At 39.3% G+C, this 144,179-nt stretch overlaps 3 protein-coding genes and 3 long non-coding RNA genes across 8 annotated transcripts; 4 read left to right on the plus strand and 2 right to left on the minus strand.

Annotated features, from left to right (window-relative positions):
- Positions 1–12,606: 12,606 nt before the first annotated feature.
- On the minus strand, positions 12,607–29,652 carry postna (periostin, osteoblast specific factor a). Of its 2 annotated transcripts, XM_082549117.1 has the most exons (23): positions 29,333–29,652; positions 27,853–27,951; positions 23,177–23,241; positions 22,914–23,071; positions 22,646–22,810; positions 22,384–22,530; positions 22,117–22,258; positions 21,261–21,473; positions 21,037–21,171; positions 20,702–20,850; positions 20,164–20,300; positions 19,423–19,553; positions 19,121–19,251; positions 18,672–18,774; positions 18,516–18,583; positions 18,377–18,422; positions 18,252–18,287; positions 15,452–15,871; positions 15,313–15,342; positions 13,782–13,826; positions 13,488–13,574; positions 13,366–13,401; positions 12,607–13,283 (listed from the first exon to the last, which is right to left on the minus strand). In XM_082549117.1, exons 1-23 carry the CDS (start codon positions 29,449–29,451, stop codon positions 13,228–13,230), a joined length of 2,718 nt encoding a protein of 905 aa, XP_082405243.1. In that variant the 5' UTR covers positions 29,452–29,652; the 3' UTR covers positions 12,607–13,227. The 2 variants fall into 2 exon arrangements, with proteins under 2 accessions (XP_082405243.1, XP_082405244.1); XM_082549118.1 differs by lacking the exon at positions 13,782–13,826.
- A 4,463-nt stretch (positions 29,653–34,115) lies between these two features.
- trpc4a (transient receptor potential cation channel, subfamily C, member 4a) lies at positions 34,116–65,867 on the minus strand. Of its 2 annotated transcripts, XM_082549115.1 has the most exons (16): positions 65,565–65,605; positions 65,215–65,264; positions 62,117–62,346; positions 60,992–61,210; positions 53,324–53,464; positions 51,702–51,878; positions 50,292–50,492; positions 41,791–42,136; positions 40,361–40,500; positions 40,070–40,270; positions 39,834–39,955; positions 39,306–39,501; positions 39,018–39,209; positions 36,797–36,838; positions 36,291–36,380; positions 34,116–35,697 (listed from the first exon to the last, which is right to left on the minus strand). In XM_082549115.1, the coding sequence occupies exons 3-16, from the start codon at positions 62,273–62,275 to the stop codon at positions 35,017–35,019; spliced, it is 2,907 nt and encodes a 968-aa protein (XP_082405241.1). In that variant the 5' UTR covers positions 62,276–62,346; positions 65,215–65,264; positions 65,565–65,605; the 3' UTR covers positions 34,116–35,016. The 2 variants fall into 2 exon arrangements, with proteins under 2 accessions (XP_082405241.1, XP_082405242.1); XM_082549116.1 differs by lacking the exon at positions 62,117–62,346 and having other exon boundaries at positions 65,565–65,867.
- LOC309715769 lies at positions 48,769–88,925 on the plus strand. Its single transcript, XR_014279284.1, has 4 exons — positions 48,769–48,880; positions 88,376–88,595; positions 88,668–88,724; positions 88,837–88,925. It is a non-coding gene; the product is annotated as an uncharacterized lncRNA (long non-coding RNA).
- A 15,736-nt stretch (positions 88,926–104,661) lies between these two features.
- On the plus strand, positions 104,662–105,276 carry LOC309715773. The gene is made up of 3 exons (XR_014279288.1): positions 104,662–104,754; positions 104,848–105,025; positions 105,112–105,276. It is a non-coding gene; the product is annotated as an uncharacterized lncRNA (long non-coding RNA).
- A 4,336-nt stretch (positions 105,277–109,612) lies between these two features.
- LOC309715771 lies at positions 109,613–110,433 on the plus strand. Its single transcript, XR_014279286.1, has 3 exons — positions 109,613–109,911; positions 110,005–110,182; positions 110,269–110,433. It is a non-coding gene; the product is annotated as an uncharacterized lncRNA (long non-coding RNA).
- A 13,498-nt stretch (positions 110,434–123,931) lies between these two features.
- ufm1 (ubiquitin-fold modifier 1) lies at positions 123,932–140,698 on the plus strand. Its single transcript, XM_082549149.1, has 6 exons — positions 123,932–124,031; positions 124,132–124,188; positions 131,299–131,356; positions 133,009–133,048; positions 137,360–137,392; positions 140,301–140,698. Coding segments are annotated over exons 1-6 (294 nt in total). The 5' UTR covers positions 123,932–124,029; the 3' UTR covers positions 140,405–140,698.
- The last annotated feature ends 3,481 nt before the right edge of the window (positions 140,699–144,179 follow it).

Here is a 144,179-nt window from a genome sequence, read left to right on the forward strand (position 1 = left end):
TTTATATAACACAAATCTCATTTACTCTACATGGAGGAAGATGGCATTAAAACATATGTAATTGATCTCATGTCTGCAGGCAGGTTGTTCCAAAGTACAGGATCACAATAACTGAAAGCACTTTCAGCACACTTGGATGTTATTCTGGGAACAATTAAAAGATCTGAACACGATGCCCTGAGAGTCCTGCAAATATGAAATAATTAAAGCTACTTGATATGAATGCAAGTAATGTAACACCTCTGTGTAACTTGTTGTCTAAGTATCAAAGACAGTTTATTGTTTCCTTTAGGACTCCTGTATTACATCAAATTGTGAGAACTGGCAAGTTGATTACAAACCAAGAACACATGTAACTCATTCTGCCAGGATGCCGTAAAAGCCAATTTGTCATGGTCCTGGGTCGGTGACCCAGTGTTTTTGGTTGTGTACTTTTACTTTTGATAGTTTTTGTATTATGATTGTTGTGTTCCCTCTGTTTGGTGTTTCCCTGCTTGTGTATCCCCTTAGTGTAGTAGGTCTCTGTGTTTAGTCCGCGTCTCTGAGTCTGTTTCCTGTTTTACGTTGAAGGTCTGTCTTATGTCAGTGTGTTCTGTTTACGTTGCCCCTGCCTCGTCAGCTGTGATGTCTTCCAGGTGTGTTCCCCTCCTGTTTCCCATCCCTTGATTCCTGGTGTGTGTATTTCAGGGGCTGTATCCCAATTTAGGGTCTGCAGCCTTAAAGTACGCAGCCTCAACGGTCTTCAAGGGCCGCGTACTCAAAGACCGCTGAGGCCGGAAGTGTGAGGCTTGTGAAATGGGACAGTCTAGCCTCCGTCGCGCTGCCCAGGTTGCCTAGCAACCATGATAGCTGGAAACGTGTGGTTGACAGAAATGAAGGAGAACATATTTTGTTCGTTTGTTTGTTTCTACATGAGCTTTGTGTGATTTAATAAGTATCTGAGGCTGAGACCACAGGACTGTAAAACATGATTATTGGGCTTCATTTCTGTACTGAACAGTCATTTAAGATTAGCTAGTAAATAACAAATAGTTAATGTTGTTCATGAGACTAGAGTCAGTGTAAATATGATATGGCCAATATTATAGTTATTATATTAATCATTATTAGTTATTACAGCAATGAGTTTGAACTCAAATCACTTCTATTGTCACATTACATGTGCAGGTACACTGGTACAGCACATGTGAGTGAACTCTGTGTCAAATACTGAGCTTCAGTAAAGATTCAAGTTGCAGCTATTTATGTCCTATCACCTTAAATCTTCACTCAAAGACACTCAAGTATCTTTGACAGTGTGTATTATATATGTATTATATATAAGAGACAAATGTTATTCCTTCAGTATGTTGGCATTATTACATTTGGCTCAATGCTTACATGTGTTAAAAAAAAAAAAAAAAAAAATGTGCGAGCTGTGATAACTGTCTGATAGAATGAAGAGTAGACTGATATATGAAATATTCCTTTATTGGGTGAGAAAATCAGACCATGTCATAACTGCTTTAAGTCATACAGAATAGATATCAGAGCCTTAAACAGGCTGACTTCTGCTAAATGGGTCAAACTGGGCAGAAAGTCTACAAACACATAACATCCTTATAGAATATGATGTAACACTATAGATCAACTTAGCTCAGAATATATAAAACATATAAACAATTACAGCAATATGATGCAACAAACACAGCAGTGCTACTAATCCAAAATACTCAAAGCTTCATAGAAGTGGAACAAACATTTATTTTTAGCTCCATTCTGCTGCTGATACATACTTTAGGTTTCTGAATATTACACTTGTTGCTGCCTTTCATAGTGTGTAACTTGAAGGCCCTGAGTACTTTCTCCCACACTGAAAACACTGGAATGATAAAATGATTTGAATATTACCTAATAAGACTGATTCAGGACAGACAATTAGTTATTTTAAACTTTTCTAGCAGTCCTTTACAAACAGGGAACAGTCTGTCTATTCTCTCCATCTGTCAGCTGCTGCTGGCTCTTACTCCTCCTCTTCCTCACACACTGCTGAGTTTGTCCTTGTGGATCATCAGGGGTGCAAAGCCTCACAGATGATGTGCAGCAGTGGGTCCCTCAGTCTGTCCTCACTCTGGACAGACACACTTGCAGTTGTCACACATGGAAATCAAATGTGTGATAAGCTGCAGGATTCAAACACAAGTGTAACTTATAAATACATGTTCATACTTTTATTACACAATCAGAGAGAAAGAAAAAGAGAGAGAGAGTGCAGGACAGACAGACAGGTGACAGTCTCAGGTGCACACACTGCTACAAAACAGGACCAAAGAAGGAGGATTTAGTGTGTGTGTTATTACGAGTGCTAAACAAGAAGAATTCCCAGATGGTACAGTGGACACATGGGTGACTCCTGTGATTAAAGCATCTTTCTTTCAGCTTCACGAGTGAACCGTCAGCTCGTTCAAACACACGTTAAAGTCCGTTTGGCTCAACACCACCGAACAGAGGCAGCAATATAACATAGCTAACATTAACAGTGCAGTGGATCCTGCTTGTGCCGTGATATTCAGGACTGCAAACCGAGCAGCATCACTGACTTTCAGCTTGTTGTGTTTGTGGATATATGACTGACTTTAATTATCCACAAAATCATCACATTCTCTGTAAGAGTAAGGTCGACTATATATATATTTTGAAGTAGAGGCTTTAAACCCAAGTTAACGCTGCAAGTACAAACATCACTAATGTCACACAACTTTGCCGACATGTGGCCAACAGTAACGTTTTAATGTTCTTCGTTATTAAACATTCGCACATAAATAAGTGACATCATATTCAGTACTTACTTTTGACAGTTCACTCTTCGGCCGGTCCCTTCTGCCGTATTTTGCGGCAAAATGATCCACACCCACCACCGCGCTATGAATTGTGGGATATATGGGACCACGAAGCGTGCACCGGACCACGCTTGATATTTGGGGAACTCGACGGCGCAGTTGGAGTATGCAGTTGAAGTACACTTCGAATTGGGACAGCCATCGTCGCGTGGCGGTGACGTAATCGCACTTAAAATGCGTCCTTAATGCGTGCAGACCCTGAATTGGGACACAGCCATAGTGTGTGTTACCTCGTCCTCGTTGCTGGTTTGTCTGCGTCTCTCCGTCCGTCTTTCTGTGTATTTCCCCGTACCTCCCTGCATCTTGGTTTCTGTTTAGTTCTGTTAGTTTTCCAGTTTAGGTTTTCTTAGTTTCATGTTTCACCCGCGTCATCCCTGTTGTATCCACCGCTGTTTAATAAACTCACTTGCACCAGAGCTGCCGCTTCCTGGGTCCTAACTAATTCACACGCTTGCCCCGGCAACCCGTGACAATTTTTATGAAAGACCTGGAGAGCTGGTATGCACTGTTTGTTATTCTTTTTATTTATCAATTCAACTTACATTATCCTCTTATTTAAAATCAATACCAGTGCAGAAAACCCCCTAAAAAGATGATGATGGAAAAAATCCATAATTTTAGAAAATAGTGTGTATTAAAACTAGTGCTGTCAGCGTTAATCTCTCGTCTCGTTATCTCGTTTAACGAGATTAACGCTGACAGCGCTAATTAAAACCATTACTGTTACCTAAACAGTTCAAAAACAGATGCCTTGAAATAATCAGCAATTATGACCACAGCTTTCTGAGAGTTGTAACATATTAGCCAAATAGAGAAGGTTGTATCACAACTGATTATTTCAGTGAGTTACATCAACGAGTAATTGACGTAACTCAAAGTCAGCTGAGGTATGAGAGAAAAGAAAGAAATAATCGCAGATCTACCCAATGAAACTGTCATATAAAGGGATAGAGGGGATTTCCACTTTTTCTGATCAAATGAAAAACAAAACACAAATTAAGGCCTGTGTCAAGTTACATTTGCTCACTAGCCAAATAGAAATACAGAAAAACGGAGCCCCCTAACCTACTGTGTAATCAAGAAGTAAAGACAAGGAATTTATGCAATTGTTTCTTCAGTATTTTAATGACATGGGGATACAGGCAGGGTGGTATATTATGTCTCACAGTAAGAAGGTCCTGGGTTCAAACCTGCTGCCTACCTGGCACCCTTCTGTGTGCAGTTTCCATGCTAGACCTACCCCAGTTTCGGGTCTCTCAGGGTGCACTGGCTTCCTCTCAAAGTATAAAGACATGCATGTTAGTGGGTGATTCTTTAGGTGTGAATGTGACTCAGGTTTGTATCCCACCTCTTGTCCTATTACAGGTGGGGGCAGGCTTCGGCCAACCCTGAATTGGATAAGTGGAAGAAAATGGATGGATGGTGATACAGGCTAAACCAATAAATACAACTAAATAAAACAGTTGCAGATTACACAGTGTGCAACAATGGCAAATAAAGTTAATACCATTCTAATAAAATGAAAATGTGAAAAAAATGCTAATCTAGTTTCAATTTCTCCAGCAACATATACAGGTAGAAATTGTGAGGCCTCCCTTTTAAGAAACCTCTGGATCTGAAAAACCTCCAGCTCGCACTGGAACAGTTCCTGAAAAACCAGGCCAACATGAAATGCCAAAAAAATTGTGGCCCCCCTTATTTGGATTTTATTTCTTTTTATAACTCATCCATCTGGATACTGGAGTTAGGAATATGGCAGCTTTGATTGAAAGGTGTCCCAACAGAGGGCCTGTAGCTGATTAATGCCTCCTAGCCCTCACGACTGTAGACTGGAGTCACTGGAGTGAATCACTCCATCGCGTTTTTGCCGTTTGCTGTTGTAGTGAATGAAAGTCTGTTGCTTAGCATTATGTCTATGCATTGCACCCGTATTGTTCTTCTGCAAATACAGTGTCTACAATTTTCAAGATACGATGTTCTAATTTTATGCAACAGTAGATACCAATAACAACTTGAGTTGATTTAATTTAGGTGAACATCGCGTCGGTTCGCATTTTTCCTTGATCCTCATTGTTAGCTGCCAAGGTTAAAGTTGACCTTGAAAAAAACTTCTAGAAACCATATAGAGTAATATATCTCATGAAAGGGGACAGAGAAAGCTGTACACACAAATGTAATTTTTTTTCAATACGAAGCCCGACAGTGTTACAATTACAGCACAAAGCTTTGCAAAATTGCATGCTGCATGAATATATCTTAAAATCTGATGTTGTAACGGCTTATAAAAGCCAATGATTTCAGGGAATTCTCCTCCACTTGTATGTGTAAAGATAAAAAATTATTATGTAATGCTTCAAGGTCATAGGTTATAGGTTTGGCATCCGGAAATTGTTATAAAAGCAGGCTGACGTCAGCATGTTGTCATAACAACATTCTAAAACATCACAGTTTCAGTATAGCCCTTGCCCTTAGGGGGGAGTTGCACTCTCTGAGTACTCTTGTTTATGCTAAGGAAACTATTTTTGAAGTGATGACATAAATCAGCCTTCAACCTCTAATCCAAATTTGCCCACTTATGGGAAATGCTAATAATGAATGATTTCAAAACATCCAAAATCCATGGGTAATGTCTATTACCTCAATATTTACATTTTATACAGTCCATGGTGGTTTTCCACATAATTTTGGTAAAAGGAACACGTCAGTTATTCCAGACATAATGAATAACACTTTTACAAATGCGTGTGTTTTATGTTTTATGTGTGCATGTGGGAACGGCTCACATGCGTACATAAAACAGGTGCTGTGCATGTCTCTGTATTGCCACTGCTATCAGCAACTGAGATAGCCAGCACCCAACCTTCCTTCCTTCCTTCCTCTGTGTCCTCATAATACTTACACAATCTGTTGCACTTTTCCTGCCCAACTCCCTTGTGATTCCTTGGAAAATTGTTCTTGTGAGCATGGCTGGTAATGGATGAGCTCACTGTGCATGTTCTGTGTTAGAGGCTAGTCAAGGCTTAGATGTAAGCTCAAATAAACTTTCATTCTACACAGTAAAGGTAGATTTAAATGAGAAAATTGCCAAATTATAAGGAAGTTTTCAATATATCTATATCAATATCCATCTAAATATATATATTTAACTATCTCTTTCTCTCAAAATAAAAAACAACAACAAACACGTCCATGAGAGTTTCAAGTTTCCGTTCCCTGTCTTGTCACTCAGCTCACACACAGAGAGAGCCTCTTTGGCTTGTGCTCTCAAAGGGCATCTCCAAGGCCTGACATCATCCTCTCCACAGTCACACCAATCACATTAATTTCACCCTCTATGGAGGAACTACTGGCCAGGAGCACAAATGGCTCCAGTGATTCTGCACAGGAAATTCTGCTTTACTTAAGTTTGAAGCTTGCACATGTTACTGTCTGTTGAGTCTTGGCAGTCATAGCCATCCTTCAGTGATGTGGAATTCTCCCAGACAGACCACAGCATCCATTCTCCAAAATCTGCTGGATCATGTGGTTTAATGCTACAGCACCTGCAGTGTTTATGACTGGAAATGTTTCTCTACTCAGTGTTGTTTTCTTTAAATGATTATAGTTTAAATTCATTTTTTGTTTGAATTACAGTTGGGGCTGGGTATTTTATTTTTGGCCTGATATTCTTGGGTACACGAAAAACATGTATCTTTTAGATGCTTTGGAAGACTCAGTTTTTACTCTTCTATATTTATTTGCACCATGATAAATTTTCACAATCAAAGATATTCCTGATGATCTGTTTGCACAGTGTACAGTACAGATGTACTGTATGCATTTTATACTTATTTGCTATTCACATATAATATGGCAACCTTATACATATCCAATGTTATGACATTTCATATCTCCTCTACTACCAATCTATGATGTTTATGCCATAAAAGTGAAGACATTTCCTTTTGATGTTTTCTTAATTTAAATTTTTCAAGTTCTGGTTTGACTCCTCATTTGTTAAAGATACCACCTGTAAACACTTTACTTTAATGTAGCATAGTAGTCTTTGTATGTAATATGTAACAGCAGAAAGAAATCACATAGTATGATTAGTAGCAGTGACATATTTGGAGTCATTTGTAAATGCTAGATGTCACAGTACATTAATCTTAAAGTGAATCCTGGATGCCACTTTGCTGTTTGTCTCTGCAGACTATCCTTGAGTTCCATAAATTTTAGATCTGCAGCTATGGTCAGCTGGTTTTAATTTAGAGTTGGAGCATCAACAGCAGAGCTGTCTGGCATTGATGGGGAAGAGTGTACGGATCCTTTGGGTCAGAGCCCAGGAGATATAGCGCAGTTTCAGTACATAAAAATTTGGCCAGAATTTGTCTACATGATGGAAAAAAATTGTACAGGGATCAATGCAGGGAGCAGTGCATGTGGCACAAAAGTAATAACGATGATATATCTTTGCTAATCAAGCAATTAAAAAAAAACACATTTTGGGGCTGATTTATTATGGATGATGAATTAACATAAGAACCAGATTTAAGAGAAACATTGCCTCATTAAATTATTAAATTAAATAATCAGTTTTATTACTTTGCAATTATTCAGGGCTGATTTTGTTTTTTGTTAATTTATTATGCTCTTTTGTGTATGCAAAGTTTGATCTTCCTCTATCTAACTTTCAATATTAAATGTGTTACACTGAATCATAACAAAGGAATTATAACAAATGCAATGTGTGTGTGTGTGTGTGTGTGTGTGTGTGTGTGTATATATATATATATATATATATATATATATATATATATATATATATATATATATAAAATTAAAAAAAAGACCCAGCATGCCACTGCGGGCGGTTTATCCTTCAAGCTCGGGTCCTCTAGATCTGCTGGAGCCACTCTCCTAGCTTGGGAGTCACCGCACCTAGCGCTCCGATTACCACGGGTGTTGGGTCTGTGTTTCCACAAACCCCGCTAATTCTAGAGACTTATTCATCATGAAGAAAACAAGACAGTCGATCGATCCATTACTTGCACAAGGGAGGCCTCGTCTGTGTCCAGCACGACAAAGAACCCCAAAATGGTGGCCTCCTCTCGCTGCCTTTTATTGACAAACTTCAAACAATAGTTTACAAAGCACCTCCCCTTGCAACCCCCCTTTGGTTACAAAGACAAGGCACTGTATGTAAATGTATACTGTGTGTGTGTGTGTGTGTGTGTGTGTGTGTGAGACCTCCTGCTGACCAAAGGGTCATAAACCCAGGAAGCTTACATCAAAAGAAACAGATCTTTCAGATAGGATGTATCTACAATAAAACCTCCCCCAGCACAGAGTGGCTGGAGAGGTGGTCAGGATCAAAGGAATGGCTTTGATCCTACTGCTTAAACTAAGACTGTACAAATTTAAGAAACACAATGGCAACATTCAACAATTAGACTTAACAACGGGGACCACTGTTACCTTCACCCTCCACATCCTCTCGAGCTCTTCTCTGAGCCCTTGGTATTTCTCCAGCTTCTCGTGTTCCTTCTTCCTGATATTGCTGTCATTCGGAACCGCTACATCGATCACTACGGCCGTCTTCTTCTGTTTGTCTACCACCACTATATCCGGTTGGTTAGCCACCACCATTTTGTCTGTCTGTATCTGGAAGTCCCACAGGATCTTAGCTCGGTCATTCTCCACCACCCTTGGGGGCATCTCCCATTTTGACCTCGGGACTTCCAGGTTATACTCGGCACAGATGTTCCTGTACACTATGCCGGCCACTTGGTTATGGCGTTCCATGTATGCCTTGCCTGCTAGCATCTTGCACCCTGCTGTTATGTGCTGGATTGTCTCTGGGGCATCTTTACACAGCCTGCACCTGGGGTCTTGCCTGGTGTGATAGACCCCAGCCTCTATGGATCTTGTGCTCAGAGCTTGTTCTTGTGCTGCCATGATTAGTGCCTCTGTGCTGTCTTTCAGTCCAGCTTTGTCCAGCCACTGGTAGGATTTCTGGATATCAGCCACCTCCTCTATCTGCCGGTGGTACATACCGTGCAGGGGCCTGTCCTTCCATGATGGTTCCTCGTCTCCCTCCTCTTTCTTGGGTTTCTGCTGCCTGAGGTATTCACTGAGCACTCGGTCAGTTGGGGCCATCTTCCCAATGTATTCTTGGATGTTCGTTGTCTCATCCTGGACTGTGGTGCTGACACTCACCAGTCCCCGGCCCCCTTCCTTCCGCTTAGCGTACAGCCCCAGGGTGCTGGACTTGGGGTGAAATCCTCCATGCATGGTAAGGAGCTTTCTTGTCTTTATGTCAGTGGCTTCTATCTCCTCCTTTGGCCAGCCTATTACCCCAGCAGGGTACCCGATCACGGGCAGGGCGTAGGTGTTGATGGCCCGGATCTTGTTCTTACCATTCAGCTGACTCCTCAGGACTTGCCTGACCCTCTGCAGGTACTTGGTGGTTGCAGCCTTTCTAGCGGCCTCTTCATGGTTCCCATTTGCCTGCGGGATCCCCAGGTACTTGTAACTGTCCTCTATGTCTGCAATGTTGCCTTCTGGTAGTTCAGTCCCCTCAGTTCTGACTACCTTCCCTCTCTTTGTTACCATTTGACTACACTTCTCCAGTCCGAACGACATTCCAATGTCATTGCTGTATAGCCTGGTAGTGTGGATCAGTGAATCGATGTCTCGTTCACTCTTGGCATACAGCTTGATGTCATCCATGTACAGGAGGTGGCTGACAACTGCTCCATTCCGTAGTTGGTATCCGTAGCCAGTCTTGTTAATGATCTCACTGAGGGGGTTCAGGCCTATGCAGAACAGCAGTGGGGACAGAGCATCTCCTTGGTAGATCCCGCACTTGATGGTGACTTGTGCTATGGGGAGCTATGGGGGAAACACCAAGACGTTCTCAAGCCAGCCAAGAGATATAATCTCTCCATGATGTCCTAGGTCTGCCCTGGGGCCTCCGCCCAATGGGACATGCCCGAAACACCTCACACAGGAAACGCTCAGAAGGCATGCTGGAACCACCTCAAGTAGTTCGATGTGGAGGAGCAGTGGCTGTACTCTGAGCCCCTCCCTTAGAAGTCCCCTCCCGAACTTCTCAACCTATCTAAGGGAGAGGCCAGCCACCGTTTTGAGGTAGCCCATTTCCACTGCTTGTGTCCGGGATCTCGTTCTTTCAGTCACTACCCACAGCTCATGACCATAGGTGAGGGTAAGGATGCAGATTGTGTGGTAAATCAATGATAAACTTTGCTTTTACACTCAGCTCTCTCTTCACCTCAATGGACCAGTACAGCTCCCGCATCATCAATCCATCTGTTGATCTCCCGCTTCTTTCTCCCATCACTTGTGGACAAGACCTCAAGATACTTAAACTTCACCACTCCACCACCTCTCCAGGTGCTGAATCTCATTCCCACCACTTCACAGTCAGCTGCGAACCGTTCCAGTGCGAGCTGGAGGCCATCACCCGATGAAGCTACAGAACCACATCATCTGCAAAAAGCAGAGATGAGATTCTAAGACCACCCAACTGAAAGCCTTCCGCCACTTGGCTACGCCTAGAAATTCTGTCCATTAAAATTACAAACAGAATCGGTGACAAAGGGCAGCCCTCACTGAGTCCATCATCCACCGAACCCACGGAACGAATCCATTAAATTGCCGGCTATGTGGACCAAGCTCTTTCAACGGTTGTATAATGAGCGAATGGCCCGTAGCAATGGGCCAGACACCCCGTACTCCCAAAGCACCTCCCACAGTACACTCTGAGGGACACGATCAAATGCCTTCTCCAAGTCCACAAAACACATGTAGACTGGTCGGGCAAACTCCCATGCACCTTCAAGTATCATTGAGAGGATAAAGAGCTGGTCCAGTGTTCCACGGCCTGGACGAAAACCGCATTGTTCCTACTGTATCCGAGGTTCAATTAACAGAGAGACTCTCCTTTCCAGCATCCTGGCATAGACTTTCCCAGGGAGGCTTAGGAGTGTGATGTCCCTATAGTTGGAACACACCCTCCGGTCACCCTTCTTAAAGATGGGAACCACCACCCTGCTCTGCCAAGCCAGGGGTACTGCCCCTGATCTCCATCCAACATTGTAGAGGCTTGTGAACCTACGACATCCAGAGGCTTCAGAAACTCACCCCAGGGGCTCTGCCACCAAGGAGTTGTTTAACTGCCTCAGTGACCTCGCCCCCAGAGATAGGCGAGTCGTCCCCTCGTCCCCAGACTCTGCTTCCTCCACGAAAGACGTGGGAGTTGGATTAAGGAGTTTCTCAAAGTATTCTTCCACTGCCTAACAATGTTCCCAGTCGAAGTCACAGCGCTCTACTCCACACAGTGCAGGTAGAACATTGTTTTCCCCTCCTGAGTCCTCTGACAGTTTTCCAGAATCTCTTTGAGGCAGTCTGAAAGTCTTTTTCCATGGCCTATCCGAACCTCTTCCACACTCGAGTTTTTGCTTCAGCCACTGCCCGATCTGTGTTCTGCTTGGCCTTGGGTTACCACCATGACAGGCACGAGCCACCTTGTGGACGCAGTGGCTTCAGCAATAGAGGTGACTCAATGTCCCAAGTCTCCCCCGGAATGCTGTTGAAACTCTTCCCGAGGTGTGTGTTGAAGATCTTGCGGACCGGGGCCACTGCCAGGCTTTCCAAGCACACCCTCACTATAAGTTTAGGTGGGCCAGGTCTGTTATGTAATAACAATAACAATAATAATAATAATAATAATAATAATGTGTCTCTGTTATTATCATAAGTAATTATCCTCATAATAACAATATTCAGTATTTTTCCATGTCTGTGAATGAAAGAAGAGAACAAAAAACATGCTGAAAACACAGAGTAAGCTGCAATTTGTTTTATCAGGGCCTTGTGATGTTAAGCAACCATTCCTTGTGCAAACTTTAACTTTTCAGAGGCAAATTGCCACCAGTCATTTAAATGATATTACTAAAGAGCTACACCATGGACAGAAGCTTCTTGCGTAATGGTGATTCTCAGAAGCAAAAGTAAACCAGGAAAACATGAGGTCAATCAGTGCATGTGCTACAGTTAAGACACTCCTTGGTTGAAATCCAAAAGTGAAATTGGTCCAAAATTTTGCTTTCAAAATATTTTGAATAATTTAGTCAGATAAAGATCGTAAGATATGACAGCAAAGTCATCACAGCTCAACAGGTAGCTGCCAGGGCTATTGTCAGATTTGCAGATGAAGCATGCTTGATACTACAATTCTTGAAGCTGTTACCTGTACATTAGTAGACACAATCAGGACTAAGTACACAATAATAACTGTGTAAAACTTTTTTTTTGTTTCTTTTTAACCTGCATGTTATACTCATATTAACATATTAAAAATATACTGTAAGTGATAATACTTTGGATAATGTAATAATATACATGAGATATAATTGTGAACATTTCTTATTTAAACCATTTAAAAAATAGTAAAAACGTTATTCAGTTTTACATTTGATTTCAGGTCTATGGACTCTTATGAAAATGAAACTTAGGTTTATAGACATCTGTCTGAGGAAGTGATAGCTCATCTGATTTAGTGTCAATACTCTTGAAAACCTTTTGATTGCTTTATGCTTTTTTGGGGGGTTTTTCACCAGCACTTTACTTTCAGTATATTCATATACACGATGTAGCTCTACAGACAGAATAGCCATGTTAGATAATGGAAAAGTAGATGAAAGGAATTTCTTTAGTCATAATCTGCATTGTATTCACACATTTATTGGTCACTTGTTTGTAAGGTACAAACATAGGATTGTAAAGTCTGATTGTGTATAGACATACACGAGTCAAGTTCCCGATCAAAAGTATGAAACATCTGTCGATCTATCGCCATCATGATAGAAAAAACCCCATCGTGGCATTTTAAAATGATCATGCCATAATTTACAGAGGTACAGTAGAAGATCTACCGGTAGCAAAACACTATTTAAAACAGAGCACCATATGACAAAAAACAACAAACCAAAAGAATACAAAACTCTTTTGTACTAATCTGTTTGCAAAGTGATATCGAAAAAACAAACAAACAACAATTCTCGTACAATATACCTCACCTTTCACCCTATTTTGCCCCCACATTAAAAATCACTATTCCTTACACACCAAAATTAGGGAAATAAAGAGTTTAATCGTATGGCTATTACACGAACTGTGCCTCAGATGGAATAACAAACAAACTTAATGGTTCTTTGGATTAAGAAATGGCTAAATTAATTTAATCTCAATCTGCGGTTTTTCAATCCACCACTGCTCGACCAGGAGCGCTGGAGATGCATACAATCCTTGTGGTGAGCCCTAAGCATTTATCTTTCTGCAAGATTCACTCCCTTGGCTTATGGTGACGCCTGACCAGCCTTGCCCGCCTCTTCATTCCAGCTGAAAAAGACGAAGCAGAGCGAACAAAATGTATTAAGAAGATAAAGGCTGTGAATGCATCAGCAAGTAATTATACTGTTACCTGGAGCTTTCCTGGCAGCAGCAAATCTACCTCCTTCTGCGAATTTAAGAGATAATATGGTTAGTTTGTATATTAGAGATATACAGACAAGTATGTCACAAAATTAAAGTCAAAGCACTTACCTTTAATGATTCTGCTAATTCTCTCAGACTCCTCATCGATCAGACTTGGGTCTCCGTGGATTGTAGTGATCCTGGAAAAGTCTGGGCCTGAACGTTTGAAACAAAACCATTACATCTAAAATCCGAAATCATGTTCTGAGTCAAATCAGTTTTTAAAAAAGCTTCATGATTACTTTCCTACCTTGAGGTATCCACTTGCACTGAATATAGATTTATAATCATGATCATTTTAAGGAAATTAAACATTTGAAATAAACCTATTTGGTATAAAGTGTTTATGGGAGGACACATTACCCTCAATGATCTGAGGCTCGTTCGCCGTGGTGTGTCTGGCTCCACCTTCAGACCGGCAGCGGAGAAGGGTGTTGAAAGTCATTTAACGACTTAGCAACTGTACAAGTACTGACTGACAAATGGACAGACTGACAGGCACATACACCCCATAAAATACTGTACCTCCTCCGCCACCACCAACACAGAGTCAAGCACACATGGGTAAGCTTATGAACATACACAAATTGCACACAGACGCACAGTACCATTAGCCCAAGAAATAAGCTGCAAGACACCAGAAAAGCAGCTGAAAGATCACCTGCTATTGTACCCAAAAGACAATGGCCCAATGGTCTGATAATATAATAATATAATTTGCACACTGCACAATTCTCACACATACATGCCACAACATAGAGGATGTGCAACCTCCCCTAAGAAACAACAACATCTATACTAGGATGGAATTGGATGTCTATCCAGCAGATGGATTGCAAAAATGAACCTATGTTCCTTGCATGCTTGCCAAAGATTGTCGTCATATTCTGTGCAATCCCATGAACCAGGCTGTTAAACAGGGCTTTCCGAGCACAAACAAACACAAAAACAATAAAGAGCAGTTTGATGTATCCAGTCCGAAATGAGGACTAATTCATTTTTGTGTAAATCTTGCTCCAGTCAACACTTGTCCGTCTTTTGGGTACCTCAGTCATGAGCCTTACTGCTGAGTTAATTGCTAACTCCTCTCTCCTTTAGTGTTTTGCTTGTATGTTTTATCTCTAATTCCAAACTCAAATTATGATCCAGCCATCTAAACCGTCATCAAACAACACCTCCCTGTCTGTTTAGTTTGTTGATTATGTTGATTAGTCTGTTGAAGGATCACATTTCCTTCCACCACTACAAGACACTTTGAAAGTGTCTTGTAGAACCTTGCAGCCCAGTTCCTGTGATCTCTGTCAGGATTTGAGTCTGCCATTGTTCACCCCGTCGAACACAGCAGTCGTGGATGCTTTCACAAATCTGAGAAACTGAGATGACAGGTTCAAGCAGCAATGGCGGCTTTGACTGCCACTTAGCCAGCCAGAGAAGGACTGGATGTAAACGATCCACATCCCTGGTTTCATTCTACCGGCAGTCAAAATCCAAACTTCAGGCCTTACAATAAAAAAAAAATGTTGAAGACCATGGCTGAACAACTGTGCTCAAAAGAGCCAAGTCAATGCATGTGCTTTACAATCCCTTCTCTCTTCTTCTGGTCATCATTATTCTTAAGAAATGCAGTATACACCATAGAGGAAGAGAGAGTAGTTACTGAAGATGAGGCATTCACAAAAGGATCAACTCAAGACAAAGAATGGTGCAAACAGTATCTGACTTAGTAGCTGATCACCACACAAAAATGTGATTAAAGGTGAAATTAAATCTGCATTAAAAGAGAGTGACACACAGTGGCTAATATCATCATGCAGATCTGTTAGAAGGTGCATGAACGCTCTAAGATTAATGCTACTACAGTCTTCAAATCAGTAAACATGCAAAGGAAACTCACCTGTGCTGCCATCTCCACCAACACTAGCACCTGTGATTCAAGGCAACATCATCAAATCTGTTCCAAAAACTTTGTTAGCTTCAAATTTGATCATCTATGATGGAAAATGAATGATATAAGCATTTTTTATGAAAATTACCATCAATAACTCTTGTAACTTTAGTAATAGAAGGCTGTCCCTCAATGACCCTGGTGACTTTGGTCTGTGTAGGGTTTCCTTCAATGACCCTGGTGACTTTGGTCTGTGTAGGGTTTCCTTCAATGACCCTGGTGACTTTGGTCTGTGTAGGGTTTCCTTCAATGACCCTGGTGACTTTGGTCTGTGTAGGGTTCCCTTTGATGACCCTGGTGACTTTGGAAGCTGCAGAGTCCCGTTCTATGACTCTGGTGACTTCGGTAAGTGTAGGGTCCCCTTTGATGATCTTGGTAGTAATTGAAAAGTTCGTTTTGATGTCTTTGAGAAGTGAAGGGTCCCCTTCGATAACTCTTTTTACGGTAGTGATAGATGGTTCCACTGAAATAACCCGGGTAACATTGCGGATCACTGTTGACTCAGGAACTGTAGAGAGGGAAAGGTAATTTCAGCATCGGTCAAGAATGTAGGGAATAAGGGTGTAACTTCCTCAAATTCTTTATTATGTGTAGTTTTCCAAGCAGATAAGAACATGCATTCAAACCAAGAAGATGGCATGAGCATGGTAAGTGATTGCAGCACTGAAAAAAGGAGGCCTTAATCAGTCCTGCACTTACACACTTTGAGAAATAATCAGGACTGTATGAGAATTTTTCACTTTTTTCTTTAGTTGGTTTAGAGTCTTTCAGCTTTAAAAACTACTGGCTTAAATTATAATAAATGAGATGTGACATCTGACAAAATATCCCCATCTAACCCCAGAACCTTCCCCAAGAAACGTTTGCCAAAAATATCACTTTGTGTGTGTGTGTGTGTGTGTGTGTGTGTGTGTGTGTGTGTGTGTGTGTGTGTGTGTGTGTGACAGTATATGTACAAGAGCCAGCTGAAAGGTGAAAGATTTCCATTTTTATCAGAAGGCTGCTCTTTGGCCTGAGGTTGCTTGATAAGTGCCCTTTTTAGTAATCAGAGCCAAGATCATGTCCAGTAGAGGGCTTTGATACAGGCGACACGGGCGGTTGCCCGGAGCGGCATCGTTGTGGGGGGCGGCAAAAAAATAAATAAAAAAATTGCTCGTACTCATGCTGCCCCGACATCATGCCAGCGCATACTGGGGATGGCATAGGCACCGATCGGTTTTCTATTGCCCATTTGCTGGGAGTAAGGGCGCCCTCCGTTTGCTAGGTGCGCCTGCTGCTTGCGGCACAAGGAGGACAGGGCGGGGTGGTGGGGGGATTCTCTGGCTGGCTGGAGCAGCATCTAATAACCAGCTCGCAAAATAAAACGAAATAAAAACAAACCAACAAACATGAAAACACCAGACATTATGATACAGACTTATTATTTGCGCCGATGGTTTTTCGAAATTCTGTATGCGAGACGTGAGTGCGAGAGCCCTCAGTGCGCCTGATAGTACAGTATATAGAGAGACGAGACGACGAGGCTCCAGTTACAGCAGTGCAAGTAAACAAACAATAAATATAAGAAGAGTAAGAAAAAAACTATACACTAGGGATAAAGGGATCAATAACAATTTAAAATTTATATTTTATAGTTTGATGATTTAAAGTCTCACACACAACACGTCGAAAGGGGAGGGAGACCTGCTGCTTCCAAATAGACCACATTTCATTCATAATGTTTTCAGTCCAAGCACATATGTATTCATGATTTGAATCCTGGGTTGTGCAAAATGGCAGAAATACACCCTAGACAAAGTGAACTAAGGTGTAGGTTTATTAGGTTATGTTGTGGTGATCCTCGGGTTGAGGGATGGGTGTTCATACTGCAGTGCAAAATTAAAACCAAGATGGACAAGAAAAGTTCAAAGCCATCAGGTGCTCAGTTTAGAAAAAAGAGAAAAGAAGAGGAGGAGAAACGAGCAAAAGATGCAGGTAAGCAGATGTGTCATTGGATAATGGCAGGTCATCCTGAAACAATCAGAATCAAAATACTTTATTAACCCCTAAGGAAATTATGTGGGTTACAGTTGCTCCAAGAAGAAATGGTAAAAATAGTAACAGTAACAGACTAAACTCCAAACAATACATTATATTACAGATTTTAATATTAATTAGTCATTGTCAATTGTTGATTTGTCCTGTTCTCATTGTATAATGAATTATGATGGCTGTATGGTAGCCGTTTGCATACTATGCATACTCTCTCTCTCTTCGTGTGTGTGTGTGTGTGTGTGATTTTATAAATACTTCAAGAATGATAAAGTATTTAGCTTACGTAGCTTAGTATGAGGAATAGTTAGGATTCTCTACCCAGATGAGTAATCGCACATCAATTGTATAATCACTGTAAAGTTGTATTTTTAGATTTAGTTATTGTAGCCCTTAAATCTTATGAACATGGTTTCTTAAAAGATAAAAATGAAAATCCCCTTGAGATCTGAAAAACCCTTTGTTTTCTGAACCCACCCAGCAAAACAATGGCCTCTACATAAGTATTACCACAAAAGATCCAAGCAAAGACTGATTTTTCCTTCTTATATTCATTTGTTTGATTAAAAAACATACAAATATAACAACAAATAATATGTCTTAAGACCTACAATCCCTGTCTAATATACAAGTAAGAGTGTCCAGACTTTTAACTGGTACGTACTTACTTCTCTGAGAAACCTCCTATGAGACATGAATTATTAATGTCATTGCAAGACAGATTTCACTTTATGCATATTTGTATTGTTGAGCAAAGAATATGCATTTGTTTTAAAGGAATGTCTGTTATTTATGATCACTGCAGATTGTAAATCAAATAAGTGCAGACTCAAGTCCTTTGTGTAGTTAGGTCTTACCTTCAACAAAATGAGTAGTTGTTGTGATAGTCCTTTCTGAGAAAGTAATAAAATTAGTTTTAGGTTCCTGCTCAGGCAAAAATATCTAAACATAATACAGTGATAGTGATATTATGGGAACTTACTGATGAAGGTGAGCGGGATCTCAGTGTAAGAAAATCCAGAGACAAACTAAAAAACAAAAAGCATAACAGAATGAAAGCTTCAAAAGTCAACCAGTAAAACCTCTACACAAATACACAGACAGGGTTTCCCCTTCACTACCTTTATCTGAATGTACTTAATCAGCTTCCTCAGGAGGATCAGTAGGTCCTGACGGCCCACAGGAAGGTCTGTAAGTAATACACGTCACATTTAATATATATCAAACAAGCAGAATGCAACCAGGCATACAGGTGAACACACAGCACACGTTCTTACCCCCTGGATAAAGAACATTCTTCACAATATGGATCACACCGTTTGTTGCCATCAAGTCACTGTGTGGCACATCCACAGAGTTGACATGGATAGAGCTGTCTACCTGGTAAAACCAAACACAATTAAACGTTACCTTCACACAAATTTAAGAATATTTAAGTCATTTAAGAAGAATGCAGTGTGAGAGCTGGGAATTCCATTTATTAACGTTACTAATATCCTACAATTGTCCAACATGCAAAACTGAGGCAAATCACACTTTGAGCTGAGTTTGAAAAGTTTTTCTGCCCGTGGGCTGAATTTTAAACATTAATCTAAGAGTGATTTCATGAGTTTCATTAGCTGATACATCTGAAACTAACGCTCTATGACATTCCCAGAAGGATTTAGAAACTCGTTGCTGGCTTTTTTATAAAAAAAAAAAAAAAAAACTCTAAAAGATGACATACAGATTTAACTTGCAGGTTCTTGCCCTGGAAGGTTTTGAGCAGATTGGTAACTCCTCCCTCTAATCCTCCATTGATGAAGGTCCCATTACTGAAGTGGTACAGCAGGATGTTTCTCAGAACAGTTAGATCACCTGTCGGTGTCAATATGAAGGAATTATAATTCATACTTTGCACAATGTTAAACAATGGTTTTTTCTCATTTCTGCATCAAATAGTTCCCTATTAGATGAAGATACATTGACAGCATTGCTGGGTTTTTCAAAAGATAAGTGCATATGTGCTCACTGCAGTGGGGTACTCACTTTTGAGCAGAGCCATGTCTTCCTTGCTGAGGTCGACAAAGGCATCGTCCGTTGGTGCAAAGACGGTGTAAGAGCCTTCCTGCTTTAACAGATCATACAGACCTGCTGTTTCCATTAACGACAGGAATTTCCTACAGTCATTCAAATAACAGAAAGAAAAGAAGAAAATCAGGGATGCAGGAATAAAATAGGCACAACGTTTAAGAGCAATGTACAGTTTAAGTGTTTACAATAATTGGTTAGTGGAAATCAGGTGATTTTAATGGTCCACTGGAAGTATATTTTCACCACAGCCTTAGTGTTGTGGTTCAGACAGAAAGAAATTTATATTCTATATTTGTGTATTTCCACAAGCAAAATGGTTCTAACTGCAATAACACAATGAATATCAGAACAGATAAAAAAAGGTTTCCCTTTTAAGCCGGGAGGATTATAGTGTTAGCAGGGAAGTTCAGGCAGAGGGTTTGAATGAGATTTGCATTCTCGTGTGGTCCCACTGAGTCACAGATTTGTTTTCCTCAGTTCTTCATCACCAACCTTTACTGGTGCCTTTAATTACACAGTGAGAAATGTTCTGCTGAAAGTGAATCATCAACAGCATCAGAAAAAGATGTTTTATTACGCACACAAGCAATGTGCGATCACTGTTTCCATCCCCACTACTGGAGATAAAAATCTCACTTGACTCAAAGAGAAATCATTTTCAGCAACAAGTATTTTAGAATGATACTTTGCTCTTACTTGAAACGTCCGTCAGCAATCAGGAGCTCATAGATAGTTTTCTCAGGTGGTTTGATAAGAGACCTCACAGAATGGAGCATCCCATTGCTCCCCTCCTTACTGCCACGGACCATACATGTGTTTTCTATGCACACAGCCTGTCAAAAAAGGAGCATTCATAAAGTTAAGCCACAGGTTTAAAATTCACTGTACAAATCTGGTAACTATTTGCTTGTGTGGAGGAGGGCTGTAAGCCTTTCTTTTTTTTTGATTGTCATCAATCACAATAAGACAATGTTTCTGTGGAAAAATTAAACCCAGCTGACTCTAATATGCTATCTAGTGGAGCAGAAACACACTTCATCTGCCAAAAGCTGGAGTAATTAGATGTTTACAGATTTTTAAAGACAGCAACAATATACCACACACTTGGTAAGGCTCACATAAATCAGACTAAGTTACTACTTTCTGTGGTTTCTCTCTTTTTCTTTCAGATTTCACTTGGTTAATGTAACAATACACACACACACACACACACACACACACACAGAATTCTCACAGTGCGGTAAATGAAGACTCGTAGCAGTTTTCCAGCGATTGTTTCCAGCGTCTGTTCGTTGTAAAGCTCACTCAGTTTCATTTTTGTCTTCAAGATGTGGTTTTCCAAAATGAGTCTCAGCGTGTTTGTGTCCATTGACATCACTTCACCTGACAGAGAGAAATGTCAGAGATTTAAATAAGATGGATAGTTTTAGATCCTGATCAAATAAGGCAAAATGCCTTGCAATTTAAAAGTGTGGCATACATTATAATATTTTTGGTTTGTAAAAGACAAAATATTATAACCACAAAAAAGTGCTACTTTTCTATAGATAAGAACATGTTTCAACTCACTAGTGAAGGCATTGTTGAAAGGAGCTAGGAGGGTGTACTCTGTCTTTGGACCCAGGGATTCAGCTAAGCCCAGTTCAGACAACTTGCTGCTGAAAGTGCTCTGGGAGGTTTCCAGTAACGATTTCACTTCCTTGGCTGACATGAACAATACAAAAAAGATATGCCTGTGACCCATTAAAAGGAAGACGCCAAACGATTTAAACAACTTCAAAATGTGTTTGTACCTGAGTATGGGATCAGCATCTGGTCTATCAGGTGGATGACGCCATTGGTCGCTACAATGTCCTTCTTCAGGACCATCTTGATGCCGTTCACAGTCAGACTGTCACCGTCACAGCCAATCTCTATGCTGCTGCCTTCTGCAGTCTCATACATGAATCCTACCATGATTGCTTCTGCACACTGGACACTCTTTAACAGGTGGTAGTTCACCAGGGCTGACAAGGTTGGTCAAAGTGTGAAAGAGGCTAAATTAATTACATTTAATTGAGTAATTAAATAAACATAAACACAAGTTGAACATAGGTTTGCAACTCAAATTACACACCTAAAGTATCTAATTATTATGTGAAGCCTGTGCTGTGATGTGTTATTCAGGAATTACAGGTATGCAGATGAATCAAACATCAATGTTCTCTGTGCTCATTATTCACATTTAGGCATGTATTTATGCCACAGCTGAGCCCGACTATCAAGCTACGCCAACAAATTTAGCCTGCAAAAGCAATGCATTAGAAACAGAAGCAAAATTTGTATTGTATTTTATTCCAAGAAGAAACCTGTCACTGACTTCATGCCTGTATTCATGACTCAGCAAATAAGCAGATAAGCTGTTTTTTGTGTGGTTTTTGGATTTGTCAATTCAAAAACAAGTTCAAAGTTCAAAGTCCACTTCATATCAATTTGTCTGCGGGCCTACTATGAGCTGTGTGAAGCTGCCGCACACGCTCATAGTAGCTCATAGTAGCTCATAGTAGTAGTGGCCCTTTTTTTTAGCATATTTACCAGGCCACAGGAACAATGTGAAAATGTTATGGTTGTACTTTATGCTCTCATTAAGGCATCACATTTTTACTGTACCTTTAACAACAGCTGGGTCTTCCATGATATTCTCCAAGTAGTCTGGGTTCATTTTGTCAAAGGCGTCATTAGTTGGAGCAAACAAAGTGTATTGGCCAGGCTCACCCAGCTTGTCCATCACATTGGAAGCTAATGCGATAGCCTGGGGAACAAGACACGATGTAAACATTTTTCTAAGAATCAGATGCTATAATGAGTTGGATAAAAGTTACTGTTTGTTAATGGTGAACTGTACAACTGTAAACTTTTTTGAGAATAGTTTCATACACTAAAAGAAGAAAGGTCTTCATTGAGCTCCAAGTGATCCTTGATGGTGTTCCCCACGGCCTTGATTACCCGATCGATGACATGCACCACACCATTTGTGGCCAGCTGGTTAGCATTGAGAATCCTGACACAGTTCACTGTAACAACCTTAGGAAGTAAATATTTTATGAAGATCAAACAATCAATGGCTTAATTGACTCTTATAGATATAATTGTAATAATCATGCAGCATTGCGCTTGTCTACACCGTTCATAAACTGACCCCATTTGGGTAGTGGTTGAAGTGCAGTCCCTCTTCATTGTACATGGAACTGACAGTCATGCCATTCTTCATGTCTTTGGTGAGGACACGGTGGTTTACCATGTGGTAATGCAGAGCGTTGTAGAGTTCAATGTTCACATTGTTCTCTAGTGCAGATCGTTGAGCCTTTAAAAATCACAGTGTTAGTTTCATCAAAGTATAACTGTGTTTGAGCAGACATTATTGTAAATGCATTTCTCTTTAAGGTTTTAAACACAGGTTTACTCACAGGGTCCAGCTCATCCCAGGCATCATTGCTAGGTGCAAACAAGGTGAAGGCGCCTTTTCCCTCAATTTCTTTTCTCAGTTTAGAGACTTCAGCATATCGCTGTGTGGTTGTAGCCTTGACAAAGCCCAGTGTACCATACACATGGTCAATGGGAGCCACTGGTGGTAAGGTTGAGAGTTGTGAGAAACCAGAGGAAATATTCATATTGAATATATTGTAATTTTTAGTTGATTTTGAATGAATCTGTTGAGCCATCCACCTACCTGCAGTGCATCCTTTCGTACCCTCGAGTTTCATATAACCTGGACAGCATTCATATACAACCACCCTGCCAAACCATTAAAAGAGCAGTGAGTTATTCAATAAGTAGATAATCATTAAAAACATAGATTAATTTAATCCAGATATAAAATGTCAAAAATAAAAAATGTAATTGTTCAGGGTTGTGCATCTTTATCATATAAATTTCAAACAGAGCAAGAGTCTACATGACTCTAACACAAGGTGATGAACCGAAACAAAACTATACCATCTCAACAAACTAAAATAAATGAGTCATTGAAAAAAAACCTGTGCAGCTGTGAGATAATGAGGAGCCCTGGGAATGAGGGCATTGAAAACAACAAATGAGGAAGTAACTCTTGACACTGGCTGACCTGAAAACCACATAGTAAACTTATGAAAAAGTTTGACATGAATTAAACATAAAAAAAACTGTCAAAAAACCAACAAGTTAAGCAGACTGGAAAGGAGAAAAAAACATTTACATGGTTTGTGTTTCCACAAGAAAAGTGACAAAGAGCTCAAAAAGTCCCAAGAGGAGGTTAATCGAGAAAAATTTGGTGACTGGGAAGATCTCTAGTAACTTTTTTTCTGTCTTAAAAAGAAGAAAGAAAAAAATTACAGGACCATGTGTAAGCACTATTATCAAAAAACAGACTGTTATCTGATACATTTTTATGGACAACTCTAAGTTACTTAGTTTCCTCTCTTTTTTGTGGTACACTGCTGTCAGACGTCTCACTTGTCAAGTCGAATCCTGTAGTCTGTAAATTTTCCAGAAAACATTTTCACAGATTTTCATTCTTTAATTTCACTTCTAAAAAAAACAGACGGGTGTCTTCATTTAGATTTTAGGTGGAAATAAAGGCTTATCAAAACTTGTAAAAGCGTAACTCAAAGAAATGTGTCATGGACCTGGATCTGGTGACCCAGGGTTCATGAGTGTTTGTGGACTGTTTTTTTTTTATGGGTTTGTCTTGGGCTGTTTATGTGTGGTGCTTGTGTCCCTCTTTTCCTTCTTTGTGTGTGTTTGTGTGTATAGGCGTTTATATGTGTGTGTGTGTATCCGGATCACCGTCAGGCCTGGTGAGTGTGTCCCCGCCAGGCTGGCCACACCCGAGGAGGATGATGGCACACACCTGCTGCTGATCAGCCTCGTCTGGGGGAGCTACTTAGAAGAGTGGCTGAGCTTCCCGTGGATGCTGGATCGTTGCAAGACTTCCCGTCAGTTTCCCAGTAAGTCAGTCGAAAGGGTGAGTCTATCATAATTGTGGGCTTTCTAACGGCTGCCTCTGTGATTTCTACAAGAGGATTGCAAAGACAAGAGGGCAGCGAGCACGTTGTATGGAGGCACAAAGGGAGCAGAGACACAGAGCACGGACACTGGGGAACGCGCACGGGATTGACTGTCATGTTATTATTTACTGCACTGTAAATACACTCACTGTCTGCATCCAAGAGTCCCTTGTTTGGGTCCTACTTTCCCCGTTCCATGACAAAATGCAAGATAAGCACCAGATAAGCTGTGCTCATAACAGGAGCTCAGCTGGCACTCTTTTGCATTGGCATGAATGAAAGAATGAGGTGTGAGAAGGCTAATATAATGAGACACAGGACAGTACTGTAGCTCTAATGTGAGAAGTTTTACTGAGAGTAAACAAACCATAGATGGTTTGACAGCATTTGATTAGGATTAGTCCCCAGTTAACGAACATTTTCTAAGACAAACTAGGAAGTGAATAACCTGTACTGGGGTTTAATTTGAAACACTTCCTGAGTTTTCAGCTCCGGAAATTAGTTTCGACTTTTTCTTTGAGCTCATTACACTTTCATTACACTTTGCAGAACTTGAGGTTTTCCTGCCTTTTTCTCATGGAAAAATTGTATTTCCACATGTGCACATTAGTTTTTCATGATTTACAGTAAACCAGTCTATCAATAGTTTGCTTTCTATTCAGGAATCGCCAGTATTGATAAATTACGCCAAAGCAATACTTTTTTAAAAAATAGCTTACTGCAAGTACACCAACCTCAACCATAGCTTCTAACTGCATAAAATGTAACATAAAAATGTAATTCTTACAAACAAACAAGCAAGGAACACAACCACAGTCAGTATGCAAGTAGATTCAAGTCCCCTCAACTGAAAACCTTATTCACACACAATCACACATGTGCATGTACACACACACTTTCTACAAAGATTCAAGCTTGGCAAAGTTAATCCATTTAATTAGTATTTGTGTGTTTATAGATAAACGTCTCTGTGTGTGTTTGATTCTGCTGAATGTGTTGAATTAGTCATTTTGTGCAAAGAGGCATGTTGCTTATAGAGCAATCCCTCTTTGCCTTGACACTAATTTCGGTAATATAAAATACATAAATACCCCTCCACGACTGGCCGTCAGGAAGGTATGAAGTCATTGCTCCCCAGCTACGCTCTGACAGGATAATAGATTCAACAGAGACCTGAAACAGAATTAGCCAGTGCACTGTAGCCAAGCCCCTGGTTGCATCACAGCATGAAACAACTCAATGTGGCTTCCAGATGAGCAGATGTGCAAATATGGGGCTTTGGTGCACGCATACACGCACGCACGCACGCACACACACACACACGCACACACACACACACACACACACACACACACACACACACACACACACACACACTGTACTCATACAAAGGCTTTAGGTGGGGTTTTCTGGCACCAGATAAAGACATTGGAGTGTTTTTTTAAATCCTCTGTAATCACTAATGAACAGTCTCTGTTCCATCCTCATCCGTCTGGTCTTAATATTGTGTAGAAGAGCTTTTTTTCTATAGATGGGTGTGGACTTCCTCTAAATACATCTTTAAGAATCTGACTTTTACAGTGGTTTGTTATAAAGTCCACTTAATTTTAATCACACATCCTGTGCTTCCTGCAAATAGTTTTCTTTAACAGAAAAACCGTTTCTTTCATCCAACAGCTCAATTCAAATGAAATCCTCAAAAGATCCTATGGTACCATTATATCAAGAGAAACATGAGCAATTCCCAAACTATGTTAGGTTAATAGTTAATACTTTTAGGTTGGTATAGTGATCTGAAACTACACATGCTTTTAACCCGCGGTGTAAGATCAAAGTTTAGTTTTGGAAATATGTTCAGGATGCTCAACAGCAACAAAACCATTTGAAAAAGATTAAACGTGAAAGTGTGTGACTGACCCACTAGCGCTGGAAAAGAACAAAACAACTAACCAAAGCAAAACAGGGTATCTCTCTGGGTGATCCAATCTATCACCAGTGGTGCACTGCAAAGTGAGACAGATAAGAGGAGAATATACTGAACACTTCCAGCTGTTTAGCAAAGTGCTTTCTGTGGGAAAAATGTACTTATCTTTGATGTAGATTTTGCTGTTTGTAACACTACAAACCTTTTGCATGAACTAACAAATTAAGTTATAAACCAGAAAAAAGTTAAATGCATTGAAATTTATTTTTTCGGCTAACAAAATCCTATTTTAGAAATTGTTTAATTTAAACATTTTAAATATGCCATATTCACATTACATAAAGATCTGACAAAAATAATTTGTAAATAGCCTAATGGGACTTGGTAGTGATGTAATGATGAGGCCAAGCAATTGTGTTTCTTATCTTAGAAACCCCTACTAGCTTCTCGTAATCTACTGTCACATGTTTTGACCAGTAATTCCTGGTTGTTTTCATGTCTACTGCTGTACTGTTTTGGGAGAAAATGACTCACCCCTGAGCTCACACCCCATTTTCAGCCTTATCGATACCGCAACAGGTGCTCCAGTTGACTGCATGACTGAAAACAGACGGGTGTATGTCTACATGTGTGTTCTTGTGTGTGCATGTGGGCTAACGACAGAGACTAAGTGTGTATGTTATTTTCTGCTGCTTCTGCACTTAAGTATACCAGAACAGCTCCAACTAAGCCTTACACTCCTTTAGGTGCGTTTCATGTAATATTTTATGAAATTATTTTGCAGTAAATAACCTAAATAAATAAATCCACCACAAGCACACTAAAGACGGGGTGATCGTGGCTCAAGAGTTGGGAGTTCGCCTTGTAATCAGAAGGTTGCCGGTTCGTGCCCCGGCTTGGGCAGTCTCGGTCGTTGTGTCCTTGGGCAAGACACTTCACCCGTTGCCTACTGGTGGTGGTCAGAGGGCCCGGTGGCGCCAGTGTCCGGCAGCCTCGCCACTGTCAGTGCTCCCCAGGGTGGCTGTGGCTACAATGTAGCTTGCCGTGTGTGTGAATGGGTGGATGACTGGATATGTAAAGCGCTTTGGGGTCCTTAGGGACTAGTAAAGCGCTATATAAATACAGGCCATTTACCATTTAAAGTTTGGTTTCTTATTATTTTCATAAATGCACAAAGACATTACTGGTTTGAACCATGCAACTTCATTTTAAAGCGAAGGTTAAGAGGAGAAAGCGAGATGTTATAGGTTCAGATAAACTGAGGTACAAGTCTGAGGGTGCAGAAAGGGTTTGGTCAAACATATTGGGCTTCTGCTGATAGATGGGTGATGAAGCTGGGTGTGGTTTGCACTTTTGATCAGACCAGTCTAATTCAGTGCAAATAATGATAAAAAGATGCGCTAATTAGATCCATTCGGTCTTTCAGTAAACACTTACGTATTCTTGCCACAGATGCTGCGTTTGTACCAATTCCTGCATGTGCTGAAGTACTTCTTCTTGGTCCCTGTGACTTGCTGCAAAGCACACACATTGGGTCTGTAAGAGAGGAGAGGGAGGAGAGGGTGAGGTGGGAGTAACAAAAGAACGTAAGGAACAGGATCAGGAAGGTCAGGATATGGAACTGTACAAGCGTAGCAGGGGGAAGGAAGGCGACAAGGATAGACAAGTTGACGAAAAAGACCGTGAGAAGATGTGGGGAGGTGTGTATGTATGAAATGGAAAAGAATGCATGGCCGAAAAAAGCGATTTACACATGTCAATATGCAATATTTATGTTAATAAGACATTATATGGACAAAAGTACTGGGTCACCGGCAAATGACGAGTACAGGAGCTGCTCACTCATGGAAACTGATAAGCATGAAGCTCCTTGAGCACACTTTCTGTGCTGATGTTAATGTCAGAGGAGGTTTAGAGCTGTGCAGTCATCAGAGTTTTGGTAGCTTTTAAACACTAAGAGCTGCAGGACAGGAATCACATCAACTCTGCTACTTCATGGCTGAGTTGATGTGGTTCCTAATTGCTTCCACCTTACAAATATACCACTTACAGTTCATTGTGGTATTTCTAGGATGGAAGAAACTTCATGAGCTGACTTGTTGCAATGCTGTCGTCTTAACACAGTACCATACTTGGATTCAGTGAGCTCTTAACAACAACCTTTCCCATTCACAAATGTTTGTAAGGACAGGCTGTGTGAGTAGCTGCTAGATTTTATACCCCAAACACGTGAATTTAAAGATAAAGGGGTGTGGTCCAGTACTTTTGTCCATACGGTGTATTACGCAAAACCAAAATTTGATGCATGTGCATTTTTTGTCTGCTTTGTGGGTTTTTTTTCAAGTTAGCAGACATTTATTTCAGCAAGTAATAATGGTGCTTTATTAATCAAGCAGACAAAGCACTAATGTACAGTATCTGCTACAGTAATGTGTGCCGCAAGTGTACTGTACTTACAGTAAGGTCAAAACCACCCAAGAAGCGGAACGAATTATTTGGATCATTTTGGCATCAGTCTTAATCCAAAATATGATTTTAAAGAAGATTCATCTTATTCAATTTACATGTGAATTTTAAATTACATTAATTACATAATTAATAAATACACAATTAATAATATTTGGAATATTTCAATAAGAAATACACTAAAACTTTTTTAGAAAGGGTTATTTCTTACAGTATTTGGATTTCTCTGGACTTCAGTTGTTGATTTTTGCATGTTAAATATGTTGATGATCAAGCGGAATTTCCTATTTTTCATCAATATGACTGATCTGTTCATGAAACTGTAGTGCTCAGTAAGATTTAAAACCATATTAAAAATTGACGTAGTCTAACCTGTTTTATTGCCAGATCATACAATTTATGTTCTTGCACCTGCAAACAAGGTGATAGGAAAAATATTAAGTCTACCTACCCTTGATCCCTGGCCCGTATGCGGCTATGGGTGACTATCTTGTCATAAGCTGAAAAAGCTGTGGTCTCCAGACTGCAAAAGGCCACCAACACTAAGGTCACCACCAGAAGCCGATGCATCCTGTGAAGTTATCAGTCCTCAGTGCTGCAAGGGCTCAAACACACACTGCTCTTGTCTTTCAAGTGCACACATACACACACACGCGCACACACAAGCAGGAGTCCACAGAAACACACGGGATATGTGGGAACACAAATGAGAGAGGGAGCTTTTATATGAACAAGCTTCTCTAACACACCCACTCCCTTTTTAGTTCTTCACTGTCTATTCCATACCATTATATCCTTCTCCCACCCGCATACACCCTTCTATTCAGTCGAAATCCTTCCTCCACCACTAACTCTCCTCCCTCATGTTCGTATGAATTTTGCATGAATTTGCAGACCACCGTCACATCCCAGAGCACCAAGGGCACCCTGTACTTCAAACTTTACGTTGCTGTACAAGCTGCAGTGCCCGCCTGTCTCCAAACTGTGAATTGTGTTTAAAGTATGAAAACCAGTGATGATTTGTTCATTGTATGTAAAATATTAGAGGATTCATTTTTTTCTGAGGCTAACACCCACAGAATTTGCACTGCAATCAAAAAAGATGCCAATAAAGATGCATAAAGAAAAGCAGATTTTAAGATACAGATCCAAACACTAGTTTGACAATAACACCTAAACACGGGCTCTAAGCATACCTCTGATCTCTCTTCATGAGACTTCTGGCAACAAAATGTAAATAAAATTGATATAAAATGCTATAAAATAGAGGTGTAAATCATGCATGAAGACCTACTGTGGTGAATCTGCACAGTCTGGTATTTTACTTGACACCCTTGAAGGAAACCTGACTGTATTTTTATCACACCTCCCCTGGGACCCCACTGTTCTCCCCTTTAACTTTTATCACATTGATTCATCGTTTCCATCAACGTCCCGTGAACTCCCTTTTGCGCTCCTCTTCTCCCATCATCCTCCTTGCTGTCATGTTCATCGTTATCAGCTCAACTTTTTCCCTTCAGCTGTCTCTGTCTCCCACATTGAAGCCAGATCTGATACAGCTTCAAAGAATAAATTAATCATGAATACAGGCTTTCCGGACATCCTCGTGTACAGTCTTGACTTTTCGACAGGTGTGCTTCACACTTTACACATGCAGGTCGAGACAACTCAGACAAGGCTGATTTATTGGACCAAGAGCCATTTCTTTCATTGCTGTTGTTTGAAAACGGATACGCCAAGAGTGCGTGTTTTATTCTTTTACAGTAAATATAGTAAAGTAAGAGAGGGGGTTAAGGTTAGGGGTTAGGGGGTTAGGGATTGGGATGAGAACTATGTTTTAAAAACAAAGGTTAAGACAGCTTTGCTCTGAAACTGCAAATATGTACTCGCTCTTATGAACTCACACAACCTCTGTCTTTCCATGAATGACAGATGAACAGTCTCCAAGAGTCTCCTGACTTTGGAAACATCTTTCTGTCTTTGAGTCCGCTGTTTTTGAAATTTTGCTGTAATTGTAATTGTATTTTAATATTAACAGGTTATCCTCTAAAATCGATAAATGAAGCTCATGTGTATCTATAGCAGTTCTTTATACAGTAAGTATAGTGCTTGGATTTGTCACTCTACCTTCTTCAGGAATCACAGCAGGAAATTTGTGCTATGTATGACGTCTCCCCCTACTGGGAATTATTTGTCAGTACAGTCATATGTAAGGACAGGGACTTACATAAAACCTTTCACAACGTCATACATTTTTATTAGTAAGTTTTGACTAGGTAGTAAATGTTAGACTTTGAGTGTTGAAGAGCGGGCCACAATTTCCAAGGAGCCAGCACAGCCTTTACTCTAATAAATCTAACAGAACCCTGAGTGTGCGAACATTTATAACCACTGGCAAGCTTTGCAGTTTGGTCCTTAGGTTGCTAGATCCTTGAACATATGTTTTTTTTTTTTTTTTGTGGGTTAGGTAAATTGCTCCTATTATATATATAGTTTTTTCTTATAATTAAATAAAATGGTCAAAATGTTTCTATTTATTAATTCTTTATCAATTATTTCCTTGAGAAAACAAATCACACTCAATTTTAAATGTAAAAGACTTTTCAGGTTATTTAGGTCATATTTAAAAGTCACATCAGTGCTCTTAACCACGAGTATGCTACTGTATAAGACTTCAGCAGTTAAAACACGTAATTGTGAGTCATTTAAATATGCAATGATAGGAGATATCTATTCATGTGTTTCTGTGTCTGTGACAGCTTGGTTCAATCAAGTTGGAAGATCTATCATAAGCCCAGGAGCATTTCAGTACAGCCTTTTGATCCCACATGGAGCAAAATTTCATCAGCTGCTGAATATTTCATTTCCTTTTCACTTGCTCGGTCACTTGTTCACTGAAATTAGAAATTAGAGGCCAAGCAGCACAAATAGGAAAGCAACAGAAAGTTCAGAGAGAACAAAAAATATCCAGTCTGTGGGGAAACATATGCGGCAGCTGATGAAATTTTAAATAATTTCATAGTTTTACAGAAATTGTAAAAGTTTTGAACTGTGTTTTTATGATGCAGACAGTGCATACTATAGTTACTGTTACATTGTGTAGAGCACAGGTTTTCTATTAATTACAGTGCTTAAACCCCATTTCTCCACTTTTTGTACAAGTGTATAATCACTGTAATACATGTTCACACTCATGATGTTCTTAGGAGCAGAAGAGATGTTAAAGTGGAGCAAAAATGTTGCCAAATTAGCCCTTGCAGTGTGTGGTTTTGGGAAACTGATTGTGAACTAATGGAAATGACATTTCACGACAACTGTTGCTGAGGCAAAAAGAGAAAAACATGAAAGGAGTTCTGTACAGTACTTTAGCTCACCTTATGTGACATCTGTTCCAGGAAGTCACGTGTTTTAACCACCAGTACATGACAATACAGCAGTAGTGTTTGGTCTGTTCACGCTGTTGACAGGGTGATAAACTTCATAAACTTAATCACATTAAGAATAACTACTATTACTACTACTACAGGCTTAGCTGGCAATGTACTGCCGAGGTGCTACCAGCTTTGAAAATTATTTCAGCGGAAATAAGCACAAAAACATCTTAGGTAGTGTTTCACTTGGAAACTTTAAGTAAGACTATAACTTAACAGTTTAGCACTTTAGTTTAACAATACCTAAAGTTGTCTTGTTTTTGTGTGTGCCAGGGAACCACTTCAAATTTGATATTGATATCACAACCAAATAAAAAGAGGCCCAGTAGCACTGATATCAATACTTTCAACTTCTTTGTTCTTCTGAGATGAATCATCACAAATTTGGAATTTCTGAAGACATTTTAATGGCCATTAAATCACTGTGATTTTTGTTTTCCAAAATAATGAGTTTACACAGCAAATCACCCTCTTTAGAGCTTTTCATGTATTTTGAAACTAGGTTGTTGTTTTTTTTTGAAGACCTGTAATGTAAATGTGTGTCTCTAATGCGCCCCTACGGGGTGACCGTGGCTCAGGGAGTTGGGAAGCGCATCTGTAACCGGAAGGTCGCCGGTTTGATCCCCGGGCTCTCTGTCCTGGTTGTTGTGTCCTTGGGCAAGACACTTTACCCTACTGGCAGAGGGGCCGATGGTGTAATATGGCAGCCTCGCTTCTGTCAGTCTGCCCCAGTGCAGCTGTGGCTACAACTGTAGCTTGCCTCCACCAGTGTGTGAATGTGAGAGTGAATGAATAGTGGCATTGTAAAGCGCTATGGATGTCTTGAAAAGCGCTATATAAATCCAATCCATTATTATTCTCTTAAGGTGCTTCTTCTGTAGTTCAAATGTGCTATAGCCTATAACACAGACGTGACAGCCAACACAAAAAGTAGTATACGTTTGAAGTATATTTTTTCATTTACAAAAAAACACACAATCAATTTAACAGAGTGGATTAGATACTGAACTTAGAGGATAGAAACAACATATCAATCCTATCATGCTAGTACTGATCCGATACAAATACCAGCATTGGTATTGATACTAATGATATTTGGATCAATGTGCTCACCCTTACAGAGAAAAGGCATGGTATTGCTAATACCAGTGATATCACAATAGTTTTATATGAATTTATACTAGTATTATCACTGATGGTATGACAAAGCACTACTTGAAACCCACCTCTACTCTGCAAACAGTATATGGTGAGCTGAAGGCCCACATCCATTTAAGGAACTGATTTTCAGATAGTGTTCATCTGAATGTAGATAGTAAGGAGATACATGATATGCCCATTTTTTGGCTACTAGCTCTTTGAAAGTCACAAAAATACTACTTCGTGGCTGCCAAACTATATTATCTTTGCCATTTGTCAAAAATACAGAAAATCCACAAAAAATGACAAAAATTATGTGTTTAAAAAAAATTAATTAAAAAAAAAAAAAAGCCAGGCTGCTAGTAACAAAGTAACAAAGCCTAAAGACACGCCTCAAGAGTAAAATAGACCATTTGGTGATGCTTGTCTGACTCCTTTAAATAGAAAGGTATTGTGTGACCCAATTAAAAAAAATATCAGTTTGCATAACAACTATTAACCATTTCATTATTTTTATACATATGCATTTGTTTCAGCATAACCTCATAATCTACTATGAAGATATACAGTTAACTTTTGACAGTATCAGTTACTGTGTTTATGTCTGTCTGGGATTTGCAATGAACAAAAGAGGAGACAGGAAATTAAGAGTGTATTTCTATATTTATTCTTGATTTATGTTTCAGTTTCTATAATGCCATTCATTCGAACTAACATGACATCTTAAACTAACAGTTAAAAACAGCAGATCTGTTCAAAATAATGAGTTTATTCTTGAGTGACAAAACTTGAATAATACGTTGCTTTAAATAATTTATCGGCTGTGTTCATAATGTCTATCTCAGATAGTTTGGCCACGCCCTACTTTACAGAAAATACTTGGGATGAACTGTCAGCGCTGAATTTACAGTCGGCCTAATCAGTGTGATGAGAATCATGATCCACAGTTCTTGCATAGAAAACTTTGACAGAATTGCTGTTGCAATGATCAGAGTTTGAGCGATCTTTGAAAAAACTGCATGCCATTTTAAAGTGTGTAAAGTGCAGAAACAGACAGAGTAAGGCAGAAAGTCACGTCTAAAACAGAACACATCTATTGCTCTAATAAGATACTGATGGGGAGAGTTAAATGTTCATGGGTAGAGGGAAAAAAAAAGAGGTAGAGAGAGACGGTTATATGGTAACCAACAGGACAATTTGAACTGAAATGCACATATCAGCTAGGAGAAAAAGCTTTTTTCTTTCAGGAAATCATTATTGTCCAATCACCTCTGGGGTCTTAAAACGAAATATAGTAATCCTTAAATGTGATTCCTCGTAATGCTTACACGGAGCTTCGAACAATGTTGCTGCATTTCCACTGCTAATATAACAGCGTTTAAAACAGTTAAACCAAAGGCCTCCCTGAGTCTCCAAAGATCAAAGCTGATCATAAGTTTAGTAATAACTGGAAAAGTTCGACTCATGTTTACAATTCTCACTCGAGGCTCACGTTGATTGTCAGTCTCTCTGTCTTCAATCCAGCATTACTGGGCCTGTAGTTCTGATCACATCGCATCACATCTTAGGCATCGTCTTTGTATGAGCCAGACATACATTCATCAGCTACTGAGTCAGTACAGGTTAAATCCTTGTCTCTTTCCTCGGTTTCTCTTTCTTCACACTGGTCCAAGCATTTTTTGCTGTTCGACTCCTCCTTAATTTCCTCGACTTCTTCCTTCTTTTTTGTTTCCAGGAGTTTCCTCTCACTCTTTTCTCCAGCGATATGTTCCTCTAAGTCTGAGTCCCCACACTCCCCTGCTTCTTCTGACAAAGAGTACATCTCCCTCGAGCTTTCTGCTGCGCTTGATGAGGCTTCTTTGTTGCCCCTTTGGTGTTTCTGAAACAAACCAAAGTCAGATACATCTTTGGAGTTGCTTCTCCTCTGGCTTGACATTTCACCAGAGCTCTCATCAGAGACCAGGGACATGAATCCATTAGGTAGACCATTGGAGGCTTCAGGTGGCCTGGGTGCAGCTGTTGAACTGCCCAGCTTGAGGATGGATGTAGCGATTTTGAATCGATTAAATTTGCTTTTCATCTGGGTGCTCTGTGGGCAAGCAGAGACCTTGAGTGAGGAATTAGGGTACGCAAGGCTGGATTCCACTGAGCTGCCACTGGCCTTTGCCACATTTAAAGCTGACTTTCCTGTCTTCATCATTCCCATCACCTCATAACGGAAACTGGAGATATCTTGTTTCAGCTCCTAAAAAACAAAGAGCAGCTTGACTGTGAAATTTATAACTACTAGCTGTTGGTATCAGCAAAAACTGAGCTGTATTGATTTAGCTAAAAAAGCTATCTAGCTAGCTTTGTAACTAGTTAGCTAACTAGTTAGCTAGCTAGCTTTGACTCAAAAACAGTTATGAGACAAAGCAACACTATGTCTCTAAATGCCTGTAGTCTAGACTAATAATTGATGCATTATTTATCTTTGTATGATCATGGTTATGTCTGTTAAACTAAGAAAAACAGTCACAATGCCCTTCAAATACCTTTGAACTATGATGAAAATCTGGATTAGTGAGCACTTAAACCATCTCCTCATACATCCACATATATATTGTCTTATCATCATTATCTTGTCAGAAGATGACTGTTATTAGTTTGTCTGATGACTTCCAGGCATGTCCTTAAAGGATTTGCATTAACAGTCAACGCATTACAATAATGGAAAAAAAGATTAAATATAACCAAAATGCAAAAGAAAAATATACAAACATGATGATAAATAACATAACATGAATGTATAATGAATGAATGAATAACATGAATGTCATATTCATTCAAGAAGACTACCTTGAAGTTGTCTTCAGTCAAGCCTTCCTCTGTCTTGGCATCTCGAATCATGGCAGCCACATAACGTTTCACCAGGTTCCTCAGTACCTCCTACAATAATTAAAAAAAAATCTTGAACACAAAAGATCTGAAACTTTATTCAATACAAACTTCAAATGAATGAGACAGGAAACAGACAAATGTGCTCCTCTACAATGAAAAGTGATTTAAATCCTACTGAGTTCAGTTGTTTGGCTGATTTTGTGAAACATCATAAAAGCTTTTTATGGAACGTCCGCTTCAGGGTGTCAGCCCTGCGTTGAACCTGCCCTGTGTGTATCCACCTCTCACCCTTTGACCCCCACCTCCCCTCCCCCCTTTTGTAAAAGTAATTAAGAAAATGAACAGATGAAAACTGAGTGCTGGAAACCTAAAAAGGCCAATTTGTGTCTGCCGCACACACTTACACAGACAGTGGTGAGAGACTGTAATTATTTTCAGCTTGCTTTCAAAGAGACTGCACTTACCTGGTACTGATGGTTTATCCTCAGGTTCTCTGCAGCTCGCCTCTACACAGACATCAGATGCCAGAGGTTGGTTAGAGAAAGAGTGGGAGATGAGTTAAAAAAAAACAAACCTAAAACATATTTTGTTTTTCTTCACAGTATCACACTTTTCTGTAAACTCTGCTATCTGTGAGGCTCGATATGTGTGTCTCCTGAGTGCTGCGCCATCAAACACGAAAAAGTTTCCCTCTAAAATTAGGCTGCAATAAAGTGAAAATTCTACTTTCTACAGAAACTAACACTTATTTCACTGGGTTATTTTGTTTAGTGTCATACAAGACAAAGCAGAGCAGCAAATCTTGACTCTCTCTTATAAGTAAAGTTGCCTGATTATTTTTTAAATAAAATTCAGCTCAAGTCATGGAAATTCAGCTCTCAATCACCGCTATTATGCCTGGTCATATCAGGAAGCACTCTGGAAGCCATTCCTATACAACTCCAGACTTCAACATTATGAGTTCAAACAACTTTGTTTGTATAAGTACAAGTTACTCTCCACAGTAAAGCATATTTTACATCCATGGACCGAGAGGGTCCAAGAAAGATGTCCCTGCTCCAAAATGTCATCCAGGGAAGGACGGATGTTGTTTTGCTGTGCTGTATTTTAATGTGAAGTGTACTTATTATTTTTTATATTGCATGTATTGGTTATATTTTGTGCAGTGTTTTATTTAGTTTGCATGTTTTAGTTATCGTCAAATTGTCCTGGAGAGACTCCGCCTTTTCCCCGTTTTGACTAATTGGACACACCTGAAGAGGAAAGGAAAGGTAATTTACAGAGTGCTCAATGACACATAAAAGGGTTGGAGCCGGTGTTCAACAGCGGATGCAACACGAAGAATGCGAGACAGACAGAGGAAAGACACAGACGATCAGAGGGGAGAGCGAGAGACGATCAGAGAGTAGAGATGATCAGATGAAGCAGATGACCAGCGACTGGAGAGTGAGAGATGACCAGCGACTGGGGAGGAAAAGAGATTACCAGCGACTGGAGAGCGAGAGATGACCAGCGACTGGGGAGGAAAAGAGATTACCAGTGACTAGGGACGCGTAGCGGCAGTCAAGTGGCAATAACGACAAGAGCCAGCTCGTGCACTGCGGGAGAACAGAAGCAGTGAGACCGCGGTGCCGATTGCAGTTTAAGGAAGCGGTGGGCGGAGTTGAGAGCTCTGCCCTCCCAGGTAAGTCTTTGACTTATCCTTTTTTATAAAGTAAACTGCCAAAGGAATAGTGACTGCCGCTCCCTCCCTTTCTTCAGTGCACCAGGACGTGGAATGCGAGGAGGAAGGCGAGGACTCCGCTGGGTTTCCCTCTTTTATTACTACGCTGGATTTCTTAGTTTTTCTGTGACTTTTAGGCCGTGGTGGATTCCACTGGACTTTTAATGTTGTGTGTTATTGATTTTTATTGTGTCTTCCCTTGGCCAAGGTTGTTTTAATTCATTTTACCTTTTTAACTATTTAAATATAATAAATTATATTTTTAATTCTACAGTTTTTGTATCGTGTGCTTTTCCCTCGGCGGCTCCACTGCTCTGCCCGCTTTGAGGAAGGTTTCCTTCCTTTTAAAAAACACAAACCATCTTGGAAACATAATCAGCTTTTCCGCTCCGGCGTTACAAAAACTAAGACTTTCACCTTTGCCAGAAAGTTTTATGGTCAGGTGCAACAAACATTGAGCTTGTCACAAGAGGTACAAGTATGTCTGGAGGAGTGAAGGTAAGGCTTTCAAACCTAAGAACACTGTACCAGGCAAAAAGCGTGGTGACAGCATCATGCTCTGGGGCTGTTTTGCTACTCGTGGTACTGGTAATTGTACAAAGTGGGTGGAACAATGAAGGTGGAGAACCTCCAAATTTTACAATTACACGTAAAATCAGCAACTAGAATGTTGAAACTTGTACAATTGGGTTTTCCAACCAGACAATGATCCAAACACACATCAACTGGTTTTGGAGTTGATAAAACCTTGAATGGCCTTTGTAAAGTCATAAACCTCCAACCACAACTTATTTACAAAATATGAATTAGTATAACTGAATTTCTCAGTTATAAGTTAAAAAGATAACAGCAATAAAATCTTTCAGCTTATTATTCCTTATGTTCATTTTTTAAACCAACCAACCCCCCTTTTCTCTCTCTGTATATGAAAACCATACAAACACATTTGACACCAGCCTTACCCCAAGGGTACCAATGGTGTCAGGGCGCTTGGAGCTTGTCCTCCACACCTGCTTCTTGATCCAGCACATGAGGTACCAGAATGATTTGGGGCTGGGGATGATGTTGAAAGGAGCTGGCAGAGTACCCCCTTCTTCAAAATAACTCATCCACAGTTTTGTCCTTGCAAATTTCCACTCAATGTCTGCATGGTCCTGAAATCAGATTGAGGTATATTTGATAAGAATGAATGTTTTGGTTGAACTGTTACACTTACATGACTGTTTGCAGTGTTTTTGATTAGTGCTCACAGCAATGTGCTGGTAGGAGTTGTTCATCATAGCTATGAGCATGTTGAGGAGGACCACCAATGAAATGATGTTGTAGGCCCCGAACATGTTGGCACCGACAAATTCAGTGAACTGGTGGTCAGCATCCACATTGGTCACATACAGGCTGATCAAACCAAAGATAGACCAGAAAAGAGACTGCAGGGTCTCAAATAATCTGCAAGACAACGTATGCGATGTAAGCCAAATTTGCTAAACAGTACAGATACATGCAGTAAATAAAATGTGTCCTTGCTAGTTGAAAATGTATTCAGTTGCAGGATGGTTTAAAAAAGACTGAAGGAACCCTTCACTTAGTGTTAATGAGATTCTGCTAATACACCAGCTTTTCTTAGCAACTGAAAATTTGACTGAGTTCCCACATTTTGTAACAAGTAACAGCGATATACACGAACGCACAGCTCTCTGATTCTTTGACACTCTCTCTCACACACAAGATCACACATTCACACTACTCGAGCAAGCAAGACAGGATTCATGCAAACTCACGTGGAGAAAGCGTTATTCTGATGCACACATCGGATGCCCTTACACTTTCCTTTCTCATCTGAAGCCTTAGTGTCATAGTAAAAGTACAGCTGGTTCAGGCCATTAGCGAAGGCGAGCAGAACCTGAAAAGAAATGCAGCGTGTGGGCGAAATTATGTAACTTCATTCACTACTTCTGTCACATATAATTTACTGTTCCACTTCTTGTCTTTGTTCTGCTCGTGCACAAACATTTACCAGGCAGTAGATGAAGAGGAACTTCAGGATGTCGAGCAACATTCGCCCCAGAGAAATCTGCAGTGGCCCCAGGTGAGAGTTGGCCGTGAACAGTGAAATGAGGCGCAGGGAACTGAAAATGTTTGCAATGGCAAACACTGCTTCAGCAACTAGTGTCGGGTGCCACATTTCCCACTGGTTTCTGGGTTTACTTCCGCTGTACTGGATGAGCAAAAAAAGAAAAAGAAAAGATAACTTGAGCATAAAAAAAGGTCACAGCCTGTTTAGTCTATTGTCAACACTAGTGGTTACCTTAGTATAGGCTACAATCTTCAGGGAGATAGTGGCCAAGTACAGAGAGTTCATGACAAAGTCCATCAGGTTCCACCAGTCATGAACATAGTCTTGAAAACCACCATCCCACATTTGCTTGATCTCTGCCCAGATGAATCCTAGAAATTAGATTATAGAAAAACAGAGCATGTGTCCAGTATTAGCATTTTATATGATTGCATATTATTTAAAAAAATTGAGGACTGTAAAGATAAAAATACTCCTTATGTTCTCTTCAATCTGCAGCTACTGTAGCACCCCTGACTCAGGCTGGCTATTTTATTGACATGCCCTTTGAGGAGATGTGAGCTACTGTACATTAGCAAACAAACATGTCTACCAAATTTCATTATCACAGTTTACAATGTTCCCATGTTGACATTTACAGGCTGGCTCGAACACATGATGAAAGAGAGCTAAGGCTGCGGTAAATGCCATTCAATTTTGTATTTGATTATAAACCAAAGTACTGAACAGCTTAAAAAATCAAAAAAGCATTTTCACAATTCTACTTGACGGACACCCTCAGTCTCATGATATTTCAATGGATGCAACTGTCATTATTTTATCTGGATAAATAGAGGATGGAAGTCCCACTGAGATTAAAAATCTCCCTTTCAATGGACACATGGTATTTAACTCAAAACTAAAGAAAAGTAAGTTAACCTCATGGCAGTGCAGGAAAAGAAAAAAAAACAATCAGGAAGAATAATACATTATGCCTGAACTACAAACAGTTGATCAAAAAGCTACTTTCAGCTACTTCCTTATTCAGAAGCGGTCGCCACAGTGGGCATCTCTGCATGTTTGACTTGGCAGATTTTTTTGTGCTGGACACCCTTTCCAATACAACCCCCATTGGATTTGTTGGCTGTTGTTGAAGAGATTATTTTGGACCAAAGGTGATGGAAGGACTAAAGTCAATGCCTAAAGTCATGTTGGTAGCATGGCTAAAAAGTAAATAGTAAAAACTGTGGAGGGCAGAAAAGCATGTCAACAAGAAGCACTTAGTCACTGAGCTCAAAATCTGCTGCGATGCCCGAGGCAGGATGAAAAAATAACATTTTTATAGGCTTAATGTTCATTCAGCACTTTGATCCAGTTCTACTTTGTGGAGTATTTGGAGTCGATCAGCAACGAAAGAAAAATCACTTGTTCCCATTAACAATTGTAAAGTTTGGAAGTTTGGAAAGTTTGGATTTGACTTTTCCATAGAAACATCAGCTGAGGTGTATGGTTGTCATAGCAAGAGTAATTTAAACCCAATATTTAAAGATTTAGTGACATTAACTGACCACAAATAAGCTCTCTACTTTTTTACCTTCAGCAATTCACCAGTACATTCACCATCAGTACACTATCAAACAGTATAATCATCCTAATGCAGAGTACAAAACCACTGTACTCACCCAGTACCCAGGGCAGGATCATCCACTCCACAGCGGTGGGTGGAGGGCCCTGCCTGTCCTGCCTGTTCTGCTCCGTGATAACAATGTGCTGGGAGGCGAGGAGCAGCAGGAACAGAAAGGTCAGGTAGGACGCCGTGTGGCAGATGAACTTGATAAAGGGCTTGCGGATGAAGAGGCCATAGCGACTCTTGGGAGCGATGAGGTAGCAGAGAGCAAACACAGGGAAGAGGAGACCTATGAAGACACAGGTGACAAACTTTCCCGCCCAGTGACGCCGCCTCCAGCCAGGGAACTCATCATACCAGCGTGATGCCAAAAGCTGCTGACAGTTGGGCTGAGCTACAAACTTAAAGGGGGGATATAAGAAGGGATGGGGAGAGGTTTAAATGTTTCATCTATGCTGTTTGATTTTTTTGTTTTTAAATGGCTCAAAATAACTTTTATTACATTAGCTGTGTATAGCAGGCATATAGGCCTGCTTGGAAAAATCATCCTCAGCCTAAGACTATTTAAAGGTTTTACACCGACCATCATGCCCTTGTGTCAGTATCCTGGAATTAATACCTGCAGCAAGCTTCAGTTAACGGAATACAAAAGACTGAGTAGGATGTGTTGGTGGTGTAGAAAATTGAAGGGTTATCATGTACACGCATGAGTATTTTAGACTGAAAAACATATTGGCTGTCTTACAGAAACAAAGGTGGCTTTAAGCAGGCAGGTGGGCCATCTCAAATATTTCTACATGTTTAAAAAAGAATGACTGCATAGGATTTTTCTGAGATTTTCTTAAAGCCCTGGTCTGAATATGATTGGAACTTAATTTAAAGACAAATACCTAATGTGACTGTGAATGCATGTGAGTGAGCAGAAATAAAATGTTCAGTAACGCTAAAATAGCGATGCATCAGAAAAGCAGATTAGCTTCAGTGCTTCTCGCCTGAGTGTAGGTATATGGAGGCATACCCGGTTAAAGCAAAACAAATTCTGCTACAAATGAGGGTTACATCATGAGCATGCATGCATATGCAAGCAAATTATGCAGGAGCACACAATGCTGTGAAAAATCCTGATGAGCTTCCATATCAGTATATCAAGTGTTGACCAGCACCGGCGGGTGCCAATTCACCAACTCTGCAGCCTCGTTTCCATGGGAACCACAGATCCTTATCTGTGTTGGGGTCTGAAGCAGAATGGCTCATATTTCCATACTTCAACTACAGTTTTACCTGAAAATGTGAGAGGAAATGCAGAGCAGAAGGATAGAAAGGGCTGAATTTTATGGATGAGAGGAGAAGAAGAAGTGGTATACTCGTTTTTTCTTCTTCTTTTTTTTTAACCAAATTTGAGAGCGGGATAAAGAGAAAGGGAAGACTGAATGAATGTGTGTGAGAGACAACGACACTGTATTTGAAGAATAAAGAGAAGAAAAAGTCCCAACTTTTTCTTTTCAGATGATTTCTTTGAGCACGGGCCTTACTGCAGTGAACCCATGGGTGCAGACTGAAGTAAAATAGAAATAGTAATAATGATAAAAAATAGAAAGTCTTAAATTCTACCACAGCTATAAATATAATTTACCACTATTTAAAAACCGCTTTTGTCACTTATTCATCAAACCTGCGTCATTTCAGGTCTTTAAAGTTCTGAGTGTTCCATTTATAAACAGAGGAATTTATTTTTAACTTGCATCTTTAATTAAACATCAGAACCTTAATCCTGATTAAGAACTGTAAACACTATTTCCTTGGGCTTCTTGACGTGTTGCGATAATCAGCACGATACATTAAACACTGGCAGTGATGGCGAGGCAGGAAATTATGCTAATTAACATGATATATAGGAAATCAATGTGAGTATTTACTCAACACGTGGGCTGAAATTAGAAAGTAATAAATGCCTGAGATTGAATTAAATTGTCTGGTATAAACTAAAAGACTGCGTTCTAAGTAAGATGTTGCTGGCTATTTTATTTAAGAGCCAGGTTAAAAGAACAGGTTTTATTCTCTACAGAAAATCTCTCTGGCTGTACCTTTGATTGCTCTTAAATAAAAAAAAGTTCACCTTTCTATTGAAATATTGTACAGCCATTTCTCATCTGTCGCAGTCACTTACCAAAACCAGCCACAGTAAAGTGACATATTTGCTTTAAGCGGCTTTTTTGCACAGCTCAAACCATCCAAGTCCAGTTTGAAAAATGTCTCCTAGCAAACTGCCTATCACCAAGCCTAAAATGCCAGGAAAGTGCCTGTAACTGTGTGAGAGCTGTTGGTGCTTTCTAGCTCGGCAAAGACATGTTCCCCTGCAGCTCTACCGACATAAAAGAACTGCTGAAAGTTTTTTTTGTCGCTATCACAGACACACAGTGACAAGCAAACAGCATTCAGATGGGTGTAGGTTGAAATACAGGTTATATGAAATCCATTGTTTTGGTCCACTACTCTCTCAGAGTTGCAAGGGTAATTACATATCTAAAAATGTAAACATCTAATATCTGTCATTATAGTTAAAATGTGTGTATTATGGAAGATTTGAGTTTATAGAAGATTTTGGTGCACACTACAGTTACCTATCCATCATCTATGCAATACTGTGCAAAAGTCTTGAGCATTTCTTTATAATTTGCTGCTAAGTGGCTTTGAGTTCATCAGAAATCTTTGGCTCTTTTTTCAGTGCAGTCTTTGTACCTGACCACCTTCAAAGGAATATTTTGTTTGTTAAGCAACTTAACACTGAGCCATGAATCATTCAGCAATAAAAAAAAATAGCTCATGATATTAAATAGTATATTGTGTAAACATAAGAGACAATTTAGCAAAGAAACAAATTTAAGTTGTATCTTTCACACTTTGTTACTAACAGTCTGTCAAAAACACATCACAACACAAAGATAAAACAGTTTGTAAAGTATAGTATTTTTCACCAACAAGATGCCAAAGAGATATTGTGTGCAGCGTGTCCTTAAAAAACTTCAGGAACCTGGGACAATTAAAGACAAAAGAAGAAGTGGGAGGTCTAAAAATCTATTTACAGTAGACACACAGTATCTGAAACTCATGTCCTTAAGAAACAAGAAAAAAAAATTCAAGTAAAGACCTGACAGAAAACCCAAGAGATCCATCTGGCCCCTCTGTTGATCCTACTACTGCAAACTTGTTAAACCTACATATGTGAGATACAATTATTGCTTCCCTTTATTTCTGAGTTTTACAAAGGCTGAACTTTTGGTCACAGCAAACTGACTTGTTAAATCAGATTCTTGCTCCTGGATCAGCTGAGCACAAATGTTTTTTTCCCTACACAACACTTACTACTCTTGGTGCAATTTAATTTCTACTTAATGGGGACATTAAGATGGCTTGAAAATCTGAATTGCAGTTTTTATGAGATATCACAAGGGGGCAACGTCAAACTACTGCATGTAAAATTGATGGGTTCCCCTCGGTGCCTCAGACAATTTTAAATATTAAAGAGACAGTCTGTTTATGTTTGTACTGTGATTTTTCAGTCTACTCACCTCACCTACATTTATACCAAGAATATCTGTATAAAATTTAAGTAATCAACATTTGAACGCTCCAGGGAGAGAAGATAATCTGCTCTTTAATGTTTATGGGTTACTGATCACATCTATCTGATTTGACCTCCTGCTGCATCAAAGCGCTGCCTGCCCTATGAGTTCAGCTCTTTAGACAGAAAACCTATGGAGCTTTCTCTTCAAACTGTTATAAATGGCCTTTTTAAACCCTGGGAGCACATCAGCGCACAGAGCCAAAAACACACACAGATGCGAGGATAAATGCACAAATGTAAACAAGCCTATTTGCACTTTACACAAATGAGAAACGTCCTTCATTTTGTTCAGCCGAGGGTCAAAAACAGACTTTTAATGACTCACATTCATAAACAGAAAGCACTATTTAAAAAAAAAAAAGTCTTCCATGCAGACTGAGTGTCGTGATTATTGTGAGAGTTTTAAAAGGTTTTCAGATCAGAAACCAGTGTTTCAAAGCACTGAGCAGAGATCGCACCACAGACAATGAACACTCTAACTGCTCTCTGCATGAACAAACAAGCTTTTCCAGCCCCAGTAAGTGTCCATTTAACCCTCAACACTTCACTGGGGGCAAAACTTTACGGATCATCTCTCGCAAACAAAAGGCATTTCCTATTAAGAACTCTGCTTATCTGTGTGCGTGTGTGCGCGCATAAATGTGCACTATACAGATGTGATTTTCTGATGTGAAGCAGCAGATGAAAATGTTTTTCAATGGCTGATTCATGCCATGTTTCCGTTTTCCAAACGAATGAGAAGTTTATTGAAGAAAAATCTCCCCAAATGAGGTTACAGTTTATTGAATATTGTCTTGCGCCTTAAATTCATGTAAAATCCTGTTTCATGTCTTTGCAAGATGACTCTGCCTCTTCTACACAACAAAAAGCACTACCTTCATAACTGCTGCATATACTCCTCAATCAAACAAGAAATCAGGCATAAAACAGAGTCCAAAATGAGTTAAAAATAACACAAAACACCTTACTGCTCAGTTTTTCCACATGATAGTTTTTCTATCATAGCAAAATGAAAAGAAATCTGTCAGCTCTGCTCTTTGGGCTAAAGTTGTAAGAAATAAATGTCTAAAATTACGGAAGAAAAGCTGATAGCTCATTCCCCAGACTGTCCTGTAATTATAAAACACAAATTTGTCTTTTTTCTGTGAATCCATTGTAAATAAAGAAATTTCTCTAGTAGATAGGAACATTTAATCATTTATCTGTTACTAAATTACTTTGACGTAGCATAAATGACTGTGGGGGTGGTCTTTATTAGCTGGAAAACCTGTAAAATATATGAAAAGGTAGTTAAAAGTCCAAAATTAATGCGATGCTTCACATTTTCCAAGGCCGCCCAGTCGGCCAAATTGGAGTCTTTGGTGGATCAATTGTGGCCCCCAGGGCTTATGTTTGACACCCCTGTTCCAAGAGAACAAAAAAGTAAGAGTGAAAGTATTAAATTTACTGAAATAGAAACTTTCCAGGCAGTTTTACAACAATAAGACTGCAAAGAGACAGCAACAAACTTCTTAATCAAATTACCACATGCTATAATAATTTCTCACAGACTGAGCATTTCCAATGACTTCATCTTGAAAGGATTCTTAACAACTCCAGGTGGCGAGGACATTTATCATTTGAAAAGGGCGACTGGGTGGATTGTTACTCTCATCCTTGACACTCTGCTCTCCATCAAAATGCTGGAGCGACTGAAAGCTGCTATAGATAGCCGATCCAAGAGAAGGGCACGTTGGGACTCGATAATTAAAACACTGCTGGGATGAGGAGATGCTAGGAGGCACAGTTGCGGCAAAAGCAGCGCGAGGCTTGTTTGTTTACAGTGTGTGCAGAGAAAGATTTACTGGCAACAGCAGAGGGGTTCGGTAAGATGACAGGGAACTGTCCATCATCATGTCCACCTGTGCACTCGCACGGCCCCAAACTGTCCTTCTGTGACTCAACATGCTCATCCGCCAGCCTGTTTGTTGATGCGCAACAACTGCATGGATGAAGGAGGAAAGAGCAGTGTCATAAAATGAGACTCCCCCAAAAGTGCATCATCTCTGACAGCCACGCAGGGCTCCCAGCTAAAGACAGCTGAATGAATTATTAGTCGCTCCTGGGAGGGATGCGTCTGCTTCTTCATCATTTCCTACCTCACCTTCATATGCAGCGTAACAATTCTGTTGTAGAAAATCGATTTAACCCCTTCTTCTTGCTTTTAGCCATCCCATAATTTAGCAAGTCACCGAAAAATCTCCTACATTCACCATCCCGACACTGGAAAGCGTGATCGGCTTTTGCATTAGCCTTTGGGTGTTACGATAGCTTTTAACACTAACAGGAACATTCATAACGACATGGACCTAACCGAAGGGGAGCGCCGCATTAATTAGAGACGAATGCTGAAGATTGAGCAGATGCAAAAATCCACAGATACACTTTACAAGAATTAAATCAACTTATTTGCATGTTTATTGTTTATGGCTCTACCCACCGGGGAAGGTTTTACATCCCAGTGGAAATAAAAGGATGAAATCAGCAGACCAGAAAACTGAATATTGTTTTGGAGTTACCACGTTTGGACCATTTCCACCACAATTATTTGCATCCATTTGAATTGCAATGCAGCGCCTACAAAGCTGCTAAATAAAAGATCCCAATTTACTCCCTAGGAAATTCAAATCTGGACTGTGAATGTAATCAGTGTTTATATGGCATGTTTACAGCTCCTTCAAAAGCAGTTGCTCTGTATTAGACTTTCCAGATCGTACAGGGAAGGTGGATACATGTAATTAACAGTTCATTGTCTTTTCCTTTACTTAAAACCAGTGTTGGTCAAGTTACTTGAAAAAAGTAATCAGTAACTAATTACTGATTACTTCCCCAAAATAGTAATCCCGTTACTTTACTGATTACTTATTTCCAAAAGTAATTAATTACTTAGTTACTTTTTAAAAACCCGATTTACAACCTGAAGAGGTGATAAAGTGATAGATCTTTCAGCCCAATTCTACTTTTTCTACATAATCCATCATACAAAATGTAATCAAATGGAAAAGTCTCTTTTTTTTAACTTGTTTTATCAGTTTTAATCTTTTAACTTTATGCATCAAGTAAAAATTTAATTATATGCAACATTCTCTGACTTGAATAAATTAGTTTAACATTGAAACCTATTTGCTACACATTCCAGCACATAAAATAAAATATTGTTTGTGTTTACACTCACTCTTTCAAATAGATGCAAGTAAAACACAGCAGAAAATAAATAAAGTCAAAGACTCAGCGGTCCTGTTGCTCTATTTTTACCTGTAAAGCAGGACTAGGGTAGGCGGAGGTTTACCCTGGTGCAGGTGTGCCGCGGTCAGTTGAAGAATCCGCGAGTTTCTCTGTGAGTTTCCCATTAGGTCGTTGCACACTCGGTGCTTCCTTGGAAGTTTAAGGGTTTTTTTTCGCTGTAAAAAGAAGTTTTCTTCCCAGGCACGATGGACGTTAATGTTTTTGTCACTTTTTATGGAATCAAACTCAAAGTAAGGTCAGTACTTCCACGCTTTAAACGCTGCACGCTCATACTCTCTCCCACAATCGATATATGATCCACTGTTGATCTGCACACAGCTGTTGTCACTAACGGCGCACTCGCTTACGTCACTGTCATGAGACATTCTCGCAAAAAATCACGGTTTTAGTAACGCAGTAACGCAGCGTTCCTACGGGAAAGTAACGGTAATCTAAATTACCGTTTTTGCAATAGTAATCCCTTACTTTACTTGTTACTTGAAAAAAGTAATCAGATTACAGTAACGCGTTACTGCCCATCTCTGCTTAAAACCGACCCTAACTCAAACCTAAACAATGAACATGAATGTTGAGCTAAATTTCTGACATGCTTTTTTAAGGGTATTAGCAAACATATTCAGTCTACAGCTACAATACAAACATGGATTTATTTATTAGATAGTTGCCTTGCAACTGTAATACTCTGGTTATTTAATCCGGGCATCTTCATTCCCATTTGTTATCTGTGTGAGCTGCCAAAGGGAAAACAGTTAAAAACCTTATAAGACCTTTGCACCTCATGTCATTAAACCCGAAGCTAATCTAACATAATTACAGCACTTCTCATCAGCTCACAGTGACACAGACGAGACCACGTTGGCTTGGTTCAGCAAAACTCTCACATTTGGCAGGTTGACATTTTATTACAAAAATCTAAAAAACAAAAACAGCTATACAATAGATCACGAAGAAAACACTGTTAAGCAATGTGACAGAAAGAAAAATAATACTAGTGGAAAACCTGCATGATTTCCTATTTTACACAGTTTGGAAGGCTACAGCTGTAATATTATAGTCTTATCTGACTCTCATTGGCCTTAAGGTAAAGGAGGGCACACTTGACTGAGATGCAGTGTTTGTGTGGGTGTGTGTGTGTCTGCAAAAGATCATTTTGTTGATATCTAACAGGATGACATTCTCTGCTTCCTTCCCCGTCCTGCAACCCCGGCAATGAAAAAACAAACAAGCAACCCATCTCATTGCCCATCTGGAATTTTACACATTACCATATGTCTGTGTATTAATGGTATAAATTAAACGTATGAAGGCCTGCCATATATCAAAATATGACACTCATGTCATACACCCACTTCGGTATTAGTATTTATTCAGAGGCTGAATATTACTATACTTTTCCCTGCTCCCTTATTTCCAACGGGTTGCCACAGCAGACGGCTTTTTACAAAAGATGCTCTTCCTGATGCAACCATCCGAATTATCTGGGCTGGGACCGGCACAGCAAGTTCGCCAGCTTGTGTCTCCTCCTGGTCTCAAACTGAGGCTCTTTCATGTTTAAGGTGAATGTGTTACCCACTACAGCATGGAGCCACATTACACATGCAATACAATGCAACCATTGCTGGATAATAATTTTACTTTGCACATACCTCTTTTTGGTGGTATTTGATAGCTAGCTTGAGTCTTGCCAGATCATTAGCGCCCTCCTCTTCCAATAAGCTGATATCATCTTTATAGTTGAGGATCATCTCCAGCTCTCTGGAGCTCCTTGTTTGGTCCAGGAGGTCTTTTGCAAACTGCTTACACTGCTGGGACAGCTCTTCATACTCAGATTTAAACTCATTCTCCACCTGGAAGCAAAAGGTGGAGTAGATTTAAAACAAACACTGTAGTGCTGAAGAGCAGGAGTACGTAAAATGTGAGTAAATATGTCAGGAAAAGCCTTGGGGATGTGAAACTCATTTTACATCATGGGACACATACAGATGATTTTGATCGTAAGTGGGCCAAACCAGCGAACCTCCCCTTTCTGTCAATGTAAACTCGTCTAACTTTGTGTTTAATCCCATTACTAAAAGAAAAAGAAGGGCAAGTTTAGCAGTACGTCTCAGTTTATCTACATAAAACTAATAGAGCTGTAGTAAATGAAAGAAATCTGTCCGCACAAATAAATACGTTTTTTAAATTACAGAAAAAGTTTCTTGTAGTTAACTGCCTGGACATACACACATTCACTGAAAATGTCCTTTTTTGCTCCTGTGGACCCTTTGTAAAAAAAAAAAAAAAAATTCTATATTAAATAGAGAAAAAAACAGGAACTTTCATGTGTTTAATGGTTATTGTTTATCTATTACTTAATAGTAATAGATAACTTTCTGCATCAGGAAATCTCTTACGTCTTGCTTATACACCTTTTATGGATCACCTCTATTAGCCATGCTCTCTTGGAGGAAAACAGTTGACCTATCTAACTAAAATGTCTGTAAATCGTAGAGCACATACATAGATAACAGCATTTTATTATATTTTAGCTGGAGATATCAATAATATATATATATATATATATATATATATATATATATATATATATATATATATATATATATATATATATATATATATATATATATATAAATATATTATATATATATTATGTATATATATATATATATATTATATATATATATACATATATTATATGTATATATATATATATAATGTTTGTCCTCTACCCCCCCCCCCACACACACACACACAACTTTTGCACTTGTCGAGGAGCGTGTCAGGTTACATTTCACTGTGTGTTATACTTGTATAACTATGCATGTGACAAATAAAGAACCTTGAACCTTGAACCTATTAAATATTAGATTCAACATAAGGGATTTATTTGAATTCTTATCTAATAAATTGAAAGGTCATTTTTTTGTTACACAGTCATATTATATAAAGTTTAAAAGGTTAATTAATATACATACTGTTGGTATTTCAGCTCCTCAGAATCAAATCTTACCAACTGATGCTCAAGCTCCACTATTAGCTGCCTCTCTTTCCCTCACCTTGCTGAGCTCCTGCAGCTCCCAGCTGAGCCTGAATGCGGTTAGGAAGGGGTCTTCGCTGGAGAGCGCAATTAGTGAGGGACTCGACAGTGCTTTGTAGATGTTGAGTCGTGAGCGCGAGTGCCGCAGGCTGTCCACATCCGAACTAGACACACACTCCACACAGTTGCAGCGCACCTGCAACATCAAACAAATTGTTGACGCATGGACACATTTTAATGAGGCTTCTCTGTGTTTAGCAATGGCTCATCTTCCAGTCTTGCAAATCAGCCGCTGTTCTGTCAAGGTATGATACTCAGACCTTCAAGGGACAACCTAACCTGTAGATGTATGTGCACATTTTTACATTTTATAGAAATACACCACCACATTGGATTTTAAATTAAACAAAGTGCATACTTTCAGCTTGGGTTTACCAATAGGATCACAGTAATAGTTCAGAAATTACAGCCATCTTTTTACACAGTGCCCCATTTTCAGATGCTTTGTCTTTAGTACTGAAAGGCATGCTCTGTTGGATAAATACCATGCAAATGACTTTGAAGAATCTCCCATTTATTTCTCTTGAGAAATGCTTGTTTTGCGTTTGTAGCACCCTTCGGGTCATTGCCCATTTGCACTGTAAAGCATCATCCCATCAGTTTTGCAGCATTTGGCTGAATCTGAGCAGAGAGCAAAGCCCTGTACACTTCATCACAATTCATCCTGTTACGTCTATCAGCAGTCATACAATCAATAAACACTAGTAAACTGGCTCCACTGGCAGCCATACATGGTCATGTCATAAAAATGACTGCACCATGTTTGACAGATGATGTTCCTGCTTCGGTTCAGGACCTGCTTCTCTCCTTCTTTATTCTCCTGTCTTCCCATCATTCTGGCACAAGTGAATCATAACTTTATCTCCTTTCAGAACTGTGCAGGCTTTCTTAAATTCTTTAGGAGAGGCTGTCTAACCTGGACTTGTTGTGTTTTTTAGACAGTGGTTTGCACCTTGTCTTAAAAACTCTATTTATCTCTGTCTTGATTGTTGACAGTGATTCTTGTGCCTCCTTAAGAGTATTTCTGACTTGGTTTGATGTTTTGAATTTGTTTTTCTTAACCATAATTCTCACTAATGCTGTCTTTTGGTGTTGTTAAGCTGGTCAGTGAACTCTTTCTTTTTAAGAATGTAACAGAGTGTTTATTTGGCCACACCAGCTAAAGTTTTATGATGCCTCTAATAGGTTTATTTTGTGTTTTCGGGTTAATGATAGCCTCTTTCACTCACATCAAGATCTCTGTGGACCTCATAGTGAGAATTCAAATTAAAACCTAATAAATTTAAGTTAATCTTGTTATCGAATCCATATATTTTATCTACTTACGTTTTCATGGAATAACCAGGAAACAGGCATCACCTGGTTATAAAACTGTTTATTACCCCAATGACTTCTGAGCCTCTGCAAATGGCTTTAATTACTTTTATGAAACCCTGCACTTCAAGCACATATTATGTTTGTTTTAGAATCCACTGTGGTGGTATACAGAAGAAAAAATCCATAATTTGTGTCTTTGAACCCACACTTTTATATGTGTAACTATGGTATCTTGCATAGAGATATTAGATATGGTTCACTCACCTCATGTGGCTGTGGCATAGACACACCTTTCTGCACCAGAAGCTTGATAATTTCATAGTTGTTGGTGTGTGCAGCAAGAATGATAGGAGTGATGTCAGGGGTGAAGTCAGAGAACTGCTTGTCCAGTAGGATCGGTGGAACCTTTGCAGGGAGATGAGAGAATGACAGCACATGTGAACAAAGCTGTCAAAGAAATACAATAGACGCTGACCTGCACAGTACCTGGGGCTTTTAGCTCCTGGAGGTAAAGATAGTTGAAATCCAAACAAGAAATTGTCCTCTTGGAAAAAGAAAAAATGCCTTACATATCAAGGCTAAGGGGCACCAGTAACAGCAAAGCGAGATGCATCAGCGTTTAACACATTTCAGAGGGAATTATGCTCAGAGAGAAACTCATTCTACCTATCCCTTGTCATGGTCCTGGGCCATGTGGGCCCAGTATTCTTAGTTTTCATGTATTTTTGTATTTTGTTCTTTATTTAGGCCATGCTTCCTGGGTTGATCTGTTACGTTGTTCCTTATGTGTTTTCCCTTCGTGACTCTTACCCCCTGTGTGCCCCTCTGTGTATTTATGAGCCCTCGTCTCTCTTTGTGCTTTATTCTATGTTTTCCCCAGCCCGTTATGTCTGCGTTCTCCCCGTGCTCTCTCTCCTCCTGTTTGAACCTCTGTGTACTTCCTGCTTTACTTTGCCCATCTCCCATCAGTGTTACGTTCACTCCTGCCGTGTCTTGTTATGATTATCAGTGTCACCTGTGTTCCCCGTGTGCATCCACTTCCCCTGATCTTCCCTCATGTGTATTTAGTCTCTGTGTTTCGTACAGTCTGTGTCGCGTCGTCTGTGTTCTCACCCCCATGTTTTCACGATCAGTCTTTTGTGATCATCTTCGTCTCAGAGTTCTCTTAGTTTGTCACAGTATTAGTTTTCCCAGTTTAGTTATAGTTTAGCCACGCTATCCCTGCTGTGTTTGTATTCCTGGTCTTCAGTCATATTAAAGGCTCGCTTTCTGTTAAACTCACTCCCGTCTACTCACTTGTGTACGCTCCTGGGTCCATTACACACACCACCGCACGACCTGCCTCTGCAGACCGTGACATCCCTCTTATCACCCACTCCAGCTAAGTCCTTTTTCAATTCCCATATCATTCAAGAGGGGGAATACAGGTGCGGGCAGCAGAGGAGTAAGCTGTGCCTTTTTAATTCTTTTAATTGAAGGCCTGTTATCTGATTCTGTGGTGAGGGAGAATGGGAGAAGAGAGAGAAGACAGCTCAAGAATGATTGGAGGGTAAACATGGAATAGGTAAGGACCTGCTTAGCAACTCAAGGCAGAATAATGGCAGATGGGACTATGACTTTCTGGTTTTACTGAAAGAGCTTTGCCAAGAATGCTAAAGAGACAAGCTTGAGAAGGCTTGGTCTAAACTTTAACAACACCGGGAAAATAGCAATGTAGTTGATATTTTACACCTTTTGAGTCTACAGACTGAGTTTTGTTTAAGCTGTCTTGCTGGTTCAATAAAACAAAAACAAAAAAACTGCATATATACAGAATTGCATAGGTAATTTAAATGCAGTTCATCCATGCCAACTCACAAGTGAGAAATTTGCCACACTGCCGAGCTAAGCTAATTAGCTTAAGATAAGGAGTTTATGCGTAGAAATGGTCTGTGGTGTATGGTAAATGTTAAATGTGACACTTACTATATATTGTGCCTTTCTGCCTCACTGATTCAGTCACACACATTCATACAGTGCTTGCCTTAGTCCATGCCTAAGCTCTTCTAGACAACATTCAGACACACACGGATACTCTGACGGATACATCAGGGGAAACTTGTCATTCATTACCTTGTCCAAGGATCACCTACCTGAGCCACAGCCACCCAGTGGCAAAAATGGTAGACCAGCATTATAAAATTTCATATAATTATGAGATTATAAAACCCACTTAAGTGGTAGTGACATTTAAAGTTATATCAACTTCTATTTATTTTTTTAAAACAGCATGTTACATTATAAACATTTTATATAAGATTAAGGTTTAGGGTTTTTCCTTGCTCAAAATGGGCCCATGGAGGGTATCACACTATTTGTAAGGTACTAAAAAATGATTCTATGATAGAAGAGTCCTGCATTATACAGAATTAATATAATATAAACCAGCAGTTATAGTGTCTTGGCTTTGCAGGGCAGTCGCAGCTACCTGAATTTAATTTATGTAAATTAAAATTACCTCAGAGTTATTACCTGCTCACTGTTTCTGCCAATCTAAACCCTTACAATCATAGTTAATTATATACTCAGTGTTTTTCCATTAAAACAGCAAAGGGCACTGTATGATAGTCTAACAAAACTCCTCATTTAAATCATGCCCTATAGATATATCTGCATTTTTCCCATTAGTTCTGATGTATTTTGATCTGTATGTGCTAACACTGACATACACTCAGGCGCCACTTTATTGGAAGCACCTTGCTTGTACTTGCTTGTATCTTTGTGGCACAGACCCAACAAGGTGCTGGAAACATTTCTCAGAGATCTTGGTCCATATTGGCAGCTGCTGCAGATTTGTCAGCTGCACCTGCACAAAGTCCCGTTCTGCCATATCCCAAAGGTGCTCTGTTGGATTGTAATCTGGTGACAGCGGAGAACAGCGAGTACTTCGAGCACAGGGAGCTCACTGTCACATCCAGGAAACCACTTTGAGGTGATTTGTGTTTTACGACCAAGTGTGTTAACACTGATGTCGTAACGCAATGGATATGGTCAGCAACAAAACTCAGGTAAGCTGTTGTGTTTAAACAATGCTCAGGTGGCCCAAAGTGTGCCGAAAAAATATACCCCTCCCACACATTTATACCACCACCACTAACTAAGCCAGGTTGGAGCCATGCTTTGATGTCTTTTGCACCAAATTCTGCCTCTATCTGGGTTTAACATTCTATCAAATGTTAAAAAAGACATTTTCACCCATAGAAAAACCACTCACTGGATATTTTCTTTTTTCAGGCCGTTCTCTTTAAACCCTAGAGATGGCAGTGTGGGAAAATCCCAGTAGATTATCACTTGAAATACCAGCCAGTGTGGCACAAACAACAATGCCATATTCAAAGTCACTTAGATCATTTTTTTTCCCATTCTGATGCTCTATTTGGACTTCAGCAGCCTGCAGTGACCATGTCTATATGCCTAAATGCACGGGGCTGCTGCCATGTAGTTGGCTGATTACATATTCATGTTTAAAAACAGCTGAACACCTATATTTTAAAAAGATTTCTTTCTATCAAAAATACGTACACAAAAAAGAAAGTAAAAAAAGACCTAGACTCTTTGGTATTTGCAAAGCTAAATAAAGCTATTAAATCCTAAAAGACCAACTATAGGCATGACAGTATAAGTCACAGTTAAGACATGATGTGAGATGTTTTAAAAATATTTCACTTGCAAGCAGCCAAGCAGAAACAGAAATAGTAAGCCTTTGTCACCACTGCTCACTGAGGAACAAAGCATGAAGAATTGTTCTCCAGGGGTTTTGGTTCATTTTCTCCAAAATGTTTCATCATTCATATAGCATCCAAAAATCATTATATCACACAGGGACACTAATTACTTGGGTAGCTTACTCTCAGAGCAGTCACAGTGCAGCAGCAAGTCTAAAGCGTGGCACAGAGCCATGTCTAAGAGTCGCCACATTTCGCAGAGGTGGGTGATCTAATAAGCTACAGTATATATATTCTGTTCTCCATGTGGGAAGAGGTGGGACATCAAATAATCTACATCAAACAGCCTTGGCCTGTGCCCAAGCAAACTGATATATGTGAAACTATGGTAATTGCGGAGAAAGGAAAATAAAAAGCCCACTCTTCTGAGTAACACATATTTGTTACTCATAGGGAATCCACCATAAGCATATTGATTAAAAATACAACAATGGCATCTGCAGCAGCAGCAGAGTGTGCGGTTACTTTTGTTTTTACCGTGCTCTATTTTGAGCCTCCCTGCTGGTTTTCTACTGCCACCCGACATCATCACAAATGTTTAGATAGAACTGGTGTAAAAATGGGACACCGGGCGGTTTTTGAATTACACTGCGGAAAATAAGCTCAAGTCTCAGATTCAAGCGAGCATGAATGCATTTACTCCGCATCGTGCTCTGTGTTATGTAGGAAGGAGAAGGATTTCCTTCCATAAGCGCCCTTATATCGAAAGGCTGACGGAAAAAGACAAAGATGAAAAAAAAATAAAATAAAATAAAAACAAAACTCAAAACCACCCGAAGGTCATGCAACTGAGAAGCTGTGTGAAATCCATTGTTTGCCATTGACAGATGCATATCTGCTCTCAGAGGATAATACATGGAGCTATTTAAAAAGCTGATAACCATGCGGTCCTCAGCAGAAAACAAATAAGCCAAAACACTTGTGAGATTATTACAAACATGTCATTCAGACGGCTTAAAATAGAGAGACAAATATACACAATTCCAGCCAAGCGCAAAATGAATCTTGGTATTAATAAATCTCAGAGAAGACACTGGCAACAAATACGATGTGCTTTTTCCAAAGAGTTTTTTAATATAATCAATGAGCTTCTATTGGAGTGATATGGTGGCACTAGAGTGATCTGTTTTCACAGCCTACTCAGTGGATGGGAAAAAGCACTATCTTACAAAGGCAGTAAGATAAAGTGTTCCACCTGATTAATGTCACAGCTGAGCAGTTCAGACTGGAAATTTCATCCATTTGACAAACAATCCCAATCTCTCTCTTTGAGCTCACGCTGCCTTTCCCTGCTTATTATTTTCCCCTTTCCTTCCATTTTTCAACAATTGTTCAACTTAATTTTAACTTGAGCTTACTTCATTTATTAAAATTCTTATTGCAACAGGTTTAGAACAGGAGGAACATCTCTCCATCATTACTGCTCACAGGGAGAGGAAAAGAAGGACGTATGTGTGCATGTGAAAGCACACAGAGCAGTAAGTCAACAGAAACTAAAGCTCTACAAATTTTGTTCCTGTTCATTACTATAAGTGGAGTATTAATGAATAGCGGTCCACAAACTAATGTGAAACCTTCCTAGAGTAAATAAGAGCAAACCTAAATTAAACAGTGTATTTTCTCTGAGTGAACTCAGTGCTCATTAAACCTCTCTCTCTGTAAGACTTGTTCCTTTTCCAAAACACAGAAGGCTTATGAAGCAGCTTTTTGGAGTGTCAGCTTTTGTTGTTGCCAGCAATACTGGGTCAGTTAATCTGGATGGTCTAAAAAGCTCCAGGCAACTGCATTCAGTTTATAAGCTATACAGTGAGTAGCAGTACTTTACTGGGACTGGCAATCACACTTTATCATTCAGTCACGAAAATCCCTGAGCTGCTGAATGTTGTTTTTAGATTTAAAACTAAAGTATCCAGAAATCCTTTACTGCCATTGGGTAGAAATTCAATAACAACCTTATATGTATCTATACGTAGTGTAATTCAAGCGGTTGGAGAGGAAGCTACTTCTGCACATACTCTTTGCTCCACCACTATTATTTAGAAACTCTTGAGTGTGGTGGGAGACTCTAGCCAATCACAGGGTTTTCAGAGAGAGCGCTTTCCGTACTATGTATGCAAATCCATACAGACTTTCTTCCCAATAGTACAGGAAAGGTTAACAACCCTGTATTTAAAATAACTGCACACAATATGGAACAAGGAAGATGGACTTAAATTATCATTCATAATGATCATCCATCTACCGTATTTTTTGGACTATAAAGCACACTTAAAATCCTTTAATTTTCTCAAAAATTGACAGTGCGCCTTACGTATGAATTCTGGTTGCGCTTACTGAGCTCGAACTAATTTTATGTGGTACACGGCGCTCAAAAATCTGCCAAAAATGTTTTGGTATGATTTTGGTAAGCTACGAAGCCACACCGATCTGGGGTCTGGGTCCAAACTCTGCTTCCAGTCCCAAAGTCAAACGAACACTGCGGCATCATTGAGAGTTAAAAACTGTCTAAATTCTTTCATCTTTAATAAAATGATCAATGTTGCTGCTTTACCCGGTGTAACAATTAAGGTTAAAATCCAGAACTTAAATTTAACGGAGTTAGATGTAAGCAGGAAGTTAGCTCGCTAGTTTCCACCTAAATATGATATAGCATGTTCTGACTGAGAGATTTCTGGAAAAAAAATAAAACGTACAGCTCTGCTATCACTTCCAATGAAGACAGAAAACTAAACAGCAGTGACTTTTGTAGGGTTACTAAAGTTGGACTAGCTGGTATATAATGATGTGCTATGTGATCGCTAGCAACACAGCTATGTTAGCGTAACATAAACACAGTGAAGCTGGAGGATGATCGCTAACTTTTTACCACTCGATAAGTTAGTGTGAGGGTTCCTGATGGTTAGGGACAAATGCAATCGCATGGCAGGATGCTGTAAACCGACCAAACTTCAGTTAGGAGAACAACTGAGATAATCCATCCAAAATATGAGGTTAGTCATTATTATACTGCAACAACATGGGAATAGAGCAGGTGCGAGAGAATTCAACATTAATGAATCAATGGTATGGAAGTGGAGGAAGCTAGAAGAATGAGTTGAGTAAAGTTTGACTTATCTGACTGTTTTGCTTCACTTAATGGACCTTATAATCCAGTGCGCCTTATGTTCCGAAAAATACAGTACCATACTGAAAACAGGACTGCTAACTTAGTCAGTTTGCATGTGGTGTCAATTAGAATACAACGCCGTTTAGGACCATTATTTGTCTTATTGCTCTACCATGCTGTGCTTAGGAATGATTTCTTGCCAGTGGCAAGACTCTGATTTACCTTTGAACATCTCTATTTGACACTGAAAGAAAACGTTTCAAAATTCTGTGTTTGCAGGACGTTTCCCTCTTTTATCTAACCATATTCATAGTGACTGGATAGGTTTTGTTGATGAAGGTTAAATGTTTGAATTGAATGTTGCAAATATTTAAGCCTTCTGCAAACGGCATCCAAACAATCAGGCACAGCTGTGTCTAATTCAATTTAATGTTGATGCAGCTCACAGTATCAAAAGTGCTCTTTTAGTGGGAGGGCCTGAGGGTGGAGAGAGTAGAGGGCAAAGGGAGGATGAGAGCTGCACCTGTATATTCCGGCTCTTTTTGCCATTTGCAGCTTTAAGGTGGGAATACTTTGGAAGTAATGCTCTAAACATAAAGAGTAAAGGATTTTTTAAAAAATGTTAATCATTCATTAATGCAGGCATTCAGCTTACGATAAATGATAAAGGCGGTGCATTTATTAAATGGTACACTGTACTAGCCAGGAGAATGTTATTATGTTGGCTACAAATGAAACTGGCACAGGTCCTGGCACACAAATGGATTAAACACTGCACTTAAAAACAGCAAAAAAAAAAAAACAACCCAAAAAACAAAACTCAAAATTAAAAAATGCAATTAACTACTAAAAGGACAGAAACATAAAACAATTCGTTGGAAAAGCAAAAAAAACAAAAAAAAGCTAATAACTTGGAGAGAAAATAAATGTCAACTATTGTTTCCCTGCTAGCATGTCTCCAACCTGGACAGCCGAGAACAGTCTCGGCAGAGAGGCGCTTGTGGCTCTTGTAAATTTATGTTAATATGCAACTCTTTCCACTTTCCTCAGTCCCTTCCTCACCTGCATGCCACCACTCGGCTTCTTGTGATTTAGCAGTAGCTCCACAGCTCCCACCACTTCCTTGCGAATTGCATGCAGCAGGGCGTCACCGACATACACGTTGAAGCTCAGCAAGAGTTCGATGATTTCCAGGTTCTCGTTCTCAATGGCGATCAGCAGAGCTGTGCGGCCGAGAGGGTCGATGCAATTGATGTTGATCTTGAAGTAGATCTCAGCCTCCTGCCAAAATAAAGTGATTGAAAGCCAGAGTTTGTTTCAAGACATACTCTGGGACTCTGGGGTTCAGATTATGGAGGAAGACACACAGGGAATGAACATTTTTGAAAGGAACTGTAAACTCTTCGCACCTTTTGTAACTGAACAAGCTACTAAAAGTTTGTAGTTTTTCCTCTGAATCTGGAGGAGTGGAGTGGGAGTGAGTTTACCAGATCTCTGTAGCTCACTCTTTTGTATCTGCATTTGAAGCTAGCAGCACAAGACTAAGCTCGCCACTACTGATGGCATAACACAACTCAATATCAGTTGAACTGTTGGCAGTCACGTTGAATTGTGGGGAATGTAGGAATAAGAGTACCCCATGTTTCTGCTGCATTGATTTTACACTTTATACTTTTCTTTTTTAACTTACTGTTTTGTAAGTAGCTTTCTGTCATTAGCTGCCTACACACGCAATATTTTAAGAAATATCACAACAAAAAGGAAGTTGTAAGAATGCAGATGTCCCTTCTTAATCTCTATATGGACAAGCCAAGCGGGCAAACTATCACAAATTGTTATTGTGGATCGTGATGTCATTTGTCACTATATTGCTAGATGACATGTCCTGATATATTACAATTTTCAGCCTCTCCGTTGCTACGGGACTACAAAGCAGCTGCTCCCTGCCAACACTTTGTCTCTGCTACTGGTTTCTATAAAGAGCCTGCGTATTATTTGAAATGCATAGCAATTATTGTGACTTTGCATCCTGCCCATGAATCTTCCAATCTCTTCCACGTCAATCAAATTACATTAACGCTTTAATATTGAGCCATTCCCTCATCCATAATTTTGAGCTTGATGCATCTGCATTAATTCGTCCCTTTATCAGTCAGTTTCTCCATTCCTCCACCCAAACACACACACCTCAAGCGCTTGCTTGACACTCGCATAGTCCCCTTTCTCGACGGCTCCAAGGTAGGCTTTCTCTAAAGGTGACAGCTCCGACTCGGCCCGCACAATTCTCAACGGGATTCGGTCCCGGTATGAGGAGCTGTCAGTCCGCCGGTAGTAGAGCTGTGACATCTCTCTAAGCTTCAGCTGACCAGCACCCTGTTAACACTGCTACAGCTGCTGCTGGGCTGGCGGGGTTCACACTAGAGAGGATAGAGACAAAGCTGTAGAATAAGCTTGTTGTTGGTTTTTGCATAACAAGTAGGAAAAGAAGGAAAAGAGAGGACAGCGGATACACATGCAGAGCAGAAAGGGCTGTAATACTGAGATGAAGCTACAGTAGTAGTTGACCCCTCTCCATTTATTACATGCGCTACATGATCTAATTAAGAACTGCCTGTTTATAAGCGTTTTCCTACAAACTGTGCAAGAATTACGGTTGAATAAAAGGTCATTTTAAATGTAATATAAATAATGAAGAAATATAATATAAGATGACAAGTAGACAAGTGGAATAAGACAGTCAGGAGTCAGCTGTCATCGGGTGAGAGGTGGAGAACAGTCTAGACAGATGTCGAGCTCAACACATGATAAACCATTTAAATATTATGGTTTTATTTGGAAATAAAGAAAAAATTGCCTTTTATTGTTCTTGTAGCATTTAGTAAGTTTCAAATGCTCAGAATCTAACGCCAGGCAATGTTTACATGCTGGCAAAAATCAAGGATAAAAATGTTTAAGTTGTGAGGTAGGAAAGAAATCAAAAACACCTCCACTGCATTGTTTTCCTCTGGTGTCCTGTTAGAGAGCTCTAATATAAAGCAGAAAGATCAAGCGTAGACATGACAGCGGCTGCTCCTGCTGAACATGTTTCACAAACAGCCATCACGATACACAGCACACACTGCAGGAAATACTTGCAGCTGCACTGGATGGTACGATTCATTAAATCTCAAGTTTCTAACTGCTTTATGTAATGTGCTTAATCATTACTAGTTGACTGACACGTTGCATCTTCTCAAATAATATGCACTTTGTTTTATTTCCTCTGGTCCCTGGTTTCTTCACAATCTAAAACATCTCTAAATATATTGTAACATTGAAATACTGAATGTAGATAAAAAGATGAGATAATATTGTTTAAATCATGTGAAAAGCAGCTTTAGTACAATGCTTCTGTCACAAACCCATTTTAAAATTCAAAACTGGAGCAACCATAATAATGACTGAAAACTAGCATCTGTGCGGATGTGTCGACTGTCACCTCTGAACATATGTCCAAGATATTCTGACAGCCCTCTGAGAATTTAAAACTGAAATGAGCAAAGCAGACAAGAACACAGAAAGTGCTGGAGATGAGGGCGAAATATAAACCAGGTGAGTCAAAAACAACATTAAGTGGAAAACGTTGCACAGTCGTAAACATAACAAAAAACAAGAGGTTCAAGTAGTTAGTGCCTAAAGGCTCCCCTCTCTCTCTTCCCACCATCTCAGGACAACTCATTACTGCATCTATCTGAAAAATAATGATTGGACCCGCAGCAGCTAATTAGTTTATGAGAACAAGCCGAAATGCAGCGATTTCTTTAATAAATATGAGTAAAAATATTCATGCTGTGCCCATAGTCCCACATCCTAAAATAGCACATTTAAAGGCACAGTTCAAAACTTTTGATGCTATCATTATTGGCTCTTTTACTGATATGAGAACATGGTAGGTTTGGATATAGTTTGTTTCCCCTGTGTTTCCTGTCTTTCTGAGTTAATCTGCTTCAAGTGGTCAAGTCCTTCTCTCATAATCATCAGTGTGATATCAATCTTCTAGCATTAGCCACAGTTAAAAGGAGGATAAGGGTACTTTGTAAAACACTGTAACAAAGATTTAATTTAAATAAACAAGCTGTGTGATTGGTTATGCTTTCAGTTTTAGGTGTGAGAACTTTTTTTTCAGTCTGCTGTTAAGAATTCAGATGTTGAACATGATTGATCATCTATAGGAGCAGAGAATGTTTAAGATTGAGGGTAAAAGTATTAAAAGTGGATAATATTAAAGGAAAACAATATTTTCCTTTGATCCTGCCTGGACCTGCATTTTGATGGCAGCACTTCATACCTCATCTGAGATCCTTAGTTTGATTTTACAGAGACCAGTTTACCTGTATAAGTAATTGCATGCAACTGTCAACATAAGGAGTCTGTTTAGCAGAAAACTAAACTCTGCTTTCAGTACAACAAGTGGTTTACGATAAAAACAAGTAGCAAAGGACAAGCCAAACAAAACAATGTATATCTGTGTTTAAAAAAACAAAATTATAATTTAATTTTGCTCAAAAACAACACAGTAAGTTACGTCATCGGGGTTCTCTGTGACCTAACTATATTGGTTTGCATTTGTTTGCCAAAATATTATAATGTTTTAGACAAGAGTGTGTTTTAGTGTTTATCTGACACACAGATTAGATCAGGCTACATATTGCAATGTGAGGGTTATGTTATATTTTCTGGTGCTTGCTTGAACCTGCGACAGAAATTGCTTCAAAAGACAGCCGCTATTAAGGGAAGCTGCCAACCAAGCAGAAACACTACAAAAGGTACGGCCTGCTCATAGCTCTGTGTGCAAATACTGAAACGCACACGCAGGCGCCCACGCTCAGTAGCGCACGAGCCAATACACACAACCACGCACGCACACGCGCGCGCACATACAGAGGTAGCCTTTCTGTGCACTGGCTCTCTTCCCCTAATGAGTTTGCCGAATTCAATTCATTACTTGGAAATGGGAAATCTCAGCTGTTTGATTACACGGTGCAGCAGCGCACCAACGCCACGGCAGGGAATCTTTTATTCTGAAAGTTGTAGTTCTCAAGCAGCATCGAATGGATTTCCAACAGACCATGCAGCATATTTAAAGCCCATCCTGCGCTTACAGTACGAGTGAAAACAATCATTAAACTGCCACGGTTTTAATTTTTTATCAGAAACCTTCCGAGGGTAACATGCCTTACTCTTGTCTGCTGAAGAGCCTTATATAGTCAAAGATCAGTAGTAGTACACAGAAGCAAATGACAAACCTTTGGGATGATGGACATTGGAACTTCGCTCAGGGAGCTCAGTGGTCTTCCTGTGGAAAACAGCATGAAAATAATTCGCCTCAACTTCTTGGAATTTGTATCCCCATAAATGTAGAAACAGCAGTGTTAAAATCCCGCTTGTTAGTGTTAGAGATGTCAGCGCGTCTTTTTCCTGTTGTTGTTTTTTTTTTTTAGTGTAGTACGCATTCTTCCTTCTCGTTTTTTGGATACTTCTTAGCACTCCTCCTGAGAATCCACATTTGGTCAGGTTTAATCACGATTTCCATTCCGTCTTTTAAGGAGGAGGTGCGGGAAAAAACGCAGACCGGCTCACACCGCATTAAACTCACCGCGCAACAAATTCTGGAGACGAAAATAGGCAACAACAACCAAGTTCCCTCGGTGGATTACACCTGGTTTTTCAACGCCTCCAGTTTTCCCCAGGGTGTACATCCACCAGTGTTCTTATCCACCTGTTGGAGGTGATTGAGCGAAAAGCAGCGCCTCCAGAAATAAACGCAGAGCAGCCAGATGCCTGGCAGGCGGTCTGCGGAATAATGCTGCTGCAGACGGGTTGTGCGCACTTGGAGACGCATCGAACACAGTGGCACTGCAAGAGGAAAGGGAGAAAAAAAAACATCTTAGCAAGCAAGTCAGCCAGGCGTTTAGTCTCACTTCCACTGAATGAAAGTTACACTTGACAAACTACATGATTCCACCTTCACATTCAGCTGCTTATCCAATGAGTTGTGGGAATTTTATTAGCATCAAAAGCCAGGAAAATTCACTAAAAATCACATAAATATCAATCCGGATTACTTATATTCGGAATTCAACTCAAATTGATGTAGAGAAAAGAGACATATGTAGAATATTCACCGGACTCACTTACTATTTGAATGTTTAAGAATTGGAATTACTAGAATAACTCTTTGAGATTTATCACCTAATCAGGCTTAAACCAGGTTCACTGTGTTTTACTGATTTGTTTATGTCAGTTATACTATGGATGCCTATAGGAAGAGAATTGACTCAGGCAGCTCACATCCCTTCTGTCTTAATTATCAGTGACCTGGACAAACTTCAGGTCCTTGGATTTGGCACTAAACAGTTCACCAGGCCTTCTTCAAACACAGTTCCTCTCTCCCTCCCTGATTTACACATTTGGCTGTGTTGTAAATTCTTCTTAAAAGTGTGTAACGTTGTTGAAAGTTTAAACAGTCATGTTCAAAGAGTCTCCCGGCCAGTCTTTGTGTTTTGCTGTGTGAGAGTTTATGTTGGCAGAAAATGTATTTAAACTGCAGGTCCGGTCACAATGAAATGTCACCGGGGACACTCATTTGGCTACAGAGAGCGTTTGATTATTCACTGTTTGCTTCTGCCAGGACGGATACACTGGATCCACACTTTGTTTGTGCGGACTGGATACAAGAAAGATATATGGGCTTTGACCGCTTATCCATCTTCCTTTGTACTCTGCTCTTGCTCATTCACAGCTAGTCAACGTAATCATTCAGAAATACTGGACGGTATATTCACTGTAACAACACACAGTGGATTACCAGTAATAGCTCGATAGGGTCTTTGTTTCATGCATGCTTACAAATACATGTCAACTTAGTCTTCAAAGAAAAAAAAGAAAGAATCTCCCCTTCTCTATTTGCACTTTCGGCATCCTCTTGAGAAATTTCTTAATTAAAATTAATTTAATGCGTCATGTCTCTGCTGCTAATTTCTTTGATGTACTCTGTGGAGTCAGATTAAATGACTATACCCTTGAGGCTGCAGGGTTCCCTGCTCTCACCCTGAATCCCACATGTAGGCTACTTTAAAGCAACTCTCTGTCTCCCTCGACTCAGCCTTTTTTTAAAATCTGGTTCATTCATAATTATTACGATCTATCACCAGAACAAGGAACGCTTGCTTTTAAAGCACGATCACCTGCAGTTTTACAGCCCAATGAATTTGAATTAGTCACCTGAAAGTGATTTAGGAACATACATCCAAAGCAGCTGAGTGCTGATCCAGAAAAGAAGGTAGTTAATTGAATTACACATTCAAAATCAACGTGGAATATTTTATTTTTACTGCTCAATCAAAGACATGGAATTTAAAGTCAGTCATTGCAATCTGCTATAGTAGTAATACTCTTAGACATAACATTTGTGTATTTGAATAAGCATTTTTTTAAGAAGGTGTGAGGCAGATTTGGTTGTGTGTAGAGCACGTTAAAATACCTCTCCTACACAGCATTTGTGTGGCCGACTGGTCAGAAAACATGAAATGTTTTTGATTCTAAAAATAGCCCTGAGGTTAATTCTGCTCCCATAAAAGGCCTTTTAAAGGGGATTGATTGGAACAGACTTTTAAACAACATGTAATGCGATGTGGAGAGGGGTAGAAAACCAGCAGAAGATTCCTCCTGCCTCTTAAATCGTTTTAAGCTGCCTAGTGACACTATAGACATTTCGCTGTAATGAAGGCAACGCTTCTTACACTGGTTGATTGAATTTTGCCTCAAGGCGAAACACAGTATGGCTTCAGTAGCAGAGGGATTCAAAAGCAGGGGGCTTCTTTTCTGTTTTTGTTCAAGAGATGCTTGCTAATGGTGAATTACCCTTATCAGAAATGCGGTGTTGCTTTACTTGTTAATACAAACGCTCGAGCATACTGAAGAGTGGGCACAGAGCTGTTGGTTTGAACTGCTCTGCTGCTGCAGCACATTTTGTGCTTTTGGTGTGTGTGTTTTTCTGTCCTCTTAGATTTTTGCAGTAACTTATCACAATGAAAACTTTTGTAGTTGGCCATTTATGAATAAGCAGGACTGTAGTACAGTCGAGACGGTTCGATTTTTCTGGTCACGGTGAGAGATTAGGCAGGAGAATGTGTGGCAGGTAGTTTCTGTAGCTACAAAGCAAACAGGCACCGTCTTTGTCTGTGAAATGTAACATGGCTCCTATTCCAGTATGAGCATCCAGTTGGCAGTGCCAGCTCCCTTTGCAGCATCCCCTCTGTCCGTCTGTCTCCTCCCCCTCTTTCTTGTTCATATCACTCCCTCACACTCTCACACAGCCGCAGGTTAGACCCATGTTTCCTCTTCACCTCCTCTGCCAGCCTTTAGCTGAGTCGAGCCTTACTGCATAAAGTAACTTAAAGGTTTTCATAACCCCTCTTTTCCTCTGCTTGCATCCGTGGGAGTTGAGCTATATTTTGTATCAGTTGTTCAGGGAGTTCCCTGAGGTAAGAGTGGCCATCCAAGCTGTTTGATTCATCATTACGCTCATGCTCTCTGAGAGGTTACTGGGTAATTAAAATTGATCTGTCTCAGTTGTCCCTGGAGATGCGTTGAGGCCGAGCCCCCCCACCCCGGATCCCCAACACGCACAGTTCATATTTGTTACAGTCAGCAAAAATTATAGAAAAGAAGAAGATTGTCTCAGCAACGCACAGTGAAGGATTGTAATTTGCTTTTTTATTTCCTCATATTGGCTAGGCACTGTCGTAGGTGGAAAACTACAATGGATTTTATTTCCTATCCCTTCACTTTTGCATAAGATAAACGAGTCGCCTTAAAAATTCTCTTATATAAAACTAATCTGCTCTGCAGAATACCTTTTGTCCAAGTAATTCCTGCTTGGATTGTGCTTTTCTAAAATCACGTTATCATGTAAGAATTGATCTTATTTTTTTCAGGGGCACTTTATAAAGAAAGCCTGGTGAATGACTGTCCTCACAGCTCAGGATGTGTGCTAAAAACACTGCAAAGAAGGAAGCTTGCCTTACTTAATTTTATAGTTTAAAATTGTCTTACAAATTTTTAATGGCTAAATATCACATGATAGACTAAGCTTATTTGTAAACTAGAAAGTACTTTTGGCTGCTCTCTTATTTCCTGAAGGGTTGCCTCAGCGGACGCATCTGCATACTCGATTTGGCACTGATTTTACACTGGATGTCCTTCCTGATGTGACCCTCCAATTTATCCCGGCTTGTGATCCCCCTCTGGCTGGGTTTGTGCCTCCCCGTAGTTTTGAACCAACTTTAACTAAATGCATAATATGCCTTTGCTTTTTGGTTAGATTGTTGAGAGCTTAAACCTGTAAGTGGAGGTTGGTGTGCATTTGTTGAGAATAAGATTAAAATAGAATTTGTCATTAGTTTCATGTGCAAACACACCATTAAATATGAAGCAATCATGCACATATCCCCAGAGTAATGGTATTGTCTTCTTATATACAAATACAGTGCAATTAGTAGAGATGGCACGATACCACTTTTTTATGTCCGATACCGATACCGATATCATAAATTTGGATATCTGCCGATACCGATATGAATCCGATATAGTGTTTTTTAATCAACAAAACTGTTTTTTAAAATATCTTGCTGCATTTTGCAAGTCTGCAAGTTCATACTCAAGTTTAAAACAACAACTACACTAAAGCTATTCTGTTATACCTGTATACAAAAAAAATATTTCATAGTTCAGCAATACTGATCAATCTAATAAACTTAGACCTACACCATCCTCCCTATTCTGGTATTTTAAAGAGTACTTAGCGTAAATATTAAGCAACCTAACTAATAGGGTTCCAACTCCCAGCAACAACAAAAATAAATAAATAAAAAATAGGGAACCACCCCTCACGCTCCACCTCATGATGCTTAATCAACGTAATCAACCTTAATTTGATGCAGTGTGAAAAAAAATGCACAGAAATCAATTATTTTTCAAGAAATATTAAATAGATTCAACATCTTTCTTCAACAAAATTGCAGACTGCACAGATGGTACCTTCCCAAAGGAAAATGTACTAAAGCTTACTAGGGTATATATATTAGACTTAATAGTCACTATATACAGTAATTGACTTCTATTCATTTTACATCAAATTAAAACTTTGGGTGTCAGATAATTATTTATTAAAAGCTAGACATTTTAAATGAGAAAAAGAAAGAAAAGTATGTCTTTGTGCCCCCTTTTCCCAGTTAATGCCCTATCGGCCCCCCTGGCTAAACTTTGCTAGATCCGCCCCTGCACAGTTACCAGCCGTCAGCTACGTAGAAAAAGATCCTGGTGTAGAAAGTAATATTAAATAAATTCTAACAACAGCTTATCAAGCTTAAACGTGCTGCTGTTGTTCAGCCGCTGGTTTGCTCTTTCTGGCGCAAAGTGGACCAAAAACAAACAAGAGAGACTCACAACAGAAAAGCCGATCAGCTGATCATTAGCAGTTTCACGATTGAAGTAGCAGCCGGAGAGCGAGAGGCAGTCGCTCGTTAAGCTTAACGTGGGAATGCTTTACAAACATTCAGAGATGGACTTACACACTTGCTTTACTTCTCTCGGGGATAACTTTGTCGGAGATGAAATGCCAGGTTGCTAGCGAAGCTCCAAATGCTATCCAGACCACCTACAGGTCCCGCATGCCACAGCTGCTCTATCACGTGATGCATACTGCTCCGACGTTCTGAGGCGAGTTACGGCGTGTTGCAAGTTTTGTGAGGTGCTTTCGTGATATTTAATGGATCGGATTACATTTTTTATTTTTCTCCGATATCCGATCCAGTAATTTAGGTCAGTATCGGACCGATACCGATACGTAATATCGGATCGGTCCATCTCTAGCAATTAGTACAAATTTCAGGGACTTTTGAGAGCTGTTTCCTGTGTAATATCAACACGCTGCGGTTACTTAGAGGTTCCACTATACCAGTGATGCCAAGGATAAGTAAACAGTTCTTCCTAAGAAATCATGGCTTGCTGCAGCAGAAATGCCTCTCACTGCTCAGATATCACTCTCCAGACCCCAGAGAGAATAAACAGATTGTTTCGGAATACACACATGTCATCTCTAAGTACATCCTGCGCTACTGTACACTGTTCACTAACCTCGAATCTTGAAAGAGCAGGTTTGACTCAGCTGCAGTGATCTGTCGAGGACATAGCAGTTACCCGCAGTTATTTTAGGCTTATGTAACTATATCTGTAATACTACTCCCCCCCACCCATTTAATTTTGCACAAAATGTTTCCAGAGGCCTGTGTGATATCTTTTTGATTTGTTTGATATTTTTATAGTGCTTTCTATAAAAGCACAACTGAAAAGTGCTGTTTAAAGATTCTTTAGAGGACTGAACCATGACAGTTAAGGGGCATTTAGAGGGTCTCATAACAGAAACCATTCAAAGTCACATTTTACCTCTGAGTCCTTTAAAGGCAATGAAAGAGTCCCTCACTGGCTGCTCTTTCGGTTTTGCCGTAACCATGCTATTATCACTCAAACAGAAGTGGTTGCCCTGGAAATCTCAATAGTTTTCGAACATAATACATTTAAACCGTATTACCACATTCCCTATTATCTGTCACCTTCAGCTCTACTTTTGAGTGGCACGGCTGCTGCTAAATTGAATGTCTGCTTTTAAAGGCAATAGAAAAGTGGTTGTAATTTAACATTGCTGAAACTTGCTTTTGAACAAATTAATCCATCACTTTCCCAGCTGACAGGGGGAAAGGAAAAGAAAAACTTAGGCTGAATAATAAAACAGCAGGCTTTGTTCTGAAGAAATGTACTGGCATACCTTAACACATTCAAATGCAGGAAAGTGGATCCCTTCGCTTCTAACACATTTTTTTAAAGATTCATATATAGCCTGGATGTTTATGAGTTTCCTGTGGGTTCTGACAAGCAGCATACCTTCTTAACTAACACCATTTCGTGAAGTAATTTGCAATCGCTTCTATAAATAGGAAGCAATCTTTGTCCAATGAGTTGTCCACTCAGGTTGAAAGCAGTTTTTGACCCCTGAGGCAGCTCATTGTTGTTGCTGGAGGAGTTATTTTGGTGGACCTTACTGTCTATATAAGTTGGAGCTTAGGAGACTATAAAAGAGACCTTTTTTCCTCAAAATTCAATACTGACTTTCTCTTAAAGGTAGAGCGAAAGGGAGAGACCTTCAAATTGTGTTTGCATTTGGGACGCTTTTCTTGAAAATGTTGAAAAAATGACTCAGAGGAAGCAGCTGATTGAAAGTCTGTAAAAATCATAAACTTCCAACTTTTTAAGAATAATTTTGCATCATTTTGTTTAGAAACTGAACATCCAAGAAATTTTAATTTAACTTTAATTTCAGCACGTTTATCCAAATATGGCACACTATTAGGTTGAAATGATTCAGATCTCTATCAGCTTTATTAACTGTGATGGTAGCAAACAAGGACAGCTGCTTTATAAAACTAATCCAACATTATGTAGAAACAGAGTCCATGATTGAGGAGCTAATGGACTAACACCGTGTTTTGTTATTTTTAATTTGGATGATGGGTAATAATTGCTTGCATGTCCAATTAAATATCCAACTGAAAGAATCATTCTGGACAGAAAGACAACTCAATGTTGGGTTTTCTCTATCCCGCTATAGCAATAAAGAACAAAGACAGAAAACTCAATATAGTCTAAATTCAGACCCACATTTAATTATTAGCATCCAACCAAATACAATTCAGCCTTCTGAAAGCTTAAGCAGACACCAAGAAGTAAAGAAATTTCATGTCAGAAGACTTAAAGCCAAATTTGCTTTAAACGTACTTTTCTCTTAAATAAGTTTGCCTGACTCTGTCTCCATGAAAAGAGAATGAGACATTTCACTAATTGATCATTCTGAACTCAGAGTCCTCATTACTATCAGTGTGATATTCGGGTCTTGCTTCCCGTCTGTCAGATAAATGATCTTATAATCCGAATGTTAGTTTATAAAAGTACATTTATGATTTTACTAGCCCTCTGTGATTGTTTTAGCTCTGCTCAGAAACATTTATGTCTGGAATAAACTCCCAGAAATAAATTTAATTTGTAGAAAATTATTCATACTTTCATAGTGTTTTTGTAATGATCTGTCCTTAGTTTTACATTTAGTGTTTCTGAATGGGTTTTTTTGTTCCCTTTTCTGTATACCATCTGTCTTTGTCTCATTTGTGTCTGTGTGAGATTGTTCTTGTTCTCCTTTAAAGTTTATTTGCTGTTTATTTCAAAGTTTGGTTCCTCGTGTGGTTTTCTGTGTTGTATATCCCTCCTTTGTTCTTTTCCCTGCCCTCGTTAGTGTTTGTGTACCATATTACCCTTCTCTCCCGGGGATAGACGCCACTTCACAAATTACAGGCCTGTTTCTTTACTACCACAATTCTCCAAAATCCTAGAAAACCTGTTTAATAAACGATTAGACAAATTCTTAGATAAATATAAATTACTCTCTGACAGTCAATATGGATTCAGATCAAAAAGATCAACATCTCTGGCATTAATCGAATCAATTGAGGAGATTACGAATGCTATAGATCAGAAACAGTATGCAGCTGGAGTATTTCTGGATCTCAAGAAAGCATTCGACACAATCAATCATGACATATTAATTAATAAACTGGAACGGTATGGGATTAGGGGGGTTGTACTGCAATGGGTGAAAAATTATTTAAGTGACCGGAAACAATTTGTGAAGCTGGGTGTCCATTCCTCATCATGCTTGGACATTGCTTGTGGTGTTCCACAAGGCTCTGTACTGGGTCCAAAATTATTTATTATTTATATAAATGATATTTGTAAGGCATCTGATATATTAAAATTAGTATTATTTGCAGATGACACAAATATTTTTTGTTCTGGGGGGAATCTAAAGGAGCTGCTGGATACAATTACTTCAGAAATGTGCAAAATTAAAAAATGGTTTAACAGGAACAAACTATCGCTAAATCTAAGTAAAACTAAAATTATCTTATTTGGGAATTCCCTTAGAAATGCACAAGTGCAGATTCATGTAGATGGTGTGGAAATTGAAAGAGTACTTGAACATAAGTTTCTTGGTGTGATTATAGATGATAAATTAAACTGGAAGTCTCATATAAATCATATACATAACAAAATTTCAAGAAGTGTCTCAATCTTGAGTAAAGTAAAACACATTCTGGACCACAAATCACTCCACATTCTCTATTGTTCCCTGATTGCACCGTATTTGAATTACTGTGCAGAGGTTTGGGGCAATACTTACAAATGTTCGCTATCATCAATCTTTATATTACAAAAAAGGGCCATAAGGATAATCCATAAAACTGGTTACAGAGATCATACAAATCCACTATTCTTAAAATCAAAAATTCTAAAATTCACAGATCTGGTTCATTTTCTCACAGCACAAATTATATATAAAGCAATAAATAACCTGCTTCCTGACAATATTCTAAAAATGTTTTCTAAAAGGGAACGGGGATACAATTTGAGGGGGGAATTAAATTTAAAACATCCTCGTATCCGTACAACATTAAAAAGTTTTTGCATCTCTGTGTGTGGAGTGAAGCTGTGGAACAGACTAAGTAAAGATATGAAGCAATGTCCAAGCATGGCGCAGTTTAAAAAGCGGTTTAAGGATATGGTTTTTACAGGGTACAGGGAAAAGGTAGAGATTTGATAGGGTGTTCTTGTCTAATATTTTCATGTGTGTGCGCATGCACGGGTTTGTTGGTATGGGTATATATGTATGTGTATATGTATGTATGTATATGTATATATGTGTATGTGTATATGTATATATATATATATATATATATATATATATATGTATGTGTATATATATATATATATATGTATGTGTATGTGTGTGTATGTATGTGTGTATATATATATATATATATATGTATGTGTATGTGTGTGTATGTATATATATATATATATATATATATATATATATATATATATATATATATATATATGTATATATATATATATATATATATTAAATATATATAAAATTGTAGGTTGTGTATCCTTCAGGTGTTAATGGGGTTATTGAAAATGTGTATATGTGCGTATGTGTGTATATACGTAGGTATGGATAGATAGAAACATATATGTGTATATATTAAAAAAAAAAAAAAAAAAAAATTACACATAACATATAATGTAATTACAAGGAGGTATTTCTGTAGTCTATTGATACTAGATAGTGGAAAAGGGGTGGGATTAAATAAGCTTATGCTTCTTCCTGCTCCTTTTTGAACATGGACGTTATTTGGAGTTGTGGTTGCTCGTTTTCCTTTTGTTTGCTTTGTTCATTTGTCTCTTTTAATTCTATTTTTTTTTTTTATACTTTTTCAACATGTTCAAAATAAAGATTCAATCAATCAATCAATCAATCTGTGAATACAGTCTGTGTCTATGTTTGTCAGGTTGTCACTGCAAATCCCTCTTCTTTCTAATCTAATCTGGTTGATTTTGCCCTTGGATTTTCGTTTTTCATGTTTTTGGCCAGTGGTCTTCCTGCCTTCCTGTCTGCAGTGCCATCTGTTGATCACACGAGTTTTGCATATAAAGGGCTGGATTTCATTGCAGAATATTTTGACTCCTTTGGTAATGAAGCTTGTCTCCAATAAAAATGTTATTTTTATTACATTTATCTTCTTGTATTTCATTTTAAGATTACTAAATTTTGTCTTTGCCTTTATTATCTTCATGATTTAATGTCTCCTGTTAAGTACTTCCATGACCTTTTCATTCAGAGGTGCTATACAAATAAATTTGCTTTACCGTTGTGTGAAAACTAACAGCATTTAAAATGCAGAGATCAAATCTACTGTGTGTATGTTGCAGTAGATTAGATGTCCTTCGGTATTATAGCATTAAGCTTAGAACCTGGTTTGCATAATGCCTGACTCCATCACTTGTACTGTGTCTGCTGTTTGAATGATAATTCAGCAACGGCTCCTATTACTTAAAACACACTATTACTCATTACTCACTTTTACTCATTGCAAGGGTTAGCCGAGTACAGTAAGTTTATTGTTGCACTTTTTGGTGTTTTTGAAAGGGAATTTCTGCAAAAGCAGTGTGATCCAAACCACTGATGTGATAGGCATTAGTGAAGCTGTTTGCTTTTTAAACCACTTTTCTCCCGACTTTCAGAATTCTCAGGCACTTTTAAACTTTGATAATAATGTTTTGTACTAAATGTAACAACATGTGGAGAACAGTTTATCAGGGTTTTAAGTCATTAACATAATATTATAAGTTATTTTATGTTTTTTATGTTAAACGTTTCCATACCCTGTTCAGGGGTATGAGTGTTATGGTAATTTTGGGCTTCTGGTGATTTCTCTGAACTGGTCTTTTTACCAAAATGGAATGATTTTACTGGAGAAAAATGCAATAATGAATACGCAAATTGTCAATAGGGGTGAGGTCAGGGCTTTGGGGAGGCCATTCAAGAAGCTAAACATTAGGCTGCTTCATCTTTTCCAAAACCATTTTTCATGAGGTCAGTCTTGAGAAACCATTTCTCCAGAAGGCATTTTGCTTGTCAGGCGAGCTTGAAGGTGTCCATTTGGCTTCTTTCTTGGTCATCACTCTCTCAGTCTGTGGTAAAGAAAAACTCCTTCAGTGTGGACAGTGATGCTGGTGTTCCACTAGCTTCCAGTTCGTGGAAGGGTTGAGCCTTAGTGGTTTTCTTGAACATCCTAACCAATTTCCTTTCATATGAGGGTAACTGTTTGGCTCCCCTTCCAAACCTGTGGCATGGTGGCACGCCCAAATAACTTGTACTTATGTACAGTTTTTTGAATTAATGATCTTCTGATCTCCAGTTGTTTAGAAATGGCTGCAAAAGACATTCCCAACTTGTGTGAATCTACAAATCTTCTTAAATTTTGTTGGATTTTCTACTTGTACAAATTTGTCTATCAAGTTAAAATACATTCAGGACAACTTGAGTGTATGTCTTTGAGCCTGCATGTACACTTTTGACCCTGTGTGTATTAGACAAAATCCAAATAAATTCAAACTTCAAATCATAAAAATACTAAAATTACCGTAATATTCATGACCATGATGAGTAGGGATAAGAATCGAGAACAGGTTCTTGTAGAGAACCAGTTCGCAGTTGTTCATTTTTGTGGGGAATTGTCAGTCTGGCTGCTCATCGATCCCACTTGCACTACATTCAGCTGGTGCATCGGAGGAGGGAAATAATGGCACAGTCTGCAACCTGGACAGGGAAATTTCTTTTATTTTTCTTGCACAAAAGGACGAGCGCACAATGGTCCAAACTGCATCCACAATAGAAACAACTGCATTATGCTGCGAACGCTAGCCAAGAACCCAAAATGATTTTAAACATGAGTGAATGCCTCCCCAGCCCAGCAGCCAGACCCTGAACTTCAGCAGGTAACAAATGCAGTGATGAGCAGTCAGGCTGCAGCCTCTGTTTCTACCTGTTCATGTTTCTAAAGTAAAATCCCTGTGGCAATCGCTTTGAAGTCTATTTGTGCTAGAGAAATGTCTGTTGCCTAAACAGGACCGTTAAATCACTACACACAATTAAATGTCAGATACATTTAATTTAAGTCTATTCATTAATGTGGCTTCTCTTAAATGATGTTTTGACATTATTTTCTTTAAAATAGCACTGCCGCTACAGGTGCGTTTTCTATTTCCTTCTTCTATTGATTTCCTCTCTCACCTCAAATACAAGCAAATCAGTGGGTCTGGAAGCCTGGAATCATTTGCCTGCATCCGTCTTTAAAATGGTGGGCACACAGCAGATTTTCTTCCCAGCACGACACAAAGTCAAAGAAAAAACGAATTAGGGGGGGGAGCATCTCTTTTTAAGCAGGGCACCATTGTGAGATCTGAGGTCTGTAATTGAGAACCATGTAGGGATTTCATGCAAAAAGAAAAAAAAAATCTTTGCAAATTCTTTTAAAACAGCTCAAAGTAACTCTTGTCGCTTCAGTTGTTTTGAGATTTGGATCACATGTCCATAAAAATGTAACAGAGGGACATAGAAAATGTTAAAGCGAGGGGAGGAATAACCGACACAGCTCCGGTTGCTAAGGCTATCGTCCCTCGAGATGCAACTTAGTCTGTCTATGCGCGTGTGTGTGTGTGTCTGTGCAGCTGTGAGAGTTTTGTATGTGTATGTTTGTGCAGCTGTGAGTTTGTGCACATATGTATGCCTTAAGCATTAGTGTGTGTATGTGTTTGATTTGCTGACAGATCCTCTCACTTCAGAGAATTAATGTGTGAGACTCTATGCCCCAAGGCAGCTGGTGGAGAGCCAGGTGTTACCTCCTGTCTCGCTTCCTCTATCAAGGGCTATGACCAGATGAGGAGTCCAAAGGCCTTTTTTGTGTTTGTTTTTTTTGTCCTGGAGCTATGCAGACACCCAAACAGAGATGACAAAGAAAGGACAGAAAGAGGACAAAGTAGAGTAAAGTAGATCTGTCTTGTTCTGTCTTCACTTGTGTTGTACACCAGCTTTTCATGAGTGCTCAGTGCAGAGAGTTTGGCTTTTGTGTGTCTGACAGACGTGCTGTGTTCGAATGTTCACCTTACTCCAAGTAACAATGCAGCTATTGATTCCCCTGATGGTCCTCTTCCCACCTTCCTTTCAGGCTGACGCAAAGCTGTTTTCGTACTTCCTTCAATGTTCTACTCACTCATTATCGAATTCAACCCTGAAGATAAACAAATCACCAATTTGCCCATATAAAAACAGATTAATTTAACTGTGCTGTTTTTTTTAAGCTGTTAAATAAATCGTCTTACTGACCAGTTTTTAGTCAAACAGTGACTATTAGTGACTATTGTATTAGGCAGTCAGTGTAGTTGTGTCAAGACCCATTTAGTTCAAATAAGTTTGTTTTTCTATCTATAGTTATTTATATTTGGCAGTAAGTATCTGTCCTGAGACTTCCCTTTGCAAACGTAGAAAGCCTAAGGTGGGAACAGGAGCCAGAGCAAAGGAGACAATGACAACAGAAACAGTTGATTAAATCAGAAAGCATGATGTGGAGGAGCTAGGGGGAGGTGTGTTTGCAAAGTGGCTTGCAGGAAGTGTATACAGCCTGAAGCATCTGAAATAGCCTACCCTAGGTTGCATGAGTGATGTGTACTGGTAATAAGATCAGCTAATTTCATGGGATTGCTGGCTGAACGAACCAGTATGGTTGAACATTGGTCCTGTAGGTAGTTTCAAAAAGTATATGGAACAACCAGTCACTGGGTCTAATCTTGTCTGTGTTGTTCTCGGCTCGCCTTCAAACTGCCACTGAGAAAATCACGGAGAACTCTTACCATACAAAGAGCTTCCTTATAGTAATATGAAACCAAGTGTTTTGTTTAAATTCTACCCTGGCATATCGGGTTAACTGTCAGGCTACTTGGACTTTGCTTTTGTGAAGGTTGCAAGCACATTTGTATTGTATACCTATAATTCTCCATTCTGCATAGCCAAGTACCCAAGCAAATCTGCTATTGCTAGGTCTGAAAATAACATAAATAAACATGTACTGATCTTAAACCACATTCTTTTACTGACCAACAGGCTGCACGAAGAAGCTTCTTTAGTGCAGCCCATGTTTATTTTAATCTAGATGATGAAGCAGGGTATGATATAGAGTATGGCTACCTGTCCTGACAAGTTGCTACCAAATGGTCATATAGTGTCATTTGTTACTCGATATACCACTCTCGCTGATGTGTAGGCTTTTGGGTTTACAAAGAGGTTACTTTTGGATTTTAAATGCGAGTCTAGTATCATGAACTCACATGTAAATAGTTTTTTAATGTTTTATCACTTTTTTTTTTTGCTTTTTTTCATGCCACTTAATCTCTGAATTATTTTAAAATGGGATAACCATTCAGCATTAGATTTTCCAATGATTATTCATGTAGGTTTATCATTTATAAATGAAAATTGCATGCTATTTTCACTCAAATCATACTCTATATGGATGCTGAATATTTAATGACTTTTTAAAATTTCAGATTATAAACAGGTGGGAAGTAAACTTGGAGAAGGCAAACTTTTATTCTGCTGTTTTGCTGAGCTCGTTGTTTGCAGTGTTTTTGCAGATGCTTCACTTGTTCTGTAAAAGATGAAGTCATTAAAGACATTTTTGTGCTGGAGTCAGCAGCCGCCACTGCTGTAAGTTAGAAGGGCCTATGTCTGACAAAAACAGGGAAACTAACCAGTTTGACAAAACTACTTAATATGTTGAGCTTTTTAAACATTGCACATCTGTAAAAGTGCAATTAACAGTGTTTACACTAAATGCTTTAGTTGCCCTAAAGCTCTTTTTACAGCTCTTTGTTTATCCGACTGCTTTACACAACAAGCATTCAGGGTTTAGTTTGCTGCTGAGATATTCATGCACTGTGTATAAAGAAAAGAGCTTTTAACTATCTCTTGTTTGTGTGGGGGGGATTTACAGACTGCCAACCTAACAAATCCTAGGTTACAGTGACTTTTTTTCCAGATGCAGTTTCTTTTGTTTTTATAAACAGCATTTGTGTCGGTGACAAAATGTTCCCATAGTAGATGTCACACAAAGCTTCTGCAGCAGATTGTTGAGAATGGGTTTACAAAAGCTCTGTTCAAGAGGCAAAACCAGTGCCCTACTTGCAGGAGCACAGAGTGGCTTTGAATTCTTGTTCTTCTAATATTAGATTCTCAAATATTTCAAATTGTTTTAGGCAGAGCTGTAATTGGACAAATGTGAAATATTCATTTGTGTTAAGTTCAAAGTTAAGACAAAACTTGCTTAATTGTTTTAATTAAGCGTCTTTTTTTCCTCTTTTTTCAAATTTTCCTGGCAGACTCAAAACATCTGATAGGCATCAAATTGGACTCAACTTTCAGAAAATGAAATGGGAAAAACAAAAAATAAATTTTGTTTGATAAAATTACGTAAATTTGAAAATAATGAGTAAGTAGAGGCAATTATAATTGTTTGGCAAACCCAACACAGAAACCTAACTTTGCTTTTGGAAAGATGGATTTCTTGCTACTTTAAAACTAAGAAGCTTAATTTCAAAATGATTGTCATATGTGTTAAAAATAAACAACACTTTGCAAATGTATCAAATAGTAGTGTTGCTGGAACAGAGCTGAACAACAACAACAACAACACAGGATAAAGAAGGACATATTTCATGGTCACGTGAATATGCCAGTTTTCTTTAGTGACATAACATCTGCAATAAGCGTTCATCTAAATCTGTCTCTGTGACACTTTTTACATAGATTCAGTTTCTACATCCACTGACAGTTTTGCAGTTGTGCAGTGTAAGGCTGCAATCTTTTTAGACAACAATATAGGAAAGATTTGTGCTTTTTGTAGAGTAACCAACAGTTTGTCCACCAGTACTGCTTTACGCCTCCTTTTCTCCTTGATGGCCAGTGTTGGGCAGTAATATATTACTAAGTAAAAATTAATTACGTGATCCCTTGAACTATTTTAGGAATAAAAAGAGTGAGTGATTACAAATTTAAATTAAATGACCTGTTTTGGCTAATATATGCCGTGAACAGAACCTGATTTTATGAGTTCTTTATGTCAAACATGTGTGTGAAGTTACATAAAATTCTTCTGAGGCTCAATAATTAGTAACGTGGCTTTTTTGTAATTATTTAAGTCATTGCCATTGCAATAAGTGACATAATTAGGGCTCTAATGCTAATCGTCTAGCTGACAGTTGGTCAATTGCTCTTCCTTGAACATCTTACTGAGTGGACTCCCACTGGTGTCACTTTCATTACGACAAAAGCCAAGCTTCACTATCTTTCCAGGATTATTCCATAGCACAGGGAGGAGTAGACTACCTAAAGAGTGCTCCCGCCTTTGAAACAACCCAACTTATGAGAGACTGCTTGGTCTAACTCATTTAATATTGATGATTGTTTACTCAGTCGGCCTCAGAATAATTACCACCCTCTCATAGAAGTTTAATTGCATTTTATATATTTCATACTTTCAGAAAAAAAGGTGTTTGCACAACATAGCTCAATAACCAACAACAAAGCTTATCCTCTAAAAACAGAGGGTTTACCTTCTTCATGTTAACACTTGAGGCTTTGAGTGTAAATATGTGAGCACATGAATATTTCATTAAGTCTGGCCTTTGCACACCCAACAACAACTTTCGTGGCTTCAGAGGACACAGTTTGCTGAAACACTGTTTATTCTGTGAAACATCACATAGTTCTGAACAAGTAAAGTGCATAGTACCTGGCCTCAGGTACAACACACCAAAATGAAGTGTGTGTTGTTACATGAATTGTTGAATATAATAATTAAAGTCTGAGCTTCAGAAAATTAATTCAAATAAAATTAATTGTTGTATTCTTAGCAGGAATTAGCTTTTGAAGTAAAGATTAAAGACATTTGAATCAACAGTTGCTAGTTACATCACAGGAAATTACAGGGATTTTAATTTTTTGCACATTATTCCTACAACAAGTGAAATGCAAATATAGCCAAGCTTTTTTTTGTTGATAATCCAACAAAAAGGCCTCATCAGATCTATTTTAAATCTATTCTAATAGTTATTTTTAGGTCTACTCTAAATAGACATGATCCATTTTTCCACTTTTCTTTTGTGTTATTCCTCCAGTCTAAAGAAAAACCAGAGTCAACAAAAAATAACTGTTTCAATATAAAATTGTTAGACCCCAAATAAAAAATGACTGAACCCTTCAAAATACTGTTAATGCTCAAGAGAAATGTCAGAAGTGAAATGATAGTGAAAATACCACAAATTTGCTCTTCGGTGACAAAGAGGGTTGTGGATCCATACACTTCAGGTGCTAGACGCAAGATGCAAGAGTGGTTAAAACTTGTGCATCTGCTTATGTTTTACTAGCAATCAATTTGGTGCTGTGCTTTTCAGACAAGTGACTCTGGGGAAAACTAGCCAGTTAAACTGCACCTCAAACATCCTTATTAAACAGCTTTGAAAAAGCTCATCTGGGAAGTGAAGTTTGAGCAGTTCTAGTTCTCATTCTTAGGGTGTGCTGACATTTCTGTCTTTTTCATTTTTTCCATTTCATTCAGACAAACAATGCTGTCGGCAGAATGCATTTATTCTTTTGTGGCAGGTAATCTTGAGATACCAACCATCTCCACTACAAATTGATTGGTTGAAAAGCAAGGATGACCAAGATTTTCTTTGCTCAACTGCACTCTTAATTAAAATGTTACATAAGCTTTTTTTTTATTTATATATGCATGCTGCTTCTTTGTCATTTGGAGTACTCTGATTATGGATTGGGGTGTGTCCATCTCACACAGCATCACCAGTCATACGTCCCGATGCCCTGTGAGCCTCTTAGTAATTACCCTTATCGACCTCCCCAGATGTATCAGAGTCATGGGTTATCAGCCAGGGACTCCAATCACAATGCAAATAAAGGTAAGTTGAGCAGGATGATGCGAGTCATGTCTCATGTTTTATTCCTTCCTCTTGGTCCCTTAGGCGGAAAAAAAATGGGGGGGGGGGAAACAGACATATCCAATTATTAGCACAAACGGCATTGATTGTGTCCTTCCCTTGCAGAGTTTTTAAGGAAAACCACTGGGAAAAGGAAGACAGCGTCTACTTCAAACATAATGCCTGTAGGAACGATTTCTGTTTAACAACACATTATAATAGCAAGGGCTTTGCCATTTAATCAAACAGTCATTGGCTCCGATATTTTCTCTAATGCTTCACTGAACATGCATTTTAATTATTTTTCAGATAGTGACAAATTGCACACGTTATGAACAATACAAGCAAACACACTGTGTGTGTCACACATGATATACAAAGAACATAAATGTGTTTTTAATGAGGTTCCTGTCATCCTGTAACGGCTGCTCACAAATGATTAAGAAATCTGATGGACTTGAGAAACTGTGGTTTGATTGTGACTGCATGCTACAGATGTGTGCATCTGTGTGAGTAAAGCTGGAGCCAGGTGAGAGGAGTAGAGTACAGAAAGGATTGAAGGGAGATAAAATGCACCTGACTGGAATTGTGCTTCAGGATCCAAATCTCAGCTGTTATTGCTGTATGGCATAAAATGGCTTAAGGTGGTCGAGTACAAACCGCCCCCTTCTGTTAAATGCTTCTGATAGGGCCAATCCAAATGATGGATTTTTCCAGTAGGCACAAAATAGTGCAAACAGATTATAGAGGTTAACACTTGAAATGTGGTGCTGACAGAGTTATGGTTGCTTCAACATTTATAGTCATAGGTTCTCTTTTAGCAGTATGAATTATGCAACAAAGACAACCGGCCTAGGTTGACTATAAATAGCCCTTTGTTTAAAAGTCAATCATTCTTCACTTATAAATGAACACGCCTGTCATTGTTTGTCATTTGTCGATCACTGTGATAATGCATTTAATGTGCAGGACAGATTTATAGCTCTGCTTATAGATATACAGCTGTCTTCTGCAGAGAACCTAGCAGTCCCTCATTCTTTCTTTTATATTTGGTGGAGGCTTTGCTGGAAATGCAACAGTACACTAAAATAGGACTAAATACATAAAGATAATTTAGCTGACTCAAAACATCGGTGTAATTCACGATTTATTTATTTTTAATTGAGAACAAGGGAAAATACAGCACCATTAACCTTTTTGGTGGTGTAGTACATTATTTATGTAACCTTTAAATCATTCATGTTGGCAGCACAGGGTCTACATTTCACACATGTTTATGGGATTGTGTTTGAGGTTAAGTGCTTTGCTTGACAGCTCCAGTAATAACTGGTGATGGAGGGGAGGGGGCTGTTAGCCAACAAGAGCATGCACTATTTCTGGTAAGATGGAAGGACATGCAGAAAAAGCTTGTCAATCAAGGTTAAGGTATAGGCAAAAACAACACTCTTGTATCACTACCTCCTTTGGTGTACCGTAGCTTATTTTCACATCACCTAACATTTAACATTAGGGAACATATTTTAAATAAAACATTCATTAACAGATTCATTAACACGTTTATGAAGTCAGTGTTGAGCAGTAACTATTTCGAGCTAAGAATATTACTCCTTTCCTTAAGTCCACCTCAATTAAAGCAAACTGTGTGCTTCTTTCCTGATTTTATGAGGCTTGAGGTACAGCATAATACTCATGTAACAATCTTCCTCACATTTCATCTTGCCTTGTGGGTAGTTGCCCTGCTGTGTAATTGCTTACGATGGGTACAAACGGCTGCAAAATGTTCAAAATATGTAATCTAGCACCTTGGGAGGAGAGAGCTTTCTAAAGTCTCTCAAAGGACACCATCACCATGGAAATGACCAGTCTCTGAAAATAACAGAAATTATCATTGCACAGTAATTACGGATGTAGAAACATGCACTACAAAATTTATTTGTCATTGTGGGGGTTTTTTCTTCTTGGGAAAGCTGTGCTTGTATAGATGGCAGGTCAAAAGAAGATAACATTCATTTGAATTGTGGATGTATGTTGTTAAAATGTAAATCACAAAGTACCTACGACAATAAAACAAAATGAAAGAATGAGATGACCTATTATTTGATTCTTGGATATGTTGTTAATTATGGGTACATATTGTATACTTATCCCATCATTAGTAACGAAGCAATGTCCACATCTGGTTTAAGCAGTTCCTGTAGCAGTTAGTGATTTTCTTTGCTTTTTTCATTTCTGAAAGAAATGCTCGCTCTGAGTGCATGGTGCTGGATTTCGTCATCATGAATACATTTGTGCAGTCAGTGAAAAAATCCTCTGACCTGATGGAAATGTAGGGTGTCATCTGTATACAAATTCACATTGTTATAATTCAATCTTGTGATTGTTTGTGATTTATGTGTGACTCCTCCCACCAGAGGATCGCTGTGGGGGTTTTCCTCTTCTCTGTCTCAGGTGTGGACACCTGGGTGCGTCTTACTGGAGTCCAGTGCCTGCTGGGTCGTTGGATGGAATTCATTCCTGTTTTTGGGATTGGATAATTGGTTGATCACCCCCAGTGTGACAACCACCTGGCCCGTCTGTCCGAGCCTCCACCACCCAACAGACAGCCTGTGTTTTCCGATTGTTTAGGCAATGTCAGGAACAGACTATGACAGAGGCAAGTACCATATTATTATTATCATTACATGATTTGATTACATTTGACATAGTTTCATCTTATCTTTGTTTTCATCAATTGTTGTGTTTTACGTTTTGCAGTGTAGTATTTATTTATTTATGTATTTATGTATTTATGTATTTATTTATTTATTTATTTATTTATTTATTTATTTATTTATTTATTTATTTATTTTTTGTGTCCCGTTTGGATCTTTAGCCATCAGAATTGTTGTCTTAAGGCCAAGAAAGATGCCAAGCGGATGTATTTTACCAAGTGGATCATCATGGCCTTGCCATATTGGTCCATTTGATTGACCTTTATTATAATTATGAATTTATTTTATTTTCGGTTGCTACAAACGGGACAGACATGACTGGGGGATAGGACAGGGAGAAAGAATGAAAGAAAGAGAGGGAGAGAAAGAAAACCAAAGGGGAGAAGAGACGGTGAGAAGGGGGGGAAGAAAGAAAAAAACAAACAAATAAAACACCTGGATCACCTGTATGGAGAAAAAAACAACAGAAGAGAAAGCAAACAACAAAGAGCAACATGATAAAAAAAAACAGCACCATCACAATAAACTAGCTAGCAGCAGATAACAGTAGATAGTAAATAATAAACGATATTGTGCAGCACGCAAGATAGACAGCGCACAATGTGCTTTGAGGCAGCAGCCAAGAAAGGTGTAGTCCGTGTCTGTGAACACCCGTGTGTACACCTGTGTGCATACCTGTGTGGATCAGCATGCTTGTATTCCAAAGGTTTCTCCATGTAACAATCTGCTAGGGGGTGTGGGGAGCCATAGCCCCGTCCACCAGGGTATGAAGCAGGTATGGAGGAGATCCAGGCCCCAGATATCTAGAGGCCCCAGAGTACAAGGACCCGAGGAGGACCACCAAAGGGGGGGGAACCCTGCCACCCTCCTGGGAAGAGCTGAGTAGAGCCCCAAACGAGAGGTCACCCCGCAGCTACGGAGCAGAGGCCAGAGGGGGTTGCAGTGGCGTGCCCGTGGGCTCTGCCGGCAGCCGTGCCAGAGAGGACCGAGCTTCAGGCCCAGAGGCCAGAGGCCCGAGGGCATCCCACCCCCCGGAAGGAGCCCAGCCGGGCCACAGGCGCCCGGCCCCGCCAATCGGCCACCAGGAGTGAGCCGGTACATACATGAGCGCCCAGCCCCAGACGAGTGTAGTGTAGTATTTAAAAGTTTAGACAATTCCACCATCAGGCTGGGGTCTTTCTGTGTGGAGTTTGCATGTTCTCCCCGTGTTTGCGTGGGTTCCCTCCGGGTACTCCGGCTTGCTCCCACAGTTCAAAGACATGCAGTTGGGGATAGGTTAATTAGTTAATCCAAATTGCCCATAGTTGTGAATGCAGGAGTGAATGTGAGCGCGAATGGTTGTTTGTCTCTGTGTGTTAGCCCTGCGACAGACTGGCGACCTGTCCAGGGTGTACCCCGCCTCTCGCCCTATAACAGCTGGTATAAGCTCCAGCGCCCTGGAAAGGATAAGCGGAAGCAAATGGATGGATGGACTCCTTATATGTTTTGGTACATGCCATTTAATAGTCACTGTTCAATATATTTATTTCTACATTTTCTACATTATTTCTACATTTTTTATTTCTATAGGTAAATACATTCTCAGAGGGTTCAGTCAAAATGTTCCCATTTCTTCCTGTTATTCCAGTATTTATTTTTTGTGCAGCTAACAGGATTCCCTGCAGAGGTCTTTGCTCACAGATTGTAGAGGCAGATTTACCTGCTGCTGTGAGGCAGTAAATAGAAAGTAAAATGTGTCACAAACCTAAAAGGATTGCCTTTTGCTACTCAACCCAAGCTGGGAAGGGGGATATTGAGAGTAAATGCTTATTACCAGACAAATGGATCCTCTGCACCTCGGGCAATGTGAAAAGGTTAACTTAATACTGGTTATCCTTTTATAACTCCATATGCAAGCTGACATAGTCCCTGCAATCAAGCATTTACAAGGACAAAATCTTGATATTATTCACCAGTTTAAATGGAAAAGATTAAGTAAAATGCAAACACTACTACTACTAATAATAATAATGATAATAACTGCAACTGAAATGGATTTTATGGAAGTAATTTTTCTTTACATGGTAACATATGACTTTGATAACATAAACTTTCACCTGTCCTAAAATCAGGAGTTTATTATGATGGTCAATAATGGCAATAGAAATTATGGTGATGGAAAAATGGGCAATTAAAATCTTATTATTGTTCTCAGAAGCTGAAATGAACTGGAACTGGCTGCAGTGCTTCTCTGAAACTGCTATTAACTCTGGGTTAATGGTCATGCCCGCTGAAAATGAGGGAAATGGCTGAAGAGGGGACAAAGGAAAATAACAGTGAAAAGACAGCAGCTGAGTGAGGTCAGACTAAATGTCTACAAGGGTCTAATTTCATCAGCTTCAACTGGGAAAGAACTATTAAGCCTCTGGCGCTTGGTGAGTGAATGTCACTGCATTTAGCTTCATATCCACACATACACTTTTTAATACACTTCTTTTCTTATACAGACTGTGAACCTCTGGGTCTCTAAAGGGCTATGTGTATACATTTTACAGACACAAACAGTAAGCAGAGACAGTACAGTGAGCGTGGTTATGATGATGAATATCATTTATAGTTAAATCTTCTGTTCATTGTGCTCTGTAAACACATCTCTATTTCCATTTTCTTTTACAGGCATCCTTTTGCATCATTCGGCACATTACCAACACTGCTGTCCTTGCTTCCTCAGGGGACTGAACATGTTGGAGTGCTTGGCATACTTATTAAACCATATGGGCTCTGATGTACTAAAAGTGGCAACTTTGAAAAATGTCATTTGAATTAATGTCCATTGAATCAATAGAGCTAAATGAGGTAACACACTGGCAAGTATTGCAATAGTTGCGGTATTGTGAATTGGGCGTCTGTGGCAGGGGTTGGATGGAAGGTGGGGGTCTATTAAATTACTGCTCGTGAAAATTAAACCTTTCTGCCATGCAGCTTCACATTACAAAATTTTACCTGAGAAAACTCAAGTTGACCTTTATTATGAGCGCTTTTAGTCAGAGGCCAGAGGATTATGGTTTTATCTTGCTAATAGCCAATTTTGGGCTATTTCTCAGCACCAGCCGTGTTTGTCAGTGTTGGAGACCAAAAAGAAAAAAAAAAACAGTTGCAATCATCGGGGGCTTATTCTGCACTTCACATGAAATGTGGAGTAATGCATTTGTTTCTTGTGGTGTTCCCTAGCCACTCAAAGCATTGCATCCGTTGGTCTTAGAATGCAAGGAAGGGATCTGACTGACTAACCAAGGACTGACACATCTTAAAACATACCCTGACTTTAAAGGGAAATGCAATGAACAAAATTAATATTTTCTTATATTAAAAAATAGAACAAAACAAAAAGAAATTGACGCTGTGAATGAGACAATAAATGTTTACTCAGGAGAGGTAACTTCTCATAGACGTCTATACAAGTGGATTTCTTTGTACAACTAGTAGTCAGCCACTGCTGCTGAGAAAATGTGCAGGTTTAAGCTACCTTCACATTTTCTTCACTTGTCAGACCTAAGTGCAATATCTTGTTTTATACAGTCTATATTGGGCTTAGAAGGCACCACTACTGTTCATCAGAAAGAGTCATTTTCTGTACTTTTTGACAGCAGATCAGGTTGAAACATTGCAGGGAGTAAGGAAAAAGGGGAAGAGCAGCAACGGTGAGCTGAGCTGTTAGATGAGGAGCTGCAGGTGACAGTGTGCAGACTTCCAACTTCAAAGTGAGGTAACAAACCCCTTCCACTGTGCATCGCTCTCTGTAGACTATTTTAAAAGATCAGATCACGCTAACTCTCTGAATGATGTAACTATTCCAATTAATTCCTTTAAATGACAACATTTTTTTGTTTTGATATCCCCAGAATTCTGTGGCATGTATTATTAACCAACAAGGGATTAAGCTATTTAATAAAATGGGCTTTAGTTAATAGAATGTTTATCTGGGTAATAGTTTGTGGTAATATTATTATTTTTGCAAAAGCTGTAATATAGAGATAAAGGAAGAAGCAATAGATTGAGAGAGATTCAACCGTTTATCATCTGGTTTAATTAAAATGATTGTATACAAGGTTGCTTATATATTAAAACAGCATATCTTATCACAGGCAATTATAATACCACTCAAGTCCTTTTCTGTAAGGCTTATTTTGTGCATAGATACATACACAAAGAGCAAATATTAGAGCTCTGTTGGTTCTGAAAGTCTGAAAGCATTTCAATCAAAGGGAAGAAAAAAAACAGCACAGGAAGTGACCATCAAGGACAAAAAACAACTAAAATGCAGACACAGAAAAGCAGCATTTTACCTGCGACATGAGCACCAGTGTAAAAATTTAACAGTGCCGGACTATTTAATCATTATTTCTAAATAGATGTTAATGGATTCTACTGTTTGATTGTTTCTTGGAATGAGAATTGCCTGTTTATGCTACTAGTCATTAAGCAACCATCTTTGATTCGTACGGAGCCCCGCAGGGGACATGGGAGAAAAAAAAATTAAGACGGACTTTTGCGAGATCTCGCAAAACTAACTCGGGATCTCGCAAAAGTTTTAGCCGCATTCTTCCCGTTAGCTCGAGACCTACTACAGCCGGGAGGAACACTGCTTTCCCGGCACATCGTGCCTCGACCTCCCGGTCGGCTTCGAGCCGGCGTCCGAAGAATGCGGCTAAAAGTTTTGCGAGAACCCGAGTTAGTTTTGCGAGATCTCGCAAAACTTTTGCGAGATCCCGAGATAGTTTTGCGAGATCTCGCAAAAGTCCGTCTTAATTTTTTTTTCTCCCATGTCCCCTGCGGGGCTCGGTAGATTTGTGATGGAGTTTGACAGGAAAAATAATAAGTGCATTTCACAATGTTATCAATGTCCATTACTCAACATATGCTGTTACACTAAATGCACATGCACATTTTCTGTTAGTTGTGAAAATACATTATTGCAGAGGCTCTGGAGCATTGTTTATAATCTACAATATTCTAGTAATGTTTCCATTGTAAATTTAGTAGATTAATTGTAGACACTGTGCAGGGTTTCTTTGTGTTCTGGTTGTTTGACTTGTGAAAGAAATGGAAAAGTTTAATTAGTTTAGCTCCCATTAAGTCTGCCTCATGTTTTACTTGTCAGATAATCGGACCAGTATCACATAGAGGAAGTTTGAAATGTTTACAAAAAAGGTTCATTCTGTTCATCTGGACGTAGCGTTTTCAGTGGGAGAAATGCTTCGTCACTCATCCAAGTGACTTCTTCACTCTCAGCTGACTGCAGAAAAGGGAAAGACCATCTCTGTATCAAGGAGGGGGCCTAAGTGTACATCTTTCACCATCTGACAATGCTGTGATTGCAGCCATTCAACTCTCTGTGAATGGTACTCATGGATCAGAGACTGAAGAATTCACTTGGATGAGTGACGAAATTTTTCTCCCATTAAAAACGCAACATTCAGATGAACAGAATCAACCTTTTGGGATCTACTTACCTGGATGATTGAGCATGCATCAAGACACTTTGAAAAAAAAAAATCTGTCTCATTTTGTGTTGGCTTATTTTCTCCCACTACACTATTTTACATGTGTGTTGGCAGTTGTGTTGTCAATAAGGTTACATCATTCAGGGAGTTAGTGTGATAAGTTATTTTACTATTTTGGATCCTAAATGTCATCAGCACACTTTACAGGCAGTAGGTGGAGTTAATAACTGGTACTAACAGCTCAATCGCACTACAGTAAAACTAGGATGAAAACCTCTTAGAGACTAGATGGTTACCAAGTGACTGATTGCAAGCAACTGCGATGACTTCACTGGTCACCTGTTGGTCACCTGTTGGGAGGCAATCTGTCTCGTAACAATCGAGGTGCTACTCAGACTGTTTGCTGTCACACTCAGACAGATCGGCAAAATATGGCAAATAACTGTCATCCAATTTATAACATTGCTAACATGTTGCAATCAGTCTGAGTCAGTCTGCACCAGTGAGCACAACTTGTCTGTGATAAATGTCTTTGCAATAGGGGACTCAGTTGAACCTGTATTCTAGTTATATTCCTTCCTTCCTTCTTCAAATTAACGATTTCATAGGCAACAACAATGCAGCTTCATTACTGCAATTACAATAATTTGGTCACGCAGTCACATGCAGTCTCCAACGAATATCTTTCCTAGTGCGACTGCACCGTTAATGTGTTGGGTTACTCATTTTTCTCTGGAACTAGTCTCCAAGCCTTGTGTAATGTAATGATACAACAACATTAGCTGACTCAGAGTAATACTTACATCTAATTGCCAAGGCCGTGTTCAAAGTGCCTTTAAATGCCTTGTGTGTCAGTACAGACAGACCGCATGTCATTATGGTGCAGCAATCTGCTTCATCATAATAACAATGAATCACTGTCACTTTGGGTTGTTCTCAGTATTAAAGCTTGACTGAAGACTAGATGAGTAAGAACATGTACTTTTTTCCGTCTTGACAAAATACAAATACATTTAACAGGAAAATAAATTAGCAGCAGTTTATCAGTGTCCGAACGGCTACAGTCTTCTCTGAGATTAGAAATCAATAGTTCATCTGACGGAGCACATGGTGACGATTCTACAGAGGAGCTAGTGGTACCACATAGCATTCGCCTCTGTCTTCAGGCTCATATTAGTGATTTAGTAGGTAGGCTTTGCTTTCTAACTCCTTTTAAAGGGGAGAAATTGTCAGGTCATGGAGTCATTTATTTTTAAGAGTAATCCATCATAGTAACTACATTTCTTTTCTTTTTTTTCTGCTAACACTTCTGGAACCCTGTCATTTATCATCCTTGGGGACTTGTGCGACTTTCCAAAGGTTTCTGATAAAGCTATGACAGTTTCCATCCAGTAGCCTTCTCGATAATGAGAACCTCAAATGAAACACAAAAAATGGTGTTGTTCAGTTCTGTATTGGAGACATTGCAGTACCAAGATTCAATGGTTCTTTGAAGATATTTGGGAACAAAGTGAATATGGAGTCAAAGACATATGCCTGTGAAGTACAGAGAATATTTCATTAATTCAAAGTAAAGGTCTGTCTTTTCACGCACCAAAGACAAGCTGGTGTTTTAGCATATGGGCAAACTATAAAAGAAAAGACTTGAGGAAAATAGAAGGAGATAAAAAGATAAAACTGCAGTGCTAGAAGATTTTTAACAGTGTTCTGAATCTGTTTTTTTGGAATTACTAATAAGGGTATACTCTAAGCTGGACACAGCTGAAATCCCCTCCTGTGTTTTCTAACATCATTACGGCATTATAGATGACCTGCTGTGAGTAACTTGAGCCAAACCATTTGGAAAATACATCCCATGCTTTGAAAAATAAAACCCTCTTGAGAAAGAAATGCTTTGAATGAGATTTGCTCTCCATTTGGGTGCACCATCTTTTAACTCAACACCACCGAGGCCCGTTGTTTAAAGCAGCCAGAAATCAATGTTACCATTAAATGTTTACAAGCCATCATTAGATTCTTTCGTGTTTTTGTTTGGTTGTGATAGAGCATTAGTTTAAGGATATCCATGAAAAATAACTCCACTTGCTCTAATCACATTTTGCTGCTCTGGTCTTATTTCTCATGAATAGATATTGCTTTAGGAACCTTTGACACTAAAAGGTCTGTCTAATCAAATGCTTTACATTTATCAGATATATGTACTCCAATTATAACATTGTTATGCACTGCAACAGTTGGTTTAGCTATACAGTAATTGCCTCGAATAAATTTGGGTCTACACCTTCAAGGGAACAAACACAGCTAAGATAACCTAAGCTAACCTAAGATAACAGTACAGGCACTGCAATGTCAGGTGTCGAGAAGCTACCAGATTTAATTGGTTTGCCGCCTGTAGAAATGACAATGGACCTTTGCTTGCTCTGTAAGAACAAGCTTTAAAAGTAATACTGTTCTAGGGATAAATGTTAAATTATATAAGTGAAATTCTGTGTTCTGTTTTCTCTCTCTCTCACTCTCTTTTTTTAAATAAATGAGAACAAAGCTGTTTTGATTCCACTTTGACTGACACTATATATCAATACAGAGCATGGAATCAAAGGATCAATGAATGAATTGAATATTTCTTTGTACGAATGTAATATCCTTTCCAACATCAAACAAAAACAAGCACACACAACCGCATTTCTGGCTCTGTAAGACTGAACGCATTGGCACACAAGCGCTCACTGATTGTGGGCAAATAATTAGCATATTCACTATTGTAGTTTAGCATGCTAATTCCTCATTTGCATGCTAATAAACAACACAGCTGATGCTGGAAGCAGTCCAGAAGCCGAATTGTGCGTCAAAGGAAAATATCAACACCAGATGATTCATCCTTCAGGGATCGTAAATGTCACACAAAACTTGAAAGGAAAAAAAAATGGGAGATTTCAATCTGGAGCAAAATATCGAACTTACTCTTAGTTTGACTCTCAACATTACTTATTCTCGTGCTGCTAAAAATGCCTAGTTCTACAGTTCAGTTCAAAATCACTGAATGCCCAGAGGAGATCAAGAAATGTGCAGATGTCTTTTAAAATACATGATATATGAAGAAGGAAGCTATTGGAACTGATGGAAATACATTAGGTTAAGCGGTTGTAGATGCGCTTTGTGCTACGCTGACGAGTAGACATCAAAGAGGCTTTCTACCAGACAGTTATGCAGATGAGTATCCTGATCCAAGCTATCTGAAAACAAGTATTGTAAGTACTTATACACATCACTGTATTTCCAAGCAGTTAAATGCTATCTGTTATGTCAGTATTTGAATGAACTGATACACTATTGTGTAAAAGCAAGTGTTAAGAAGTCACGTTGGTGACATTTAAAAAAGGGGGGGGGGGGGGGCTGTTTGTTTTTTGCTTTTATTAAACGTCAGCTCAGTGAAAGACTGATTTTGTTTGGTGATTTATTCGTGACTGAGTAGTTTTGAAAATGTCTTGTACTAATACATATTCAGCCAGTGGCATTTCACAGATGATGATGCCGGGAAACAAAAATTCCATCATATTACGTGGCTGAGTCCAAAACAATGTGGCGTAACAAATGATTCCGCAGTCAGAGCTGTAGATGATCCAATATAGAAAGTTTTGCATACAACAACAGCAATCTGTGTACTATATCAAGTGAAAATAACATCAGTTTCAAAAGAGGAAAGGTTGAGATATGCCTTCCAAACAGTTTTTGTCATAATTTTCTCTTAAAGGGAGGTGTAGAAGTATAACGCTGAAAGAGCTAAGTGAGTTGATTTGACCTATGTCACATTTATTTGGAAGCCACTGAGGTGACAAATAACTCTAAGCACCCACTGCCGTTTCCTAGTGCTCTGTGTGTCCACTTGACCTCATTAAGAATATGCTTCACACAGAAACAGCTTTAGTCTTCATGGGACTTTTTCGTGCCTCAATTTCAGACTGCATTACTGTCTGCCTGAGGCAGAAAGGTTCTGACACCCTTATTATCACAATTAATGGGCAATATTCAGCAAACTGAATAGGTCTCTGATGATAACCAAAAACACACATCATTTAAACTCACCTCTCACAGACAGAGGGAGTGCGCTCAGAGTAGAAGACGAATGGGATGAGACATTCGAACACTCCCATAAAAAAGGAAATAAACAATCTGAACAAATGTAAATGTCAGCATCATTAAACCATCGAGTCTTTTCAGTTCAGATATTTTGTATCATTTGAGGACAGATGATGGATAAAATGATGCCTGGTGGAGCGGAGCGTGAACATCACTGCAGTAATCAGTGCATATTGCTTTTTTATCTGTCAGACCTAAAGTTAGAGAAGGTCAAAAGCAAGTTTTATATATTTTGCTGAGAGCACGTAGGGGCTAAGAGCCTTGTTGTCTTTGCGTTTATATGTCATTCTGATATTTCATTTTTCATGCACTATTTATAGCTTTTTTTAAAGATTTTAAAAATCAGGTGGGCGTGCTTCAGTCATGTGTTGGATCCATGTGCTTTTAAAGCTCTGCACACTGAAGTGCCCTATTTGCACAGATGAGGGGACAAGAACAGGAACCAGGGAGCTTGATAGACTGCCCAATTCATGTATCATCATCACCTTTAGATAGTCAAAACACATTACTTAATCACCCTGACAAAGTGCTGACTCACGGGATATGTAACCGTTCCAGTGGGTGAGTAGATGTGGTCTGATGTGGTTTTACAGCACATGACCTCTTCACTGCCTGCAACCTACACTCTCTTTTATGTTGAAGCAGCTTCAGAACATGGGCGAACATGTTTCTTTTGCATATTGTTTTTGTTTTAAAATGTAGTACCATGTCATATGCTCTTCTAAAATTCTCACATTTTGCACAATTTTTTACATTTGATCTGTTGGCACTTTTGCTTTTTTATTAGCAACTGATTTTAACCAGCAGCAAAGTGTTTCACATTTAACACAGGACAGGGTTACTGTCTTGCTAAAGGAAGAGTGCAACAGTACTGGTGATAGCCTTGGTATCAGAGTTACATTCACAGGAACCACAACACCCAGGCTTTCTCACCTTTGGATTAATGGTAATTAGATCATGCAATTGTTTTCAGTCGTGGTTGATTGCTATAGTTACTTTACTATGCTCTTCCCCCAAGCAAAGCTACAGTATACTGAAAAAATTTCTCTAGATTGAGGATCAAGTTTTATCTTTATCATTTTAAAAATGACTGTTAAAGTTTATGGCACAATACCTTCTATCCATCAATGAAGCAGTTTCACACAAAAAATCTCCAAAGTTTGCATCAGTGACCTGTCCATTTTATCAAGTGCTACTTAACTCTTTCACGCTGTTATACTATCACATAATATCATGTCCTCTTTTATCTAAAACATGTACACACAGCAGCCATGATGATTCAAATATATATTACTGAAGTGAACATGGAATTTATTATAAACATAGATGTCATAACCAACAGGGCACAGGACTCCAGAGATTCAGTTAGTGTATTTACAGTGCATGTGAAAAGGGTAACTATTTACAAAATCTTCAAGCAAGGATAATTTCACAGTCTTTATTTAGATAGTCCTTGGGAAGGTAAATCTGTTAGTGAATCCAGAGCTTCCAATCACACATGACCCAGGAACAGTATCTCTGTCACAAAAGGCCTGGCAGGGAAAAACACCAGAGCTTCTGCACAGAGGAGATGACAGGTTAGTAATCTTTGAGGAAACAACAGGAAAGCAGACTTACAGCTCTGCAATGATCTCAGTAATACAGTTATTTCAACATTCAGGCAAACACTGAACATTTAATCCCAGCATAAGTAGCAGCCGCCTGATCAGCAGATGACAAACAGGTGAGGTTGATTGCTCCAGGTGTGCCCAGGAGGAGGACGGAGATCTCGAAAGGACCCCGCCCCTGCAAGGTAAGGCGTGGTTCTCTCCAAAATGGAGAGAGAAAGAAAGAAAGGGAAGAGGCCTACAGGATGACTGGAGGACTATTACAGTTTATAACCATTAACAGCATTAAACACTGCGTTCACTGCTATATCATTAAAAAAAACTTCATAACTGCACACTTGCAAATCAGTATGTCCATTCAAAGCTGTGTAGGGAACTTTGAGTGTTTGGGATCTGCTCTCATGTTTTCAACACTCACTGAAATGGCAGCTCAGGTGTCTTTATAATTCTATGACCACGCCCACATAATATCCTTTGATCTCTGTTATCAACTCAGTTAGTTCCATCTCAGTTAGCTTAGAAAAAATAACTTCTAATTTGTTCATTTTTAGATTATTTAGCTACATTGCAGGTGCAGATTTCATGATTCTCTCAAGGCTCTCTCTCACCTCTGCATGACCTCTGTGTCTTTCGTGCATCATATATGATCACTCTAATGGCCGCTTCACATAGAAACTGGGATGTGCTCCACTGACCGTTAGGTTGAGTGAATGGCCTGCAATTTCTGGACTCTGTGCTCTAACTGCACTTGTAATAGTTTGCACATACTCATGGTTTAATATATGGACTGTCATGTTTCTAATGGTTGTGAAAATTTACACCGTGCCATGGTTGCCACATGTGTGAAGGCTCCTCGTCTGGTGTTCCTGCACTTCAGCATATTTTGCTTGACATGGCAACAAACTATTCGTGCATGGCACAAGCCATGGGACATAATGGGTTTCAGAGTGCAGTGGTGCCATTGGTGTATTGAATGTGAAGGGCCCTTTCTGGTTTTCTTTCTTTACACTTTTAAAATCCCCCCAAGACCCTTCAAACACCAGCAGGTGTCTGTTTCTGCAGAAGCTTGGGCAAATGTGACTAGTACAGTTTCACAGTATCCAAAAACATTTTTGACGCACATTGGTGGATCTAAAATGCATCTGAAAAGATATGACCCAGAACAGCCCGCAGAAAAATTTGTAGCACATGTAGTTCACCAAATTTCAGGCTAAAATAATTACATTTAGGGAATTGTTACTGCTGTTACTGAAATATCAAAAAATGTTAAATTTGACTCAAACAATATGTAAGGATTAATGAGACGTGCTCTGTGCACAGTATCCCATTCCATTTACAGAAGCTTCTATCTAAATCTCACAAACAAAAGAAGCAATTTGGCTTAAAATTATAATAATAATGTGTATGTGTTAGTCCCCATAGGGAAATAGTTCCTCTGCATTTAACCCATTCACCCAGTGAAGCAGTGGGCAGCCACCAATGCAGCGCCCGGGGAGCAGTGTGTAGGGACGGTACCTTGCTCAGGGCTACCTCACGGTGGCCGTTCAGTGGAGTTGAACCCCCGACCTTCCGATCATGGGGCCACCACTCTACCTACTGAGCTATCCCTGCCCCCTTTTTTTTTTTTTTTTTTTTTTGATGATTGATTTGCTTAATTAATTAAAAGACTTCAAAGAGTCCTGTAAAAACCTTTCTTTGTTGCATCTCTGTATAAACTATACGATATACTGTTCCCAGATTTGTGCTTTAACATGAAAAAATATCGAGGATGTACCTCTCTAATGGTGCCTGTCTTTTTTAAAAGCTTCTCCCGCCTGAGGTATTGTCATCAGTCTGCAAAACTATCTTTCAGTTTTCTCCATTTCCATTCTATTCTCCTTTATCTCCTGGGGTGGCCGCTGAACATAAGGAAACATTATTCATCCTCAGACAATGAGCCAAAACTTGTCTCCATGGTTACCAGGTGTGAAGCGGATAATGCCAAAAGCTGTCTTGTGCTTAATCTCTAAGATGTCTTAATTGTGTCATTTCTATCCCTCTGTCTATCTCTTCCTGCCTCCAACGACCTGAACAGGGTTCACGGCTGACACGGTCACAACGAAATCTGACCTCTCTATAACTGAAGCCGTATATACTGGCTGTATTGTGACCTGTTCAATGAGGTCCATTAAAAAGGGCCAAAAATAGTAAATGAGCTCTGTTCAAAACCTATACTGCCCCTTCCTTTTGTACTTTAACTAATAACTCATTAATCCTTACATATTGAACCTATTCCCTAAAATTACTAGACCTACCAGGATTACATCACATTGTGCAACTCTCATAGACAACATTTTTGCAAATGACATTGAAAATAAGACTGTAAGTGGACTCCTGATTAACGACATAAGTGACCATCTTCCAATTTTTACAATCTATGATAGGAATTACAAGATCAATAAAATGGACAGTAAAAAAGAGTACAGACGAGTAAGAACAGAAGAAAGAATAAATGCATTTAAAAAAGATTTATTGAAGGAAAACTGGGGTGAAGTATATCAGGAACAGGACGTTAATAGTGCTTATAATAAATTCCTTAGAATATTTACATTACTGTACAATACCAACTGTCCAATAAAGCAATATAGTAGGAAACAGAAATATATGGACTGTCCATGGATAACAAAAGGTCTGCAAAATGCATGTATAAAGAAAAATGCTCTATACAGAGAGTTCTTAAGAACGAGAACTAAAGATGCTGAAATCAGATACAAAAGATATAAAAATAGGTTAACTAATATACTTAGATTTAGTAAAAAGGAATACTATAAGAAGCAATTAGATATAAATAGAAATAATAATAAAAGATTATGGGAAATCCTGAACAGTGTTATAAAATGTGGGACTGAACAAAAGAACTATCCCAAGTATTTCATTTGTAATGACCATGAAGAATACAATATGGATGTTGTGGCAAATAGTCTCAATGAATTCTTTGTAACTGCTGGACCAAATTTAGCAAGAACAATCACTCATCCTGGGAAAGCACAGGAAAAACCCGATACACTGATTGACAGAAATCCATATTCTATGTTTCTCACAGCCGTTGATGAAAATGAAGTTCTTGAAATTGTCAAAAAATGTAAAAATCACAAATCTTTGGATTGTAATGATATTGATATGATAGTGGTTAAAAGAGTCATTGAGGCCATTATAAAACCATTTACATACATCTGTAATTTATCATTTCAAACTGGTCGATTTCCAGACAGAATGAAAATAGCAAAAGTTATACCTCTATACAAATCTGGAAACAAACACCATTTCACAAACTACAGGCCTGTCTCTTTACTACCCCAATTCTCAAAAGTTCTTGAAAAACTGTTTAAAAACAGACTGGAAAAATTTATAGATAAACATAAACTACTCACTGAGAGTCAGTACGGATTCAGATCAAGCAGATCAACATCATCGGCACTATTAGATTCAATAGAATACATCACAAATTCCATAGACAAAAAGCAATATGTGGCTGGGTTATTCATAGACTTGACAAAGGCATTTGACACTATAGATCATGATATATTAATAAGAAAACTAGAACGTCATGGTGTCAGAGGGGTAGTTTTAGATTGGGTCCGGAGTTATTTAAGTGACAGAAAGCAGTTTGTGAAAATAAATGGTGGTTGCTCCTTATGTATGGACATTGCTTGTGGTGTACCCCAAGGGTCAGTTTTGGGTCCAAAATTCTTCAACTTGTACATTAACGACATCTGTAAAGTGTCCAAAGTATTAAAAATGGTTCTCTTTGCTGACGATACAAACATTTTTTGCTCTGGTGATGATCTGCAGAATTTATTGGAGGATATGACTAATGAAATAAGTAAAGTGAAGTTCTGGCTTGATAAAAACAAATTATCATTAAATTTGAATAAATCTAAACTGATGTTATTTGGAAATAGTAGTTTAAATACAAATGCAAAGATTCAAATAAATGGTGTTGATATTGAAAGAGTCAGTGAAAATAAATTTCTGGGGGTAATAATAGATGAAAAACTTAACTGGAGAGCTCACGTAAGATATATTCATTCCAAAGTATCACGAAGCATTGCAGTACTAAACAAGGCAAAACAGGTATTCGACAGAACATCACTTCATATTCTCTACTGTTCACTGGTTTCGCCATACTTAAGCTATTGTGCAGAGGTCTGGGGCAATAACTATAAAACCACATTACATTCACTTTTTACTCTTCAAAAGAAAGCAATTCGAATCATCCACAATGCAGGTTATAGGGAACATACAAACTCACTATTTTTGCAGTCTGAAATATTGAAAATTGACGATATAGTGAAATTCCAAACAGCACAAATTCTATTCAAAGCAAAAAATAAAGAACTGCCAGGTAATATTCAGAGTATGTTTTTTTTGAAAGAAGGAAGTTATAATTTAAGGGGTTTTTGTAACTTCAAAACAATGAAGGTACGTACTACAAGAAAAGGCTTTTGTGTTTCTGTTCATGGAGTGAAACTATGGAACAAACTGAATATGGAATTAAAGCAATGTCCAAACATAAAACTGTTCAAAAAGAGTTATAAAAATATGATCTTCTCGATCTATAAAGAAAAGGAAAATATTTAAATTAAGTGAATGTCTCTATTTAAAAACAAACAAACAAAAAATTCATGATGTGATATTATAGTATATAGTATATCAGAAATCTGTTCACTATTTTTATTACAAATTATATCAGTAAGGAAGCTGACTAAATATTCACTGATAATTTATGGGACAGGGGTGGGATTAAATAAGTGTATACTTCTTCCCACTCCCTTTCAACATGTAAATTAATCAGAATGTTTTTTTGTATGTAATTTGTATAGTATTTTTTTCTCTCTTATTTCTTTTCTAAATGTACTTGTATATTGTTCACATGTTGAAATAAATTACCAATCAATCAATCAATCAATATTGTATACATTAATTGCAACTCCATTGTGCACACACAGAAAAGCCAATATACACATTCCCTGATCTCTGGTTTCTCTTAAGTAGTTATTAGTATTCCCAGATGCTAAATTACTTTATATTAGCGTTCATTATTTTTTATATATCAGAGCATTGCATGCATTGGAAAAGGCACAAACTCAGCCACCACTAATAAAGTTAAAAAAACAGGGCTGAAAAAAAGCATGTCAGACCTAGGGCATAGGGATTAAGCTGCTGTACGTTGTTGCAGAAATCTGGTTCTTCAAATCAGATTACATTTGGAAATGTATTGAGGCAGAAATGGTGGCGCTGCACAAACAAGCAGAGTGAAGAATTGAAGGAAGCTGTTGATAACCTTAACCCTTTCAGGCTCAAATTACGTTTTAGTTGCTAATGCACAACCATGTCCTGCAGTGGTACTTATGAGTAAAAAAAAACCCATAAAATATATATGTGGGGTAATCAGGTTGTTAGTTTTTAACTGTTGCACATCGGCAACGCCTGCCTCGAGAGGGTTAAAACAGTTGAAAAACATTAAGATAACTGCATATTAACAAAGCAAAAGATGCAAGAAAACACAGTCTCAAATGTAAGGGTGGGCGTTACAGGCTCACCCATGCATTTCTCAGGACTGTGATACTAATAATAGTATCACAGTCCTGAGAAATGCATATCACCAACAAAAAAATAATCTCCAAAAGACAGGAAAATATCATGAATCATTCAGACCTTTTTATTCACTTCATTGTGCTAATGTGTGTTTTCAACATTATTCAGTTTGAGTCATTTTTAGTATTAAATTGGACCTGTTGTGGGGATGCTATTCTCCTGTGATTTGTTGTTTTCCTGCACAGCTATGATGGGTTATTTCACTTTTAGGCAACTAATACCAGCTCTGGTTTCACCACAGCTACATGTAAATGGATCAGTAATAGAGCTGGCTGAGTTATTTTGTTGAATGTTTAAAACTGCTTTGCTGCTAATGGCTACTCTAATTTACTAAAAAATGAGAAAATCTACAGATAAATATGGTTCAACTCCATTACATTTTTAAAGCTTGAAATAATATGAATTCGATTTAATTATGTGATGCATTAACTGGAGATATTTGTTCCCATTCTATCGATAATATATATGAGAAAACATTGAGTATGACTATTTGTCCTGTTCCTACAGGACAATGATGACAAATTCATCATTAAGCAAATACACAGCCAAGCGCTTAAATACTAGCTTTTCACCCTAACAGTTGGAAACTTGTTAATAATGTCACATAACAAGCGTTACAGAATCACACAGAAGGCTCATTGTTCTAGACGTGACATATAAAATTAGATCATTATAACTCCCCATTAAGTATAAAAAAAACCTTCTTGTCTTTAAAGAGCATTAAAGTTAATAACCTTATCAAAGTTTAACAGCAAAACACAAAAAAATGTGTCATCATTAAGTATGTATCATTGTTTTTATTCACCACAGCTTTCAGTAATTGCATTCAGCAAGCTTTTTGAACCAGTGGGCAAATGTTTAGAGGATTGGTATGAAGGTAGAAATATCTTTCTTTAACAGAATTAAACCATATGATGGCTAAAACGTGGTGGGTTTGAGAGAAATACATTTGAATGTGTCAGGATTGTGCATCGTGGCTATGTCATTGTACAGTTTCACTGTACTAGTGTGTATTTAAAGAGAAAAATCTTGAAACCAAACCCTGAATGAACAAAAGTACCCCAAACTAACATATGGCATCTAAAGTTAAATTACTCACAGGAGTTATGGCATTTACTTCCCTTGCTACACTTTCATAGGAGAACAATTGCTTAGGATGACAAATGGTCAATTTATATAACAGCAAAAACAGATGCAGTGGTTACACGCAGTGACAGTTTTGCTACAAGAATAACACCTCCACAGGCACTACAAGGTGCTGGCAACCTCCATTATTGACACTTTATGTAATAAGTGTATTATATACACACACAAGCTAAACATATATTCATAGACCTCCAAATAATTCAAATAAATATGATTTTTTTTCCTTTAATGGAAATGTGTTGATTTCCAGAGAAACTGTCAGAAAAAGGCACTGATAAGCTTTTGAACAGAAAGCCATGAAAATAGTCCCGACCTCCACCGCAGTTAGTGTCACAAGTCGTGATGAGCAGGTAGGCTCATCAAGCACAAATCATAGGCTGCTGGACTGTCCACACTGTCATGGTCCGGGTGCGTGCCAGTGTGTCTCCCTCCAAGCCGGCGTCTCCACCCCTGGGAGGGGCCTCAGTGTTTTTGCTGATCGCTTACATCTGTGGGTAATTAGCCGGGGACTCATAAGGCCAGCGTTCTCAATCTCTCTTCGCCAGATTCTCTGCTAAACATCAGTCAGTGCAGGCCACCACCATAAATTCCCTACGTGTTTTTTTGAATCACCTTGCCTCACTGTATGTTTGTTTTTTGTGCGCCTCCTTTTTCAGCTACACCTAACTGTCAACCCCTGGCGAAGAGCTTCTACTTGGATGCTGGACCTTCTGGCAGTCCCTCAGGCTATTACCAAAATTACCTACCTGCCTCTCTGCCTCCACGCCAGGAGTTTTTGGATTTACACACCCGGACTACTCACCCCTCTATGTCATCTCCGACCTCCGTTGGCAAGTACGCAGTACGAAGGAGGATTCTGAGCCAAACAACATATTCATATGCCTCCTTATCTATGTTTGAACATCTGCATTCTGTTACAGTGACCCCGACCTTTTCCTGGACCCTTTGTGACTTGCTTTCCAGTCCAATCCCCGGAATAGCTGTCCTCTCTGACCCGGACCAGATCGTTATTTAGTTTAACGTCTACGCTCACCTTTTGTTTATGAATATTTTGTGTAAACATTAAACATTATTCTTAAAATATACTTACGAGCTGTTCGGCGTCTTGCGTTTGAGTCCTGTCACTCGTCTGAAACGGTCTCGGCCGTAACAGTAGAATCTGGCCAGTAGTTATGGACTCAGCAGACGCGGAACGGTCAGCCATTCAGAGGCAGGGGGCGATATTAGGAAGTCATGAACAATCTATTCAGTTCCTGTTAGCCCAGCAGCAGACTCTTAGAGATGGTCAAAGTAAAATACTGGAGTCCCTCCAGGCTCTACAAGCGGATATTTCTACTGCTGCTGGTTCCGCCTCGGGCCCCGCGGGCCAAGACTCCGGTACACCAGCTCCTCTGCCTCAACCTGTTGCCGTTGCATCTCCACCTACATCAGCTTTCCGTGATGCTACGTCCCCGGAGCCCGAACCATTTTCAGGGGATCCAGGGAGTTGTAGCGGGTTTTTGCTTCAGGTCGACCTTGTTTTCGGTCGTTCTCCACGCACATTTGTTGCGGATTCTAATAAGATATCTTATTTGGTGGGTAAACTGCGTAATCGTGCACTTAAGTGGGCGGAGGCGTATCTATCGAAGAATCCTTTGTTAACCTGTTCTTATGAGGTGTTTTTGGGGGAATTCCAGAAAACGTTTGCGCACCCCATTTCTGAGGGTAGTTCTGCGCAGAGGCTGCTGGATCTTCGCCAGGGCCGTCAGAGGGTTGCTGATTTTTTGATTGATTTTCGTACTGCCGCCGCCGAAACCGGTTGGCCTGACGACGCTCTGCGTGGGGTGTTTTTCCGGGCATTGAACGAGGGTATGAAAGACCAGCTTGCCTCCCGTGATGAGCCAAAATCTTTTGAGGAACTGGCGTCCCTCTCCCTTCGCATTGACAACAGGTTGCGTGACAGGGAGAGGGACAGGAACTACAAATCCCAGCGCCGTTTACCGCGCTCGTTTCCGGGTACGTCACCGTCGCCGCCTCCGACTGTGGACTCGCATGAGTTTGTCGCCTCGGCTTACGTCACTAATCCCGAGCCGGAGCCTATGCAGATTGGCCGGTCACGGTTGACACCGGAGGAGAGGGAGCGGCGGCGTCGGGCTCATGCCTGTTTTTACTGTGGCTCGCTGGAACACTTGATTGCTGCATGCCCGAAGGAGGGAAAAGGTGTCGCCCGCCGGTAGAATCGGGGATACGGGTGGGCGGTTCGAATTCTGGTCAGAAACCCCGTTTACAACTCCCTGTCACCTTGGAGATGCTACAGATTACTCATTCATGCACAGCCTTATTAGATTCTGGTTCTGAACAGAATTTAATCAGTCTCGATCTCGCTGAACGATTAGGCGTTCCGCTCGTGCGCCTTGAGCCGCCCATTCCAGTTAGAGCGATTAATAACCAGGTTTTCACTAAAATTTCTTTTCACACTGGTCCAGTGTCACTGTGCACTTCGGGGAATCATAGGGAGAAACTCACCTTTTTTGTCCTCGATTCACCTGATACTCCGCTCACTTTGGGTTATCCCTGGCTGTGCTTACACAATCCGCACTTGGATTGGGAGGGGCAAAGGGTTGTCAGCTGGAGCCCTTTTTGCCACTCCAATTGTCTGACTTCCGCCCGTTTTCCCGGCCCGGGGGAGGCTACGGGGACTGACGAATATGTCCCCGATCTCTCAGGGGTGCCGCCTGAGTATCATGATTTGCGGGAAGTATTCAGTAAGATCAAAGCGCAGTCCCTACCGCCCCATCGCCCTTATGACTGTGCGATTGATTTGCTCCCCGGAGCGTCCCTGCCCAAGAGCCGGTTATATAGTATCTCTAGGCCTGAACGTGCTGCGATGGAGGAGTATATTAGGGATTCACTAGCGGCTGGGTTAATCCGTCCGTCTTCATCCCCCGTGGCGGCTGGGTTTTTTTTTGTAGACAAGAAGGATGGGTCTCTTCGGCCGTGTATTGATTTCAGGGGCTTGAATGACGTCACTATTAAAAATAAGTATCCCTTGCCACTCATTAGCTCCGCTGTTGAATCGCTACAGGGTGCCACGGTGTTCACTAAGTTAGATCTTCGCAATGCTTATCATTTGGTGCGAATCCGTCAGGGAGACGAGTGGAAGACCGCGTTTAACACCCCCCTGGGTCATTTTGAGTATCTCGTTATGCCTTTCGGTTTAACGAACGCTCCAGCGGTGTTTCAGGCCCTAATAAATGATGTCCTACGGGATTTCCTCGACCGTTTTGTGTTCGTCTATTTAGATGACATTCTTATTTTTTCTAAAACTTTGGCTGAGCATCATTCACATGTCCGAGCTGTCCTTCAACGCCTCTTGGAAAACAGACTGTATGCCAAGGCTGAGAAATGTGAGTTTCATTTGACATCGGTCTCTTTCCTGGGATACATTTTGGCAGGGGGGCAGGTGAAGACGGATCCGGCTAAGGTGAAGGCGGTCACAGACTGGCCTGTGCCTTCTACTCGCAAGCAACTCCAGGGGTTTTTGGGATTTGCAAATTTCTATCGTTGGTTCATAAGGAACTACAGTCTGGTGGCGGCTCCGCTTACACGCCTTACCTCTACGAAGCTTCCGTTCGGCTGGTCCGCCGAAGCAGACAGCGCGTTCACGAAGCTGAAACATCTGTTTTCTACTGCGCCCATCCTCGCTCAACCCGATCCGTCTAAGGCTTTTATTGTGGAGGTGGATGCTTCTGATGTGGGGGTGGGGGCTGTGCTTTCACAACGTGCCAGCCCCTCCTCTAAGCTACGGCCGTGCGCCTTTTTCTCTCGGCGGCTTTCACCAGCGGAACGGAACTATGATGTGGGGGACCGGGAACTGCTTGCCGTTAAGTTGGCGTTGGAGGAGTGGCGTCATCATCTGGAAGGCGCGGCGCTACCGTTCCTGGTGTGGACGGATCATAAGAACTTGACGTACCTACGCGGTGCGAAGAGGTTGAATGCACGTCAAGCTCGTTGGTCGCTGTTTTTCGCACGTTTTAACTTTTCCATTTCCTATCGCCCGGGTTCCAGAAACACCAAACCGGATGCCCTCTCTCGGCAGTTTGACTCTGACACGGGTCCGGCAGAGTTTTCCACCATTCTTCCGGCCGGCTGTACGGTGGGAGCTATTACCTGGGAGGTGGAGGACGCCATCAACCGGGGCCTCCGGACGGAAACGGATCCGGGCACAGGACCGACTAACCGGCGTTTTGTTCCCGCGGCTGCTCGCTCCAAGGTACTGGAATGGGTGCACGCTTCGAGGTTTGCGTGTCACCCGGGCAGGGGCAGGACGACTTCTATGGTTAAGAGACATTTTTGGTGGGCCACTCTGGACAAAGATGTTCGGGAATATGTGGCTGTGTGCCCTGTGTGTGCCAGGTGTAAGTCGCGTACTCACCGTCCTGCTGGGCTGTTGCAGCCGTTATCTACGCCTCATCGCCCTTGGTCCCACATCGCCCTGGATTTTGTTACGGGACTCCCGGTTTCGGCTGGGAAGACCACTATTCTCTCGGTCGTGGATCGGTTTTCTAAGGCTGCTCATTTCGTCGCTTTGGAGAAGTTGCCCACTGCGGCTGAGACGTCTACGTTGTTGTTGGACCATGTTTTTCGGCTTCATGGCATTCCTGTGGAAATAGTTTCGGACAGGGGTCCGCAGTTCTCGTCCCAAGTTTGGGGTTCTTTTTGCGCTGCTTTGGGGGCCAGGCCTTGTCTGAGCTCTGGTTACCATCCTCAGACGAACGGCCAGACGGAACGTTTAAATCAGGAGCTTGAGGCCGCGCTCCGCTGTGTGACCTGTCATAACCCTGCGACTTGGGCCTCGTATCTGCCGTGGGTGGAATATGCCCACAACTCCTTGGTTTCGTCTGCTACTGGGTTGTCACCGTTCGAGGCCTCTTTGGGTTATCAGCCGCCCCTGTTTCCGGAGGAGGAGGCTGATCTTGCTGTCCCCTCGGTCCAGCATCATCTACAGCGCTGCCGTCGGGTCTGGTCTCGTACGCGGGAGGCGCTGTTGCGAGCTGTGGCTCGCCAACGTAGCTGTGCCGACCGTCGCCGGTCTCCTGCGCCTGTTTACTCACCTGGACAGAAGGTGTGGCTCGCCGCGAAAGACATCCCTCTCAGGGCATCCTCCCGCAAGTTGTCTCCCCGTTACATCGGCCCCTATTCTGTGGACAGGGTCCTCAGCCCTACGGCTGTCAAGCTCCGTTTGCCTGCTGCCTTGAGGGTTCACCCGGTCTTTCACGTTTCTCAGGTGAAGCCGGTGGTGTCTAGTCGTCTGTGCCCGCCTCCGGTGCCCCCGCCTCCCGCCCGGCTCATTGACGGGCACCCTGCGTTTTCTGTCCGGCGCATTCTGGATGTGCGGCGGCGGGGTTGGGGGCTGCAGTTTTTGGTGGACTGGGAGGGTTATGGGCCGGAGGAGCGTTCTTGGGTTCCTCGTTCTTTGATGCTTGACTCTGTGATGGTTTCTGATTTTCTTAGGTCACGTCGTGGGGCGGGTGCTGGTCGGCCGCCGGGTGGCGTCCCTTGAGGGGGGGTACTGTCATGGTCCGGGTGTGTGCCAGTGTGTCTCCCTCCGAGCCGGCGTCTCCACCCCTGGGAGGGGCCTCAGTGTTTTTGCTGATCGCTTACATCTGTGGGTAATTAGCCGGGGACTCATAAGGCCAGCGTTCTCAATCTCTCTTCGCCAGATTCTCTGCTAAACATCAGTCAGTGCAGGCCACCACCATAAATTCCCTACGTGTTTTTTTGAATCACCTTGCCTCACTGTATGTTTGTTTTTTGTGCGCCTCCTTTTTCAGCTACACCTAACTGTCAACCCCTGGCGAAGAGCTTCTACTTGGATGCTGGACCTTCTGGCAGTCCCTCAGGCTATTACCAAAATTACCTACCTGCCTCTCTGCCTCCACGCCAGGAGTTTTTGGATTTACACACCCGGACTACTCACCCCTCTATGTCATCTCCGACCTCCGTTGGCAAGTACGCAGTACGAAGGAGGATTCTGAGCCAAACAACATATTCATATGCCTCCTTATCTATGTTTGAACATCTGCATTCTGTTACAGTGACCCCGACCTTTTCCTGGACCCTTTGTGACTTGCTTTCCAGTCCAATCCCCGGAATAGCTGTCCTCTCTGACCCGGACCAGATCGTTATTTAGTTTAACGTCTACGCTCACCTTTTGTTTATGAATATTTTGTGTAAACATTAAACATTATTCTTAAAATATACTTACGAGCTGTTCGGCGTCTTGCGTTTGAGTCCTGTCACTCGTCTGAAACGGTCTCGGCCGTAACACACACTGTGTGTGCTTCCAGCCAAATTGGAGACACACGTCAGTTGCTGTATAAAACCTACGGCTAATTGTCTCTGAAAGCGCACATTTTCATTTAAAAGTCATTTGAAATGCTGCTTTTTTTAGTGCGCATAAGTGTGTGTGTGTGTGTGTGTGTGTGTGTGTGTGTGTGTGTGTGTGTGTGTGTGTGTGTGTGTATGTGTGCATGAGAGAACGAGAGAGAGTCTGGCATATCCTGAGTTAGTCCTTTACACTTCAGTATAGCGCCTGCAGTTTCTCAGGCCAGTCATCCATTAAGACTGTGATTGCCGAAGGAGGCCCAGGGTACACTCTGTACTGACACCCTGGTGCCAAAAACAGCAGGCTGATCTCCACCAGCTTCACAGCTTTTTTTTTTTCACTCGCACTATCTCTGTTTGTAAAAATGTTAAGTTTAAGAATAAATAGAGAATCTTTTTGTTCCCCTTTCATTAAACGGTGCCTTGGCATGCATTAATGCGAAACAAGGCCAAAGCATGAAAACTGATTTGTGTTAAAAGTGTTTCAGAAATTCAGGCTTTTCAGCAACTGCACATGTGAGCTCTACAAGAAGTGTGACTCTTTAATTAAGAAGAAACCCTGTAGATCAGGCACATTGTTTTGCTGAACAAGTTACATTTGAGCTACTTTTATCCAGCATTTTTATGAATATCCTTCTTTCTTTCTTTTTAATAAATTAAATTGCAGTGGTTAGCTGCTATCCAAAAACAATCAGTTTAATAGTATTTAAAAAAAGAAAACTACATACATCAATTGACTTTCAGGTTACAATAATTCCTATTATACTGGGAATTATGCTGGAATAATAAAAGCATTGATCTAACTTCACTGGTTTACTTCCGCTCTTTTAGAGTACCACTATCAGGCTGACTATGTGACTGTACTCCAAAAAAAAGCCTATGTATATTAATCCTCTTATTCCCCAGCTCCCAAATAATTAGTCTGCACTCTAAAAATAAAGTCCTGATGTGAAGATATATATATAGATACATAGAAATTAGTAAAAAGGTGGTCAGGCAACTTTTTAAAGCTCAGACTAGGTGTGGAACACTTTATAATTAGATGCACTTTATGTGTTTTGTGTAATTTTAGTAACACTTTGCACCACAGCGTTTGATGATGCTCAACCCTGCCTTTCATCTCTGTTTCATCCTCAGTATTAACTGGAGCAGAGCGGAAGCTGCTTTCATATGTTTCTAATTTTATCTTTTGAATTCAAATTCATTGTAGCAACACTCTGACTGTCATTCATAATGCTCACTTCACAATACAGCAAATAACCTGCTGGAAGACAAGACATAATGGCTAACATCACAGCCTCTGTGACAGGGCTTCAATTTAAGCCTTTTCTCAATTGAAAATCTGTAGTTGTGTCAGATGTTAAGCGCTGTCAAATATTACGTTTGATGACAAGCTCTGATAATTCCTGTTCCCCCCTCTATCTGTGTGGCACAAAAAACATCTTATTGTAATTCAAATGCACTGAATGTACATCAAAGTGGCCCGCTTCTACTGGTTTTTATGAACATATTAGCGAGCAGCATGGCATCGCAGCACATATGGAAAGAGAAGGCGACAGGAAATACAGCAATAAAAATAAACAGCTACTAAACACTTGGCATATACATTTTTTTTTAAAAAATTCAATATGGGTGCCTATTTCATCAGCATGGCCGTGTAAAAACGCTGTGGCAGTTTTACAGCCAAGTGCAACAGGCGGTCAGCTGAACAGGATGACATCCATGAAATTCATTACGAGCGTGACAGCACCATGAAAATAATTCCCCAAGCTAATGAGTGGTAGGGAAGCAAGTGTTTGAGCGATCTGGACTGTGAAACAGGACATGGGCCATCTGCAATGACTGACTGGTGTTTACATGGCAGGAGATGCAAAGACGTTAGTGCCAGACGGGTCCCAATCCAACATCACCAAACTGGACTGAGATCAGTCTGAGCGCATGGCTTCAACAGTGCAGGTTTGTATTGGTGAGGCATTAAATAATTTCAGACTTGTAGAAATTATTATAACATTACAATAAAATGTTCTTTTTAAATTATATTTTATACTTGAACTGTTCTTTTCCTATATAATTTTTCTTGGTGTTTTCTTGGTATCCTGATTTTAATCTATGTTTTTAAAAAGCTGTTGGAGTTTAATTATACAGTAAACATACAGAAGCTGCAAACGCATCAAAACTGTCTGTTCAAGGATGCTAATTAAATATATCGCAACACTGAAGCGATTAAGTGACTACATGGCGTGTAAATCTGACTCTGTTATTATCTGAGTATAATGATCCAAAACCGAATCTGAAAAACATTTCTCCCTTTTTTGGTGTTGAGTTTAGTAATGATCCACTCATTATATGTGTTACTGTTTGGATAACTAAAGTCTCCCTATAATTTTAGCACTTTAAAATTTAATAAGCTGCCAGTTCTTATAAAAATTATGTAAACTTGTCTTAGAAAAACTTAGAAAAACTAAGTAAATTTCACTTAAGGTACCCAAGTTAGGGCAACTTGTTCATTATGAGGACACAACGTATTAAGAATAATTGCTTTTTATAAACTGCTGGCAACTTTTAGGTTTTACAGTGAACAAGCAAGAGAAAGGTCAGGCATAGTCTTACTCTTAAATGCCACCGACATCCTGCAGAGAAGATTGCCCCTTTCTTTTACTTCTAAAACATCTTGTGTGATTAAATGAATTAACTAAGCATATTTGATAGCTTAAGTTACATCCATTAGTGTCGCCAGACAGCCTTTTAGTTTCCAGTGATTAGAAGATGCTGTCCTGAGCTGAAAAAGCTCCCTGTAGCAAAACAAACGATATGCACTAAGTAGGTTAGTATTGATTTCACATGGGCTGTCCCCACATAGATAAATCTGGCCCATTGTAGAGGGAATGAGGGGAGAAGGAGAAAAAGTTCAAACTTTAGAACTACAATAAGTCTGTTTTCTGTGACTTAAACTAAAGTGAGGCTGTGTAGGCGGTTGAGATGCGGCACCCCCTGGGCTTCCAAAATGCAGTGTTGTCATGGTCCTGGGTCGTTGACCCAGCGTCTTGCGTTTTTTCTGATCTGTATTAGTTAGGGTTAACCTGAAGTTTGGTGTATTTTCAGCCCTACCTGTGTCTGTCCTTGGTGCTCTGTTCATGTCCCCGTGTTGTGTTGTACATCAGTCTGTTTCCTGTTTTATTTTGAAGGCTCGTGTTCTGGATTTCCTGTTCTGTTCTGAAGGTCTGTGTCTGTTGTTATTGTGTTCAGCTTGTCTCCTCCGGTCCCCAGGTGTATTAGGTTCAGCTGTTCTTCCCTCCTGTGTGTGATTACCTGATTACCTTGTGTGTGTATATTTAGTGGGTGTCGGTCTGTGTTCGTTGTCGGCTCGTCTGCGTTCATCCATGTATCACTGCGTTAATCTACATTCCTGTCTCTGCCCCGCACCCCTTTGTATGGTCCCAGGTTTGTCACTTAGTTTCTCCCAGTTTAGGTTTCCGTTTGTAATTACTCGTGCTTCATTGCCTGTTTTTGCCACTACCACCCTGTAAATAAAACGTCACTCGTATCATCAGTTTGCTGCATTTTGGGTCCTCCTTTTCCTCCACACCACACGGCTCCCTCCGCCAGCCGTGACAAGTGTACAGTACAGAAAATTTTATAGCCTGGTTTCAATATGCTTACAAACCTTTTTAGAGATGCCTTTCATGTACATCCCAGACAAATTATGTTATGTTGTTTTCTGGCAGAAACGATGATTTTCTTCTTATAAATATAGAGGCTTTGGCTATGTCTGGAAATATATGTTTGTGGTGACAGCAGAAGGGAAATGAGCTGTAATCATACTAATTAGAGCTTTAGGCCTCGTCCTCTGTAGGCAGCCACAGCTTATACATGCACACATGCAAACATAAATAAATAAATACACATTATTTATAGGAATTATGTACACTCACCAAATTCAACAAGATGTTAAAGACATTCCTCAGAGATTTTGGTCTTTACTGCTGCAGATTTGTCACATGTGCATCCATGACTACTACATCCCAAAGGGGCTCTACTGGTTTGAGATCTGGTGACTGTGGAGGGGATTTGAGTACAGAGAACTCATTGTCATGTTCGTGAAACCAGTTTGAGATGATTTCAACTTCGTGACATGGTGTTTCATCCTGTTGGAAGCAGCCATCAGATGATGGGTACGCAACACTCAGGTATCCTTTGTTTGTATTAAATGATGATGATTTGATACCAAGAGCCCAAAATGTCTGTAAAGAAAATATCCCCCGCACCAGTACATCACTACCATCAACCTGAACTGTTGGTACAAAGCAGGATCGATCCGTGCTTTCATGATGTTTATGCAAAATTCTGACCCTATATCCAAATGTCACAGCGAAATTGAGGCTTTCCAGACCGGATCAGATCTCCTGTTGCTGTACCTGCTTCAGCATTAGACACGCTTTGCATTCAGAGCATCGAGGTTCAGCATGCCTTGGTTGTGACTGGTGGTTATTTAAGTGAATTTTCTCCTCCTATTAGCTCAAAGCAGTCTGGCCATTCCTCTCTGACCTCCTGCATTAACAGGGCATTTTCACCCAGAGGACTGCTCACTTTTATTTGTGCTTTTCCTACAGATGATTGTGTGGGAAAATCCCAATAGATCCGCAGACCAGCTCATCCTGCACCAATAACCATGCCAAGTTCAAAGTCACTTAAATCGTCCTCATTTTGAAACTCGATTTGAACTTCAGCAAATCGAGTAGGTTGTCTTGATCATGTGCTTAATGCATTAGTTGCTGCAGCATGATTGGCTGATTAGATACTTGTGTTAATGAGCAGCTGAACAGTGGGGAATAACCAGCACTTATAAACTCCATGGATGTTTACTTTCGGAGAGCTTAAACGGATGGTAAAGGCAGTGATGAGCCCATTAGTTATTACCGTTTCTCAAACCTTCTGTGGTGTCTGCCAGAGTCATATAATGGTCTTATATGACCACAATTGTTTGTGCTTTCGATTTTAGGATGAGAGTGTGAGGAGGGCAAAGTCACCAATAAAACCACTTTACTGCCACTTCACTGTGACGAGAGGCTGCTTTAACTGTCAGCAGCTTCATTCAGTTACTACATTTGAGGAAGGACATGCGGGACAGAGAGACAGTAACAAAGAATTGAATCCAGAACTGTGAAGGTGAAAAGAGACAGAGGGGAAGAGAGGTGCTAAATCTGGACAGCAGGGATTCTTTTTTTTAAATAAAAAAGATATATGACAAAAAAGAGAGAAAAAGAAAGGGGAAGGTAAAACAATACCAAACGATGGAAAAAATATTTAAAAATTATGAGAATATTTTTACTTTTAAACTGTTTAACTTTGTCTGCAAAAACACTCTATGTGAGTCACTTATGATTAAAGACATTACTGCACAATTTTCATATGACTATGAAGATTTGTCACATGGAAAGAATAATATATGCTACAGTACAGTATTAAATTATCATATTAGACAAATTGAAAAAACAATATAAAGCAAAAGCAAAGACTGTAGCAGCCTGAGAATAATTCATTTTCCCTTTGTTTGTGATTTAACATGCTTTTTTTTGCTAGTCAGCAAATGCAAATTTTTGTGCACCAGTTAAATAAATAAATCATACAACTAAAGAGAGAAGATATAAATAAAACCAATGTAAATGTTAAATGTGACACAAATTTAAACAGTAAGCAAAAATTAAATACAATGACCGTGCCATATACAATACATGCGTTTGGGAAATGCACTGAGTCCGTTTTTGGCAACAAATATCACAGTAGGTTCATGCTGGCATGCATGTTCTCTACATCTTGAGACTTTTCTTTTTCACAGATCAAATAACGGTCATTTCTTAATGACTTTTGCACATGCCGGATGCCCCCACATCTGCTGTTACTAAGTTTAAACTATGCAAAGCAACTGCAAAATAAATTGTATCTTTTTGAGTATGAAAACAAGTCAAATCTGTTCATATCACAGAGTCTATGTGGCGTACACATGCGTTGTGGAAACACATACTTCGATGAAGCAGAAATAGAGTGTGCTGCTAATTATCTCTGACGTGTCGGTTTGTTACAGGGATGTGTTGATTTGCCACAAGGACCAAACACCCACGTATCACACAACTTTCTTTCTTTTTTTTGGCCTTCTGTTTTTTCCTTCTCCAGTCCTGTAAAACTTGTCTTCAGTTTTAGCTATAAAGGCTTCAAACTGTACACCATCAATCAACACCTTATTTTTAAGTATTCACACATCCTTTCCACACTGGAGCGCAACATCTGATTCATTGTGAATGGAGCGTGTAATTAAAACGGAAGCTTGTCTGCTCCTGGCTGTCGCTCTTTGCTGCGCTCTCATCTCAACATCACTTTGACACGCATTTACTGGCCTGCTACCTTAACACCCATCTGTCAGTAGCGATGATATGCTGTTAACTGCATGCACTTTGCATGAGAAGTGGGGGTCATGCATAGAAGTTGGATTACATTTTTTTTTTTAAAGATTGGACTGTCAACCAGTTAGGGGAATATATTACATCACTAATGTAAACTGATATTTTCAAACAAAATCTGAAAAACATAATTTTTTTTCTCCCATCAGCTGATTTCCACCGTCTAAATCCACAGCACATGCAGGCAACTAAATTATTCTGTTATGCATTATTAATTGTGTGCATATGTGTGTCTGTGTGAGAGAGAGAAAGAGGCAGAGAGTTATGTTTTGTGATATACATTTGGCCACTCACTTGCATCAGTGATTCATTTTGTTTGCACTCAGTGTACCACCAGGATAATGTCTTGTCTCCTAAAAAGGATCTGGGGAGTGCATTTACGACAGCAAGGTTAAATAGATCTATCAATAACATTAATAGTGGTTAGAGGCTGGGGCAGGGTGGCACATCAGTGTTCTGCACTCTATACAATCAGGTTGTCATGTATGTTACTGTACAGTGTTCTCTTGAGAAACATCCGAATATATATCAGGAAAGCAGCTTTGGTGCTTTGCTCTCTCCCATGTTAACACAGCACAGGCAAATTATTCCCCAGCTCAAATTTAATTACCACTCAGTATGCTGGGGATTATGCAAAGTAAGTAAACATTAAAAGAATGACATTGGGGCTGTCCCCTGAGGTATAGTCGCCGTAGCTGTCACATATAATTATTCATTATTGCTTTTCGCATGAGGGGCAATCTTATCGAACGTGTGACCATGTAACCGCGCCGAAAATGATCATGAATTTTCCATCCTGGCATAAAAAGGTGTTGTTAGGCAGGATGTTATCAGAGGATACATGTTTTAGTGCAGAGTCAAGCGGCTAATACCACTGCATGACGAATGCACGGGGAAGAGAACACTGACATTGAGATAACTGTGAGGAGATGAAGTAAACTTCAGCGAGCCTTTCAGAACATCAGAATAATAATATGGGCTAAATTCTTTTAGCTAACATCTGTGCAAAATGTTATTTTTTTAACACTGTGAAAAATTATTCATGGAGACACTTCAAATATGTTGAACAGCATTAGGACCAGAGAGGAAGCTTTCAGTGTCCTTAAAGTTTAGATCTACTGTGCTTAAACTGTTGAGACTGGAGCCATGTCTTCTGCAACAAGCGCTTCTTAAAAGTTACTTTAGCAGAAATGTTTTTAATTTAGATTATACTTTATATCTGTATTCATTTCTTTGAATTTCCAATTCCAGTCGTGTAAATTGGTGGATGAGTGGTGTATATGATGTCATTCAGGAACCGAAACAAACAACTAATGTCTTTCGTAGAGCACTGGCACACTGGGCTCAGGTGTTGCCAGTGTTGCCTTACAGGAAAAAAACCCACACCGCCTCTCCAGTGCCTGCAGAGAAGAACTGCCACACAGGCAGAATGAAAGAGAGGTGGGGTGAAGTGAATAATCTCAGAGTTCTTCATGTTTGAAGCTGGGGTATTTTGTGTTTATTTCAATAACCTAGAATGAGGGTTTTTTTTTGCCAAGACCCACTGAGCCTGTCAGTGATTAACAGGAAATGAGAATTGTATTACTTTTTTATCCTATTTGGACTGCCTTTGTTTGTTTTTTTCTATTAGTTTTAGATATTTGTGCAACGCAAATCTTAGCTGATGTGTTACCCTCCTGAACTGATGACCCTTTGTCATGCTCAGCCTAAGCTTTGTTCATTTAAAAAAAATTAATACAAAAAAAACAGATAAAAGATAAGTCTCCAGTTTTTCTGTTAAAATCAACAGTGAGTGAGGTAAAAAGAATAATAAAATAAAGCATGAGCCTTTCTGATCAGATCAAAATATCTGATGTTTCGTGTTTAGCTTCTGCACTGGCATTGTGCAGCGAGTAGAAATACAACACAGAAAAGCATAACACTGCTGAAACAGGCATAGCACACAACAATCAAACACTTTGGAGCATTACTTGGTGGGTGTTGCAGAGTACTGTGCACAGCAGAATTTCCTATATATAAATAGATAGCTGTGTGAGCCAGAGTTCTTCAGCAGCAACTATAGACACTATTTCATTTACACGTTGCATTACCATTACTCATCTTGCTTTATTTCACCGTGATGTCTATGCCCTTTTCCTAGGGACGTCCAATTATGTCAATATTTCTGCCAATCCAATGAAAATTTATACAAACTGTTAAGCAGTGACCTTTTGGAACTAAACTAATATCTGCTGCATGCATACAGGAATGTGCATTAGGCACATACATTTGGGCATATGTCTACACGCATAAGGAGGAGTATAAATGTAGATAACTGTTATATTTCTGCTGGTAATGCTGGCATTTTCTCCCTCTGTCTATGAGGTTTGCCTTTTTTATGCTTTTTCAGTGGAAGCTACACAATGCACTGAATCCTATTGCTGGGTTATGCATTTTGAACACACCCTCAGACTTTCTGCAAGAAGAAGATGATGGGCAACTGTCATGTTCTTCAAAGCAATATTTCCTCTTTGCCACATTGACAGAGGCACTCCATGAAATGTGTCTTTCTGTATGGAACTCATTCATTATACATTTCTATTTATGATCAAAGAGAATGAGCTCAAGACAGGAACTTCAATGTGACTAGTTCATTAAAACTGCCCTGAATATGCTGAATTAAGTCTCTGTCTCTTTTTGGGGGGGCTGTCAATTACTGAAAACTGCATTCAGTGTATATTCATTATACGTCATCAGTACAAATGTCCTGCACAAAAGATTCTGCAAAAAAACTTGAACTTAAGTGACCAGTATGCTCTGAGTGCCATTTTGCTCTTATTGTATAATCATCTTTGGCCTCATTGAGGGAAGGTTCACTGCAAATCAATACAGAGTTGTTCTGAGTGTCCATTTCTATTCTATGATGACATACTTCAGTGCTGATAGTAGTGGTCTCTTCCACAATGACAATGCCACCATCACAAGAGATCACTGAAATTTTTGAAAAACACAGAATTATAGTCTGTGTTCTTCACAGTCACTGGATCTCAACCAATTTACAAGCCTATGGGAGATGGAAGATTAACATACTACCCATATGGAAAAGATATATATAAATCTTATAAAGTTTTTATCTGTCTTGTATGAAACTTGTATGAAAAGCATACAAGAGTGAAAACACATATAAGATCCCTTGAAAAATTATATAATGAAACTTGTATGTTTTGTATACTCTCTAAAAAAAATATATGAAAGTAATGAGAAAATGGCCACTTTCAAGAGTAAATCATGTAAGCCTTATATGATTTGATTTACTCATGAAAGTGGCCACTTTCATGAGTAAATCATATACAGTGGGGCAAAAAAGTATTTAGTCAGCCACCGATTGTGCAAGTTCCCCGACTTAAAATGATGACAGAGGTCAGTAATTTGCACCAGAGGTACACTTCAACTGTGAGAGACAGAATGTGAAAAAAAAAAAAAAAAAATCCATGAATCCACATGGTAGGAGTTGTAAAGAATTTATTCGTAAATCAGGGTGGAAAATAAGTATTTGGTCAATAACAAAAATACAACTCAATACTTTGTAACATAACCTTTGTTGGCAATAACAGAGGTCAAACGTCTACTATAGGTCTTTACCAGGTTTGCACACACAGTAGCTGGTATTTTGGCCCATTCCTCCATGCAGATCTTCTCGAGAGCAGTGATGTTTTGCTATGGGGTTGAGGTCTGGAGACTGGCTAGGCCACTCCAGGACTTTCAAATGCTTCTTACGGAGCCACTCCTTTGTTGCCCGGGTGGTGTGTTTTGGATCATTGTCATGTTGGAAGACCCAGCCTCGTTTCATCTTCAAAGTTCTCACTGATGGAAGGAGGTTTTGGCTCAAAATCTCACGATACATGGCCCCATTCATTCTGTCCTTAACACGGATCAGTCGTCCTGTCCCCTTGGCAGAAAAACAGCCCCATAGCATGATGTTTCCACCCCCATGCTTCACAGTAGGTATGGTGTTCTTGGGATGCAACTCAGTATTCTTCTTCCTCCAAACACGACGAGTTGAGTTTATACCAAAAAGTTCTACTTTGGTTTCATCTGACCACATGACATTCTCCCAATCCTCTGCTGTATCATCCATGTGCTCTCTGGCAAACTTCAGACGGGCCTGGACATGCACTGGCTTCAGCAGCGGAACACGTCTGGCACTGCGGGATTTGATTCCCTGCCGTTGTAGTGTGTTACTGATGGTGACCTTTGTTACTTTGGTCCCAGCTCTCTGCAGGTCATTCACCAGGTCCCCCCGTGTGGTTCTGGGATCTTTGCTCACCATTCTCATGATCATTTTGACCCCACGGGATGAGATCTTGCGTGGAGCCCCAGCTCGAGGGAGATTATCAGTGGTCTTGTATGTCTTCCATTTTCTGATGATTGCTCCCACAGTTGATTTTTTCACACCAAGCTGCTTGCCTATTGTAGATTCACTCTTCCCAGTCTGGTGCAGGTCTACAATACTTTTCCTGGTGTCCTTCGAAAGCTCTTTGGTCTTGGCCATGGCGGCGTTTGGAGTCTGACTGTTTGAGGCTGTGGACAGGTGTCTTTTATACAGATGATGAGTTCAAACAGGTGCCATTCATACAGGTAACGAGTGGGGGACAGAAAAGCTTCTTACAGAAGACGTTACAGGTCTGTGAGAGCCAGAGATTTTCCTTGTTTGAGGTGACCAAATACTTATTTTCCACCCTAATTTACGAATAAATTCTTTACAAATCCTACCATGTGGATTCATGGATTTTTTTTTCACATTCTGTCTCTCACAGTTGAAGTGTACCTCTGGTGCAAATTACTGACCTCTGTCATCATTTTAAGTGGGGGAACTTGCACAATCGGTGGCTGACTAAATACTTTTTTGCCCCACTGTATGTTTTTACTATTTCTTTTCCATATGGGTAGGCACAGCTCTGCATTATTAAAACACCAAGTTAAGGAAGATCATTTGGAAGAATTGTGTTTTTCCCTCCAGCATAGACTTGTACAAATCAATGCCAAGGAGCTCTGAAGCTATTTTGGCAACTCGTGCTTTATGTGGGGTTTTCCTTTTCGGGTATCCTTGTGTCGTTTCTCATTTCCTCACATGCCACACTCCTCTATATTCCATGATACATTACTATGAAAGTTTTAATCCTTTGTGAGGTTTTTTCTTTTTAGTAAACTTCTTTTTTTCCCTACATTTTCCTGTGAAAATCTCGTCACTGAATCCCAGAGGTGTTTGCCTGAGTGTCTGCACTGGAACGCTGAGTCATTGAGTCTGTTACCATCTTTTTTGCTGGTTATCATTTCACTGCTTACAGTGTATCACCTACTTTTTCTTACTACTGTATCAGTAGTGCCAGGAAAGAGGCTAAGAAAAGAAAAGAAAAGGTTATTTACTGCTAACAACCACCTTTTGCTTTAACCACACTGAAGACACGTTAAGTCACTTCTACCTTTCTTTTAGCATATTTTGCATGTAAAATCAGCTGTAATTGTAGTCTTTGAATGTGGATTTATTTTGTTATACTCATTAGGAACTTTACTAATTCAGAGCAACAGGTCGGAAAGTGACTTAAGACGAAAGCTGGTTTACATTAGTCCAAAAGTGCTATGTGCTACTATTTTATATTTGTATGTTATTTGACAATAGAAACTCTTATATTATTGGGAATAAAATTCAAAAGTATTATCGGGCTGTATTTTAATGTCACAAAAAGAAGTAGGAAATAAGGTGTAAGCCACATTTACCATACATTGTGTTAGTGGTTCTAACACAAAACATATGTTGAGATTTTGCCATTGTAGTGGGGACATTTTCATGAAAAATAAAAGCAATCCAGAGGTTCTGCTGGAATGCATGAAGATTCTTAGATTCACTCTTACAGCCAAACAGTTCCTGTGCTTTGCTCATAGCTTTTACACTTTAGAGACAGATTTAGTGAAAGCAGCTCTGGCTTTCTGGCAGCTGGCTGCATCGGGACATGAAGCTGTTTTCTTTGTTTGAGGCTCTGCCAAACCAACCACTAGGCGGGCATTATGACAGTGGTGCAGATAAGTAACAGAAGAAAGGGCAGGACTACATATGAAACAATTGAGCAACAGTGTTTTCTGTGGGAGACGGTCGTTCTAACTGGTACAGACTGTTCATAGTTTGGAAAGCTTTTTTCTAATCCACCAAAGCTATATATCAAATTGTTAAAATTAGGGGGAGAAAATCCCCAAAGCACAGTGGGAAGGTGTACAGAGTATGACAAACCTCAGATATCTGTAAATGTTAAATTATATACATGCAACAAACTAATTAAAATTAAAGGTCTATTGATTAACTCTCTATCTACTATATCTCCCCCTATCTATTTTCACAGAAAGAAGCACCACTGGCATGTTCCTGGTGGTTGGTGTCGATTTATCTGTGTCCAGGTTGGGCTTAGGCTGGTGTCTCATCATCCTGTCTTACAGTGACTGAAAATATACAACATACTGCAATATAGATACACAGCATCAGTCAGAACACTGAGCTACCTGTAGGTTCTACTGGCTGCCATTAAAACAAACGTGAAGGAAATCTGGATTTAATAATTTTCTTTTTAATTCTTAAATTCTTCCCAACAACATCATGTCAAGTAGAAAATTTCCAATCTGAATGAGGGTTATGTTTGTTTAACGTCAAGAACCTGGATTGAGTTGAACAACAGTGCTGAAAGATGTCAGTGCGCCTCACAGAAGTAACTGCGTCTTGTTTACAGCCTTTACGGTAAAGGTTAGCTATTTGCTATGAATGCCTGTCCGTTAATAGGACATAAAATGGATTATGTTTTAATAATAATACGCAATTTAACTGAAAAAATTTAGTCATTTATGAAAAAAAACTTACCTAACTATTAAACTTTAAAATAGGTACATTTACTTCTCAAACTTGGCACCAGATGGATGACGTGTACGTGAGGGTCCTTCTGACTTCCGGGTTTGTATAAACAGATATCAAGCGGAGTCGCCTCGCCCATAAAGATGTGAGTTTTTGGACTTTCGTGAAATTTTGACATGGACATATTTCACATGCATTCACGTGTATCCGTCTGTTAACAACAGTAATGGTGTGTTCTTCATTAGGTCTAAAGTAACGTTTAAAATCACCCTGACGTCGGACCCCCGGCTACCATACAAAGTGTGAGTACACTGACAACTCAGCAGTCACCGCTTTAATATGTCAGCCAGCTACATTTTCGACTTTATTTAACGTTTAGTTAACATTTCACGGCTACTGCAGATATTTTGTGTTTGTAGTTTTTTATTAAGCAACGTAACACGTGGGCAATGAGTGAACATCTGCTAGTGCCGATGCTGACACTGTAATCACAGTCGGCTTCCGTTTTCTGTAGTGTGGCTTCACAGCATTTTATGAGGTCTGTTATGAATTAACCTGACCATCTTTACGTCGTGATCAATGGAAATGGCACTCATTAAAGTAATTTGTATAATATATGTGAATCCTGACAAACAGCCAGAGTCATAAAAATATTATTAAATTGATTTTAAACTTTTAACTGTATTTCTATAAGTTTTACAGCGTTTCCTATTAACCCCTGGGGCGCCTTGGGTCGATTTGTGGCTATTTTTGGCTATTTTCAAATTTTGATTACCTGCCATTTGCACAGTGTTGAATGGAATATAGCGAAAGTCTGCAAAAAAAAGTTTGGTCACATTTACTGTTAAAATTTCAGTATGACTTCCGGAAATTAGCTTCAGGGGCTAAGCTAGCGATAAACTTACGCTATTAATCCTAGGGTCGATTTGTGCCCCATTGAAACCCTTTATAAACGCTATTTTTCACTGCAGGATTTATACCGTTAACATCTGGGTGATGGCTTAGGTTTCGTTTTTGTTTTGGAGAAGAGGCCTTAGAATTGTAATTTTTTTATTTGTCCACCGGGTGGTGCCCTTGCTCCACATTTGACCCGGGGCTGGAAAACAGCGGGCTGCTTAAAGAGACCTGCGGGAAATGACGCCTCTTTTCCGGCGTGCTGCAGCGGCTTCGCCCGCTGATCGGCCGGGACAATTTTCGGCCCCAGGACCGTTTGAGGTTGGATTTTTTTTTTTAATCAACAGGAAATGACGTATTTGTTGTGACGTGGTACCGGATGTGTGTGTTGGAAAAAGGGGTCCGACGCAACATGCCCCGGTCATCGTCGCGAGTCAACCCGGGAGCATGCACCGATTCCGGGCTAGAGGAGGAGCATTTGCCGCCTGGAGACCATTTTCTGGTCCTGAAAAAAAAAATAAAAGGCGATCGAAATGACTGTTTGTGCCAATCTTTAGTCCATCTAAAGGCCTAATTATAATAACAATCAAATATTACTTCAAATGTTTTTTTGGGAAAATATTTAGTTTTTTAGTTTTTTTTTTAGTTTTTTTGTAATTTAAAGGGTTAAAACAACGAAAATATAATTAAAACTTTATATGAATATTTCAGGGAGAAGTAGTTTTAAAAGACTGACCAATTTAAAGTGAAAAAAAAATTAATATTTAATATTTTTATTGCACTTTTTGGGCGTGGTCGATAGTGTGCATTTTATGAAATGCGCTCCTGGAAAAAAAATAAAAGGCGATCGAAATGACTCTTGGTGCCAATCTTTAGTCCATCCAAAGGCCTAATTATAATAACAATTGAATATTACCTCAAATGTTTTTTTTGGAAAATATTCAAGTTTTTTGTTTTTTGGGGCAAAAAAAGCAGTGCGCTCATGTGACGAAACCGGGATATAAAGGGTTAAAATCCGCGAAATGTAATTAAAACTTGACATGAATATTTCAAGGAGAAGTAGGTCTAAAAGATTGGCTAATTTAAAGTGGAAAAAAATATTAATATATAAATTTTTTATAGCACTTTTTTGGGCGTGGTCGATTTGTGGCTCTAAGACCAATAGTGTATGCATTTTTCTAAGACCCCCCAGGGGTTAATGACCGCCATTCGTACTACATCAAAGTAGTAAAGTAATAGATAAATGATTAAATGACAGAAAGGTTTCTGGTTTTCCAGTATTTACAATGAGTCTATAGTTTTAAAAATGATCTGAATGAATAAAGACTGAATAAAAGTTGGCTGTTTGGGGCCCCACATTTTAAAATGGCATTGATGTCCCTGCTATATGCAGGATAAAAAGACATCAGAACATGGACAGGACGAGCAGAAACAGGAATCATAGCAGCCAAGGGTAAATGTAAAGCAGACCTTTTAACATTAAGCCCTCAGACAGACTGTTATGGCTGTGGTGTTTGACTTTGCATTGCTTAAAGGCACAGTGTGCTTTTTATAATCCAAGTCTTTGTCATAGTCAAGCACAGGCATGTTTAAAAAAAATAGAATGCTAATTCAGAGTATGAGAAAGTCTTTTTTTAATCTAGAAAAAGTAAGTTTAGTGAATCTATTTTTTTATAGTATTATTAGTATAAGTTTCATAATTTGATGATATTGTTGAATATTCAATAGCTTTTGATACAGAGTTTAACATTTTAAGTGGTATTCTTGAACAAAGTATTCAAATCTAGGTTTTCAATATTTTTTTCTAATACTCTGGTTCTTCTGTTTGAGCAACACTTTGGCATATTAAACAGATCCATTTCCATTTCTGCTTGAACTTCAGGTTTCTGACAAATTACCTGAAATCCTTCATGGATTTTATGCAGAAATCATAGTTGAATCCATTTTTGCCATTTCTGCAGCTGATTTGTGTCATCTTTGTTTGTTTGGGTTTTTTTTTTTAGTGCAATATAAAGTGGTAGAATGAACACTAAAAGACCAGAAAAAATCTTGTTCAGGTCTTATTTAAATAGATTATTAAATAGCTTATTATGAATGTATTCCCATGAATGAAACAAGGGAATAAAGTGGAGCTGAATAGCTTTGTAGCACCTTGATCTAATGAGTACCGGTAATTAGATTATTTTTAAATTAGAACATTTTATTTTTAAAGGTAAGCACCGCTTAACAGGGGAAATTTTATAGACTGGAAATTTAAATCTTACATGTAATTTATTTCTAATAATTTTTGAAATGAGATATTGAAGATATAAATAATGTTTTTCTGAATCAATGCTTTCATGAAATAGCTTGCAAAACTAAAAAAGTGTATTAAATTTATGTTATTCAAAGGTTGCATAAAATACCAGGCAGTTTAGTGCAGGGTAAACTGATTATTGTGCAATATTGAGATAGAATTTAGAATGATGCAATGTGTTGGGCTGGTTGCTTCCTGAGTACTGTTACTAGGTTACATCAAGGGTAGCAAACATCAATTCATATTTAAGGGGATTCACTTGCTGGATTTTACCTATTACCTATTAGCTTTGTGTCTAGGAGTTAGCAATCAGCCATATAACTAGAGCAGAACATAGAGTAGCAGCACAGGTCATTTGATCAAAGTGTATACACAAAGAAAAATCTACTGGAGCTCACAAACAAATCATTATGTGACTTAATTCTAAGTCATTCTTATCCCCATGCTGCACTCCCCCTGTCGAATCTCACTTTAACCCCTAAATAAAACCATTTTTTTCTACATGAATAAAAATTTTTACATTTTCTTTATTTAACTAAAACTAAAAGTAACTAAAATGTAAGCCATGATTGGTCAACATGTAGTTAATTTAAGCAGTGTGTGCCACCTTACATAAATGATGTCTCACTGTTTTCTCCCTTTTAGATTAACAAAAAGTATAATGGCTTTGTTTTTTACATACTGGATTATGTCATCTGGTTTTGTGTGTATGGGCGTAACATTCCTGCTATCACATTGTCTCAAAGCACTTAAATTGTTGAGCTTTTGACCTTTTATGGACTAATTTGACGTTAGTAGCAAAACAATGTGTGCTAACTTCTTAAAAAACATATACAATCCAAACATCTTAAATCTTAAAATCATGTTCTATGACAATCATTTTTTAAGCAGCACCAAATGACATCCCTATATTTTAACTATATTATTACAAAGCAAAGTTTGAAAGCAAGATTAGAATTTATGTCAATTAAAGATTGTCCTTTCTGGTTGGAAACCCAGCTAAACCCTAGTATTAAGCTGCAAAAAGTTGATTAATATATAAGTTGAATTTTCTTTGATGGTCAATCTAGTGAAAAAATATACAAATAGTGAGGCTAAGAATAAAAAAAATCCCAAATGTCTTATTTTAAGGTTTCACACAAGGTTTTCAAGAGATGTGCCCTTTGTAGAATTGAGGTGTAAACAAGATGCAGTTGCAGAGTGTTTTGTTTTCATGGTATTTTTGTCACATAATGCATGGTCATAATTTCCAACAAAGGTTCAAATGAGTAGGTTCAAATAATTAGATGTAAAATACTGGAGACTGTTGTTACTTTAACATGTTGACAGAGCGTCTTTTCTTTAATGAGGTCAGAGAAAACCTTGCTGGAGCTAATAATGTTATGGCTTGAGCAGAGGGATGGTGATGATAATGAGGTATCGCATTAGCCCTGTCAGACATTCAAAAAAGGTTACCACTGGCTCTCAGTTAACACAAGGTCATCTTTATAATCTCCCAGGTTTTCACTCTCACAAATAAGCTGAAGATTCAGCTTAAGCTTAGCTTCTTTCTCTTTTTACTGCAGTGCTGAGTACATCAATTGATTTTCACCCTCCTAGAGCTCATCTCCACTGCATCACCTTACTTGGCAATTGCATTTCTGGCCTTGATTTTTTTTTTAAATATTTTTTATTTATTTAAAAAAAACTCTCACATCTGTTTAAAGAGTCTGGTGGTTTTTGGGTTGCCCTTGGGAGATCTCTGGTCCCCACTGAGCACTGCTCTGCAGAATTCATTTGAGAAGCATCCATCTGACAGTGTTGTATGTGTAACTGTTTATGCACCCTTAAGGACCAGCCCTGGCCAGTATGTTGAGGTGTGAACTTTAACTGGGCCAGTGCAACTCGTGTATTCTTTTCTTTTTAGCCTTTGTGTTGTAGATTTGCTGCTGTTCTTGGGATCATTCTCCTGATGCATGACCCAAGTTGAGCCGAGCTTTAGATGTCAGACAATTGGCCTCACAATTGAGTCTAGAATATTTTTACAAACTAGTTTTACAAAATACGGTTGGTTCAATGACTGCAAGGTGTCCAGGTCCAGTGTCTGCAAACCACCTCTGTACTCAGTTGGTATGAGGTGTTTGTGCTGAAATGCTGTGTTTGGTTTTTGCCTAACGTGGTGCTGTGCATTATGGGCAACATCTCCACTTTGGTCTTAACTAAAGGACATTGTTCCAGAAGGTTTGTGGTATGTTCAGATACCGCTTTGCAAACCTTCGCTGCCATGTTCTTTCTAGAGAGAAGAGCCTCTGTCCTGGCAACCCAAGTCAGTTACTTTTTGTGTACTCGTTTTGTATTTTTTCCACCATATTGTCAGGAATGTTAACATTTAACATGTTAGTTTAGGCCTGTAGAGTCTTAGATGTTGCTCTTATATTTTTGGCAAGTTCTCTGAGCTTCGCATGGTCTGAGTTTGTGGGGATGTCCACTCCTGGGAAGATTGTGGTAGCACACACCTTGTGCTGCTCACATTTGATAAGTTTTGATTTGTAGCACTTGGTTGCTCTTTACCCTCTTAATTCCTATGCTAGCAGTAAGGATGTAGTTAGTTCTTCACAAGACTACATAGATCTTAGGGGTGGGGGAAAAAATCGATACTGTGTAGTATCGTGATATTTTGTTTGCTAATAATGTATCGATACCCGGTTGTTCAGTGATGACGCGACGAATCCTACTTCCGGGTCTAAAGTAGTCTGCGTTTAATATGGCTTTTGTGTTGTTAACATGTTTAATGTTATGTATTTTCTTCTATTTGATCTCAAAAAGCTCCTAAAACAGTCAGTGATCACTGTTGACCTCCCTCTGCTTTTATTACCGCTAATCATTTATTTAAGCTCAGTTTTTAAAACCTTAGGATGTAACTACAGCCCAGCCCATGCAGCAGTATATGAATGACTAACCTCGTATTGTGGATGGATTATCTCAGTTGTTCTCCTGGCTGAAGTTTGGTCCTTTTACAGCATCCTGCCATGCGATTACATTTGTTCCTGACCACCGAGAACACTCACGCTAACTTTTATCGAGTGGAAAAACAGTTAGCTTGTTTATATTATGCTAACATAGCTGTGTCGCTAGCGGTCACGTAGCACATCATTATATACCAGCTAGCCCAACTTCAGTAACCTTACAAACGTCACTGCTGTTTAGTTTTCTGTCTTCATTTATGCTGGAAGTGATAACAGAGCTGTACATTTTAATTTGTTTCCAAAACCCCGCAGTCAGGACATGCTATATTGTATTTAGATAGAAGCTAGCGAGCTAACTCCCTGCTAACTTCTAACTCCGTTAAATGTCATAAATTCCGTTTTCATGGATGCCTGGGTGTTAAACTCAATTGTTACACCTGGTAGAGCAGAACGCTGATCATTTTATTAAAGATGAAAGACTTTAGACAGTTTTTCAACTCTCAGTAATGCCATAGTGATCATTTGATATATGGACCTGCAGCGGAGTTTAGACCCAGACACGGCTAGTGACGTCAGACTGAACAACCGGACAGGGACAGCAGAAATCGATATTTTGTTACAAAAAAGGTTTTTGTGCTCTGACTTCAGAGCATGTTGATCCTTTTTCTGAGCAAGAATCCTGACATTCCTTCACTGTCCAAATGTGTTTTAACTTTTTTTTTGGCAGCAATAAACATGACAGTTTACTTATTTTAATTTAAGACATGTTTTATTTTAATTAAGTTTAAAACTTTTTTTATTTAATGTAAAATTATATTTTGTTTTAATTTAATTTCAAATTCTTCAGTTGCTGAAGGGCCTGCATAGTTTTCATAAATTGCTTAGTTCAGAATAGCTATAGTTGTACCAGATGGTTGCATTCAGTTAAGTTGGACTAGACTGTAATACAAACCGTTCAGTTTGTCACCAATATAACTGACTGAAATGAGAGAAAGACTGAGTGGGAGACTTTATCAATATTCATTTTATCTAATATCAAAGTTTACCTTTATGTACAGAATCTGAATATCGCAAAATATTTTTAAAAATTGCAATAATATTGTATCGTGCGTTAAGTATTGTGATAATATCGTATCGTGGGATGTATGGTGATTCCCACCTCTAATAGATCTGTGTAAACCTTCTTCTTCACAAGACTGTAAAATAGTAGGCATTTTATAAAATAAAAATGTTATTTTAGAGCATTTTTAAAATCCCATTTAATATGTCTGTTGCAGACTAAGTGTCCCAGAGAGCACACCATTCACAGCGGTTTTGAAGTTTGCAGCTGAGGAGGTAAGCTGTTTCTCCTTGTTCTTTGTGCAAGACTACGGTGGAATAATTGCATTGCGCAGTAATGCTGTTCAGCTTAATACAGATCTATGGTACATGTGAAAATATATGTCAGCTAATTTAAAAACAGTTTTATATTTGATGGTTTTGACTGTGACATACCCTTGCAACATTTATTCAACATTTATCTATTTATAGTTACAAAATTCTAGTATAAACAATTGTACCTTTTAATAGACTAAAATGAAGTCTTGTTGCAGTAAGTGTTTCAGGCACTGGATGTGTTTTTCAGCCACGTTTTTCAGTCTGACACAACGGGTTCACTTATATTTTAATCAATAGAGCCGTCTGCTGTCACCGAAAGCCTCTCTTTAGCCTTTGAAGTGTATTTTCTTCCCTTTTCTGTGCATAAACACGCAGCAGTACTGCGGCTTAAATCATCCTAATGAATGAGTAAAGCTGCGGCTGCAGATGTGCTCCTTTTCAGTGTGTTGACAGGGTATTAATCTTATTCTGTTACAAACCAGGAAACTAATGAAACATAATTTTCACATTGTGATCCCCAAATTTGCATGCAATGAACATACGTGCTGCTAGAAGTTAATTGACTGTGAGGAGAATACAGTTATGGTTAAGTAGAACGACAAAGATTTCACCATTGATTTCCCACAAAAGTTAGCCTTTGAATTACTTAGCCATGGGAGTAATTTCCTGGAGTGGCTTCATATTGCTGCCTTGTTCACTTACATTTATTTATTCATCAACACAGATTTTGCTTTTGTGTTAGTAGCTTTATATTTTACATTTTCTTTATTATGGTTCAACTGGCAGAATAAAATGATTTTATTTTCTTTCAGATATAATGTTAAATATTTTATCATAAACCAACCAACCAGGCGGGTGGTTCAAACTCATTTATATGCTATATTTAATCCTTTAGGAGTTTTTTTTTTTCTTTCTGCCACAAAAACAAAGCTCATCACCTCCCATTTGTCTCTGATCAAACTGTTTCATGTGTGCTGCTTGTGCTACACAAGCCAGTAGTTTGGTGAGCAGCACTTTGCTAACCTTATCTCCCTGGAGACAGACTGCTTCCTCCACCCGTTTGCAGCAAATCCCCACCAGCCCACATCCTCTTCTGCCGAACACTGAAGTAGGACATGTATTGTAACCGTGCTGAGTGATTTTCATCCAGAAATTCAAGCGTGGCTATCTTTCCCACAGGCCCTCTCTAAAGTGTTTATTTGAATGTGTGCGTGTGCTCAGGTGCATTTTTGTGTGAAACCGCAAAACACTTGTGTGTCTGACAAGCGTGAAAGTTGGGAGACAAAGGACAAAAACAAAAGAGTTTTTCATTTTTGCTTGTTTTACTCACTATGGTAGTGAAGACATCGTGTAGTAGCTCTCGCTTCTATTTTGAAATTGTTACCCAATAAAGTCAGAGAACGGCAGCACGCTGACTCAGTAGATGAAGCTGTCTTTCATGGTAGTTTTAGTTTCACACTTTGTCTTCAGGCCAAGTGAAATATGGGAGCAACATGTCCCTGATTATTTAACTAGAATGGATTAGTGCTGCTGAAATGTCAAATGCTAACTTCTGTTGAGAAATTCACTTTTAATGTTAACATTGGTATCTGCTTCAATTTCTCTTCCAGTTTAAAGTGCCGTCAGCAACCAGTGCAATAATAACAAATGGTGAGTACACAGAATTTTATTTATTTATTTATTTATTTGATGTTCCAAGTGAACTCGAGTTATTAGGAACCATTTTATGGTTACAGAGAGTCTCGTGCTTTTACAAGCCAAGTGTTTTGACAGGCAGGTTTGAAGTCAACAAAAAGCTGGAAGGATGTGTGGAAGATGCATCCAAGTGAAGGCGTGCTTGCTGTGGTCTTTGAACTACACAGCGGGTCTGGAAATAAGCTGATGTTTGAAGTACTGTCAAGTCACATATAATGATATATTGATCACCAAAAGCAAGCAAACATAATGTAATGGGAATATCTCATCAAACATACATTTAGACATGTGGTCATGGTCAAGACTGGACCTGCTGAAGTTCAAAATAAGGATCAGAATTTGGGTGCGGGGTGTCTCTGGGTGAAAAAGATTTCTACTAGCTGATAGGAAACCAAAAGTAACTCAAATAATCTCTTGTTAGAACTAGAGATGGCACGATACCACTTTTTTTATGTCCGATACCGATACCGATATCATAAATTTGGATATCTGCCGATACCGATATGAATCCGATATAGTGTTTTTTAATCAACAAAACTGTTTTTTAAATATCTTGCTGCATTTTGTATAAGTTCATACTCAAGTTTAAAACAACAACTACACTAAAGCTATTCTGTTATACCTGTATGCAAAAAAAAAAAATTTCATAGTTCAGCAATACTGATCAATCTAATAAACTTAAACCTACACCATCCTCCCTATTCTGGTATTTTAAAGAGTACTTAGCATAAATATTAAGCAACCTAACTAATAGGGTTCCAACTCCCAGCAACAACAAAAATAAATAAATAAAAAATAGGGAACCACCCCTCACGCTCCACCTCATGATGCTTAATCGACGTAATCAACCTTAATTTGATGCAGTGTGAAAAAAAGTGCACAGAAATCAATTATTTTTCAAGAAATATTAAATAGATTCAACATCTTTCTTCAACAAAATTGCAGACTGCACAGATGGTACCTTCCCAAAGGAAAAAGTACTATAGCTTACTAGGGTATATATATTAGACTTAATAGTTACTATATACAGTAATTGACTTCTATTCATTTTACATCAAATTAAAACTTTGGGTGTCAGATAATTATTTATTAAAAGCTCGACATTTTAAATGAGAATAAGAAAGAAAAGTACGTCTTTGTGCCCCCTTTTCCCTGTTAATGCCCTATCGGCCCCCCTGGCTAAACTTTGCTAGATCCGCCCCTGCACAGTTACCAGCCGTCAGCTACGTAGAAAAAGATCCTCGAGTAGAAAGTAATATTAAATAAATTGTAACAACAGCTGATCAAGCTTAAACGTGCTGCTGTTGTTCAGCCGCTGGTTTCCTCTTTCTGGTGCAAAGTGGGCCAAAAGCAAACTAGAGACACGGACTCGCGACAGAAAAGCCGATCAGCTGATCGTTAAGCAGTTTCATGATTGAAGTAGCAGCCGGAGAGCGAGAGGCAGTCGCTTGTTAAGCTTAACGCAGGAATGCTTTACAAACATTCAGAGATGGACTTACACACTTGCTTTACTTCTCTGGGATAACTTTGTCGGAGATGAAATGCCGGGTTGCTAGCGAAGCTCCAAATGCTATCCAGACCACGGACAGGTCCCGCATGCCACAGCCGCTCTATCACGTGATGCATACTGCTCCGACGTGCTAACGTTCTGAGGTGAGTTACGGCGTGTTGCAAGTTTTGTGAGGTGCTTTCGTGATATTTAATGGATCGGATTACATTTTTTTATTTTTCTCCGATATCCGATCCAGTAATTTAGGTCAGTATCGGACCGATACCGATACGTAATATCGGATCGGTCCATCTCTAGTTAGAACCAAGATGTGCAGAAGAGCATCTCTGAAAGTGTGACAAGTTGATCCTTAAGAGGAGCAGAAGACAACACTGGGTGTTACTCCTACCAGCTGTGGAAAAAAAAAGCTGAGCAGTTCACACAAGCTCAACAAAATTGTACGGACGAATGACACCTGATCTTCCAATTTTGGATTTCTGCTGCAATGTTAAATTGATGCAGTCAGCAGTTGGTATAAACATTACTGAAGCTTCCTGCCTCATATCAAAGGTTCAGGCTAGTGGTGGTGATGGTGTGGGGCATAATTTCTTGGCACGCTTTGGGCCCTTTAAATTGTTTAAATGCCACAGCTTACCAGAGTAATTGTTGCTGATCACACCCTCCCTTTTGTGACAGCAGTGTATAAATCTTCTTGCTTAAAACAGGAGAACACAGCAAATAAAACTGAACGTCAACCTGGTACCAGTAAGGAGTAACTAATAAAGTAGCTGAGTGTTTAAGTAAAAATAATTTGAGATATATTCAATAAATAAAAACAATGTTCTGTCAGTATTTTGACTATTTTTAAGCCAAGACAGATCCGTATAAAATATTTCCTAAACTTTGCATTGTTGTAATAGTTTTTCACCGACTGTATTTCTTATGACAGTAAATGGGAGGTGTCTGTAATTTCACGAGCACCTTATAAAAAAGGTTGAATTTAAGTCCACTTTGTGAGGTTTTCATTGCTAAATTAATCTTCGTTTTACTTGGTACTTTTAAAGCATATCAGTTTTAGGCCATCAGGACTCAGTAACACTGAATCCTGCATCCTCCACTAGCAGAAGTTTTGCATAGCTTCTCCCAGTTTGTGTTAAGACCCTTTGTGTGATCTGTATAAAGTAAATCAGTCTAAAGCTTCACCTTAGAGGGGATTCATCTAATTAGTGTGTGTATAAAACAGAAATAGAGTTCAAAGTTGTAAATTAGTGCAATTAAAATTTTTTATTTTTACTTCCATATTTAGGTGAAACGTGATTATTTTTTTTAGCACTTCAGTTTACCAAAATAGGCAAGCATTCAGTAGGTAAGTAAATATATAAATTATATTAAAACAAGAAGTCATTAGAAGTGAAATGAAAATCAGCCTTTTTTATTTAAACAATGATTTTATTTTTTGCACAATTATACACAGAGAAACTGTTCAATCAAATAAACCCCTGCACCAATAGAGAAAACACCCGCATTTTTATTTTATTTGAATATTAACATACTAGTAATTCAAGTAGTGATTACTGAAAACTATTTCTTAATTTATTCTTAGATCTTTTTTGAACGTTTAAACTTGTTTCAACCTTAAGAAACAACGTTTCATTTCATTTATTTCATTTATTTATTTATTTCACACTTTGTCAACAGTTTCCACAGTTAGTTCTTTCAAACAAACCAACTACACTTTCTGTCAGTAAAGCACTGCAACCACGTGTGAAGAATACGAAAGAAAAGAAAACGTTCAACTTTTTTTTTTTGAAAACTAGGTCACATTAAAATCCAACATCAGTTCCTCGAATTCAGTGAAGTCATGCTACAAACATGGTTCTATAACTACAGGAAAAAAGTTTAAAATTACATACAAGTATGATTTCAAATTCAGAACCATTAGCCTGACTCCGGAAAACAGATTTGCTGGATGAACGAGAAAAGTACAACACTAAGCTATTTTTAATGTCTTTTCATGTTCAAGTATTCATGACAAACCAGTTGCACAAGTTTCTGTGCCACTTACCTTTGTATTTATTTTGACAATGAGCAGTTTGTCCACAGAGTGTGAGTAGGACAAGTAAAATGCATGCTTGGATAAATGTTTGTGCTGCTGTCATTTCAGCCAACTCTCAAAGACAAGAAAAGATATGAAAAGTATCAATAAAATACATTTTCTGGTAAAATATTGAACCTCTGCAAGTACTTTCTCGGGCATGCAATAAGTTGTTAGGTCAACAGATTCTTTTCTAAAAGGCAGAACACATACCGAACAGATGGATGTCTGAAATAATCTGAGCCTAAATTTTCAGCTGGATTCCTCCAGTTACACAACACGTTATTGATCTTATAGCCACACTATCGTTTTCTTCTGCTCTGTTCTGACAGGGTTAGACTAGTGAACTTAATTGTATTTTAAATCACAGGAAGATTACTTTCTTGGGGACATATTGTGTTGACAGATAACATAAAGATAAGGTTTGTGTTAAAATGACTGAAGTGATGATACGTTCAGAGATAAGTTTTAAATTTATCAAAAGAAAAATGGCTCGTCTGTCATTGTTCCAGATAGATCTCTTTGCTATCAGTTGTGCTGCTGAGTGAACTGTTATTACAAATGAAGCAGTTATTGAATACATTTTATTTCTTATTTCTTTGCTTGTCTTTTAGATAACAGTTTTTTTCTTGTATTTTCTGCATTTTGTGTTTACATTCTCATTTTAATGTTTGCTTTGCAGATGGAATAGGAATCAACCCGGCTCAGACTGCAGGTGAGTTCTTGTGTTCTTATGTATGTTTTTCTTTTTTCTTTTCTTTTTTTAAGTATTAGAAATACTTTGATCCTCAAGGTGATTTAAGGTCACATGTTCTCCATCTGTTGTATTAATATGCAAATGACCTCTGGGCTTTCTTTTAAGCTTGTTGACACTTGTCAGACTGCTTTTGTCAAATCATAAATAGCCTAAGCAATTAATACAGTTCTTGAACAAAGTATGAATCATTATGCTTTATATCTCGGACGTGTTCAAATCTCAGTGACATTGGCCTGAAGGTCAGCGGTCGTTTTCTGAAAACCTTGCAAATGCAATAACTTGAGAACAAGGCAAGATAGGATTTTGAAATTGAAACCATAGGTGCATCTACTGGGAGCCTGGGGGCTACCACTGGTCACCACCAGTATTTCTGCTAATACTCAATGGGATGTAACTGTGCATGGTTCCAGAAAGAGAGCAAGAATATACAGTAAGAATTACCTTGTATTTTCTTGCTCACTTTGTGATCAGTCATTTCTAATTACATTTGGGTCATTTAAGTCTGTTTTTACATATTAATAAATAAAATTAACTGTTTTCTTGCCTTGTTCTCAAGTTATTGCAAACTATTATGCACCTGAATCTAACATGACAATGAGAGTCCCATCACAAATCTGCGCTACCTTAGAATATGAGTACAATAGTTGCATATAGAGCACATTAAGTGTTTAACTTTATTAGCTACAGCATCATCAAATATACATCCAACAGACACTTTGTTAGGTTTAACTGTTTATCTGTCCAATAATGCAAATCTCTGATCAACCAATTACATGGCAGCAGCTCAGTGCTTATAGGGATGTAGACATGATCAAGACAAACTGCTGAGCAAACATCAGGAACAGGAAAAGAAAAGTGATTTAGGTGACTTTGGGGCATGGTTGTTGGTCCCAGAAGGGGCTGATCTGAGTATTTCAGTAACTGCTGATTACTGAGATTTTCCTACACAGCCTAGGGATTACTGAGAATGGTCTGAAAGGGAGAAGAAATGCTTTGAGTATCACTTGATATTTCACGTGTGGGTGAAAATGCTTTGTTGATGCCGGAGGTCAGAGGAGAATGGCCAGACTGCTTTGAGCAGATAAGAAGTCGACAGTATCTCAAGTAAAGGTTTGTTACAACCAAGGTATGTAGAAAAGCATTGCCTGGTGTGAGTCTTGATTTCTGCTGCAGTATTCGGATGGCCGGGTAAGAATGTATCATAAATATGAAAGTATGGATCCACACTGCATATTTTCAGTGGTTCAAGCTGGTGTTGGTGGGGAGATATTTTCCTGGGACACTTTGGAGCTGTTAGTATCAACTGAGCATTGCTTATTGAGCATTGCTGATCTCTTTATGAGCACAGTGTATTGTTCTTCTGATGGCTGCTTCCAGCAGGAAGGGGGCAGGGATAGCTCAGTAGGTAGAGTGGTGGCCCCATGATCGGAAGGTCGGGGGTTCAACTCCACTGAACGGCTACCCTGAGGTACCCCTGACCAAGGTACCATCCCTACACACTGCTCTCCGGGCGCTGCACTGGTGGCTGCCCACTGCTTCACTGGGTGAATGGGTTAAATGCAGAGGAACTATTTCCCTATGGGGACTAACATGCACACTTTACAGGATAACACGTCATGTCAAAGCTCCAATCCTCTCAGCTGGTTTCTTGAACATTCGAATGAGTAGACTGTTCTTAAATGGCCTCATCAGTCACCAAATCTAAATCCAATAGAGTATATTTGGGATGTGATGGAATGGGAGAGTTATGAACCAACCAATCTGCAACAATTGTCTGATAGCATCATGTCAAGGTGGACCAAAATTTTCTAGGGAATGTTTTTTGCACCTTGTTAAATCTATGACTTGGAAGAATTAAGACAGCTCTGCAGGCAAAAGAGAGTGCAGCCTGATATTAATGTTCTCTGTCTAACTGATCTGAGTCTACTGCAGCCACCTGAACAATCTTCCATTTGTTTGGTAGCTGAAATTTGTTTTTAATGAGGTTGTCTTTGATTTACTTAAAAAAAAAAAATAAATAGTGTTGATTGGTTTTGGCTCTTACAAGTTAGATGTGAATTTGGGAGGGCAGAGATGTCACAGTGCTACCTTGATAAGCAAGTATTGAAAATCTTACTAATCATTCAGCCAGTCTCTTTACAAAGAATTGCAGGACTTCATCACCACTGGTCATACTCGGAGATCTTGTCACATTTATATTATATGTTGAATGTGATCAGAACTGTAGAAGTTTGGCCTACTTCTCCTTATGCATTGGGTCTCTTCTGCTGAGGAAGGACATTGGTGGGCATTCAGCTTTTTATCTGAATTACACTCATGCGCTGTGCTGCCAAGAATAGCAGCAGTTCAGAAACCTCTGTCCGATTGGCTTTTTTTCACCCACTGCAGCCACTCCACCTCCTGTTTACAGGACTGAGATGGTGGAAATCAATCTGTCAAGTTCTTTTTTTTCCCGACATGCTTTCTAAGGTTAAAATCACACTTCTTTTGGAAAATGGCAAAGGTGCACATATGCCAATAAGAACTGCTTAAAATGCATGCTCTTGTTAACATCCATTTCTTTCTTTTTTTAATAATTGGTTTATGTAGGCTGACTGAAGAGCTGAAAATTAGGCACTAGGATTTTTTTCATCTGTCAGTTTAGTGATCGTTCCAGCTCGAAGCGTCTGTGTGAAGACTGAATCTGTGTGCAAGTTGTAATCGAATCCAAGACTTTGAGTCAGAGATTGCATGCTTTTTTGTCAAGTTTCTCTCCCAGCTGGTGAGTTGACATGTTGTTGGCAGCTTTGGTGACAATAAAACCCCTTATTAAAGCACACTGATTATGAACCATGATCTTTATATAGTGCTCTGCCTTGTGTTGCAGGGAATGTGTTTCTGAAGCACGGCTCAGAGCTTCGCCTCATTCCAAGAGACAGAGTGGGAGGACAAGGAGACTGGTGCTGCTTTTCCTCGTCGACATCGGCATAATGACTCACGCGGCAGATTCATGTAACGCTCGAGACCCAGGAAACACCTCAGCGTGTGTCATTTTTATTTTCTGGCCCACCACTGACAGTGACTCACATGAGAGTATATTTAAACACATTGATGACGTGCGCATGTTCCCTGTGTTCAAAAGTTTGGAGTAACATCAGGAGAGAGTAAGAGAGTAATGAATTCACACAACACAGCATCTACATCCCAGGAAAGATCAGCAAACAACTGAGTCAGCTGACTTTTGTATCTTTGTAAATGACAATAAAGAATCCATATGACCAACAGGACATGCTCAGTGCAGCGTTACTTTTGTTCGTACTGGAATTGGTAATAATATCTACAAAGGATGCTGTTAAGTGCTTCATTAAGCGACTGGTGACTTTATCTGTGCTAATCAGGCACCTTGTGTCAGAGCAGTGTTCTTCAAACAGATGCTGCAGTTGTCCTGGGGACCAGATTTGTCTTTGAGTCGATCCAACACAGCTTCTGATTAAAGCATGAAACTGTTAAATCAATCTGTTCAAACATATGGCTCTTTGCTGCCCTCTCTCAGGTTACATTCGAGCATCAAATGCACTCATCCCCCCACTTGAAATCACACACTGCGCACCTACACACAATAAATATAGAAAATCTCCACTGAATAATGCTGCCTGATTATGAACTGATAAAGCAGGTGTTGATAAAACAAGCCAAGCGTCCAAAGAGCTTAGATTAAAATTGGCATCGAGATGTGTCTGAGTAGCTATCAATAAGATTCATCAGCCACTGGTAACACGGATTTTCATCTTGGAAATAAATGTCACGTGTTTGCAGTCGTTTGTCATGTGGCTTCTCTTTTTGACAGTGTCGCAGTTTGAAAAACAAGTAAACAGAAATTGTGTCTTAATATCAAGCCTCCTTGATTATTTCCACCCAAAACAACATGACTAACAGACCAGTCCGTGTTTTTTCCTTTATGAAATGTGCTTTATTAACTGATTAATGCAAAGAAGCAGCTGACTATCCTCTCCGCATTAATCATTTTCATTTGAGAAGGTCTGCATCATTTGTTTCTGAATTGGTTCAGTTTCTCAACCCCCCAAAAAGAAATACAATTCACACTTTGTAAAGAAAAATAGACTGGGGTGAATAATTGAGGGTGCATGGTGTAATACACAAGAGAAAGCTTACGGTTGTGTCTCACCATTTGTTAGGATGCAGGCTGGGATGGGGGGAGGAGTATGAGGGCCATCGCAAATGGATTTGCTTTTCTGTTTTAATCAAAATCACTGCTGGGCACAGCAGAAATTTGCTTCTTAAATTGGAGTCGACCGCAGAGTGCCCTGAATGCAGCAGATGTTATCTCCCAGCGTTGCAATGTTGGTGGTTGAAAATTGCTTAATTGCTGCAGATATTTCTCATACATGTGTTCCTGAAGGGGTAAAAAAAAAAGTACATTTTTTTGTACTTTTTAAACGGGTGAATAGTCTTTAGGCCAAGATCAATACATGATCATTTTGCATGCTGACTAAACCGAATAAGATGAAACTTAAAGAAAAAAAGAAAAAAAAAAGGTAAGAGATCAGCTCATTTCACACCTGAATTTGTGCTCTTTAAAGCATGAAATTAAAATTTCACAGTTAAACAGAATGGATGCTCTGGTTTAATATTTCTGAGAAGCAAAAAAAGTCTCGTAATCGCATTAATTGAGCTCCATGTCCCGAGTCAGCTGCAGGCTGAACTGTGCCCCAAAGTCAAACCTAACTTAAGAGGCACTGATGCACTGTGGGTATCGTACTTGGGCAAAAGAAGTCTATTACAAACTTGTTCTATAGGTTTTCTGGGTTATTTATCAAATGCGAGCAAGCAAACAATAGAACAAAAAAAAAAAAGTTTGTCCTGTGGGTTCTATTACTCTGGAAAAAATAGGCCCCTCATGCATGCTGGTCCTTTAAGAGGCTCTATGAAATATGAGAGCCTCCTGGTGTTTCTCTGCTCTTTTAAAATAATGCAGTTAGTAAAATAATCGAAACGAGGAGATAAACTAAATAACAGGGTTTGGATATTTTAAACTAAATTTAAAATATACAGCTCTCTGATGAGTTCTGCTTTTTAATCAACAAACTAAATAGCTCCTACCACCACTGTAGCTGGCTTCAGCAGGTCCATTGTAGAGACGAGACAATCAAAAGGCAGTTCATACAGTTCGGTCTGTTGCCTCTGCTGTGGAATATAAAGACTCAGGGGAGACACTTTAGTGGGTGTCAAATTGGGATGTCTTTAGCCAAACTCCTAGAAAACTCACTCTTTGAATTTTCCAAATTCATTTAGATTTCAAATCAAGACATTTTTTTAAAAAAAGGGTGCAGGTACAGGATAACACATCAAATTTGATAAATGCTTTAAAAGCTGCAGAATTCTCCATTTAAGATTTTCTCTTTGCAATTTTAAAGCCATGGCTCTGTCTTAAATAGCCACTGGTTTAGCTCACTGTAAACAGTTAGGCCACTGAAATGATAACAGAGAATACTGAGTTTTTGATAACAGCATTTGTGGTGTACAGTTGTATTTAAAAGATGTGAGAGACTGTGATTGATGATGTATGAGGAGGTAACAGTTCATTTGCAAACCACTGATATTAAGATTATTAACACTCACAAAGATTGGACATGTCCCAGTGATTGATTGATTTGTCTTGAACCGAGTTAGGAAACAGTTTGAGGTCTCCAGCTGTATTTTTAGTCTCTTGATATAAAGATGACAGACATAAAGAGACAAACGGGGAACCGGGAGCTGACACGGGCTGACAGCGTAGTGCTGACTGGTCTCAGCGGTTGTGCCTGATACTGTGTCTGTGTCTGCGTGACGGCGAAAAGCCCATTTGCTATGAAATGGGTTTTCCCCATGCACTGGTCTGCTGCCCTCTTTCCCCCAATCGTTTGCGCTCAACCTGCTTCATAAATGACATGTTGAGTGTGCAGCCACCGAGTAAAGGCGGCCAATCTAAAATGAGATCTGGTGATCTTTCAATTCTCCGTGCAGACAAGATCATCACTGTGGCCACAGGTCAGTGAGCCAGATAAAGAAATCAGGAGCCAGGGAATGGAAAGAGATTCTCTCCGTCATCCCGTCCAGCTAATTTTCACCCCCATTCCCACACATCAGTCTCTAAAACATGTGGATATACAGCTCAGTCTGCAAACCGTGTAGTTCTAGTTTAGTCCCAGCTGAACTAGAACCTCAATCACAAAGTCCACACCCCCTGGGAAAAGAGTGTCACACATTAGGAAACATGAGGAAAACCAGTTGAGGCATCACATCAAGATTATTTAATTATATGAATGACCTGATTCTGCCCCCTTCTGTCATAAATTTAGTATGGCAGCTGGTTGAAAGCCCTAATTTGCCAGGTTTAATCTTCCTCAGTTTCTTTTCTTTCTTTTCTTTCTTTTTAACAAAACGCTCGCTGTTTGTCGTGTCACGTCATGGTTTGGCAGTAATTATTTGTTTCTCTTCTCAAGTGTGAATAAATTCAAGGAATATATTCAAGTTATATTTTGAAAGTAAGCCCAAATAATTCTTTAAATATTAATTGTCCTGTCAGTGTATGTATGACATGTCATCTTAAAAATATATCCAAAAAGGATCCAAAGGAAACCTACTGTAAGAACCACAAGTCTGATGGGTTCAGTTGGCTTAACAACAATTCTCTTTGTCACCCCTGGTGTGTGTCTGATAGGTTGTTTCATCTATTATTACACAGGAGGTGAAGATGGTCCGATGA

The sequence above is a fragment of the Aulonocara stuartgranti genome (assembly GCF_965226115.1).
Source record: "Aulonocara stuartgranti genome assembly, chromosome: 10".
NCBI lineage: Eukaryota > Metazoa > Chordata > Actinopteri > Cichliformes > Cichlidae > Aulonocara > Aulonocara stuartgranti.

Excerpts from the sequence above, each read along its gene's own strand:
- postna (XM_082549117.1), bottom strand. The coding sequence starts at position 29,451 with ATGCATCGGCTTCTGGTGGTGACCTTAGTGTTGGTGGCCTTTTGCAGT. Across the intron at positions 21,172-21,260 it reads GATGCTGATCCCATACTCAG|CCAAGGAAGTGAAATCGTTA; the intron begins GTACAAACACAT and ends TGTTCATGTCAG. Across the intron at positions 13,402-13,487 it reads AATTAGCAGAATCATTAAAG|AAGGAGGTAGATTTGCTGCT; the intron begins GTAAGTGCTTTG and ends TTAAATTCGCAG.
- trpc4a (XM_082549115.1), bottom strand. The coding sequence starts at position 62,275 with ATGTCACAGCTCTACTACCGGCGGACTGACAGCTCCTCATACCGGGAC. Across the intron at positions 53,465-60,991 it reads AGCCGAGTGGTGGCATGCAG|GTTCCACCGATCCTACTGGA; the intron begins GTGAGGAAGGGA and ends CTCCCTGCAAAG. Across the intron at positions 39,502-39,833 it reads CAGAATAACGCTTTCTCCAC|ATTATTTGAGACCCTGCAGT; the intron begins GTGAGTTTGCAT and ends GTTGTCTTGCAG.
- ufm1 (XM_082549149.1), top strand. Across the intron at positions 133,049-137,359 it reads CAGTGCAATAATAACAAATG|ATGGAATAGGAATCAACCCG; the intron begins GTGAGTACACAG and ends TTTGCTTTGCAG. Across the intron at positions 137,393-140,300 it reads CAACCCGGCTCAGACTGCAG|GGAATGTGTTTCTGAAGCAC; the intron begins GTGAGTTCTTGT and ends CTTGTGTTGCAG.